Source organism: Vanacampus margaritifer, chromosome 8 (assembly GCF_051991255.1).
Source record: "Vanacampus margaritifer isolate UIUO_Vmar chromosome 8, RoL_Vmar_1.0, whole genome shotgun sequence".
Taxonomy (NCBI): domain Eukaryota; kingdom Metazoa; phylum Chordata; class Actinopteri; order Syngnathiformes; family Syngnathidae; genus Vanacampus; species Vanacampus margaritifer.
This window is the reverse complement of record NC_135439.1, coordinates 2,866,812-2,990,000: the sequence shown is the minus strand read 5'-3', so window position 1 is coordinate 2,990,000 and position 123,189 is coordinate 2,866,812. Positions and strand designations below refer to the sequence as shown.

At 39.8% G+C, this 123,189-nt stretch overlaps 4 protein-coding genes across 8 annotated transcripts; 3 read left to right on the top strand and 1 right to left on the bottom strand.

Annotated features, from left to right (window-relative positions):
* Nucleotides 1-1,630: 1,630 nt before the first annotated feature.
* Nucleotides 1,631-22,378, top strand: wnt4 (wingless-type MMTV integration site family, member 4). The gene is made up of 6 exons (XM_077573902.1): nt 1,631-2,183; nt 17,622-17,703; nt 18,024-18,177; nt 18,320-18,451; nt 18,958-19,100; nt 20,480-22,378. The coding sequence occupies exons 1-6, from the start codon at nt 1,786-1,788 to the stop codon at nt 20,948-20,950; spliced, it is 1,380 nt and encodes a 459-aa protein (XP_077430028.1). The 5' UTR covers nt 1,631-1,785; the 3' UTR covers nt 20,951-22,378.
* A 7,165-nt stretch (nt 22,379-29,543) lies between these two features.
* rtf2 (replication termination factor 2) lies at nt 29,544-42,001 on the top strand. The gene is made up of 9 exons (XM_077572878.1): nt 29,544-29,726; nt 30,071-30,165; nt 30,484-30,577; nt 30,672-30,811; nt 31,421-31,499; nt 38,409-38,519; nt 39,017-39,074; nt 40,974-41,039; nt 41,150-42,001. The coding sequence occupies exons 1-9, from the start codon at nt 29,658-29,660 to the stop codon at nt 41,350-41,352; spliced, it is 915 nt and encodes a 304-aa protein (XP_077429004.1). The 5' UTR covers nt 29,544-29,657; the 3' UTR covers nt 41,353-42,001.
* On the bottom strand, nt 30,760-40,210 carry gcnt7 (glucosaminyl (N-acetyl) transferase family member 7). Of its 4 annotated transcripts, none has more exons than XM_077572877.1 (5): nt 40,127-40,210; nt 36,712-36,824; nt 34,620-35,361; nt 33,502-33,597; nt 30,760-32,561 (listed from the first exon to the last, which is right to left on the bottom strand). In XM_077572877.1, exons 3-5 carry the CDS (start codon nt 35,314-35,316, stop codon nt 32,341-32,343), a joined length of 1,014 nt encoding a protein of 337 aa, XP_077429003.1. In that variant the 5' UTR covers nt 35,317-35,361; nt 36,712-36,824; nt 40,127-40,210; the 3' UTR covers nt 30,760-32,340. The 4 variants fall into 4 exon arrangements, with proteins under 4 accessions (XP_077429003.1, XP_077429001.1, XP_077429000.1 ...); XM_077572875.1 differs by having other exon boundaries at nt 36,712-36,944; nt 40,127-40,192; XM_077572874.1 differs by lacking the exon at nt 40,127-40,210 and adding an exon at nt 37,571-38,021 and having other exon boundaries at nt 36,712-36,944.
* A 3,024-nt stretch (nt 42,002-45,025) lies between the features above and the next one.
* On the top strand, nt 45,026-61,856 carry tfap2c (transcription factor AP-2 gamma (activating enhancer binding protein 2 gamma)). 2 transcript variants are annotated; one of them, XM_077572872.1, is made up of 8 exons: nt 45,264-45,448; nt 46,439-46,933; nt 48,099-48,150; nt 50,246-50,317; nt 52,218-52,440; nt 56,310-56,428; nt 58,025-58,166; nt 59,056-61,856. In XM_077572872.1, exons 1-8 carry the CDS (start codon nt 45,401-45,403, stop codon nt 59,342-59,344), a joined length of 1,440 nt encoding a protein of 479 aa, XP_077428998.1. In that variant the 5' UTR covers nt 45,264-45,400; the 3' UTR covers nt 59,345-61,856. The 2 variants fall into 2 exon arrangements, with proteins under 2 accessions (XP_077428999.1, XP_077428998.1); XM_077572873.1 differs by lacking the exon at nt 50,246-50,317 and having other exon boundaries at nt 45,026-45,448.
* The last annotated feature ends 61,333 nt before the right edge of the window (nt 61,857-123,189 follow it).

Genomic DNA, 123,189 nt, shown 5'->3' with positions numbered 1-123,189 from the left:
CCATCACTCTGTGCCCTGCTAAGTGCAGTGTGAAAAGGAAATGAAAAACTTAAATGACACGTCAAATAAAGTTACTCAAAATAAGTTTATCATTGTAGGTTGTTATCGCTATTGTCAATATCCAAGAGTCAATTCTGCCAAATATGATGTTATGTGTTCAATATTGAAAATATTCACCACATTTTGATCTCCTTGAGCTTTTGTATACTTTTGATTATCTGCATTTAAATCACCATAGCATTTAGATTTAGATTTAAATTTCAGATTTAAATGGTTATTACTATTTATTTTTAACATTTAAAGTGAACATTTAGATTTTGCATTTAGAGTTTGTTCTTCTGCTTTGCTTATATTTCAATTTTGATGTACACATTTAGATTTGGGGATTTACATTCAAATGTAATATTTTCATTTCGATTTAATGTTTAGATTTAAAACTTACATTTATTAAACATTTACATTCAACATTTTCATTTGGGATTAGATTCAGAATTTTACTTATGGTGTAACATTTGAAGTGATATTTGGATTTAACTATTTCATATCTCAAAGTTGACAATTTTTTTTGTAAATGTGCAAAAAATAATAATGCTCAAAATCTCAAGACTGTATTTAAAATCACGTTTGAAGCTAAATGTCACAAAATGTTGCCGTTATTTACAGTGTGGGCAAAAAAAAAAAGTGTTTTTTTTTTTCCAGATGAGGGTGTGAGGGTTCCGTCGTCGTGCTTGAGAGGATTAGTCAAAAAGGGAACTTTACTGGACGAGCAGCATCACTCTAAATTCTTCTTCTTCTCACCGTTTAATTCAATAAATTGCTTGTGCACAGCAATTTCACGCCAGGGCAACATGTTGCTGCATCGTCTCAAACAGAACACGCTTGTGGCTCATTTCATCATCACTCAATGTGACGTTCTTGGGTATTGATGTTACTGTCAAAATAAAGATGGGAGTTTATACGAAGGTCATCTCTCATCTGTGCTAAGCAGGATTTCAATTGTTCTTCAGCAAAACATTGTTATTATGACCACACTTCTCCATCAAGCTCTTCTTCCTCACCTGGATCACTCGGTCCCTCGCTGACCCCAACGCACGACGTCTGTCTTCCCCACCCCGAAACTCTTCACATGACTCGATAGTGTCCCTCACATTTGTCATGTTATTTGCGATTTGCAGGGTTCGAACGCAGACATTTTGCTGCCAAGCTTTAAATAGCCTGTTGACCGCAGAAAATTTGGTTGAGTGTGTGACAGGGAGCGTGAGCCTCTGCCAAGAAGTGGTTTGGGGAGCGCGTGTGAGTGTGTGTGTGTGTGCGTGTGTGTGTGTGTGTGTATCTGTCTGTGTGTAAGTGAAAGCGTGTTTATGTGAGTGTTGGAGAGGACTGGGGATAGCTGGGGAGGGCATTAGTGAATGGCTGTGCTATTGCATCCTCTCAGGAGACCTCTAAAACACATAGTGCCGTCTACACAGACACGCACGCACGCACGCACGCACAGTGGGACCGCCCCTCCCACCCCCCTCAAACTCCCATCTCTCCGCCATACCTCCACATCCTCGCACCGCCCCTCAACTCAAGTCTGCATACACGCTCTCTCTTCTCTGCCAGACGCACCGACGGACCCAAGAGTGCGTGAGTGCGTGTCGTGGGTCTATTAGAACTCGCGCTCGGTGGTGGGTGCGAGCGTTCAGGGGTCCGATGACAGGATAGACGTTTTATAAGCACTTTTTTTTTTTCACTCCCATTTTATGGTTGCCCTCGAGTGCTCTCTGAGGGGGGTTGAGTTGAATGCAAAGTTTGACTGCATTTTTGACAACATCACATCCCTCCTGTGGGAGTGGAGGCGCACGAGGAAGGGACGGACGGACGGACGGACGGACAGACGGACGGACGGACGGGAGACTTGTGCGGACGCGCCTGTGCAGCGGCCGTGCGTGGCCGAAGCGCTGGATGCGAATGCGATGGATTAACAGCAGCAGCAGCAGCAGCAGCAGCAGTAGGCTCCTCTCCTCTTCGCCGCTCTTTCCCTCCGTTCCCAACCCGGACAAGGACTCCACATCACGGGATTATTTGCACTCTCAAAGAGTTTCTCCTCCACACCGAGCTGAGATGACAGAGGAGTGTGTGTTGCGGTGTGTGCTGATGCTCTGCTGTGTGCTCCTCTCGGCCAATGCCAGCAACTGGCTGTAAGTTCAAGTCCAATTTTCTCTTTCTTTCTTTCTTTCTTTCTTTCTTTCTTCCTTCCTTCCATTACATTTTGCATCTTCTCACTGATCAGCTCAATCACTCATCCTCCTTTTCATCACGCAAAGCACGAGTTAATTGTTAATCGCAGACACACGAGCTCGGACTCATATGACGATGATGATGATGACTTGCCGTTTTTGCATGCAATATATGAAACTCGTAAATTCCAAGAAACGGTTCTCTTGCATCGCACCAATAACTCTCGTCAAAGAAGTGCTTACAGATGATGAAGACACAACATAGAGGGAGATAATTAAAGCCACAAATCTTAAACGTCATATAAATAGCGGGAAGAGCTATTTTTCACTTGTCGGGAAGCAAGGCGGACTTTGATGTGAGTGAAAGATGTGCTTTTAAGATTCTTAAAGAAAAAAACAATTCTTACAAGATGAGCATTCACACAAACCTGTGCAATGCACGATTCATTCTAATTATAGTGCAAAATGACTTCATAAATAAGATAGAAACAATTAAGGAATGCAATTTTCCTTTTTCAAACTGCAAACGGTCTGCTGGGGTCGCATGTGTGTGCCTGCTCTCCCTGCACTCGGCGGAGGCGGACGGGATGGTTAAGTGGGTTTCTCGCATTCCTCCGCACTCCATTTTTTTGTGTGTGCGCTGCGATCCAACCTCTTTTATCTTCCAACACGTTTACGAGTGTGTCGGTCATTTAGAGAGGACCGCTTCCATTTCATTCCGCAAAAAACATGCCCCGAGCGTGGTCGTCGTCTTTTGGGTCGAAATTTGGTGATGCTGCATGGTTCCATTCCCTGCATGTTAGGGTGCGAGTGCCTCACAACTTGTAATCATTAATGATCCTATTCCTAGTTTGTTAGTTCTATTGAAGGCGTGCGAGGATCGAACTTGATATAGACATTATGATAAGACTGCCACTGCATCCGGATTGACACTAATGAGAAGAAGCGCACGTGAAAGCGTTGCCAAACAACTTGAACTCTGTCACGGAGTGCAGAGTCGGCTAATTCACGTGCTGTTTGTGACTGAAGGCGTGGTGACAGCAGGCGTGTACGGGCAAGCTCGCAAGTTTGCGGAACTGCCAGGCTGCTCAGTGGGATTATTCCGTGTGGACTGTACACGCCGAAGCCTCACTTTCACCTTCAGCAGGAGCAGGTACAGACCAGCTTTGGGACCGTGCGCTATCAACCGGTTTCGGTGTAAGACACAATCTCACAGATACTGCCTTACTCTATTTCATTTGATTTATGCTCTAGAAGTTTTTTACTCACGCACACACAAATTTATAGAGATTTGTCAATGCTCTGATTTACGGACACACTTGGGTGCTGTTGTCATAGATTTAGAGGGAAGGAAGGAGGCAAACATTTTTTTTTTTTGCTTTAGGTTTTTGAAAATGGTAATTCAATTTACAATGTTTTAGAAAATAAGTGAGGTTTTGAATTATGGGTCAGATTTGACCCGTTGTGACGTTTGACAGCAATTTAAAAAAAAAAAAACTTTTTTTTTGCCCTGAAATTTGAAGGCTTTTCCTAAAAGGACCCAGAAATCACAAAAATAAAATAGCCTAAAATGTCATTGTTTTGTACAGGTGTTAAAGCTGTTCAGGGTCATATAATATTTGGCCCATGACACTAAAGACATTTATTCACCACTGTAGGTGAAATAAAAGCAAATTGTGATAATGGTGGTGGAAATGTTGAAACTACATGACATAAATGTGTGGATTTTATGTTTAGTTTTTGGTTTTCTATGGGACATTTAACGGATTTCAAGAGTAAGATTGAAGCCGTCAGGTGCCCAAACGTGCACACGTTGGTCTATAAGGCGTCATGCATGGAGGAACCTCAAACCAGGGAAAAGTAGTTGACTTCATTTCTCGTTTTAGGAAATATAGTCCCAGTGGTGTCTATTTTTCATTGTCCAATTGCAACCTATTAAAATATCTTCAAAACAATGTTTTGAATAAAGCTAAAGGCAGGCTTGGTTTAATTTAGTCAATAACAATTACTTGCACAACTACCATAAAATAACTTACGATTAAACCCTAAATATGAGTGGCTCGTAATGCTCATCGCCCTTTTTTTCCCTCAGCCTCCATACATGCTGCAATATGCGTCCCCTGGGAATGTTTTATTAAAGTTTCTTTAAGTGACATCTTACGTATGATATCGCACCGAGATTCGGGGAATGCGCCGGCAGGGCTCACTCAAAAATGTGGTGATTTACTGTGGAAGAAATGTGGTTGTTTTTACAGTGGAGGTGTAAATGTTAGGTGGACCCGACCCAGTGCAGGTAACAGCTGCGTGCATGGAAGAAGAATTTGGACCTGTGGGGCCTCGTTTCAGTCATGCTACAGCAACAACCAACGCAGAGCAGTTAAGGAGACTTCAAGTCAGATATGAAGAGAAAGTTATGGGAGCGAATGGGAAAACAATATCCTGCCCCTTTACAGTCTCAATTTAGAACACATGAGAGCAGAACATAACCTGAGAGGCCTCAGAGGCACTGTTATTGGTATAGTATAAGATTAAAAAAAATTAAATAAAAATCATAATGATCTTATTTTGAAAAAATCAAAAGGGAAATAAAATGAACACTCGAGGAGCAATGATCAATTTTGGACTAAGCAACATCGCTTTTTTATAAGAGGGTGTGCGCACTTGCGCAACAACATTATCTCAGTTGTTTATTTTTACTTCCACTCTTCAAAAGATTTTTTTTTTCTCTTGAGTTCAACTGTTTTTGGCCACATTAAAGGTGGAACAAGTTTTTCAAGGATTTATCTTGGTCTCGTTTTTCGTAACATAAAAACCTGGCTGCATTGACTTTTTATATCCGCTGTAGGTTTTAGACAAGAAATATGACCGGCATCATCCTCAAATATTTATTTTTACAATAGTGTGCACTGCAGGCAGTAACTACAAAAGTAATATGATGATTTTTTTTGCTGCTACATGCTGTCGTGGGTTTGCTGTCCGATCAGATTTTATTTTTGGCCGTGCTGTCCTTCTCTTAACAGTTTATCTCGTCTACATACACAATGCATGCAATTCAAATAAAGACATTTTCCCTAGGAAGAAAGGAAGTATGATCTAGATATAGATATAGATATAGAATAACACTACTTGTTTTGTCTTATGGAAGTCAACCCAAAAATAATCTTTGCAATTATTATATTATTTTACATTACAGGCTATATATAGATTATTATAGCAAAAGTCATCCATTTTTATCTGTCTTTGGGGGCGGCCATTTTGCCACTTGCTGTCGACTAAAAATAACATCGCAGTTGCGCAGGGCTCAGGTATCGACCAATCACGGCTCATCTATTTTCTGAGTTTGGTCATGTGATGCTCACAAGGGTTTGGTCATGTGACATCGGCAAGTTGATCTGATTGGTCGTTAGCTAAGCACTGAACAACAGTGATGTCATTTTCAGTCGACAGTAAGTGGCAGTAAAAGGCAAAATGGCCGTCCTCTGAGATGGAGAAAAAGGGGTGTATTTTGCTGCTTAAATCAAATTCCAGGTAAGCAATATTAATCAAAATGTCGTGTTCAGACAAGAGCATACAATATATTACTGTGAAGAAAATATTTTGGTTGACTTCCCCGTTAAGCAAATTAATTTTTATTAGTAATTTTTTGAAAGTCCATATCATCACCCTCTTGAAATAATTGCCTAAGTCATTAAAAAAATTATATATATATATGTATATATTAGCTAAATCGTGTCTTGGTGATGCAAATGGTCGATTTTTTTGTGTTTCCTGAAAAATCCAAAAAATGACTTGGGCAATTATTTTAAGAAGGCGTCGATATTGAATGTAACAGCATAGCGCGTTATTCGCAATTTTACAACAGACACAAAGAATTTAGGATAAAGCAGAAGACATCCAAAGTTTAATTAAACGGTTTTTATCTGGTCTATGTGCATCATAAACAGCCCATCTTCATTTATAGGTTTACGAATAGAGAAGATAGACCTTAAGCCATCTTGGCAAATGACAGTGATGTTCCATTTGATCATTTAAATCAATAGCCTGGATGGAATGTGATGAACAATAAACAGCAACCAAACAGTCATCGGCTTTCTAACAGATACAGATATGAATACACTGCTATGATGCTAATCGTAATGTCCTACTCGTAGCATGAAGGTGTTTTACATGATGTCACTGCCGGCTCAAATGTGCAAGGGAGCAGTCGAGCGCATGTACAACCATGGTGAGGTGCTAAAGAGATGACAAGGTAACCAGAGAAAGCAGAGACCTTGGCAGTGCACGCTGGCGTCTCACGCTTTGTCCACATTCACGTGACTGCAATGAGGTTGCGACATGTTATTTATTTCAAGCCCTCTTGTCACCACCGGGTGTGCAATTATCATGGCACACTTGAATCGCGCAGGATGACCAGATTAAGGCTAGAATGAGTCGAGGGCAGATCGGACAGACAGGGCTAGAGCGCGGGCGGCCCGACTGAAAGATGAGATACAATTGTGGCGCTCCGCAGGGAAGTGCGCCAGGCTTTCGGGAGACATAACACACCCTCTGGTGGCGACGAAGGTGGGCTAACGCGCTCCGACGAACAGATGATCGCAGATGGGCCGCACTTCCGTTCCATCTGTGGAATGCTGGCGAGCAGATACGACAAAGTTGAAGATGTGACTTTGACTGAGATTGGATTTGTTTTTTTAAAGGGCAGCAGACCCCTCCAAAAGTATTGGAACGGCAAGGTCAATTCCTTTATTTTTGTTGTACACTGAAGACAATTTGGGTTTCATATCAAAAGAAGAGTATGAGACAAATGTATCATGATGGAACGCGAGTGGATTGGAAACGGCGGAACCAAATGCAGTGCAATGCGTGGTACTTTTATTAACCATAGGCAGAAAGGTGAGCCGACAACCATGACTGGACGTGACGTGACTAGACTGGTCGCTATGACTGGACGGGACGAGACTATATTGGTTGCCAGGACTGGACGGGACGTGACTAGACTGCTCGCCAGGACTGGACGGGACGTGACTAGACTGCTCGCCAGGGCTGGACTGGTCGCCAAGACTGGACGTTACGTGACTAGACTGGCCGCCAGGACTGGATGGGACGAGACTATATTGGTTGCCATGACTGGACGGGACTAGACTGGTCGCCAGGACTGGGCGGGATGTGACTGGACGGGATGTGACTGGACGTCATGACTGGACAGGACGGGACTAGATTGGTCGCCAGGACTAGGCGGGACGTGACTAGACTGGTCGCTTGGACGTGATGTGAGTAGACTGGTTGCCATGACAGGAACGAGCGTGACGTGACAGGACCTGATTTGCCTTTGACTTGCCGTGGAGTGGCTATGACTTGGCTGGGGCTATGGCGACTTGGCTGTGACAATGGCTGCGACAATGGCTGCTTGTCTGTGACAATGGCTACGGCGATGACTTGGCTGTGGCTGTGACCGTGGCGAGGACTTGTCACACAAACTTCCACGCATAACATAGACAATGCACCCACACTGACTGGACAAACACGACAGACTAAATACTCCAACACTAATGAGACACACCTGGGGAAGAGAAGATACACACACAGGTGGATGTGGTTAGACATAACGAGACAAGTGAAGAAACCAGGATTTACATGTATTTATATCTAGATGTGTCAAGACAGAGTGCCTTTTGTTTGAAGCTACCCACTGTTCGAGTGAGCAGTCGTTATCAAATTAATTTAAAGTGAATAATTTAGTATTTGTTGGCATAACCCTTATTTCTTCATTTGAAATGTTTTTCCGGGTCTTTACCGCAGCCTCTTTCAGTTCTTCGTCTCTGGTTTTCTCATTCATTCTCCACTTCAGCAGGTAGAATGCATGCTCAATTGTGTGTTAAGGTTCGGTGATTGACTTGCCCAGTTTAAGACCTTCCACTTTTTCGTCATTGCCTTGTTGCACGGTGAAGCTTCTCCCGATTAGTTTGGATGCATTTTTCTGTAAATCGTCAGACAAAATAGGTTTGTTGACTTCAGAATTCATTCTGACGCTACCACCATGAGTTACATCATCAATAAAGTCCAGTGAGCCCGTTCCAGAAGCAACCATGCAAATCCAATCCATGAAATTGCTTCCACCATGCTTCTCAAATGAGCTTGTGTGTTTTGGCTCATGAGCAGATCCTTTCTTTCTCCATACTTTGGCTTTTCCACCTTTTCTTGTGATCAAGATTAACCTCTACCAAAATTGTGTGTGTGTGGGGGGTGGGTGAGTTTTGAGTAGCCGACCGTTGGCAGCTAGTTTTTTTTTGTGGCCGAAATTTCACCTGTGATGCTAATGATGTTATGATTTGCGTTTTTGTCTTTGTTTCATTTGAGGGTTTTCATGTTGTGGCTTGGTTAATTTGTCTCGTTATGGTTTTGTGTCCACCTGTTCTCGTCAACCCCATTCCTTGTGTCGACCAATCAGCTCCTTCATCCACTTGTGTCACGTGCAGGTGTTTCTCGTTGTGTCCTTGTATTTATTTGTCGGATCATTCGTTTGCTTTGATGTGTAGTGTCTGTTTGTTGCCATGTTTCAGTATCATAGTGTGTTTTGTGTGACTGCGTTACTTTGATTTGGGTTAGCCTGGTCTTTCTTTAATTTAATATTTGTACAGCAGTGCCTCGTTTTACATTTTTTTGGAAATCAAATACTTTTTGAAGTCATTCCTGCCTTGCCTCTCTGCCTTTGGGTCTTCAAACCCATGCTAGTAACATGACATTTTCAGATTGCGCAATATAAAAGTACATATTTTTCGAATAACTGTTTGCCGTGGCTTAAGCGAGAGTTGCAAGCGCTTGCGACGAGTCAAATATTTGTTCAATCTACCGTGTGATCCTGCAGCTCCTCGGCATATTTCAGAAGTTTATTATTGAGATTTTGTACCTTTTTTGAGCCACCAGAGTCAAAACAAGTGTGCGTATCTATCAACATTGTTATTTTTTTTTTTGGCGGCATTGCATGCTACTCCATCAATTTACATACAAAACACAGTTATCAGAGAAGGAAGTCTCTACATGATGTCATCTGATAATTTGCATAATAAGGAATTTGTATGTAACTAGTATGAGAAATGATTACAAATTTATACCACACAAAATACTCTGTTCAATCTTTTCTTTCTTTATTGCTGGCCCTTCAATCATGCGCTTACATTTTGAATAATTTACATATAATGTATTGAAATGTATTAGCAGACAATCAAACACAATCAGTGACCTGGGTCTGAAATATGCACCACATTCTCAGTTTCATCACGACTCATGAGATTGTGCACGTTGATTGTTTACACCCTGGCCTTAGCCTGTAAACGCATACCCGACCCCTTCGTGACCTTCGTCCGCATTTCATCCTGATCTAACGTCGAAAAAGGCCAAGCTTAAAGAAGGAGACTCAGCAGTGATGAGGCGACAACCAAATATGTATTTTAGCCTCCTACACAGATACGTCTTTATCCATACAAATACTGTATGTGTGTATAGTTTACACACGTGCGATAACTGTGTAAATAGAAAGCTGGATGGTGCGTGTCCAAACTTGCCCACTTTGCATGAATGATTGCAATTCCACAAGCGAGGACATTTCCACATCTCGCCAATGAATATGTAAGTCTTAGAAATGTTCTTTCAACCAATCATATGAATTCCATACAATTAACATGTTCCTTAATCTGACTGTATGAATAAATCATGTACCTAAGAAATAATTAGCTGGGTCAAAGGTCACATTGGGGACAGTTTACAAATACATTAGAGATATATTACAAGTGTACGTTTCAATTTGTCAAAATCTTTGCATACAGAGCTTTGCTTGTCATCCGGCCCATCGTAACTGGCAGGAGATGAGGGCGGTACGACAGCCACAGAGGCTACAGGTGCAACAAGAAAGGACAAGTTGGCACAATGGTCACAACTAATATCTTCTAAGAATGTTAATGTGGCACATTCGGGTTGATCGCAAGTTGGAATTACGTAAACGGTTTTGCTGACTTTACGATCGACTAGATTTGTGTCGTCACTATCAACTATTTTTAGAATCGATCAATTATTTAATCGACTAATCTGATTCATTTTAATTTTGCATAAAAAAAATTGTATTTTCATGCTGCTTTCTTTATAAGCATTTCACATTGCTGGGCAGAGAGCGAGCCGCCATTCTACGTCACTACGCACTGAATGCCTCAACAACAATGGCGGCGTACGTCCAAATAAAGTTTCTACAAAATGTATTAAACTGGAAAAGATTTTGGGAAAATGAATCTTATAATGTAATATACTTATAATGCTGGTAACAAGCGAATAAATAATATAGAGCAAACTTGAACATTACAGTCAGGGTTCCTTTTAACATGATTTTAACATGAACAATACTGAGCTCTCCAGGAAAAAAATAAAATTAAAAAATAAATAAAAAATAACATGATTTTCTGAATGTGGAAGAAAGCCAGAGTACTCGAAAAGGACTACGTAAGCCAAACGGAAATACTTGCAAACCATCTTTTTGACAGTAAGAAAGACACGCTCGCCATATTTTCCACTATGATGCCACCATCACATCACTTTCCAGCTCACAAATACTCCCAGGTACATGCGGTGCAGCCAAGTTTAGAAGCAATGGCTTTAGAAACAATCAACTTGTCCCAGCTGTTATCTCCGAGGCAGCTAAAGGCCTGCAACATGGCGGAAAATGTTGTTGTTACATCCCCTGAAATGCCTTACAGGTTGATTTTCATTCCAACATGATGTGCAGCACAAAAAGTAACATTTTATGACTATAACGGGCTACTAAAACACGCCCACATGAGCAATAGTTTCTGGCCTTATTGGGCGACGGCACTGATAGCAGGCGAGAGGTTAATCCGTGGATTTGACCGTCTTTCATTTATTTTCCCAAATTGGCATGAAACGGCGGACATGTGAATGTGTGTGTGTTTCAGTGTGCGAGGCTTGTGGTGTTGGCACAGCATGTTATTTTTAGGGGGCAATGAGCTCTCGTGGAGCCACCGGCATATAAATACACCCCGGCACACGTGTAAGATCATAAACACGCCAACAAACAAACATATTACCATAGTATCGGGGTTGGCTCACATTTTTCACACGGCATGACTTCCACCTTCTGCTTTCTTCAATGAGTGACTTCGAATGTACTTGGAATGTGCCTAAACTTTCGTTACGACTCAATACATTTTGAATTCATTCATCCCCACCCAGTAAGGTCTGGAAAGAGATTTCATCCAGGCAGGTGATGCAGCAGGCAGGGATCGCAATTAACTAGTGAAATAGTGCCCTCTGCAGGTTACAGGATGTCTTAGCAAAGATGTCAATAGTCCAAAATTTGTGGCTGTCTTGTATATAATTCAATTCAAGTTTGTTAATCAGACTCAGGTCCATATGACAAACACACAGCATATGTTATAAAAGAAGAGGAAGAAAAAGACAATTTATACCTCAACACACAGCACTTAATGTATGTACAATGCCGCAGTTAGAAAAGTCTTTTTTGTTGTTGTTTTTTTTTGTCTCTGCTTGCCTTTTTGCGTCTGGTGTTTTCCCCAAGCAAGGGAAGAATATTAGTGGTATGTTCATTCATGATGAGGATGATTATGATGACGATTGGGGATGTTCGATACCCTTTTTTTTTAGACCGATACCTATGCTCAAATCTTAAATACACACCGATACTGACAAACCAAGCGCGATACCATTAGTACTTATGATATATATATATATATATAATTTTTATTATTATTTTTTTATTATTATTTTTTTTAAATGACATATATATCCCAACTACAGCAAATTTTCCTTAAAATGGAATGAAATTAATGCTCATAAAAGTCATTTTGCATAGAGCACACAATAAAATGAATTTTAAAAAAAATCCATAAATAAGATGAAACAAATAATCCAGTGGCCAGAAGAAAAAAAAAGTCCCAATCAAAACAATTCAATTCAACACAATAGGGCTTCAAGTAATTTAGTAACTTCTGTTTTGATGTTACTTTGAGTTTTTGTCTTTTCAGTATTTTTTTTGCAGTTTCTTCATTCATAGTTTCCACTAGTACCCGTTTCTGTCTCTCCTAATGGGGACAAGCTGTATAGAAAATGGATGGGTGGCTGTTTTGTGACCATTCTGAAAAAGTTCCAGAAAGAAAACCAAATGGAGTCTCCCCTTGCTATGTTGCCCAACAGAATTCGCTCTGTAACATTCCTGCACGGTTTACACAAAAAAAAAAGTTGGTATCTTACCCAAAACCGCCGCGATAGGATCCAGTCCAACTGCGACCCTGAACAGTAGAAATTATCTACAAACCAGATGGAAATATATTGGACTGTAACAATTCCATATGCCTGTTTTAGTGACACAACAATTATTTGTAAACATTACATAAATAGTAAATTTTCCCATGGTGTCCTACCATTTTCATTCTCGTCAGTATTTTCTGTCCAAGATAACACCGTATGTCCTTAAAGTCGCCCCTGTTTGGATTTATCTCTTATTTTCATAAGGCTGCGAGGGGTTCTAAGTGGGAGGCTCGGTTCATTCCACCTGGACTGGAGCGCATCCACGGGCCGCTTGTGTGTTTGTGTTGCATTACGTATGATCGGCCTTCGCAACACCGCCGGCTCCACTGGGTTTAGGCCCGTGGGATTTAGACAGCGGGGAAGAGGCTAGACGTGGGCTGCCGGTGTGTGTTTGTGTGTGTGTGTGTGTGTGTGTGTGTGTGTTGCTCTGCCCTTCTATGGGTTGACTCCTCTCCCTGTTGGGTGAGGTGTTTTGTTAACCTCGTCTAAGGGAAGCAAGGGTGCGCGGCGCAGAATGAGCAGATAACAGGATGGAGGGCTGAAAATGAAACACACTTGTTCAAGGTCTGGCCGTTCCTTTCCCATGACTTTTCATGAAAAACACACACATCCCCGAGAAAATCTCATGAATTGCATCTAACGTCCTGTCTAAAAGTTTTGGGACAGTGGGGCGGACGCCGTTGTTGTTTTTTTGGCTTAGTATCTCTTTGACTGCCAGACGTTTTCAGAAAAGGGATGCCGTGGGTGCCAGCCGATTTAAGCATTTTGACTGATCTTTTGAGTGATCTTTCAAGGTCCACAGAAAAGTATGTGTTTTGACTATGGAAACACACATACTACCAAATGAAAGATTGGACTCTCATCTTTCATCAGAAAAAAAAGTTTGTTTCTACCTTATTCCGTTTTTGAGTAATCAACAATAGAAAATGGGTAGTTTCACCTCTGTTTTGAAACAAACGTCTTTTAACGTCTTTGGCACTCCTCCATAGGATTTTACTAAACGTTATTTAACGTTTTTGGCAGTCAAAGAGGTATGAGACAAGTGATTGAATTTTAAGCTTTAATTGACATACTTAAATTTGGTTCTGAATTGTAATTTAGACGGTACCTTATGTAGGAACCCACTGATTCTTCATGAGTGAAATTTCGGATTATGTCAATTACAGGTTACACTTCAACTCGACAACCCACCCCCGCCCCCTCCCCAAGTGCTTTAATGTTGGTCTGTTCAGCCCAAAACTGACATTGGCTTCTTTGAATTGGCTCTACTTTTGGAGATATCAATATTTTTGACAATTAAATGAGTAATTCGTGTGCTAATATTGCTAATATTTGCTTAATTTTCACCTGAAACATGATTTGGATATTGACAGCTCGGAAATAATAGTTGACGTCGTTCATGATACAATATCAGAAATTAAACAATACTATATGGACATGCTTGATTATTAGCATTTATTATATCTAAAAAAAATGAAGCCAGTTTTTGGGGGGGGGGTTCAGATTCAGCGACATCAAAATACCCTAAAACCATTCAAACTTTCTTGGCACCAAATCTATCAGTGTTATTCATGCAATACATAACTTCAGATTTGGGATTTGCCTGCGAAAACACTCAGACTCGAAAAAGGCGTAACCAACATGAAAACAAGATAGTATTACAATTACAAAAACTGCACTAAACTAAAGGAATTATTTTCGTAGGCAGGCCCCCGTGCGCTCATGCATCTTCATTTTCAGAATGAGGAGGAGCCGCTTCGATTAGCTGGGAGTCAGCTGCATTCCATCCACAACGGCGCACAATGGTGCAAACATCCGCTTACGCCCATTTCTGCCCGCGCAAAGTCAAGAAAAATACCAAAAGAAAGAAAACTTCACCCCCCTAGACTTGCACTGGGCACGAAAAAAAATGTCAATGAACACTCCAAGCTGTCTCATAATGCGTTTATTATATCAAACACGACCCAGTGCGTGATGTGGAGTATTCAAGTGTCCTTCAAGGTCAAAATTGACTCACTGACTCATTGGCATTGTTTCCGTGATGCTGGAAGGGAAGACAGCTAGACACATACTTTTGTTTTGTGGTTGCTCATATCATGGAAACTGTGCCGAGACCTTTGAAATAAATTAAATTGCAGAAAAGTGAGTCAGTGTTAGGTCACTGTTACTGTATGCTGGTGGATGTGGCTGACATGCTGTGGAGTGGCGGGTGCAAGTTTATCACAGTGATGAGTGGTGAATACTGACATTGTCTGGTTGGGTCGAGCGCGGCCTTCAAAGAGGCAGTGAGAGGAGGATTATCTGCAACTGCTGAGAGGATGAGATGAGAGGGGACCTGGAAAGAAAGAAGTGTTTGACCTTCCCTGAAAGGATGACAGGACACTGCTTGCTCTCTAATTTGTTTTTCCCAGAAGAAATAGTTCAAACTGTAATTTTTTTTAATTTTTTTTTTAAATAATAATAATAATAAAAATGTATAATTATTCATCAATTATTTTACATGCACGACCCATAGATGTGTCAAGGTAATAAATAAATAAATAAAGTTAAACACTGTGGTAAAACAATATGAATGAAATGTTCAAATGGATGGAAATTTAAATGTGAGGATTTTTTTTTTCTGTAGCATCCCAGTAAAGTGCTATCAATATTTTGAGCAGAATGCCTTGGACATGTGCCGCTCCATTCCACTGAGACAGAGACACACAAGGGCTTTGCAGAGGTATGTGTGGTCTCGGGAACTCATAAGCCCAGTACTCATAAAACGGGCTTCAGAAACCTTAAGGAAAACCAAGAATACTGAAACAGAATAACAGCATTAAAAGTCAGTTGGAGTGCCATTTGTATGCACTCTTGCCTCAAACTATTAGAACACTCAAGCCAATTTCTTTGTTTTATTTTTGCATGTTTTGGGTTTGACAAGAAAAGGTAAACATGAGACCAACAGTTGCGATTTTATTTTCATGTCATACAAACATTTTGATGATAGCATTGTTTTTAATGAAACACTTTTTTTTGGGGGGGGGGGGCTAATTTTAAGTTAAGAAATGCCTAAAATGCATTTTCAATTGGGTTTAAGCCTAAAACATTCCACTTCTAACTTTTATTGTTCTGGCAGTGCTTCCAGTCATTATCTTGCTGCATGATGAAGGTTCTCTCAATATCTTTGCAGGAATATTTCTCGAAAATGTCATAATAGAATTCTGAAATAATGATGCTGCTTCCATCATGTTGCTCAACAATGGCGATTAATTAGCCCATCTTAGAAGCAGGGTTATAATAGTTTTTTTTATTTCTTTGTATTTTTTCAAATGATTAATTCGTTTTTTTTAGTTTTCTTTGTTTAGTATGTGTTAGTGTTAGTTTTCAGAGAAGGTTTGTTAGGACAAATAAAGGATATTTTCACTGTAAGCATAGTTTGGAATGTAGTTTCAGTTAGTTCTCTATTACTTTAAAAAAAAAAAATTTAACGAAAATGTCGTTTACAATTTTAGTTTTAAGTATTTCGTTACGTTTCGTTACCGCAAATAAACTTGCCCAGAAGAAGCCGCACAAGCCCAAATTGTGCTACATCTACAGATCTCCCAGAAGGTTTTCAGGCTAGTCTTTTTTAATTTTCTTTCTTTCTTTTAAGCAAATTCAAGCCTCGTCTTCCTATTCTTCTCGTAAACGAGCGGTTTGCATCTTCTGTCATCAAATGCAGCTGTTTTCATCGCTCTCCGCTTTCTACATCTGTTCCAGTGGTTTCTTTGTTCGTTAGGAGAGCCCAAATGACTTTATTGACTCTGGCCAATTTTTGTGCAATGGCTCTTCTTTTACCTTCACAGTGGCTAATTGATCACCCCAAAGGTCGCACTCTGGTTTTCATGTTGGTTTACCCTTTTAACTCTTTGACTGCCAAAAACGTTAAATAACGTTTAGTAAAATCCCAGGGAGGAGTGCCAAAGACGTTAAAAGACGTTTCTTTCAAAACAGAGGTGAAACTAACCATATTCTATTGTTGATTACTGAAAAACGGAATAAGGTAGAAACAAACTCTTTTTTTCTGATCAAAGATGAGAGTCCAATCTTTCATTTGGTAGTATGTGTGTTTCCATAGTCCAAACACAACATTTTCTGTGGACCTTGAAAGATCAGTCAAAATGCTTAAATCGGCTGGCACCCACGGCATCCCTTTTCTGAAAACGTCTGGCAGTCAAAGAGCTAACCAATAGATTTGTTTGAATCATCACTAGTGTACTTTATTTACACCTTGGCAACAAAAAGAAAATCCAAGCCATTATTTTGGCCTTGTTTCATAAACGTGTCGTACTTTTGGGTAATTCAAGGTGGTGCATTTTTAAACGTGAGCAAGAGCGGAGGACTCATTTCAGACTCAACAAGCAATCAACGATGACATGTCAGGAACCTTTTGAGCGCTTTAGACGGTACATAATCAAGGCTCTGACCTCAAAGGGGGAATTCAGTGTCGGAAATTGCGAAAGCCTATTTCTGTAAAGCACAGCTGGGCCTGCAGATATGAGAGTGAAGTGAGTTGGGGCGGTTGTGTGCGCATGTCGGGGGGCATCAAGACCGATGTCATTTTCTCACACGTCTACAATTGTGTGTGTGTGTGTGTGTGTGTATGCAGGATATCTGCCTGACCTGTCTGGCCTAGAGGTGCTGTCGGTGATAAACCACTTTCACTCCTCACAGTGTACTCACAAGCAGACTTTCATCCAAAACATTCTCACAACATCCTGGGAAATGAGCCTGCCCGGCGTAATCTGAATGGCGTTTTTTATTTTTTTTATTTTATTTTTTTAGCAAAGTCGCATCCTTGCTTGCATGTGGAAGACTTTGATGCAGCCGTCTTGTCGATGACGAGGGGTGTCAGGCCATTACAAATTTTAATCGTAGTTAATGGCATGACTTCAAGAGTTAACTCACGATTAATCGCAAATGTTATGTCTGTTCTAAACATACATTTTATTGTAATAAAATGTTTTTTCCTATGTTTTTATACTCTTGTTAGACTAAAAGTGGGAAAAAAAATGTTCAACTAATGTATTCTATTTTCTTTCCCGTCAGGTACCTGGCCAAGCTATCGTCAGTCGGAAGCATCCGGGATGAAGAGCAGTGTGAGAGGTTACGAGGCCTCATTCAGAGACAGGTGCATTAACCTATGACTGACTACAATGTTATTTTGTCGAACACACACTCACAATTTGTTTCAGGGGTGTCCGACTATTCACCAAATTCACCAAAATATCCCACCACCTGTTCCACAACTTAGACCTGGTTTCACCTGGTCTAAAGTCTAGTCTACTTTCTGTCACCAATTCATCAGGTGCACCAGCTAAATTTCCAAACGCAATAAACTAGAACTTAAATGCAGATGCGCCCGCTTTTACGTGGAGCGCACGGGCGCCAGTCTACGACAACGGCGCCCGATGTAATTGACAAAGTCACTTTGTGTGTGTTCTGCCGCAGGTTCAGATCTGTAAGCGCAGCGTGGAGGTGATGGACGCGGTGCGGCGCGGTGCTCAGCTGGCGATAGACGAGTGCCAGTTCCAGTTCCGGAACCGTCGGTGGAATTGCTCCACTCTAGAGAGCATGCCTGTGTTTGGCAAAGTGGTCACCCAGGGTGAGTTAACTCAAAGAGCACACTGACTCCACTTCTTATTAGTAAACTCACGTTGGTGTTATTCATTTGAGACTTCTTCAACACATTCTTCATGTGTTCGTTCTGTGCATAATAAGCCAATGTGTGTGTGTGTGTGTTTTAGGCACCCGTGAGGCTGCCTTTGTGTATGCCATCTCAGCAGCCAGTGTGGCGTTTGCGGTCACAAGGGCCTGCAGCAGTGGAGAGCTCGAAAAATGTGGCTGTGACCACAACGTACATGGAGTCAGTCCAGAGGGTGTGTATCCCCCCCCCCCTCCCCCTTTGCAAATACACGTGCGCAAAAAATGGCAAGCTCAACAACGCATCTAATCAATTACATTTCTAATATTTGGAGAGAACATCTGTTGTGTATCATTTGTAATTATCCGACGTAGAAAAGTTCAGAAAATGCTCTAGGTAGTTTAATTCTTCCAATATAAAGCCACATAAAAATAACAAGTAAAGTAGAAAAAATAAATGCTGTTGCTTAAATGTGTATTAAGTAAAAGTGGTGCTTGTGTGATTATCACTGGCCTATTATCACTGAGTCAGTGTTGTGCTGGTGTCAGACTGCGGTTGCAGCCAGACAGCAAAACAATGAGACCTCTTATAAGTCAAATGCAAAGCTGCTGACTTGTGGGTAATGGTTTGCTGCTTCAACACTATGAGGATCACCTCAGACATTTGAGTGTCATTTGATACCGTTTTTTTTTTTTTGTGTGTGTGCGTGTAATTTCATGATATTCTAATGTCTTGTCACAGGATTCCAGTGGTCGGGCTGCAGTGACAACATTGCTTACGGAGTGGCTTTTTCTCAGTCCTTTGTGGATGTGAGGGAAAGGAGTAAAGGCCAGTCGTCCAGTCGGGCCCTCATGAACCTGCACAACAATGAGGCCGGCAGGAAGGTAACGCGGGTTTCATCTTTTCACTTTGACGTCAGGTTTTGTAGTAAGAAGACCTGATTACGATTGGACTCATATGCAGTTCCGTGGCAACTTGTTTGTGCAGTCTCATTGACATATGACATTGTGTGCAGCTGTCAATAGGTCAGTACTATCAATATCTGCAAACAGAACGCTAGCATAGTAGAAAGTAGGAGGATGAGTGCTGGCTTTTCTCTTTTTCTTTTTTTTTAGACATCTTAGTATTATTTATACGACAGCCTTTCCGAGTCAACATGTCATCATCATTCATCGCTCTCTCTCTTTTTTTTATGTTGCCGTATGTGTGTGCGTGCGTGCGTGCATGTGGGTTTGTGCTCTTTCATTTACCTGAAAACTGTTAAAAATCCAAGACCCTTCACCTTAACCGGATGAGTCCCACCAGAGTCGTGAAGTTGTCAGGAGACCAGAGGAAGGATCAAAGGAAAGAAAGATGAGACAAATTGAAATCCAGCACCAACCAGACACCAACTACCAGCTACCACCCACAGAGTTACCGAACCAGAATCTTTCACCAACCCCAGAAACATCTAAATTCCAACAGATTAGGGATACCTCAAGAGACCAGAGGAAAGACTGAAGGAAGGAAGGATAGATGAAGTAGGCTTTTCTCTTTTTCTTATTTTTGACATCTTAGTATTATTCATTCGGCAGCCTTTCCGAGTCAACATGTCATCATCATTCATCGCTCTCTCTCTTTTTTTTTTTGCCGTATGTGTGTGCGTGCGTGTGTGCGTCCATGTGGGTTTGTGCCCTTTCATTTACCTGAAAACTGTTAAAAATCCAAGGCCCTTCACCTTAACCGGATGAGTCCTACCAGAGTCGTGAAGTTGTCAGGAGACCAGAGGAAGGATCAAAGGAAAGAAATAAGAAACAAATTGAAATCCAGCACCAACCAGACACCAGCTACCAGCTACCACCCACAGAGTTACCAAAACGGAATCTTTCACCAACCCCAGAAACATCTAAATTCCAACAGATTAGGGATACCTCAAGAGACCAGAGGAAAGACTGAAGGAAGGAAGGATAGATGAAGCAGGCTTTTCTCTTTTTCGCATTGCAAGTTATATTTTGTTTCATGCTGTGTTTTTGTTGTTTTGCTTTCAAAGCTCGTAGCTATTCCATCTTAGGGCCTAAGAATGCGCTGCGTCGGCTAAGAGCGCTAAATATTGTTCCACAACTGCACCTGCAGCTTGCTCCTTGTTAACTTCTTATTCATTCAAAAACAATTGTGTTCACCAGTGTAGCATGTCAAAGCATGAGTTTTTGTTACATAGGCTACTATTTTTATGTAATAATTCTGTCAGCTAAATTAGCTAATCAAGTTTCTTGCTCCTTTTCAGGCCATCCTGGCTCACATGCGTGTGGAGTGCAAATGTCACGGGGTGTCCGGCTCATGTGAGGTGAAGACCTGCTGGAAAGCAATGCCCCCCTTCCGCAAGGTGGGCAACGTCATCAAGGAGAAGTTTGACGGCGCCACTGAGGTGGAGCAGCGCAAAATGGGCTCGGCCAAAGTCCTGGTACCTCGCAACTCCCAGTTCAAACCTCACACTGATGAAGATCTCGTCTACTTGGAACCCAGTCCGGACTTCTGCGACCATGACCCCCGTACCCCGGGCATGCTGGGCACGGTGGGCCGCCAGTGTAACAGAACCTCAAAGGCCATCGATGGCTGTGAGCTGATGTGCTGCGGACGTGGTTTTCAGACTCAGCAGGTGGAGGTTGTGGACAGGTGCAGCTGTAAGTTCCACTGGTGCTGTTACGTCAAATGCAAGCAGTGCCGCAAAATGGAGGAGATGCACACGTGTCGATGATGAACACAACAAATTGGTCACAACTAGAGAGCACACCGAGGACTCGTGAAGCCTCTTCGGCTGGATAGGACCAACGTTTCGACTACTTTTCAATGGAAACATGCCGAGTAACCGTCAAGCATCGTCTCCCTCCCTCGCCGCCCTTCTTGTAATGTTTAACTTATTTGTTGAGACTGAGGAGCTTATCTTGGATTGACTAAGAAGGAGGGGGACGTCTAGTGGAGATAAGGAGGGACAAACAGCACCCACAGATGGGTGAGGTTAAAGGGGTGTGTGTGTCGAGGAGGGCTGCTTGGCCCTCTGTCCTTGCTGCTGCCGCTTCGGGGACTCCGTCAGAGTGCTGCACGTCAATAAAAGACACACCGCAAAGACCGAACCAGTCGTACGTGGACTTTATGGGATTTGCTTTACGTGTGTGCATGGCTGCACTGAGCTAAGATTTTGTGACGTAGAGTTGTGTACCGTGTGCCACGGACTTACACACATGCAGACACGTCTTCTGTCCGAAGGGACCCGATGAATGACGAGTGAAAGCCACTATCATCTCCTTCCTTTCTGTAAACTCACAGCATGAGCACAAACAACCAAAAAAAAAAAAACATTCACATTTGGAAAATATTGCGACAAAAGATCCGTCGAGGTAATAGAAAAAAAAAACCCCGTAAACCGTGTTTACACCATGCGGCATAGTTTGGTTCAGGTCGCAATGAAATGAAGTTTTTCCGTTGTAAAAATTTAAGATGGCTACCCCAAAATAACTCAATTGCAGAATACCACATCCATTGGGTTACCAAATGCAGTCGCATTTAGCCTAGATACGAAACAGTCAGTTTGTTTAGAATTCAACTACATTCAACAAGAACTTAACAAATATAATAATAAATAATAAAAACACCTGAAAAACGTTTGTTTCTACTCTTATCTTGTAAAATGTTGGTCAAAATTTGCCAATATGAGGGTTTTGAAAGTGTTATTGAGTGCATGTAAACGTAGTCACCGTAGTGTGACGTCATCCTACCATACACATGAAAAACAACACCAGATCAGATTTTACCAACTGTACCATAGCAAACACACACACACACACACACACACACACACAAACATGCATCAGACAACACCACGTTAACAAAAACATTACGGGGTCTGCCGGATGGTTGCTGATGAGCATGTTCACTTTGCATGATGACTGAAGCACTTTCTCTCCAACAGCACATAAAGCCGCCGCCCCACAGCATCTGACGACATGTGACCACATACGGCCGATATGTACCACCGAAAAGCCACGCTTGCCTATCATAATAATGTGCTATCGTTATAATAATCATAATGTAGATCTGTAAAGACTTATACACTGAAGATTATACTGCCTATGAATGTATGTTCATGTTGAATATATGCTGTGTCAAATACATTTGTTGTCACTGACTTATTTTTTCCAAATGTGTGTATGTCATCATGGAAATTCATGACCAAGCACTGTGGGACCAAATCGACTAGAGCAAAAATGTTACTACAGAATTGACTTTATACACTCTACACTGCACATGATTTAACCTCATATACACAAAACATAGATAAGTGTTACTTAGGTGAAGCAGGGCACTCGCTCACTGTCTGGTCTGTTTCGGATTCATAAAAGAACGGAGGCAGGAACACTGGGATAGACGGGGATTTCAGCTAAATGCAGACCACATGGCACAAGCTTTTACTCTTGTCCTCGTGGGTATCACACACACACACACACACACACACACGCTATATTCCACAATAACTTTCAATTACATTGGTTCCATTGCGGTCCCCCGCTGCAGTAAGTGTGTCTGTAACAACTGCAACAGCTGAGATCTGTCATTCATTAAGCCACCAAGATGGCCTGCATAAGGTGTGGGTGGATGGCGGCCACATAGATTGAGAATGTGTGCGTTCAAGAAAAAAACGAAATGACTTCATGAAAGGACTTTCAGAAAATGCTGGGCTGGGCTGGTGGTAATTTTGCATACGTGCACAAACTGGTGCATTAAAAAAAAAAAAAAGAGTCTGATTTGCAACATTGTGGGTGTGAACACAGCCTACAACATTCGCCATCAAAGAAAGTTGTTACTCTCACCGGAGCATTTTCACTACTCTCTTAGCTAGTGAGCTAGTGAGCACCGCTAGCAACCCCATTCCTGAATTAATTTCTGGAATGATTCTGAAGGTCTGATAACTACTGTTGTCATATTAATGAATGAAAAACAATGACATCAGAACTGTTTGTCTTCCTGTGCCCTAATCAAATTTGCCAAAATCGTGTTAGATGAGCTGTGCCACCGTTTAGACATGGTCCAGACAGATGTAACTTTCGACCACCAATTTTCTGCCACCGAATTGTAATTCTGCGCATCTTCAAAGACACATCCTGGCGCAGAACGGTCTGCCAATTTGGCCAACAGGTGCAGCGAGCCTTTCAGTTTCATGAAAATCAGGATATGCCAGAATTTCAAAATTACGAAATTAGATGAAATCGGCAATACCATGAGGCTTCAATAGAATTTCAACAACTGTACATGCTTCATTGTCACAATGTTTTGATACATTTTCTAAATCTAGCTTCTCATATCGTCGCTGGGAATGAACAAAAAAAAACTGACATTCCCAAAAAAAAAATTGTTAACGAAATAAAATAAAAACAAAACTACTAAAAAAATAAAATAAAATAACTGAAACTACATTTTACTAAAGCTAACTATAATTATAGCGCAAATGTCCTTCATTTTAGTCTTTGGTAATTCATATAATACAAAACTACTAAAAAAATAAAATAAAATAACTGAAACTACATTTTACTAAAGCTAACTATAATTATAGCGCAAATGCCCTTCATTTTAGTCTTTGGTAATTCATATAATACATCAGCCTTTGGAGATGATTTTAAATGTGATTTTAAGTATATTTATTTCAACTAACTAAAACTCAGCATTTAAAATGTTTTTTTTATAAAAACAGAACCATACTGAAAACTAATTAAAACTAACTAAATTTAAAAAACAAAACTCAAAACGAAATAAAAACTAACTAAAATGAAAATTCCCAAAATATAATAACCCTGGTCTGCATTCAGTTTCATCGCAAAAATTCCAAAATGTAAAAAAAATTATAATAATTTGACAAAAGAGGCACATGTTTTTCACATAGCAGCAACGATATGTTACAATATTACTGAGCATGTGTTCACGCACAAAAAAAAGACTTATTTTCCAATTAAATGTTTGTAGAATTAGTATGGATTCTTCAGTTAATTTTACTGTACATGTTTTTGCACCGACAACCTTCCCATTGAGATTCAAACCCTCTCGCAGCATTGCTTGCCAGCGCATTGCTCCACTACCCCACTTGACTTTCGTGAAAACGACTTCCCCATCATGTGTGAAACTTTCCGCGCTCCCTTGTTATATTGGGTGTCTTTGGCCGATGATGCATTTGAAGGGTTAACATTGCAGGTTGCCTGGATATTAATGCCACTCGCTCAGACTCCAGAAGAAGACGGACTGGCTTTAAACCAGCCTCCTCCTTGGCCCCTTTCAAACTCCGAGATCTTCTCAGGCATAGTTCTCATATTAAAAGAAAACAAGTTACACAAATGAGACAGATGGTTCTTGTTTGTGATGACAGTTGCACTACTTTCTCCTCCAGCTCTCCCACCTCCTACCGCCACCACTACCCCCGCACCCTCCATCTTACCCCTCTCAGCTTTCTTGCTCTGGTATCGTTGCTGCAAAACAATTGGAGATGTGTGCGGCATAGAGTTCCATTTGGGACACTTTGCTTTGCTAATTTGATGATGGTAAAAAAGCAAAACAGAAAAAAATGGAAAAGTGTTCTGTGTTTTCTTTTTTCACATCCTTTCACGTCTTTTAAAATGCTTATATACATTATGTATATTGGGACAAACAAACAATGGTGGAAAGCGCTGATTCTTAAAATACATTTTAAAATAAATATTTTTTTTTGTTTTTCTATGTCCATTTCTGGATTATTGGACTTCAAGTGAATAATTTATATAATACCACGACCCCACAGATTATCTCTGCTCGAGACTGCACCTAAAATGGATGAAGCTGCCTGATATATAAGGTATCTGTTTCCGTTTAGCAACAATTAGCATTAGAATATAGCAAAATGTCATCATTATTCACAAATCTGTGGCTATCCAGAAGGGCAAAAAGCTTTTTTGCAACATGGCCCTGGTTGATCTCTTATACTCTGCTGCCACCTGCCGGCCGTTTTTGTAATAACTACCATTGCTTCAAACAAAAAAAATGCATAAATACGTCTTTGCGAGCATGGTAATATTTAAAATAGAACATATTTATATGTTTTGGGGCGCAAATGAGTTCTAAATCCAAAATATTGCGACCTGCGTGCTAATATTTTTCAGACTATTATCAAGATATGCATATACACGTGCACATAAATTTTTGTGACAATCACACTGTTATGTTGTTGTTTTTTCCTTTTCTACAAGGCAACCAGAAGAGGCAACAAGAGTTTTGTTATGATTGGTGTCCTGTGTGACTTGTAAGGTTTTGTTTGCACCTGTGCTCGTCATCCTGTTCCCTTGTGCCATCCAATCAGCTCCCCCAGCCACTTGTGTCTTGTCCAGGTGTTTCTCGTTGTCTCGTCAGTTGGCTTGTATTTAGTTCCCTGGTTTTGTTCAGTCTTTGTTGGATCATTGTGGCTGTCACCACTCTTGTGTTTTGTTGTTGCTTTGATTTTTGGTCTTTTCAGATCTTTGTTGGTTTTGTTGTACCCAGTACCCTTGCTAGTGTTTTTGTTCAATAAATAGTTTTCAGCATTACATGCATCCCTGCTGTGGTTCTCCTGCCTCCCTGCATTTGGGTCCTCCACTCCGCACCGTGACAAGTTTCATTCTAATATTTTCAGTGTATGGACATAAATAGCCGTGTGCAAGTCAATTTGGATGACAATCGTCACGGGTGTCGCACATTATGCAACCGCAATGGAACGGTTTTATGGCTTGCTTCATTCCCGACGTAAATGTTTTTTTTTTCTCAAAGGAACATATGACACCTGAGATGTTTAAGAGTGCTATCTAAAGTATGTTAATGCGTGACCATTTTTATAGCACAATGGACCAGGCAGCAAGTCCAAAATGAACAATATCATGTTACAGTCACAGTTATGACGTGAACTGGTCAAAAATGTCCAATCTGGCATTTTACATGGTATATCATTATTGTGATACTTAATCATCTTAATTTGTTTTCAGAGGATCAGACGCCATTGACATTTGAATTGTTAATGTTCATACCCACTTGCTAATAAAATGACGGAAAATGAACGTTCAAGTGTTGTGTTCCTTTAAATTTCCGTTTTACTCAGGACGTTTTGGAACAATAATATACGATAATTCTGTTCAATTACGGCTGCAAAAGTATGCATTTGCATTCTGCCACAAATGAACACAACGAACCTTGCTTGCTTGTTGTTCATATTTGTTATCCATATTTGCTTTTTCCGAAAACAAGCCCTCTGTTCGCATGAATAAGCCAGACTTTAATTAGTTCGGGAACAATAGCAAACTTGAACTGGACCCGAGTCAAAAGTCAAACAAAACCCGTTGTACTTTCATAACAAATGTGAATTTTAATCAGATCTGTATATCACACCAGTCCAAATTCACCGGGCCTTTCGAGTTCAATACGCAAATCAATTTAAAGCCCTCATCTCGAGGCTTTTAGGCCAAAATTAATCCCAGCCAGGACAGAAGAGATTAGGATTGATCAGAAGGAATTTCTCCAGAGTGACAGTGATAAGGTGTTTCGGAATGTTGATGGGGGCCTTACCTGCCCCAACGTCATCTGTGCATGCAGAAAACGGAGGATCACAGTCCGCTTGCGCACGCTCTACTTCTGTTATAGACCAGCGTCTGTCACCACAGAGATTTCAGATGAACTACAATCAACCTTCCTTTCACACCTGGAGAGCAAATGTACTCTTACACCTGCAGACATGCGTGGCTACAGGTGAAAGGAGAAGGAGTGTGCGTGTGTGTGTGTTACATGTATCTTTAAGTCAACAGCAATCAGCCGTGTCAAAATGATCCTTGCAGTGACCAGTAAAAGCGTCACTTGATGGCCACCTGGCTGTCGAAGGCACCGGACTGCACAAAATACACACTCGTGTCATTTATAAGAGAGCAGCAGCAGTTCACTGCGAGGTGGGCGGAGATAAAGGGTGGACCTTCGTATTTTCACAGACGTAAATGCAGCTGAACAAATAAGAATTTTAGCGGCTTGACAGTTTGTTCAAGTTTATCTTCAAGGTGAAGGAAGGAAGTCGCGATTGCTTTTTGTCACGGTAAAAACATATTGTAAATATTATAAATATGTCATTTATTGCAAATGATGATGGCCCTTTGCAAATGGGGATTTTTTTTTAAATTCTTAAATTTTCACACAAGTTAAAGCAAATGTAATTCGTTAAGCCTGTTCAGGATGCACAGCTGTTTTATGAGCCGGGCTAATATTTTCAAAGACAACATCCAAGGTATAACATTATTCTAAGATACATCACAGATGCAAATTCACTGGATTTCCCGAATAGTAACAACCCTTTAACGCCAAATTTGGCATCATAACCTTTGAAGAAACTCAAAGATGAAATATTTGTACATATTTTCAATTTTCTCCAACTCCCCCGTTTTGGATTATCTAGAAAACATATAGAAGGCTTAAATGGGGATGTTTTTGGATCTTGGAAAACATTTCACCCTGGTTAAATATACTTTCAGCCTGATAAGACAATTATACTGCTAATACAGGTTAAAAAAAAAAAAAGAAAGAGAGAAAAAGAAAAAGCACTTTACACAACTAACGGTAGTCTGTTTGCCCCAAAAGAGCTGTGCGAATCACTACACTATCAATGATCAATGTCCTGGCCATGTAATATGCAATGGACAAAGAACAGAGAAATTCTACAGATCCAACATATGACATTGATTCAACGTTGTCAATCGGTCCTCATTTGTTGGGCAGCAGTCGCATTCTTCTGTGAGGATTTTGCTTTGACTGCAACATCAAAGGTTTGAAACTTGCTGCCGATGGATGGATGAGGGGGGGGGGACAGAAATTAGAGACTTGATGTTGGATGGAAATCCATTTGAGATTTTATTGACTATCCAACGAGTGTAAGGCCAAACTGGCCACTATTGTTGACATTTTGCTTCTAGTAGGCTACCACTCGTGAAGCGCTAGTAGCACGCAGATATCAACTAATGCGCAATTTTACCTCACTAGCAAGACATAGACGTTCTACTAGCGCACTATAGTGAGGGGGAGAAAAAAGTGCAATAGCGCTAAAAATGCTACAACAGCTTGTTGTAGCTGCCACATTTGCAAGTTTGAGAAAGTCCGGAATACGCTTGCGAAGCAGACTTAATGGTGATTGGATTCTCCCAGAGGACAAAACATTTACACTCATTTGTCAAACATGATGAAGGCCAATGGAGGCCAGGTGTTCTCCCTCCATGAGTGTGTGTACGGGTTGTATAACACACAGACACAGCAGACGGCGATGCCCTTCGTTCAGCCTGCGTGATAATTAATGGCTGTCAGTGTCTCTTTAGTAGAAGAAGGTGCTGACAGACAACACTTGAGAAACGCAAGGAATGTGTGAAGCCCTCGGAGATTCGTGCGGATAAATGAGGTTAGCATCTGAGGAGAACAAGGACAGTCCAAAGTTGCTGACCCAAGGTCAAATCGGCGCGAGCGATGCAGGTCACCTCACCCGATACATCGCCCTCATTTGCTGTCATTTCAAGAATTTACGTACATCTGTGCTTACTTTGTGAAAGTGTGAATTGATGGCACGCTACTCCAATGACTGGTTATATTATTTTCAATTTAGTGCTTTTAGTAAATACAGATCATGTAGCCACAAGTACAGACTTGACAGATTTGCTGAGGTATCAATAGTCACTCGGTGCTGAAGTAGAAGTACAGCTACTTGTGTCTAGTAAGAGCAGAAAGTACCACAAACCATTCTTGTAGACAACAACAACATCTTGTGGTTCTCCATTTTGCTTCCAATCAAGAGCTCAACCGGAGTTGACTTGTGCAGACCTGAAAAAATATGCAATGACTGCTCCTGGCGGATGATCATTAAAATGTTTAGGTTTGGAGGGGGAAAAAAAGCTAATCAAGGATGTTCTGCAATTTTTATTCAAAATCACTCCCCTTTTCGCTTTAAGAATGACTTAAACTTTCAAACAATAATGCACTCAAGCACTGCAGTCACTCATGTGATTTTTTTCCCTTAATATCTGATTAGGGCAGTAATATGGCAAGTAGCATCTACACTACTGGAAATATTTTTAATAACAAGAAGAATTTAAAAATAAGAAAAAAGAAAAAAACAAGATTTTGAAATCAGATATCTCAGACAAAAACAACTGATAGACACAGTATAGCGTTTATTTTATTTTATTTTATTGTAAATACAGTACACGCTGGTCCACACTCCGAACCAGTAGGTGGCGAAAATGTACAATTTCGTTGATTATTCAATCGGCAAAAAGTCAAACAAAGAAAACGGATATCCGGTTCATTCAGGAAGTACCTCAGTTGTTTGTTTTCCCCACTGAGACATTCCGACGTTCGCCAACCTTAGACTAAAACAAGGAATACTTTTCCACTCTTCCAAAATGGGATGTGATGGTGGAACTATTCCAAAAAGACACGAGTTGGTGAAAGGTCCCAAGAAAGTGGAGAAGGTTAGTTTCGCGTCGTGTCGCTTTGCCAGGTTGCTAACAGCTAGTTAGCTAATGGCTAAAAACTTTGTTAGATTTTATTTACGAGACAACAAGAGCTATCTTTCACTTTTGTAACTGGCCACGGGCCATTTCGTGTTTTGCGAGTTTTCTATTTTTAAAGATATACATTAATGAATATGACATGGTGAGAAACATTTGATTGCCATCGCAAGAAGCAAAGCCCAACATGAGTCTAACGTGTGGTTCAGTTTGGTTTGTTTATCTTTCTTGGACGTCATCATACTAGACGTGAACGTGTAATTTGGTTTGTGACTATTTAAAGTGTTCTTCCAAATACCCTGCAGGTTGACAAAAATGCAGAGTTGGCCGCCAAATGGAAGTACTGTGCCCTAAGTCAGGAGAAACTCAGACGTCCAATTGTTGCCTGCGAACTGGGAAGGTCCGTCATCTCGTTGTATTTGTTCATCAATATCAATCAAATGATCATCAACGGTGTTGTCACAATACAAAATTTCTGTCTTTTATTACTGTTCCTGTGTAAAGAGCCTCAATAGCAATACTGGTACAATATATACCATGGCAAAAACCTACATTATCAGTAGGTCGGGATAAGATGGAACTTAAAATTCAAATTTTAAAATTAAAATTCATTCTATACTGTTAATCCATATATTTTCTACTGCAGCATAAAAAAAATAATCAAATGTTAAAATATGCGCACTGACTACACCTAACCCACAATGATACCATTTTGTAGGCTTTATAACAAAGATGCCGTCATTGAGTATCTTCTGGATAAGACTGCTGAGAGACCCAACACTGATGCTGTAACACACATCCGTGGAACCAAGGTATGTTTATGCTTTGTCTGGTTTTCTCATTTTCTCAGCATTACTACCCTTTTTAATCCACACTAAGAATTTTTTTCTATGTCTCTTTCTGCAGGACATAAAAGAGCTCAACTTGACCGATAACCCAGAGTGGGGGGGAGAGAGAAGGAGCACCAAAGGAGACAGATATGAGGACATCAATTGTGGAATGTTTATTTGCCCTGTTGTCGGTTTGGAGATGAACGGCAAGCACAGGTAACAAAAAACAAGCTGAAGTTGCATTTATGCTGCATGGTTCAAGTGACACAATTCCCATGAGTGGCATAATTGGCAGGGCAAAGCAAAAAAAAATTCATAGATACCAGTCTCGCCTCTTCTAACATGTCGGAAGTCGCACACAACCTACAGATCGATTAAACTTCCTCGAGCTTGGCGTCATCAAAATACACCAATCGATCACATATGCACGCCCGACCGAGTCTGCTCAAACAACACAAACACATTCAACTACAACGTCATCTTTGACAATTAAATATGATGTAAATATGCCAGCATCATTAGAAAAACAAAATATTTGTGGAAGGATGCCAATTGAGTCATATCAATGTTAACCTTGTTTTAAATCAATGGGATAGTAATAGGGGTGGGGGGAGAAGTTAGCCCAGGCCAACTAAATGTCATGTAATGTTTAATACATGTATTATTGTCATTATTCCTCTCTGGGTTGCGGTCACCTGGTATTTATGTTTATGGAGTTATTTATGTGCAGTTTGTGGCTGCGTCAGTGTGTCACTTGAAATGTACACAGAAATAAATGAGGGAAAAATACACATATTGCAATGTTGCTGATGTTTCTGTTCTCAGGTTCTGTTACCTGCAGACGTGCGGTTGTGTCTTCTCTGACCGAGCCCTCAAGGAAGTGAAGACAGAAATCTGCCACAAGGTGAATGGGACTTTTTACCGGATGACTTTTTATTTTTATTTTGAATGATACACACACCCAGTTTTGCCTTATTTAGACAACACACCATCACATGATTTGGTCAGATGATTATTTTGGATTATAGTGCATTTTAAGCACAACAGCGTAGCATTTAAGATTCAACTCTTTACAAATAGTGGCATTTATTTTATTGTTATATAGGTTAGTGTGATTTGAGAGTCATAACTACTAGATTAAAGTCAGGGGGATGTATAAATACAAATAAGGGGTATATTAATAAAAGTAGTCACGTGTCTCAAATTTTGTGAAATAATGGTAATTAACTGGAATGTATAGGAATTTTCAGCAATAAACTGGCAACATAGTTGTAAACTTTAAATAAAAAAAAACGGCATATGAATCTTATTGTGTTTATATTAGGGCTGTGAATTGGTTAAAATTGTTAATATTGATTAATTGCACATTTGTATCTTGTAAATATACAATTAAAGCATATTTATCACATTTTTGATACTCTTGTTAACATTAAAGTGGACATATTTGTTTACCTCATAGAAATATATTATGATTGCAACATTGTGTTAAAGGATTAAGTTCGTGATTAAAACATTTAGTATATTTTCTATCAAAACAGATTGACATCAAAACATGTCGGAGTCATCTTTCATACTGAACATATATTTTAATTATCAAAAGAACAGCGGTCTTTCAATTTAAGAGACACTTAACAAAAATGTACATTAAACAGTCTGAATGATAAACAATGCTCAAAGCAATTGGCGCGTCATCCCTTCAGTTCCTGTATTTGTCACCCCGTGGGACAGCGTCACCATCCGTGATTTCACGCGTCGCGGTTACTGTTGCCCCGCGTGGCCAGCAGCCATGACGACTCTATGGGAACGCTGGCATTGCCCAGCGTCTTGTTCCTGAGCCACTGCTCCAGACAGTCCAGAGCCTCCGGAAAGAAGTGGTTCTCGAACTTGTTGGCGAACATGCTGTTCGTCTTGATGAGCCACGGCAGGTCCTTCATTCCATAAATGCAGATTGAGTGCACGTAACGACCTAATGAACGAGAGGAGACATTTTCTTCTACTGCAGATAAAAAGGCTTATTCTTGTTCTCATTTGCAAGCAAAAAATGCGAGACACAAGCCCGGTGTACGGTGGCAGTGAACTCCGCTCAACTCAAAATATATAATGTATTATTATTTTAATATAATTTTGGTAGCTATATAATAGGGGGTGGGAATCTGCGATTCGATTCCAAAACAATTTTCAGTTCAGAACGATTATTGATTCAAAATGATTCGATTGACAATGATTTCTGCTTCAATTTATAGATGTGCAAATAATCATCATTGTCTACTCCAGTTTGACTCGCTAATGCTAATTAGCACGCTACGCGCAGCACTATTATCACCCAAAAGAACGGCTATTCATACAAAACGCTTCAGGAATGTTTACAGAGAAGCATGTTAACATTCACCAGCATATGCTCTTCCTATGCTGCAAAAAAAAACAACTTTTGTTGGCATAACTCATTCGTGACGTTTTGCTTCTACTCTCTAACGTGGCTACAATTTAACAGTGTATCAGAACGCGTGGAACCACACTGCCCCTAATTGGCCAAATCATGTACAACATGAAAAGTGTTCCCAATAAAATCACACACAAACAAGGGCAAGACAGTCTAAAAGAATTTAAATAAAATCGATTTTGGGACATTTAAATTCAATTCTGAATTGTACTAAATGAGAATCACGATTCTTATGAGAATCGATTTTGGGGTGGGGGGGACACCCCTACATATGACAATACACCTTTGAGTATTTTCTTTACCCTCTGCAAAAATCACACACACATTTTTCTGCACTGTATTAGATAATTAGTTTAAAAAAAAACAGTTGTTTCTCTAAATCATGTGTGGAGGAGACACCGTAGCTTCAACAAATCAACAGAAAAAACAGAACTCCAAATTTTTAGGAAAACAAATTGTACAGTACCATTGCAGCCGCTGTGCACCTTCCCTTCTTGATCCTCCCACTTGACAGCCCGGATGCCTCCTTCCCAGCCACCACCGATGTTGTTGCCTGGTGCCTCTTCAGATAGGACAAAGAAGCAGACAAAGTTAGTCAGAATGTTGCCTGGCCTTGTAGAAGCTGAACATAACCACAATTGCACAGAAGATTGAGCGGTCTTTCAATTCAAAATCATCTCATTGGTTAAACTTAGTTTAGTATGTCACCACGATTTATGATTTACGTCTTGATTCTAGGACTTCACTACCGAAATTGTGGCATTTAGGTGTGGTGGGCATTATGAATAGTGATTCTTCGTTTAATTTCCCAGCAGGGTAGTGTCACTATGTTTTAATTAAATTCATGACTTAAACCTAAACCAAAATAGTCGTTTTGGCACAAGTAATGGGTACTGAACTGCCTCACAAGTTTTTGTTGTTGTTGCTGTTTCTTCTTTTGTATTTCATGTCGACCAACCACATTCCCAGGGTTGGTACACAGACGATTACGCACGGGAAATGACTCACCAGAAATGATGATGGGTTTTACTCAGAATTGGGCTTCTTGTAAAAAGTTAAGCAAACTTTTTTTGCGTTTCTATAGCATAAAATAATCACATAATAATTACCTCTTCCAAAGAATCTTTTTTTTTTTTTTTTTTAACTTTCTAGAATGACTCGGTTTGGAAGCGGGTGTTTGGCATAGCCTACATTATATGAAAGTGACAGCTCTCTTGTTGTAATGCAGAATTCCAAAGAGAGCGACCGAAGCTACGCACTGCAGCTTTTTGCGTTAATACTGTATTGTTCAAACTAAAAGTTAATAAATGACGTGCTGCGGCGCTAGTACATTTTGATTGCGGTAAGCATGTGCGCCTCACAATTTTGCGGTTTGGTTCAGGCTTCCTGTGTAGGTTTTGTGTTTCACATGCTTGCATGGCTTTTCTATGCTTTCCCAAGTTTCGTACCACATTCAAAAAACATAATGATAATAAAGAGACCTTATTAATGTAACAGGCAATCTACAATTGAGCGCTCTTTGTATTGTTGTCTAATTTCCTTTCCTAATCAGTTCTAGTATCAAATATACACGTTCATGTTTACCTCTGATGTGGTTGAGCGTGACCCAGTAGTGCTCATCGGGACTGTATGTGTCTTTGGACCACTCGAGGAGGTCACGGGCTTTGGGGCTCTCAAGAACAAAGTGGACAAAGTCTCTTGTGAGAGCGTAGTAGGCTGTCCCGAAATAAATGTCCAGGTTGTGAGGAGGCGGGTCTTTCTTCACTCCCTTTTTAATGAGAGCTACATGTGAACCAACAATTTCCTTATATTGCAACTTTGTCCGTTTTTCTATGTGCGGGGGCTGCTTGATCCCCGGCGTCATGTTCCTGTCCCGCCACTCTTTGCTCTGCAAGTAGCGCACCAGCTCCAGGTTGCTCTTGAGTGGGAAGTCCTGCCCACACATGTTGACCACTTTCCTCCAGCCCACTTTGGACGCGGCCAAATCGCTCATGCAGTTCAAGTCGGCCTTCAGACGCGAGAAGCCAGCGTAGGTGACCGTCTCGCTGCGGCTGGATAGGAAGACGTTTGGAAAACAGCCCACCAGATTCTGCACGGCTGCTCGGTACTCCCGCGGGGCCTTGGCGTCCACGTGAAGGCAGTAGACGTTTTGTGGCGCGTAAATGGCCCGCAGTAGCCGTACTAAAAGCTCCAGCTCTTTGTGAACGGTTAGGATGAACGCCAACGGGTAGTCCGCTTCCTCTTGGCTCAGAGGTCTTGTAATGAAATGAAGGTCTGCCATCAAATTGGAGCACTGAAAATTCTTGTCAGTAATGTACCTTTCGATCTGTTGATCAACAGATTAAAGCGGTTAGCAATATAAAAGCACCTTCTTTAACCCTGGAGAACCCAAGAACCCCTTTCTTATTTGGAAAATTATGAATTATACATTAAATGACTGCTATAAGTTCACTGAACACCAAAATATGTTTTTTCAATTTTAACCCTTTTTTTTAACTAGCTCAGAGTTGCTAATTTATCAAAAAAAAAATATATAAAACATACTCCTAGGCATTCTGCAACATGATATGAAATAGATTAACAAAAAAAACACAATTTTACCATCTGATGGTTTGCTGAGAAGATGGTTTTGTTTGGATTGATTTCCAGCTCAACAAAATTGGCATGTTGCCAGCCATCTTGTCACCACCACTCTGGCTCATGTAAGTGCAATATTCATCCACTAGATGGCCCCATGCAGGGGTCAGAAGTGACACTCTGGACTTTCTGCCAAAGACGTTAAATGACGTTCTGCAAAAACCCACGGAGGAGCGCCAAAGACGTTAAAAGACGTCCTCCCATTTTTTATTTTTTATTTTTGAAATGTGTGCTGGCATGGCTTGCGGAGCTGTCCTGAAAGTTTCAAGCAGGTCTCGTGAGCCTAATGACTATTTTTGGCCCCTAGAGGGCAGCGATGACTCTCTTTTGACAAGATTGGGTGGGCGTCAGTAGAAGACGTGAGGCGGGGCTAGAGTGTTGAGGGGACATTGGCTGAAGAAGCCATAATGGCGGCCGCTTGCAAGCAGCTCACGTTCGAGCCGTTTTTTTCAAAGACATCGACCAACGATAAAGAGCACATTGATGACGACGATGATCATCAACATCAACATCACCATCAACACTTTTTCATTGTTGGTGGTGGTGTATTACAGAAGTAAAGCACTATTTAGGTGTTTGTGGCATCATTCATGGACAAAAAGAAGTGTAGAATTCACTAGAGTGCATGAAATAACATCGTTTCACAAAAAGCTCTTTTTCTCCGCTTTTTGTTTCAAAACAGCATTTCGGGGAAACTAACCATTTTCTATTGTTGATTACTGAAGAACGGAATAAGGTAGAAACAAACTTTTTGATGAAAGATGAGAGTCCAATCTTTCATTTGGTATTATGTGTGTTTCCATAGTCCAAACACAACATTTTCTGTGGACCTTGAAAGATCAGTCAAAATGCTTAAATCGGCTGGCACTGGCGACATCCCGTTTCTGAATACGTCTGGCAGTCAAAGAGTTAAAGTTAAATTTGTATAAATAAAAAAAAGGTCTTTGTTATTTGAGTAGCAGAATTTATAGGGGCCAAATTTGACCCAGTGGGTTCTCCAGGGTTAATAAAAAACCTCAAAATATGTTTTTAACCGTACCTGACAGTCACGCCGATGCCATTTTATCCCTCCGTCGGCGGCAGGAAGAAAAGCTTGACACTGGTCGGAGAAAGGCCGACAAGGTAGCGGCGCCAGGATCGGGGGCTCCCTTGCTGTAATTTCCGTCAATTGAATAACCAAAAAGACTGTGGCGCTCACCACAAGGCACAACAGAAAACTGCATTTGGTGCGCCCAAGCGGGCACTTAGTAGACCTTGTTGTTGTCATGGAAACTGCAGAGGAGACACCCACAATAGCCAAATTGTAACAGGCCTCATGAGGGCTTTTGAAGAAGGTCAAGTTTGTAGGATGGTGCTAATTGATACAATGAGCCTTGAAGTAGGAGTCGTATGAGACGCGAGCTCTTTTCCTCCCTTTGAGACTCCCCTATCTACCTCATGAAGCAACATTTACCAAGCTTTCTTCATTGGTTAATGATGTAAAAAGAAAAAACAGATGATGCTTTTGCGATCTTATTTGGACAAAATGTTTCACGTCCTACAGTGACTATTTGTAAAATCAAATACTATAGGAATAACATTTTCATGTACAATTATAAATATTTTTAAAAAGATTGGGTCTACCTACTAGCCAGTCTATCAGCTCATCCACTTTTAACTTCACAGCGCTACTTTGGAAAAAACATACAATGCCAATTGAGAAAACACAAGTTGATATTTTACAATGTAATCCTGATACATCGATTGGGCTTCCATTCACATACAGATAAGAGTGGGTCGCAGTTTGACAGACTCAAAGGGACTTATTTGCAAGTCAAACTCTAGCACCTTGCCTAGATTTTTTTTTTTTGGGGGTGTGTAACTAAAATAATCTCACATTTCAACATGGAAAATGTTACCTGTGATGCAGTACAGCTGTCTTTCCCCATCAAAAAAAAAAAAATCTGAAGCAGCAAAAGATCTTTCGATGTCCTAGGTTTGGCTCATGGTTGTCCTTGGTTGAGGTTTATCAAAAGCGGGATGTTGCTGTTCTCTCCTCACGTGAGCTCACGCACTTGCCAGCCCCCCTGAGATCAAGATGATCGTCCCCTGCCTGGTTACGCACGCACGCACTCCCAATCCCTGACATGCTTGCCTACTCACGACTTTCCATTATTCTATTCGGATGTACAGTATTCCGTTGCGTTGAGTTCCAGTTTGAGGCGGCGTGTCTGTGTCCCTCTCTCCGTTTCTGCTTTGGAGGTCGATGCCATCCGTTTGTGACACTGTCGAGTCTGCGGCCCACCGAGTTTGTTTGGTGCTTGCTCAGCTCCTGAGATGATCCCTCCTGTGTTGTACAGAGCACATGGCAACAAGCCCCCCCCCCCCCCCCCCCCCCCACACCGGGCCCGTATTGCTGCCACACAATAGAAACCAAACCGCCCGTGTCCTCCCGCCAGTTACTCTGAGCTTTTCATATTTGTGTTGGACTACGGATTGCTCTTGCCGTCTCATGAGCCAGACCGCATTCTAACACTTATCAGTTCAGCGCATGTAATGTTGTGCTTTCCGGACTCGCGTTTGTTCTATTGTATCTATCACAGGGTGTTGGGAGATTAAAAAAACAAACAAAAAAAAAAAGATGCGGAATTGATCTGGCAAGTGCTGCGGGAAGTTTTTAATAAAGTCTTGATTTCATAGAAGTTGTTGTGCGGTCTGTTTCTACTGTCTGATGTTTTTGGTTTGTGTTGAATTCAGTGCGGGGACCCCTTTCAGAACACGGACGTCGTCGTGCTCAACGGGACAAAGGAAGAGGTGGAAAAGCTGAGGGAGAAAATGGAAGCCAGGCGAGCCAAAGCTAAAACGAAGGTGACTTCCACCATTCAATCGTGAACACTCAGCACTGTAGTTAAGTGCATTTCAGCTCAAATGCTTACGTACCTCAAATCATTCATTTATAAAAAAAAACAAACAAACATGTTAAATGGTTGATTGTGATTTTATTTAGCATGTTTTCTCTCTGCCACTCTGCAGAGTCCTATTCATTTCTCTGCTTCCTTTCTCAGTGGATTGTTCTTAGTAACTTTTTTTTATTTGTAGTGCATTAACCAGGTCCAAGCTTGACCAAAGTTTGCCGGTAAAATCGTCAACAATAAAAGCACGAGGGGCCAATAAAATGGATGGCGGGCATTTGTTCAAACACTTTAATAATGCGCTTCGTATCCGAGGATATTAATAAGACAAAATAAGACTTTTATCTGATTACTCAATTAACCGATGTGATCATCGGTCAACTCTTGTGGTGTAAAAATATTTGATAGTGCTATTTTATGTATTTATGTATTTATTTATCTATTTATTTTTAGAAATCAAAGAAGAGCAAAGCTGCAGCAGAAATTGCATCCACCCCATCAGAGGCAAAAGGTTTGTGTGAAAAGCATGCAAATGGCCGATGCTGCATTTTCATCCTGTTTGTCCTTAAAAAAAAAATATATATATATATATAGTTATCAATTCTGTTTGAGAGAATGCGAAGAAGTTGACTTGGACGTTTTCAGAAACGGGTTGTCCCCAGTGCCAGCCGATTTTAAGCATTTTGACTGATCTTTCAAGGTCCATAGAAAATTATGTGTTTGGACTATGGAAACACACATACTACCAAATGAAAGATTGGACTCTCATCTTTCATCAGAAAATAAAGTTTGTTTCTACCTTACTCCGTTTTTCAGTAATCAACAATAGAAAATGGTTAGTTTCACCTCTGTTTTGAAACAAACGTCTTTTGACGTCTTTGGCACTCCTCCATAGGATTTTACTAAACGTTATTTAACGTTTTTGGCAGTCAAAGAGTTAACTCTTTGACACTTCAAATTCAGCCCAAATGGTGGGTATGTGCGTAGCTGTCTTCTATTACTGTGTGCACATTGGCATCGTTCGCAAAACAAAGCCACAATTTTCCATGCTCATTTGGCTTTGAGTCTTGAATGGTCATTACAATGATGTATTCAAATGCCTTTAAACAAACGATTCCGAAGTGGCCGCACCCTGACCCGACATCATGCTCATCGTTTCTATATGAATATCAGTACGGCTCCGGTCGTTTTGAGCCACGCTCGCATTACAACAACAAGATCAGAGGCCTCGCGACTCCTGTGCGGCTCCGCCGGCGTGGTTTCCTGTTTGGCTCTCGGCTGCCAAACACCTGCAGTTTATTTGTTTAGCTCCAATCACAAAGTGAATTTCAGTGAAATGAGGCGACGTGTGCGCGTTTCCCCTTCCTGCACATGCGCCGCTTCTTTTTAGCTTATTATACTCTGATCTTTATCATTTTGGCTTCATCAACATTAGAGATGTTCCATAAGACTTTTTTTTTTTTCAGACCAATACCAGTACTAATATTCACTCCGAGTACTTACCTTTTCACACACAGTATGTACATGTACGTAATAAGATAAATAAAATGAAGTTTAACTTACTTTTGGAAGATGCACTCGATGCTTAAGGAGATGATGAAGGAGGAGGAAGAGGAGGATTTTATATCATGAGAGATTCTTCGTCGTCGCTGCAATCGGCTTCAAAAGTTATTTCCTGCTTCATGGGGACCGGCGTTTCTTCTTCCTCCTCCTCCTCCTCGCCACGTTGCTCAGCCTCCAATGAGCTCTCACAGCGCCAATCGTCGGTATTAGCGGCGGAAAGAAGCACTACGCGCAATACAAAATCTAACTTACAGCATTTCTTTCCAAACATTTTTCGACATACTGTACGCGCAGAAATGTTCGTATGTACCGTTGTTCGCAACTCGAATGTTCGTAAGTAGGGGAGCGTCTGTAATTATATCTTCTCATGGGACAACACTGAGGAAATGTCACTTTAACACCATTAAAAGTAGTCAGTGTAAAGCTTATATAACGGTGTTAAATTATTGTTCTCACAAAATATGTCAAAATACAGCCATTAATAGCTAAACCCCTGCAACAAAAGTGAGTACACCCCTAAGTGGAAATGTCCAAATACAATATTTTTTTCCCCCCAGAACTCAGCCGGAATACCGTCTGGTCCAGGAGCCCTTCCTGTTGGCATGTTATTAACATCAGTGACAATAAACATCTCGAAGTATCTTTTTTTTTTTTTAAGAAGAAGAAGAATTAATGACTATTTGTCAAACTGCTGCTTTTTTTTGTCACAATTTAAGTTCGTATAGTCACAAGTTAGAGAAGAAATTGAGCCAACATCAGCTCATATCTCAAAACTTCTGGTCACTTGTAGCTCAAGGCACCGCTGTATGAGTAATAATAAGTATTTGTTGTGATCTACATTCTGCAGATGACACGGAAGTGAACGAAGTACGAAATTGCTCACTTGAAAATGGTGACGAAAGCAGCCAATCAGGTAGCAATGTGTACAATTTCAACCGGTGTATTTGCTTTATCGAAATAGAAATCTGTTTTTTGGTTCTTCTGCAGCTTCTCATTCTATTTTGCCTTTCTTCTCTCGCTCAGATAAGGCAGGGAGCTCAGGAGCCTCCCGTCTCGCCAGCTCCTTCGACGGTGGCAGACCGAATTTGGCGACCTCCAAGCGTTCCATCCAAGAGATGGCGGAGAAGTCGGAGGCTTTCAAGTCTCTCTTTACAACCCACACCTCGGCCAAGCGGACCAAAGATCAAACCTCCAACTGGGTCACCCACACGCCATACCACTTCTAGCTCCCGAGACCCCCCTCCTACGCCTCCCACCCAGGCGCTTTGAGAAGTGTTCACAGCGTTGCCCTTTTTATGCCCAATGTTTAGTTTTCGTTTTTCCCAAAACCTCATTCACAATATTACGAAAGGTGTTCGCTCACCTGTCTTGATTCACATATCAAATTTTAAAAAATAAATAAAAATCGGTAGGTGGAAAAAAATGTTTTCTTGCTGAATTATTTTTGTCAATGTCCAGAGTACATCATACCTGTTTGTGGACTGCACATTTTGCCACTTGCAGTCCAGAGAAAAAGACATACTGACCGCGCTCGCCTCTCAGCTTGCAAATGTCGCTTGACCAAACTCAGAAAACAGGTGAGCCGTGATCGGTTGTTACCCGAGTCCTGAGAGCTTGTGATGTCATTTTCAAGTTGACAGCAAGTGGCAAAATGGTCGCCTCTTGAAATGAATACAAATGGCTGGGTTTTGTTGCATAACTCATATTCCACAAACACAATATTATTCTGAATTGTTTAGGCTATTTGGAGTATATACAACATAATATTGTCAACAACATATTTGACTTGACTATCACTTTAAGGCATTAAATATGTGATGTAATTTGTAATAGTGTTGAATTAGCATCTGTCAAAATAAAGTCATATACAGTCAATTTCTGCTTCAGAAAAATCTTTATTACAATCTGAGATGAATATGCATAACTTGCTGTGTTTTTAAAGCGATATGGTACGTTACACGAGGTGTTGCACGTAGTGACGTCAGCAGTTTCAAATCCCATAGCTCATTAGCAAACCACATGGCTCACATGTTTAGAACTAGATGTAACCTCTCGATCCAACCACTAGAGGTCAGCAGATTACTTTTTATTCTGTAGCTGCCGCACGAAAGGGACTGTTTTGATGTCAAGTGGGTCAGACCAGTAAAATGATAAAATAGTTTATTTCGTTAAACCTGGCACCTCCAGAATATACACTTTTCAGGAGAACCTCATGTTGGCATTTAATTATTTCAGCCAATTAAACAATAAAAAAAAAAAAAAATTATTATCCAATGAAACAAGAAAATAAATACATTATTATCTAGATACTTTTACCCCAGTCAATATTTTTTTTAACATCCTAAACTAATGGAATGCAAATTTGATTTTTTTTTTTTTGTACAAATCTTAGATCAATGAAATGCAACTTCTTATTTTTATTTAATTATATTCTCTGTGCCTTTGCTAGTCGTTGTATGTTGTATATTTGCATTTTGAACTCAAGCACAAGTCTATACTTGTATTACATTTTAATTTAGCATAGCAATAAAAAGGGAACTATACTAAATCCACGTTAACCTAAAAAGAACCATTCTCAGAATCTTTCAATTTAGGCCTACAATTTCCACTGTAGGCTAACTAAAATTGTTACGACCGCCCCCCTCCCCCCACACACAGGTTTTTTTTCTTTTCTTTTTTTTAAACACTGCCTTTTCCCCTCAAGTCCTTTACAGCGCAATTAGTCAATTCCGTATGAATAATTTGGCAGTTTTTCGAGTTCAAGAGGTAAGCTTCTTTTCTCTCGTGGACATCCAATAGCCGAGCTTCGTGACAACACTTTGATGTGTTCATTAATTACAGCCAAAGTATTTGCAAGATCAGATAACAGGAGCAGTTAAAACAAAAAAACAAAAAAAAAACTTTTTTTGAAAGCGGATTCTTTGCGTCACCCGGAGGCAATGCGGCCTTTTGAGGGGGTTGGGATGATCTCATCTTGAAATGTCCCTGCGAGTTATTGAACCCAATATAATACAGACTAATTTGTCCTGATTAATAATAGAAGATAATTACGAGAATATTAATGGTTAGTCAATATAAATAAATAGAAATATTTCTGACTGTCCGTCATCATTTCCAAGCTTCCTAATTGGAAATGAATCGAATGCGTTTCATCCTAAAATAAAGAAAAAAAAACGAATATCACAGACACTTGTAACGACAGATTTAAATGGAGGCTACAGGCTATATTGATCAATGTTTTGGATTTGCACAGGTGTGTTGTGCTCGTGCGCGGCGCATGCGCATTGCACGCGAGCAGGTGAAGAACGAGCTGCATGCATGTGAAGGGAAACTATAGCGTGTGTTTCACTCACTGGCCGGGACAGGAGCCTTGCAGATGTCTATACTGGAGACTCGGATAGACTGGAGGGTGAGTAGAATATACGTCCAATTATTACTATGCACATTTAAAATGAATTATTCATTCAAAATCTTATTTTAACTCAATGGAGCTGGTTATGGGCGTGTGTTGTAGCATATAGGGTCGGGGTTATTTAAAATAAGTATGAATTAATAAAATACAATTACTTCGTTAGTAACGATGTTCTTGTGAAATGGTTACGTTAATTTAAAGCAATTTATTTTAATGCGCAACAGTCATTAAAGTCAGCGCCTGTAAGGATCGCATAAAAAGCCTAAATAAATAAATAAATAAATAAATATATAGCATTTAAAATGTATCCACGTGCATTTCACATAATAGCTCAGCTTTAACAGATTTTGCATTGTATTACTTGATTTGATTAATACTCACTAATTGAATCAACAAATTATGCATATAGGCCGACTGCTAAAAAAAAATATGAATGTGACATTTTTATGAGTAGGCTATTTTGTTTCCACCTGACATCCGCAGAACCGTCCGCGTTTCAAAATGTCGTTAAAGGCCACACACGCACACACACGCGCGCGCGCGCACACACACACACCAGCGTCGAAAGCGTGAGGCCAAGAGAGATTAACTGCCTTTTAAGTCGCTCCTCTGTTCACTCTGACGTAAAAAAAAACGAAAAACATTTGAATCAGCAAAGTTAATCTCGAGCATCTTTGCTGTTCGCATGCACGGTTGCGCGCATGCGTTGGTCCACTGAAGACCACATCGGATGTTCTCTCTCAAATTAGAATCTGAGCCGGCGTTAAAGGGCCTTTTCGTGCAATTTTATACAACAACATCGTGCTTCAAGCGTGCTCTTTTCGGACCTTGCTGAGCTCCACCAAAAAAAAAAATGCAAATGAGCTCATGCAAGAAGGAGTTTCTTTGGGATTGGTGAGTGATGCATGCATGCTTAGCCCCCCTCGGGCGCATCGCAGGCTCTTAACCACCACTGAGAAAAGTCTTTAACAACACCAGGATCGCTCATTATTTAATTGAGCCTTTCAAACTGACGATTTGTGTGATTTTTGCAAAAATTCAATAAATTGCACAAATCTGCACATTTGGCAATATTGCATGAGTAGCCTACAGTAACTCGAAAAGCTCCAGATAATTATGGCTAATATGAAATTGAAAAACAATTTGTCGTAGACCGTAAAACCCTTAATAAAAAAAACACCCTTAATATAAAATGGTGCATGAAAAATATTTCCAATTGTGCAACACAAGTGAAAAATGTCAGTTCTAAAAGTTGTCCTGTTGTAATAAATGTAAAATAAAACAAATAAAAAGGGAGAGAGACACAGAAGTTATTCATGTGTATTTCTGCCTTGCTTCTGCTTTGACTACGTCCAGACGCACAGCTTTCCGATTGGCCCTCTTTTCAGCCAATCAACGCCGCTCCCTCGAGTTTTCTTTCCTGGTGACGTCAGTCATTGGGGTAACGCCCACCCGGAACCACCGAGCAGACTTTTGGCGAGCTGTAAAGGCAGCCTGTGCCTGTTCCTGTTCCTGCTGCGCGTCTGCGCTCTTTTCGTCCATCAGAGGGAGTCAAGTTTCTTCTATTAAACGCGCAGCCGAGCTCGGGTTGCTCAACAGACGCGACTAGCCACCGCCAAGACCACAAGAGAAATCTTCATTTTCTCTCCTTTTTTTTTTTTTACCGGCTTACCGTGGAACAGACGCCGGTTGGCGGGCGGGCGGATCGTGCTCGGGCCACTTTTTTTTCCGGATCTTCCCCACCAAACTGGATTAACTCCAAGCAGCCTTTTTCGCTTTTGTGTGCGTGTTTTTATTTTATTCTATCATTGTTGTTGTTGTCTTTCCGGGGGGTGACCAACACTTTTCCCCCGGGGGTCACCATGTTGTGGAAATTAGCAGACAACGTCAAGTATGAGGATGATTGCGAGGTGAGTTCGGTCGGGGATAATTCGGGTGACGCACAGAATTTCAATAAAACGAAAACAATCGTAAAAGTGTCAAATATGAGGGTATACGCCCTTAAAACTGCTGGGTGAAAAATCGGGTCACTTCAAGTCACACAACTTTGGGTTGTTTTATACAAAACAACTTATTTGGTGGTGGGAGATAACAAAAATGGGTTGTTCCGTTCAAATCAACTCTGCATGGTCGGTCCAAACTTTGACCCAAATTGGATTGATTTCGACCCAGCAGTTAAGAGTGTAGGCTAAACTAACTTTTCAGATTAAAGTCGTTTTTAACCATTTATCTAGCCACTCAAGTCAGTCAGTCCAGCACATAAAGCAAGCAAATAATACATTTAATAATCACTGTATGTTTTTTCCCAACATATTGTTTATGTTGGATTAGTGATTTTGTCATTTAAAACCCATGTTGTAGAACTTAAATAAAAGGGCTGTTGAGCCAGGCACGTATGATGAAAAAGGCTCAATAAAATAATGATAGATAAATAAATAAATAAATAACAAACGACAGAGAATTATGCCAAACCCTTTAAAGCCATTTAGGAAAAAAACAATCCTCCTGGTTTTGCCATAATGATTCTTTTATAAACACCAAGTGACAGCTGATAGAGTAAGTAAAAAACAAAACAAACAAAAAAACATTAAATATTGTGAATATTGAAAACAGTGTCCTCAAACGTTTGCTCTGTATATTTTGAGTAAAAGAAAAAGAAAATCACGTGACAGCTCAACTTTTTGGGATCAGATCATATTTGAAATCAAAACACTTTCTTTAAAAAAATAAAAAAAAGCTAACTTTTTGGTGTTGGTTGATCAAGGGAAACAAAACAAAATAGGACACTGCATTTCGTTTTCAGGATAATCCACACCATTTGAATGTTGAATTTCCAGCGCTGAAATCCCAAAATGACCAAGTGTCCCCCCCCCCCCCCACCCCAATCCTCCATTCTCCAGGATCGACACGACGGCAGCAGCAATGGCAACCCGCGTCTGCCCCACCTGCCGGCGGTCAGCCAGCACCTGTACAGCACGCCTCCCTCCCTCTCGCACTCGGCCAGCTCGGACTTCCAGCCGCCCTACTTCCCGCCCCCCTACCAGCCCATCTCCTACCCGCAGTCCGGCGACCCTTACTCGCACCTGGGCGACCCCTTCAACATCAACTCGCTGCACCAGTCGCCGGCGTCCAACCAGCAGCAGCAGCAGCAGCAGTCGCCGTGGCCGGGCCGCCAGGGCCAGGAGGGGCTGGCGGCCCACTGCAGGAGCGGCCTGGCCGGGCAGATCCTCGGCTTGGAGGGGGGCGGGGGAGGAGGAGGCTCGTCCGGCCTGAGGAGGGAAGGCTTCCGCCGGCCGGAGCTGCTGGCCCCGCACGCCCACGGCATCGAGGCGTCGGTGATCGGGGAGGGCATGGCCATGCACGACATGCAGGGCCACGGCATGGACGACGTGCAGGTGCGTGCCACCAATTCAGGGGCCTCAAAATCATTGGCCACAACCCTTTGTAATGCAAACACAACACTTTTCAGTTATTTTCACTCCATTTTCAACATGAACGTACTTTTCAAAAGTCTCACACAAAATTGGTACATTTTCCCCGTCTGCATATATGTTTTGACACCCCTAATATATATATATATATATATATATATATATATATATATATATATGTATATATATAGCCATGAAAAACGTGACCTTTCGTCACCTTGCACCCTGGAAATTAAAGTTAAATAAGCAAAAAATACGTTTGATTTAATTTATTATTATTGTTAAAATACATTTGATTGAGTTGATTATGTTTTCCAGGGTGCAAGATGGCAAAAGGTCAAGTTTTTCCACAGGGTATAATCATTCTAGATTGTTTTTGAAGTGTGGCCCTCCATATATTTGTATGATCATCATAATCAGACCCAAATTTCTTGCTTGTTTTGTAAAAAGTAGTGTTTGTCCATTTTGATTTTTATGTATTTATTTTTTTACTAAAATTGTGTTATTTTTGACTTAAGGGTGAACTCAAAATTTCAAGTTATTTTAAGTTGGGCAATTCAAATAAATATTTCCAGTTTTATTTTCAGTTTGGCTGTTGTAAAAATTGGCGGGAAAATTTCACAACAAGGAAATAAGAGTTTAGGCCTACAGAACTAATTGTCTCCCAACATAAAGATAGAAATAAAAACAACTCAGCACATTGCTTATTTTGTTGCACTATCGACGTAGCATTGGTGCCATAAATACCAACTATGCATTTTTTGAGAATCAGGACTAAAACACTTCAAACTAATCAGATGCTTGGGTTTGTTTACCGTTTTTGTGATGTTCCTATCAAATAAGCGAATAAATTGCAAATTGGAACGTGATCCAACGAGTTTATGAAAAATTCTGCCTTTGGGGTGATAAGACTGCTTTGTTTTGATTGACACGCTCATAAATGATTTTCTGGATGTAATATTTTGTTGCTTTATTTAGCTAGCGAGGAAATATTAGACAGCAGCTGACTTGGACAATCACATTTTGTTAAGCCTACCAAAAATGAAGCATAATGCCCGGTAGGCTATTACAAAAAAAAAAAAGAGCATACCTTCTCGTTCTTATTTCTAATTCTGTTCTTTTTTATCAGCACGTGGATGACCATGGTATAATCATGGCAGATCAGACAGTCATCAAAAAAGGTGAGTTTCCAACTGAAATCATTTCTCACTTCTCCTGTTGAGTCATACATGAAGATTCACACCATCGCTTGCAATTACAAGCAACTGCCGCCTTAGCCGTGTGACGAGCATATTCCGAGTAGGCCACAATATGTACAGTACATTCCTGTATGATCCTCCGTGATCCTCCGTACCTGCGAGATGCACTTAGCTAAGCTCCGCGTGATCCCGTTGTGGGGAAGGCGCTTGGGAAAAAAAAAAACGCCCAGTGGGTGAAAGGAAAGCGTAAAAGTCAAAGTATGTGGAGTCGATCGGCGCTCCGGCAGGACATCAGCGTACGGGATGATCCCGCTTTGGGCCCGGCCGGGTGTGTGGGGGCGCGGCAGCGGGCTCGCATGTGAAGGACAGTTTAGTAATTTGTTGGGGCACGAACTGTTTTGATTAAGGATCTTAATTCCTAAATGTTTTGTCATCAGGAGTCCATTAAACGGGCTTTGAGTCAGAGAAACTGCATGTTGACTAATAGCGCTTCTAATCATAGACTTACGTGCAAGGGAGAAAGATGGATGAGTTGCGTAATGTTTGTTGCTGTTCTTTTATGCTTCTATTTCTTTTCTTGCATTCGCCACACAAAAATCATATTTCTAACCTTGTTTTTGTTGTTGTTTGTTTACGGGGTAAAGAAAAAATAAAAAAAACATTTGCTGAGTTTTTTTTAATTTTTTTTACTAGTGCTGTTCCGATCGATCGTGAAAGTTTGTGATCGGAATATGTCGATCAATAGCATTCTTTGACCAAAAATAAATAAATAAATCCCTGCCCTCACTTATGAATAATCCTTTAAAAAAAATCGGATTCATCAATGAATAATAATAATAAAACAGATGAATTGATTATCCAAATAATCTTTAGTGAGCAGATCTAAATTGAAAAACATGATCGCAATCGGTATTGGCCAATCGCACATTGGATGATCCTATCGGAATCGGTAACCCAAAACGCTGATCAAGACATCACTGGTGACTTTTTCACTAGTGACGAGAAAATGAAGCTTCATGAAGCACTTGCGATTTTTTTAGTTCAAAGATGCCATGGAAATTGATTACTTTCTTCTTCAAACCAAGAGTGCCATCTAGAGGAGTCAAAAAATATCACAAGTGCTTCATGAAGCTTCATTTGTCAAACACTACTTACATTTTTAAGTTTGGGTTATTTTTTTGTTGTCAAATGGAACCTACCAAAAAAAAAAGATTCGAGTATTTTTTCATCGAGGGGAAAAAAAAGTATATTTGTATCTGTTTTCGTTTTGCAGCATTAGAATGTATCTAATTTTCATCATTATTGACAAACCTGTTGAAAACACTGGGGAAAAGAGCTTGTTGCAACATGGCCCTGGTTGATCTCTTATACTTTGCTGCCACCTGCTGGCCGTTTTTTTGTAATAACTACCATTGCTTTAAGCGACCTCTTCAGGTCAGAGGCTTCTGTATGCTCTAGCATATAAAAACATAAAATCGTATAAATACGTTTTTGGAACCATGGAAATATTTAAAATAGAACATTTTTATACGTTTTTGGGAGCAAACGAGTTAATAGACTTGGACTCGACTTTCATTACATCGTCAGCTCCAAAAGATTTTCAATTAGTTAGTAGACTAGTCGACTGGTTAACTTATATTTCCGACTGAATAATCACAGATTTCCATGTTGCATTTGTTTTTATATTTCATATGTTCATGATTGGCTTTTGTAGAAGGGCTAAGATGACATATGGATCTCAAGCACCTTTTGAAAAAACTAAAGCAAAAAAAAAAAAAAGAAAGAAAGAAAAGAAAGAAAGAAAAAAGGCCTTTGCTGTTCTCGCCAGAAAGCTCTGCTGACTCATCAGGTCCCGTTCCCACGCTCAAGGGCACGCTGTGGGCAAAGTAGGCTTCCCCCGAGCAGGCAGGAAAGCAGGCAGGCAGGCAGGCAGGCAGGCAGGCAGGCAGGCAGGCAGGCAGGCAGGCAGGCAGGCAGGCAGGCAGGCAAGCAGGCAGGCAAGCAGGCAGGCAGGCAGGCAGGCAGGCAGGCAGGCAGGCAGGCAGCACATGTGTGACTCTTGTGATTTCTGTCTCAGTCTTAGGACTGCGAGGGGCCCGGAGCCTTGATCGCGTACAGAGGACTTGTTATCAGGGCGGCATCCTTGCTGGTGAGGATTGCCGCCTGGCTTTTCTTGTCTTTGTTAGTGTGCTGTGTTGTGGTGGCTGTTTGTCCAGTGACTGTCAAGTGCTTGTACTTTTCTTGTAGATCTTCAAGGATAGCAAAGTAGGAAAACTTGCTGCCCGTATGTACTGTACACGTTCGTGGACGATGGCTTACTGGCTTTTAAATTGGCGCTCTATAATTCAAAACAGTTGTTTCTCTCTTATTGAGATGATTTCGAGTTTCTAATTGTGTAGAATTTACATTTAGCAGGATAACCAACAATGACTGACGTATTGAAGCAAACTTTGTAATATAACACAAACAAAATTACCCTAATCCCTTCTTTGGCCATTTTTGTGGAGCGTTTTGTCGAAACCGTAGGCCCCCAAAAGCTATTGCGAATTACAGAATATATATTATAACAGAAAATTACACAAATATTGTTTAGATTTAGCCTAGTTAGTCACAAACATTATTAGACTATTTAGTCTGAATATTATAATTTAAAAAAACAGTATAGGGTGTCAAAGGGTTTTCTTCTGTTAGGACTTACATGTACTCAACATCCCTGCATTTGATTGTTGTATATATTTTTAACAACAAATTTAGTTAGAAATCATGGAAAATAGTGACAAATATGCAAGAACCTATCATCGCTCAGTTTTGGTTATGAACAAATCCTTTTGAAGTAGAGGCCTTGACACAAGTGGTCTGGTCAGCCAATTTTTGTGTACTCAAAATAACCAAAAATAACCCAACTATGGGTCAAAAATGGACCGATCCTCTACTTTGAATCAAGAATTGTGTCTTTCAGTGTAAAACAACTCATAAATATTGGTCAGATCCTTTACTTGGTCATTTTGTATAAAACAAGCCAGAAAGTTGGGTGAAATTGACCCATAAAGTGGATCTGTCCATTTTTGATCCATAATTGGGTTACTTTTGCCCCAACTGTTTTTAGAGTGTAGAATATGTTCCTCTTAGTTAATTTACCACTAACATATTAACTTTAACCAATTCATGAAAATATGTACAAAAGTGCCATAACATTGTTAATGTAATTTGTGTGCCACGTTTTTTGGAGTGAGGGAAGAATCGGAATATTTGATTAATTACAAATAATTTAAGTCTCCTGTTGAAACTATGTGAAATAGAGCATTTAAATAGGCAAATTGTCGGCCATGTTGGTGGAGTGGAGAAAGACGCAACGTTTTTTAATCTGTTCCTAAATTTGAGTAAAAAAACATATATTATGGTACATTTGATTAAAATATCAAAGTTCAAGAGTAACATTAAAACATTTGTAAAATAAAAGATTTTAATGTTGAAATGTCCCATTTGCCACAAATAGTCAGCCATTTTAGTGGAGTGGGGTCAACATATTGGAGGTATTCTGTTCTTCAATTTGATTTAAGAAATCATATCCTATAATTGAAAATAATAATAAAAAAAAAACATTTTAAAATAAGAGGGGGGGGGGGGGATCATTGACCACGTATTAAGAAATGTAAAAATACTGTATTAGCAATAGCATTTTTAGTTGAATTTTTGCTCCTTAAATTCATGGATTAAAAAAAAGTTTAACATGAGTGGCTTAGAAATTATGTAGAAGCACAATACCGCATTTTTAAATATATAATATTTTAAGCCACCTTTGTGGAATGTGCTATATTGCAAGATTTGCCTTTTTTGTGAGGCTTGAGAATTCACACTTAAACTTGGGAGACCTTAATTAGTTATAAACCAGTCCAAATCCCAAAGTAGTATGATTCATAACTTTTTGTGCCACTTTCTTACTAAATCCACGTTGTAGCGCATGATCAACATGGCTTTGATGAAGAACAAAATGTTACGACTGACTCACCTTCCGTTTCTCGCTCACATCCGTCCTCCTCCCCTCTCAGGACCCGTGACTCTCCCCAAAGGCAACGCGCTGGGCCTCCCCTTCCAGAAGGAGTCCCTGCTCGGCATGGTGTCCAACCCCACCGAGGTCTTCTGCTCCGTGCCGGGTCGCCTCTCACTGCTGAGCTCCACCTCCAAGTACAAGGTGACGGTGGCCGAGGTCCAGAGGCGACTCTCGCCGCCCGAGTGCCTCAACGCGTCGCTGCTGGGAGGAGTTTTACGCAGGTCAGAGCGGAAATAAGTGCACACTTATTTTTGTTGTTATACAAAAACAAACTGCATATATTTGGTTTGACAGAATTACACTTGCTAGAGGACCAAGTATAGAGCCCTGAGGCACACCAAAGTGAACGTCATCCACCCATTTGATCCATTTTCTCATAGCGCTTGTCCTCATTTAGTTTATCCCTGCAGACAGTTAAACACAGATGACATATAGACAAACAAGTTGTACGTTTTTGTAGTTTAAGAGGAACATGGAAAGTCCAAACATGAAGGCTCGATCCGAGATTCCAACCCATAAATTTATCGACTGTCAACTCGTCAACGAAAACTAAAACAAAAAATAATTTTGTCAACACACACTAAAACCCTTATTAATAAACAGTAACTGGGACTAAATCACTATGCATTTTTGTCGGCTAATGAAGATGAGACCATAATGTACTTCACTAAATAAAAACTAGACTCAAATCTATGGACATTTTAGTTCATGAACAAAAACGAGACGAAAATAGTATGATTTTATAAAATCTTGTCTCTGCTAATCTGTCACTGTGACACACAGTGACATACTTCAAATCTGCAGCTAGCAAGTGCACGGTTAAAAAAAAAGTAAATTGTAGTTGTAACATTAATCCAACAATAATTCTAATCCGATCGCTAACTAATGCTGGCTAATTTACTAGCTTATAGCATGGAACCTTAGTAGCCACTTGTTGATATACTGTAATTGTGTGTCAAGTTGTTATAGTTTTAGATCTGAAATGTTCAACATTATCTCCTGACAAAAAAGATACAGGGGTAACATGATTGTCCAGACTAAAACTAGACTAAAACCAGGGATGTGATTTTTCCGCTAATTCGCGGAATTCCGTTTTTTTTTTATCTGCCCCCCCCCCCCCAAAAAAAAATTCGATATTTATTTATTTTTTTTTTTTAAAGTAGTTCATTGTGTATGCACATGACTCCGACAGATGACATCTTCTGCTATAACAAAGACATTTGTGGTATGCTCTAATATGAGTTACTTTTCATTTGGTCATGATACAATTATTTGTTCATGAAATTTGAACTCTTCAACATTATTTATGTGTTAATTTAGTAATCACATTAGTTAGATATGATGATATTCTCAGTGATAGTTTTTAAAAGCAAAGGCAGTCCAATGTTTTTGAATGTGACTGATTTTGAGTTGACTAAAACTGCCATTTTATATGGGATAGTTCAATATACATTGAAAATTTATGCTGTTGTTTTGTCTATTTCTTTGTCATGTGAGTGCATTGAAAGTACTTAAAAACACGGACCCTGGACCTAGCTGGGTGCCAGCGGCCCCCAGACCCCCGGCTAAATTTTCAGATAATTTCACTTTGGTCAAATCACATCCCTGTAAAACGCTGACAGTGTTTGGTGACTAAAACTAGATGAATGAAATTATGTTTTTTGGGCTAAAATGCTCTATTTATAGTCGACTAAAAATGGACTAAATAAAAACGGGATGAGGTTGACTATGTTAAAAAGTAACACGCGTGTTTGAAACTGACAAATTTTTAAAATGGCGGATCAAATTAACACTACTTGCTAGTGGACCAAGTATAGAGCCCTGAGGCACACCAAAGTGAACGCCATCCATCGATTCATCCATTTTCCATAGCGTTTGTCCTCATTTAGTTTATCCAGTCAATCGCAAGGAACAAACTGTATAGACAAACAAGTTGTACGTTTTTTGTGGTCCGAGAGGAAAATGGAAAGCCCACACATGAAGGCTCGATCCGAGATTCAAACCCAGAAATCTATCCACTGTCAAAGCATGACTTGAGATACAAGAGTTACAAGCGTGGTCACAATTTAAAGACAAAATAAACTTGTATGTCAAGGCATATGTGGTTTGTAGTGAATTTTCTTCAGAGGGATACCTCACCGCAGATACTAACCACACTGAGCTGGATAGGAAGTGTGTGTGTGTGTGTGTGTGTGTGTGTGTGTGTGTGTACAGACACCCCTGACAGGAGATTTTGTGCTTGTCGCGCACGTTTGCTGCTTCCCATGTGCCTGGCGTTTTTGCTGACACACACACGCGCACAAATTCACAAGCATGTTTAAGTAGGTCATATAGCACGGGGGGGGGGGGGGGGGGGCATCGCCAGTGAAGGGACGTGAGGGCTGCGCACACCAAAGATGTTGCCCGTCTCACAGGGCGAGCTGGACCGCCACTCATGCAGAAAGTGCGTGGCGGGGAGTTGTGTTATTCGTGCAGACGACACATCATCGCCGATGTTGCCACTCAATTGTCTGGTGACCTTTTCACTTAACAAAAGCGCGTGTTCATCTCATTTATATGTCATCACGTGGACGGGACGGCAAGTTCCACAGGTTATTTCCACTCCTGTATGTATTCTTTTTTTTGGGGGGTAATTAAATGCTTGGAACCAGTCCAGGCACGTTTGCCTTCACAGTTAGATGCTTGCATGTTTTGTTTTGGGGGGGGGTTTCCGGGTGCTTCAGGTTCTTCCCACATTCCAAAAACATTCATGCTAGTCTAATTGAAGACCAAATTCTCAGCATGCCCAAATTTAGATGGCATGGACTCCTGCAAACCCACTTAGAATAAGCCCTATAGAAAATGGATGGATGGATGACATTTGGTTTGGTGTACCTCAGGGCTCAATACTTGGTCCCCTATAAATAAATAAAGACATAGTGTTATTCAGTCAAACCAACAGAAAAATTGCTCTTGCTCTGTCAATTTTTACTAGGGGTGTCAGGCGATTATTATTTTTTTATTGTAATTAATCGCATGACTTCAATAGTTAACTCACAATTAATCGCACATTTTACACCTGTTCTAAAAATACAATAAAATGTACAATATTTTTTTCTTTAAGTGTTTATACTCTCGTTAACATAAACATGGAAAAATGTTAAACTAATATAAACATGGCTGCATCTTTTAGCCACTGATACAGTAATTTCATAATTCATAAAATTGAGTTAAAATATAGATGTGCTGTACTATAAAAAAAAAATGAGTGTGATATTGATTTGTGCGGAGGTCATTTTTCTACCACTAGATGGCATAATTGCATTTGTAAGACATTGGTAACAGCTCAGTGCATTTTTTTTTCATATTAAGAGCTATCTAATCTTTAACATGAAGTAACTTGCAAAATTCCGTACATTTTTAAAATTGGAAAATACACAACTTGACCCCAGTCTCCACAAATATATGCATTATTATTAACTGTAAATTTATTACTACTACATTTTTACATGGACTTGTCTCTTTTGTAGCGACTGGAATTCCCCCAGAACAGGGTTTCCAAAGCATTAATTTGGACACCCCTCATTTTTACATTTCCAACGTAGTTTTCTGTGGAACACTAATAAAACGACCCTGTGTTGACAATTGTTAACGAAGGCTTGCGAGTGTTTGTGAACATAGGGAATGTTTTTTTTCCTCAGGGTTCGTCTTCAAGAAAATCTGCAACCATTAAAACTGTTTGCGAACGTCTGGCGAACATTTAGAACCATTTGCGACCTTGAACGTACCTTGACGAAAAACAAGATTTACTTTAGGTGGAATGGTTGTCTGTGATTGGCTGACAACAAGTCCAGGATGTACTCTGCTTCTCCCTCGCAAAGACAGCTGGGATAAACCCCAGCTCATCTGTGAGCCTTAATGAGGATGAGCACTTTCAGAAATGGATGGATGGGTTGACGGAATCCGTCCCAAAAACATGCAAGCAGAGTATTAAATGTCGTGTTCATTTCCCAAAGCACCGTGAAAACATTTCTCTAAACGTCAGCTTGCTGTGCTGTTGACAGTTACTGACTGTGTTGCTTTTGTGCGTGTATCTGGGGTGTGTCCACAGAGCCAAGTCGAAAAACGGCGGTCGCTCATTGCGAGAAAAACTGGACAAAATTGGACTCAACTTGCCCGCGGGAAGAAGGAAGGCGGCCAACGTGACTCTACTTACCTCACTTGTGGAAGGTGAGACGCGTCACTCCGTCGCTGCGTCTTCTTCGTTGGCTGTAATTACTCTGGGGCTGGAATGTTGCTCCAATAAAGTGAGAATGTGGGAACGTCAATCTTGTCGTTTTGCAAAAATGTTACGAGTGTGGCGTTAGCGTCTGAACGTCAAGCTGCAAATGCCACCCGTCATTGACATTCTTAGCGATTGAACAATAACAACTTTATATTTCGACGACTTCTTAAAATAATCGTCATTTTTTAAAAAAAAAATTCAGGAAACATGAAAATGTTAACCATTTGCATCATGAGGAGATGATTTAGGCAAAAAAAAATTATATATATTTCAAAAAAAAAATAAAAAATATATTTATAAAATATATATGTTTTAAAATATATATATTTTTATATTTTTTGCAAAAAAATGACTTAAGCAATTCTTTTAAGAAAGTGACGATTTGCTGTATTCAAAAACATGCATGTCAGTTCCTGTATTCATACAGAAATATATAATTATACAATTCAAGCCTGTTGGCTTTTACATTAGGCACCCTGGGGCCCGCCCAAATCAGCAGTGTGGGATATATAATGGCCACTGGGACCGAACGCCATAACTTCTGCTTTCTTTTCATTGGAATTCAAAAAAATTCAGTGTCAACCAGGCCTTGATTTCCTCCAGACAGGACAAAAGTGTCTTTACTGAGAAAGAGTCCTTTTTGCTCAACGGGACATAGCTCTGACCATCATCCGCTTAGCAGTGGAAGTAAATAGCATGTTTTCTTAAGCTGGAATCCAGGGGCAGCAAACACAATGAAAATAGCAGGGGCCTCATCATTGAACCCTGTGGAACACCATACAACCGTTGGTTAGAGCGGGACTCAGACCAACCAGGGCTATTATAAAAAGTTCTGTCTGCCATATTGGATCTAAGCCACTTTAGAGCACCACCACTAATGGCCACCTGGTGCCTTAAATGAGGCGACAGAATACGGCGCTCCACCATATTGTAGCCTCCAGTGTCATTAGCCAGAAGGATGATATTCAAAAAACGTAGCAGAGTTGACTTCATCCTAAAACCTGACTGTTCAGTTCCATGCTAAAGGGTTCAGCAAAGCTAACAGTCAACGTTCACAAATGTCGGCGCAAGTATTTTTTCTGCAACAACTCATATGGCATCAGCGAGTCTGACTGGTCAGCTGACACTATTATCATCATCATCATTCAGCATTCTGCGCTTTGCCCTCAAGTCCTCCAAAACGCATCCTTTCACCTCTCCGTCGTGAATGTTTGCTAGTTATAACTTAGCCCCGCAGCGATCACGCTCACGAGAACTGTTGGCCTCTGTCTTCCTGCTGGCGTCACTTTGACTAAAAAAGTCTGATGACTGCACGGGGAGAATGTCTGGAGGCCTGCTGTTATTTCCAGACCTCGCCAGTTGAATCCGGCCTTGTTATCTCGTGCGCCGCTCGCCAGGAGGCCCGGCTGACCTTAAAGCTTCAATACAAAGCGCTGCGAGCGAAAAACTGATATGCACCCTCGTGAATTTCTTGATGTTGTTACCTAACAGGCCGAGGCGTTCTTTCTCATGACACATACACGCGTTGTGTTTCTCCTCAGGTGAAGCTGTTCATTTAGCCCGTGACTTCGGTTACGTGTGCGAGACGGAGTTTCCCGCCAAGGCCATGGCCGAGTACCTGGGCAGGCCGCATGTGGAACGCAACGAGGTTAACTCTCGCAAGAATATGCTCCTTGCTGCCAAGTGAGTTGTCATATCTTGTGCGGAGGAATTCTCTTTCACTAATTGTTGATGGAATTTGCGAGTTCCTTAAAGTCCTTAAAGTCTCTTGAGCTCCAAGACGAAGTGCGACAATTTTTTTGTCTGAGCTGTTGTTACAGATTACAGTACTGTTGCAGACATTTTTATATCATTAATATTACCATTAATTAATACGAATAATAATTCATTAATATTGTCCAACAAAGCATGTGTGCCATCTAGTGGTGATTGGTGATATTACAACTGAAGACTAAAAAAAAAAATATATATATATATATATATATATATGTGTGTGTATATGTATATATATATGTATATATATAAAAAAAAAAAAAAAACATTTATTAAATTTTTTTAATTTATTTGTTTTTTTTTAAAAAAAAAAAAAGGAGAGCAATGATGTCAAATCGAATGAACAATACTGAGCTCTCCTGGAAAAAACAACAACAACTGAAGACTACAGTACACATCTGCATTTTCGCAGTTCGGAACCTTTCAGTTTCGGAACCCTGGACTTGTGAACTTGCAGATGTCTACTGTAGTCTTCAGTTGTAATTTCACCAATCACCACTAGATGGCACACATGCTTTGTTGGACAATATTAATTAATTGTATATTTTTCATATTCTGGATTTTCGCCCTGTTTTCTGGATTTTTTTTCCACACTGCACCCTCATAGAATGTTTTTGTTTAAAAATAATAATAATTTAAGGGAAAAAAAACACCACCCCATACTTGTACTTTATTATTTATTCAATATAACAAATGGAGTTTTTTCAGTTTAAAAAAAAAGTCGCTTTCTTGAATAATTGTGGCGCATAAAATATGTAGAAAACAAATGTGAAATGAATTGTTCGCTCATCCCCCGCAGACAAATCTGCAAGGAGTTCACCGACCTGCTCACCCAAGACCGCTCGCCGCTGGGCAACTCGCGCCCGGCGCCCATCCTGGAGCCGGGCATTCAGGGCTGCCTGACCCACTTCAGCCTCATCAGCCACGGCTTCGGCTCGCCGGCCATCTGCGCCGCCATGACCTCGCTGCAGAACTACCTGAACGAGGCCCTCAAACAAGTGGACAAGATGTACCTGAGCTCCGACTCGCAGGGAGCCTCCGACGGCGGCGGCAAATCCGCCGACAAACTGGACAAGCACAGGAAATGAGACTACAACCCCCCACAACCTCCCGCCCATTTCCCTGTGAACTCTGAGACCCCTGGCTACCCTACAACCTTTACAATCTAGTATTGCCATGTGTGGCTGCGTTTGATATCACGCTATTTATCATCGCTTTTTATCTCCTTCACTGCCATTGACGGCTATAGATGTCAAAAATCCATTTTAACCGAACTGGCAGTGAATGACATAATGAGCGATATAGTCAACTCCATAAAAATCAAGAAATCGTGATTAGGAAATAGAGAAGGAGTAAAGAATTGCGAACACAGCTTCTCCGAGAACCTGCCAGGCAACTTGGACGCTATGACGAGGAGTGCCAGCCCTTTTTCTCCCCCCCGTCAAGAGGACATCATTTCAAGATGAGTTGCTGTGAGCTCCCATCGCTGCCCTTCCTCCTCCCTCCTCCTCCTCCTCAGTGGCGTCTGGAGGCAAATCCTCTGATTTCCTGTGTCTCGACGGACTCGCAAAAGGACAACTTTTTTTTTTTATTTTATGAGAAAGAAATGCAATTGCCCGTCGTTTTTTTTTTTTTTCTGTTATTATTGCTCGTGCTTTGTTTGTATGACTGCGTGGGGAGGACTCCAATGTTGTTTTTGCGCCGTCTGAATGGGTCACACAACAGAAGCCTCGCTGATGCTATCTTGAAGGAGACATATTATGTAATTTTGTTTGTTTCAACTAGGGGTGTCAAAATTAGTGCGTTCATTTTGAGTTAATTTAAAGTTCCTTTAACGCCACTTTTTTTTTTTAAATGCGCGGTTAATAACCGCCCCTTAGTTGGAAATACTGTACTGCGGGAATTACAGTCAACACAGTAGACAAACTAGACAAGAACAAGAAATGTCCTGTCAAAATTTGAGCAATAATAATAATGCATATATTTGTAGAGAATGAGGTGAAGTTGTATTTTAAAATGTAAAAAATGTGCAGAATTTCACGAGTTACTTCATGCAAAATATTATTATAATATTATTATAATTATAATATTATATATTAGGTCTTAATATGAGCTGTCACCGTCTTACAAATGCAATTATGCCATCTAGTGGCAGAAAAATGACCTCAACACAAATCAATAGGCCTATCACTCGTTTTTTACAGTACAGTACATCTTTTAAATTTTAACTCAATTTTCAATATATTTCTATTAATTTACATTCCCCCCCCCACACACACACACACTTTTATGTTAACAAGAGGAGGAAAACTTAGGGGAAAAAATATTGTACATTTTATTGTACATTTAGAACATATATAACATTTGCAATTAATCTTGAGTTAACGATTAATTTCACTGCCAGACGTTTTCAGAAACGGGTTGTCCCTACTGCCAGCCGATTTAAGCATTTTGAGTGATCTTTCAAGGTCCACAGAAAATGTTGTGTTTGGACTATGGAAACACACATACTACCAAATGAAAGATTGGACTCTCATCTTTCATTAGAAAAAAAAAGTTTGTTTCTACCTTATTCCGTTTTTCAGTAATCAACAATAGAAAATGGTTAGTTTCACCTCTGTTTTGAAACAAACGTCTTTTAACGTCTTTGGCACTCCTCCATAGGATTTTACTAAACGTTATTTAACGTTTTTGGCAGTCAAAGAGTTAAAGTCATGCGATTAATTACGATTACAATTTTAATCGCCTGACAACCCGAGTTTCAACGTTTTGAAACGTTTTAAAGTTCCCAGGTGTCAGAGTAACATGTGATTTGCTTTTAGCAAAACACACTAAGGTATTTGGTATTATGAAAGTAAGTTAAAAAAGGACATTTTAATTAGATTGCCCATCATGCAAACAGACACAGCACATCCTCCACACTCAATTTGGCTGCAGCTTGAAAATGGAGGATCTTCACCCAGCCAAGCTTCCGGCAGTTTTTACGTCAATGAAATATTTGGAAGAGCTTGCTCTCACAAAACATGTCGAAAAAAAATAAATAATTACTCGACAACAAAATGTACCTGCTTGTGTTTTTTTCCACACTTGATAGGATGAAAGGCACCCAAATGTTTGTATACAATTAAAAAGTCACTTTTCCATAATGTGTCCCCTTTAAAACGTGTTGTATTTGTTACCAAATGTGTTCATCCTTTAAGTATTTGAAAAAAAAAAAAAGCAACTTAACGATGAGTTAACTCCTGCGTGTGCTTGTGTTGTGTTGTGAGCATGCAGATTTACTGTAAATATTTTTTTCTAATTAGACATTAAATCCCAATGCAGAATTTTAGCTACACAAGCTTGTCCCCGGATGTAAATATTTTCTAATTTATGTTGTAATTTAATGGGCTGTTTTTTTTTTTGTAAATAATTGCCACTTTTTTGTTCGTTTCTGGTGTGTGGTTTTTATGATGATGTGTTTTATAATAAACAGGTTAGTTTTTCTATCGAGTAGAGAAATTAGCAAGTGGGCATGATATAATTTTTGGGGGGTTTTTGAAATGATGTAAAGATTACAAAAAAAGAAAAAAATCAGCAAGGAAAATAAATTTGATTCAAGCCTGACGTTTTGGCAGTGACTCGCATGTTTCTTTTCAAAGTGATTTACTGGAATGGATCAGTCACGTTTTGGACGGCATTCTATAAATAAAAAGTCAGTGGAGAGGAACGGGAAGCCAGTTTTAGCTTCTTTCAGGTGTCACGTGACAGTTTCCCAGCTGAGAACCAATCATTTGTTTTTGTTTTGATTAGAGATGGTTTGATTATCTGATGTCTGTCGTACGTTTCATTTTACAAGGTTTCTTCCCAACCGGCGGCGCCAGTTTTACAATGCGGAGCTCTCAACCTGGTGGGTCAAACGGACCCGTTTTAATCCGCTTACATTGCTTGTACAAACTGTTATAATACGGGTAAAGCGACCCTTTTCTTAAACTTCTTGTAATGTTGCAGGTCAAAATGACCCGCTTCAAATTGGACATGTTACGAAGAAAAGTTTCCATTTTAGCACTTTTGTTGCATTGCAGGCCAAGCTAACACATTTTAACCCTCTTGTTATATGGTGGGTCGAATGAACTCGTTTTAATCAGTTTTAATGAGTCGAATTTGGGTGTTTTAACCCTACTTAGATTGCGGGTCAAACTGACCCATATGTTAACCCACCCAGGATGTTGTGGGTAAAAGTCACCTGTTTAAATGCTCCCTTTACGTCCGTTTTTTTTTTGTTGTCACGGGTCATTGTGACCCGCATTATGTTTAATGGTCATCAGCAAACAAATACAAATGTTTAAAAAAAAAATATATATATATATATATATATATATATATATATATATATATAAATATATACACTCTTAAAATAGTTGGGTCAATAGTAACCCAATCATGGATAAAAAAAAAAATACCGATCTACTATATTGTGCAATTTGACCCAATTTTCTGGGTTATTTTATCCAAAATGACCCGAAGTTGGGTCAAATTAACTCGAAGTAGAGGATCTGACCCAACTTTATGGGTCGTGAAATACAAAATGACAACAACAACAAACAAAAAAAAATATATATATATACATCCAAAGTTGGGTCAAATTTATCCAAGTAGAAGATCTGACCCAACTTTTTGTTTTGTTTTGTTTATATATATAAACAAAACAAAAAAAATTTGGGGCGGAGGAGCCGACCTAACTTTGTGGGTTGTTATATACAAAATGACTATTTTTGTGCTAAACAATCCAGAAAATTGAGTCAAACTAACTCAAGGAGAGGATCGAACCCAACATTCTGGGTTGTTTTATACAATATGAACCCAATTTTTTTTACCCAAGTAGATGATATGTCCATTTTTGACCCATAAAAGGGTTATTTTTGACCCAACTGTTTTTAGAGTGTATATTAAGATATACAAACGAAATTTTAAAAAATATGAACATGAAACTCATTTGAATTGTTTTTCTTCTAATTATTCTTTTTGCTGACCATTGGCTTTTTTTTGGGTGTACCAAGAAACTTCTCCTTCACTCATGCCTGTCCCATATAGTGTAGTTCCACTCAACAGTCCTTGCATGTGCTAGTAGATTTTTGTTTTGGAAAAAAAAAATGTCAAAGGCGTGTTCGCCAGCCATTAGCGTTGGCAGGATGAGCCTCTCCCCCTAGAACCGGTTCAACCAGAAGTGTCGGCATTGGTGTCTCAGCGGTTGACTGCCTGTCTCGTGTTCGAGATCAGATAGTGGGAGGAGGACGTGGTTGTGGGGAAGACGACGTCGCGTAGCGTCGGTATCGGCGAAAGTGTGTGTGTGTGTGTGTGTGTGTGTGTGTGTGTGTGTGTCGGGGGAGCAGCCGTCTTTGATGACCGGTTGAACTCAACTCAGGAGTGAGACCTCATTTGATGCCCTGCCGATAAAGTTCTCTGGGTGATTGAGTGGACCTGTCAGCACTTAAACTGATCCCACACCAGATGCACTCAACACGTCAGCTATGTGAACCACTACAAACATGCAGATTTGATGGTTAAAATGGACACAACAGAATCATTTTCACCATTCATCCAACCACTGACATAAATGAATTACATTAAATTGATACACAATATATTTTGTAGCAGAAGTAACTTCATCTATACATTGACATTTAAATAAATTAAATTAATTTACAAAATATTTTGGAATAAATATTTTTTCACTCCTTATTCTATGTTGAAATTCTATTTCATTTAAATTAAATTACAATAAACTAAATAAAAAAATTGTATTTTAATAGTTTTCATCCATTTACTTAAATTAAATTAAATGACATTAAATAAAATGTATTCACTTGAATTGAATTAAATGTATTTACTACTTCTATTGGGAAGTTCAGTATTTTTCATTCTTTGTTTATTATACACTTCACCAGTTTAATCCCCCCCCCTCCCCCCCTTCCCAGTCGTTTCTTAATTTTTCCAAAGTCTTGCAAGAAGTCTGACGCACCCAATAAAACAGAGAGAAAAAAAAAAAAGCACGAGCAAGCGCAGACTTGCGCAGCCTACCTGCGACCTCCGTCACGTCTGCTCGTCAGACAAAAGAATGCCGGACTGCTGCGCCTCTCTTATTGTGAAAGAGCTCGGCCCGAGTGACCCTCCTTGAATGTGGGCCGCGGCACATGACAGCGCGGGTTTGTTTGATTGCTTTTCTGCATTAGCCACCAAAGCGCTGCTGACAAGCGCGACCAAATGTCATATTGTTTGCTTGCAAACACCAAAGTGGCGCAACATTCGCAAACACAGAATGTCATACATTCAGCTCTTGTTGAAAAATGCACTTTTACGCACTAACATGCTTCTCCGATCCACTTGTTGGCCGCAATTGTGCTTATCAGCAGTGAGACGAATCGCTCGCTCGCATTTGCTGACCACCCAAACCACTTTGTGAGCTTCACCGTTGCGATCTTAACATGACTTGCAGGGAGCGCATTCTCGAACCCGAAAAGAGAATCTGGAGTTGAGCTTGAGTTGTGCCAGCGTAGGAAACAGATGGTCCCAAAAATCGAAATGATGTTCTCCAAAATAAAGGAGCAATGGGAGAGTTTGTAATTGAAGATGAAATTCTGCCATTAAAAAGTGCAACCGAGTGACAGAAAATGTCTTGAATGACTTTAACATCGTTCAGCATTAAAAATTCACATGATTTAGCGCCATGTAATTTATTTATTTATTTATTTTCTCAAGGGGGTCATCAAGGGGTCGCATTTTGAAAATGTGGACAATAACAAAAAAATTTTTTACAGTAGTGCATGAACATTTTTCTTTTTTTTGCAATATATCTTTCATGGCACTAATCCGCAAAATTTTCTCGCACCTTCATTCAGTTTTGCAACTTGACCATCCAAACTGCAGCAAATAACAAAAACATTGAGTACAATTACGCATCTACGTATATTCACTCATTTACTCCCAGCCATTTTCGCTGAAGCAACCCCCTTCGCTCCCGGCTGTTTTACTAGACAGATTTTGCAAGGCCTACAGAATATTATGTTTTATTGCTATAAAAACATATAACCTACCAAACGATAGATTAGAGTGTCTTCTGTCATCAGGACATAAAAGTGCATTTGCATCTGTTTCCCTTTTGCAGCGATTAGCATTAGAATATAGCTAAGTTTAATCATTATTCACAAATCTGTTGAAAACGCTGGGAAAAAGAGCTTGTTGCAACATGGCCCTGGTTGAGCTCTTATACTTATACCGAGCTCTCTTGCTACTATTTTGTGACCAGCACCAAATTTATTTTTGTGATATGAATCTGCGTCCAGACTAATTGTTTTTTTTTCACTCACAAAGGCAGTACTTCATTGAATTACTGATCCTCTTTTTATTTGTGCTTTGCTTCCTTTGTTTGCAGTTGTTGCAGGCGTGACTTTCCCTCTGACTCGTCCTGTCTGCCCCCCTAGCATGACTCACAGGTGAAACACCTGGAGGTCGTCTTCGTCTATGGAAAACCTATAATCATTTTTAACGTGTAACGTCTAGCTAATTACACATTACACATATACGAGTTGGCTTTTTTTCTCCATTAGTAAAACAAACAAAACATTTTTTTAATTTGTAGTATTATTATAAGTAAGTGCAGGTTGTAGGTCACATTAATGGCGGGAAAAAAGCTTTGAAACAGCAATGTAAAGTGACAGGCAACAATGAACAAATTAAATTAAATATCAGTATATACCCGTTTTGTGTTTTACAAACAACCCCAGATTTCACCTCGAGTAACTCAATTTGTGAATAAACTGAGATCAACATTATTTCACTACACTTTTACTGACATTCTTACGGAGACCCCCCCTGATGCCAGAATATGAGAATAAGTGTTATTTTCTAACTCTTTGACTGCCAGACGTTTTCAGAAAAGGGATGCCGTGGGTGCCAGCCGATTTAAGCATTTTGACTGATCTTTCAAGGTCCACAGAAAATTATGTGTTTGGACTATGGAAACACACATACTACCAAATGAAAGATTGGACTCTCATCTTTCATCAGAAAAAAAAAGTTTGTTTCTACCTTATTCCGTTTTTCAGTAATCAACAATAGAAAATGGTTAGTTTCACCTCTGTTTTGAAACAAACGTCTTTTAACGTCTTTGGCACTCCTCCCTAGGATTTTACTAAACGTTATTTAACGTTTTTGGCAGTCAAAGAGCTAATATGGACCCTCAATTTAGTCATCTATACGTTCAATTTGGCTATTTGAGGGCACAGATGGGGGTAAATATTAGCATTTTTTTCTTCTCACAGTAAGTACTTTAAGTACTGTACCTTGGCTCAATAAAGGTAGAAAAATACTGCCCTCTATACATCCACTATTATTATATTATATATTATATAATTATATTCAATGACTTTTACTGTGTATTCTATTTTTGAAAATGATTGCAAAAAAAAAAGCCAAACACCAAATATGTCATGATTGCCTTTTGTGCATGGCAGGTCTGTTTTCTCCTGGCAGGTCAGGCAGGTGGGTGTGGCTGGCACACCTGGGCTCAATTGGATCATCAGCCTTTCTCAATAAAAAGCCTGATCTGCACCCAAGGTGGCGCCGGATAATTCCATCCCATGCGTTAGCGACACACAGCATATCTTCTAGCGTTAATAGTGTTTGCATTTTGTCTAAGGTATCACAAAGTTTTTGTAACCTGTTTGACTCGGATCTTTGTTTTTTGTCATCGTTTTCTTCGTCAAGATACTACACACACGCCTCTTGAGTATTTTTTTGTTTTTGCCTTACCTCAGCCAAATAAACTGTTACCTTTTTTTCTACCGGGGTCCGACCCAGACAAACAGCAACAAAATATGGTTAAATGGACTGCTTTTATATAGCGCTTAACTACATCATATGGTGCCCAAAGCGCTTTACAATTAAGCCTCACATTCACCCATTCATACACACATTCACCACCAGTGGTCAGTTTTAAAGTAATATTTAAGATTGGAAGAGGGTAAAATAAAGAATTGAAAAAAAAATAAAAATAAAATAAAAGTCACTCAAGTGATGAGGAATGAACTCACAACCTTCAGCTTGGGAGACAACGAACGGATCAACTCCCTGAGCCGATATCGCTCATGTCAGCTGGAATCTTCCTAACTCCAACAGACCAGAAACGTTATTTTTGGTCTCTTGGAGATAAGCAAAAAGTAGGAGGGGCATAGTTCAGGTGGTAGTGTGGCAGACTCCCAAGTTGACGGTCGTGAGTTTGTTCCTCAAACCTTACATGTCTTTTTTTTTCTCCAATTCTTAATTTTACTCTCTTCCAAGTGTAAATATTAGCCTACTCTAAAACTGAGTCTATTTGGTCCCACTCTAAATAGAGTCAAATTTACTCTAAATAGAGTCAAATTGACTCCAAATAGAGTCAAATTTACTTTAAATAGAGTCCACATAATTTACTGTGTAAAGTACACAGAGAAGATCTGTGGATATTGAAGTTCTGGAATCCGATGACATCACTGGTGATGTCACTCCTAATTTCAATGAATGTGAGGGGTTATAAGGGTGGACTGGGGTGGATTTAATTAGAAAAAAAAAAAGAACAGTTGTAATTGTGTTGAGGGAGGTGTGGGGGTGGGTATGTTGGGGGGGGGGGGGTCTAAATGGGTTCACAGCCTAATCCCAGAGGAAACTGTGGAAGAAATTAATCTAAATTACAAGGATGCGTCTGGAGTCTGGAGGGGCTACAAAGGGAGGGGAAGCGGGGCGTTTGTTTGAAGGGAACGGTGGGCGGGGAGTGGGGGGGATATTTCTTTTCTCCAACCAATTAGTCGCCCAGTGTAGCACCGGACCCCCTCGGCCCCTGCGCTCCTCGGCGCACAGACAACAGATGTTGCCGGTTCTCAGGGAATGCGCGTCTCTTCGCAGGCCTCTTCGCTGCAGTGTGCGTCATCTTCCTGCCAGGATGCTGTCAAATGTGACATCATCGTCTGCCAGGCGGGCCCACTTCATCTCCGCAGACACGTGCAAGAGCCACAACCGCACTTTCTTACTGATTCTTTTACTACTTTATTTCATTTTGGGGACAACGAAGATCTCCGCCAGGGTGTTTTCCAGAGTGGTTGTGGAGAGTGATTCCATGGTGACTCAAGCAGCCATAATAATAATAATAAGAAGAAGGAGAAGAATTAGGGGTGTCAAAATTAGTGCATTAATTTTGAGTTAATTAAAATTTTACGCCACAAATCTTTTTAACGCACAATTAATGACCGCCCCTTACTTGGAATCACTGGGGGAATTCCAGTCCCAATGCAGCAGACACGTCCACGTCAAAATTTAGCAGTAATAAATTTAACAATAATGCATATATTTCTGGAGGCTGGGGTCAATCAGTATTTTAAAAAATGTGCAGAATTTCAAAAAGTTACTTTATATTAAAGATTAGATAGCTCTTAATATGAGAATAAAAGCTACCAATGTTTTACAAATGCAATTATGCCATCTAGTGGCAGAAAAATGACCAACACAAATCAATATCACACTCATTTTTTAAAGTGCAATACATCTTTTTAATTTTAACTAATTTTTATGAACTATTATGAAATTACTGTATCAATGACTAAAAGCAGTAGCCATATTTCTATTAGTTAATTTTTTTCCCACTTTTATGTTAATAAGGGTATGAAAAAATATTTTGTTGTACATTTAGAACAGACATTTTTTTTTGATTAATCGTGACTTAACTGTAGAAGTCATGCGACTAATTATGATTTTTTTTAAATCGCCTGAGACCCCTAATAATAATAATAATAATAATAATAATAATAATAATAATAATAATAATAATAATAATAATCATCATCATCATAATCATAATAACCATAATAATTATAACAAATATCTACATTGAAATACAAACAATATAATATAAAGAAAGGAAATTGAATAAAGTAAATAAAAATAAAAATGTTCTGTAATCAGGAAAACTGTCAACAAACTCTTTTTTTTTTTTGTTATGAGTTCTCAGCTCAGATGCATCTTTCTCATGTCAAATGTTGTACACCTCAATCGGCGATCGATAGGAGAGACACAAATGAAAACAAGTGAATGAGCCTGCAGAGCGCTGCCTTTCATTGTTGACTGTAATAGGATTAGAGATTATCGGAGGAGATTATTGATCCGTCTGTGTCTGATTCTTCCCTCACTTGTCATCAGGACCTCACACATGGTCCAATCCCAAGGACCGAGGACCAAGAAAACACCTGCCGCCAAGTTTGCACCCAACAGTCATTACTTTATCCATTATGACATCTGGGAACTGTTCTACAGAAAATTGAGATAAAATGAATAATATAATGTCTCCTTCAAGTCATTGTTTAAGATGTGTGATTCATTAGGCCATGAAGATAAAGACAAAAAAAAATTATATTTCATGATGATTAGCTCTTCCTCGTAAAAAATTATAAAGCTTGGATTATAGAGGTAATTATGTGCAATAGCACAACGAGCACAAGACTTCAAGCGACTTCAGAGTTGCGCCGTTCGGGTCACGCTCAACGCGTCTTATCCGATCCCACGCCGCCAATTACCTTTTGTCGTATGTCACCACGCTGCAGACCTTGAAATCGTTCGTCGTGACTTCTGGCAGCAACAAACGATTTTCGGACACACTGCTGGTCATGAGATAGCAGCTGAGCGAATGTGGGGCTACGGTATGACGAGCTTCGTGATCCAATTGTGTGGCTCGCACGACCATGTATGTTGTTCACAACATACAGTGCATAACAAGCTTTCTTTCTTCAGCTATTACAGAGCGTTTCATTCAACAAGTAATCAACAAATAGCAAAAGAAACCAGAGATCTTAATACAAGGAAACTGACGAAACAACGAGGCGCATTTGGGAAAGACACCTTGGCTGGAGGGATTCACAGCATCTATTTTCCAAGGTCTTCAAACACACAAATTAAATGAATAAAAACACATTTAAAAAAAACACATCAAATATTGAGAGAGCAAGAGCAACGATAAGAAAAAAAAAATCAGACGGTGCAACCGTAGCAGTGTAAAGATTCCTCCATGTGGTCCTGTGTTTTTTCTTTTTTAAGACAAAAAAAGGTTGTGCTTTACCTCGACTAGTTTCGCCAACTACCTCAGAAGCTGTCAAACTGACAGTTGTGACGTATCTTTTTTTTTTTTTTTTGCCATCCCTCCATGCAATTACAGTAAACAAATCCCATTTTTGCAAACTAACAAACTTATCATCTCACAATAAATAATAAAAAGCATGCCAAAAAAATGCACATTTAATTAACCTTGCTTTCTGTAGCCATAGAAAAACATAATTGAAGGGAGTTGATATTGAAAAATCTTCAGCAAAAACCACAATGAGCTTGAAATACTTCCTGTTTTCAGTATTCGTCTTTCAACTTTACAGTGGAAATTAAAAATAGCTTGTGGAAGGCCTGCCCCAAAGTTGGAGGCAGGGGTCAAATCCTAATACTTTCAAGAGAGTTGCCCCCACAACACTAAATTGTGTGACGCTTCCGAGTAGCCGGACTTGGGAGTTGTGAGGTTGTGGCGCATACGCCGCACACGTGCACGTGTACGAACGGTCTGCATGGTTCAACGAAAGGTAAGACTCATTACCGCGGCTGTCAGTCCCTAAACAGCTGTACGCTGCCGTTTGAGTTTTGGCCTCAGGTGCTTTGACTCTTGACTGCACAAATACCAGAGAGGCACGAGCATGTTGGTGCACTGTAAAAAGAAGAATGAACCGAAATCAATGAAGATATTCACAATATAGATTTACGCCTTTGCAGTTGGTACAGTAAGTTGCTTGAAAGGGGCAGATCATCATCATCATGTTTGTTACGACTGCTTGAGTATTTCCGGTGAGTTTCACACCAGAAGCACGGACTTTTATACTCGCATATATGTGTGTATATATACACACTGTGGCATCGTCACCGTTGAGGCAGAAAATAATGCGAAAACGCAGCGGAGAAATTAATGTAGTCATTCCGTCAGTCGTTCTTGTACTACAAAGACCAAGATTCCTTGTGAATAGAAATAAGTGAAGAAGAAGAAGAAAATAGCATGTGTAAAAGGCAAATCAACGTATTCCAAATTTTGTTTATATATAAATGAATTCCGGTTACGAAAGGAGTAACCAAGGGTTCGGGTTTTTGTGCATGTTTGCATGGCCTTTCAAAACCCGAATATTGCCAATCTTCGGGTTTAATAAGGGTTAGCCCACTGACTGCATGTAAACGTACTCAGTGTGAGGACGCCATTATGTAAATTAGCAACACGGTTCATCACAATCCAACACAATTTTGAACGACTTGCTGACAGATGAACGACTTTGTAGTTTGTAGCCGTTAGCTGGCTTCTCAAAATTCAAGATGTCAGTTGGGCAATGTGCATTTCAGGGGTCCGAGAGCAGCCAAATGAAAAGGAGTACGCCAGCGCCGCAGCAGAAGAGAAAATTAAAAGCGAAACACGCGAAGCCAAAGCCGCTTTTGAATGCAGCTCTTTGACAGCAAATGCTTCCAGTATGGAGTGAATCATCGTAAAACCACATTCATTTCCTGCATGTGTTTATCCAGAGAAGGAGGATGAGATACAAAGCTGGTCTAGACTTGTTTGCAGCGCGCAGCGTAGCTTGCGTGCGTGTGAGCGTGTGTGCGTGCATTTGTGTGGAAAGGGAGATGCACTCATCCTGCTGTGGGAAAAGACGCACTTAAGCAACTGGAAGTAACACTTTGCACCTTGCTAGCCTTATGACAAATACATCGGACATCTGTGGATTGACTGTGTTTTTATTTTCAGGAATTTTAATGCAATGCTGTGTGAAAAGTTGTCATTACATTTGTTGCGTAATGGTTTTTACCTTCCCAGAAGAGTTAGGGTTACGGTTGGGGTTCAGGGTTTTGGGTTAGGGTTACGGTAGGGTAATGGAAAATGTCCGTCCGTCCATCTTCTTCCGCTTATCCGGGGTCGGGTCGCGGGGGCAGCAGCTTTAGCAGGGAAGCCCAGACTTCCTTCTCCCCCAGCCACTTCAGTCAGCTCCTCCGACGGGACCCCAAGGCGTTCCCAGGACAGCCGAGAGACATAGTCTCTCCAGCGTGTCCTGGGTCGTCCCCGGGGCCTCCCGCCGGTAGGACATCCCCAGGGAGGCGTCCAGGAGGCATCCGAACCAGATGCCCGAGCCACCTCAACTGGTTCCTCTCAACGTGGAGGAGTAGCGGCTCGACGCTGAGTCCCTCCCGGATGACCGAGCTTCTCACCCTATCTCTAAGGGAGAGCCCGTAATGGAAACCGAGTAATGGAAAATGTTTCTGATGCAAATGTCCATGTCCCAACGTGCTTTAGATTGGATTTAACCACAAATGCAGTTTTTCCCAGTTATGTTGGACACTTTTGTGTTGGAAGACTGGATTTCAGGTTAGTGTTATGGGTAAGGTGAGTGCTAGGGTTAGCATTAAGGCTAGCTTAAGGGAAGCTGTTATCAATTCAAATGGCATCATTTTGACTTAACCAAATACGTTATCTACAAAATGTATTTTGAATGGATTCAACCACCGGCAGTAAATTGCTCATTGGATTGTGACACACTATTAGCTTTTGCGCTAGGTAGCTCTGGGATAAGGCCACAAGTGCAAAATTCAGTTTGAAGTGTGAATTGAAAGTTTTTAACGTATCACTCCAATAATTTTGGTGAAGCCAGCAGCCATTCTAGCCTACAATGTGACTTAGAATTTGTATTTTATTGTACAACATGGTGTTTAAAGTGTTAGGGTTAGCGTTAGGGTTAGGATTTAGTTAGCTGTTTAGATGCTAATGAGACCCTTATTGATATCTTTGTTGAAAATAAAAAGTGTGTCTTGATTATAGTCACATACTTGCTCAAATACAGAAAATAAAGGTTTTACCACATTGTTTATTTTTATTTTGTGACATTAAATATAGTAATTAATTTAATTCCTGGGAAGAAATTTATTACATTTTAATTGCTAGCAAAAGTTGAATGAAGGAGGAACATACTGAAGAATGAATGTCCCCAGGCTGTATTTGTGTAAGTGTACATTGTATGCTTTGTTCCATAAACCAGGCAAACATACATTTAAATAAAGTGCCCAATGTTTGAACTAGCTGCCCGTCTTCCTGCTGCATCTACGGCACGGCGATGAGAAATCTAACCACGGCAAATATGAATAGTCATGAAGCATGAACGTCTAAAACAAGCACCTTGTTTTTGTGACGGTGCCAGCTAAAACGCACCTGCCTTTCCGGCAGATGATAAAAAAAAAAAGAGGTTGAGCGAGCTAAATGAGCGTGACTTCCGCCACGCAGGCAACCGTTCTGCTGATGCAACCACCGCTGCACAAACTGGCACGTGAAAGTGACAGCGTCACACACAAGAGGAGACACACGAGGGAGAAGGCGAGTGAGCAATGGCAGATGTGGGAGATGTGACGGTGATAAAGTTGCTATCGCTGCATGTTTACACTGCACAACCGCTGCTCTTCATTGTGTCCTGTTATGTATCTGATGATGAGCGACCGTACTCGGCGCGGCCTCCGAATGTACGTTGAAATATGAATAAGCGCGATTAGTTGTGTAGCATGTCCCTCGTCTCAATGAACAGACGAGACCTTTTCAGACGAGGGGTTTCACTTTATTGGCCGTTTGTTGCCACGGGCTGTCATCAAAAATTATATCAGTTCCAAGATTATGACAAAATATTGTTTTGTTTTTTACTACGGAAGCGTATTGCATTCACTTGAAAAAAAAAGTCCTGTTTTTCTGACTAATTTTTTGGGGTAGCTTTGAGTATTTTTTCTGTTTTATTGAATATTTTTCTCCTGTTTTTTTGAGTAATTTTTTTTTCAGTTTTAAAAAATATATATATTTTCCTCTGTTTTTCTAAATATTTTTTTTTCTGTTTTTCTGAGTAATTTTTCCCTGTTTTATATAAATTATTATTTTTCAGTTTTTCTGAGTATTTTTTTAAAGGGGTTTTCCCTCAAAGATTAGAGAATAAACCACAATACAGTATACACATTCATTCCTTTTATTGAGAGCCAGTAAGTAAACATGACCATCTTATTGCATATGGAGGTTTGCGGGAAAGTGTCTGTTTTTCCGCTATTAGCGAATCTGCTAAGTCACTTGGAGTTCAGATGTAAAAAAAAATAAAATGACTCTGAAAAACAGAATACCAGCTCTGTTTTTCGGAAAAACATTTTTTTTTCTGAATTTTTTTCAGCCTGTTTTTCTGAATATTTTTTTTCCAGTTTTTTTGAAGAATTTTTTTCAGCCTGTTTTTCAGAATTTTTTTTTGACAGAAAAAAATATTCAGTAAAACAGAAAAGAATATTCAGAAAAACAGAAAATTAAAATAAAATATTCAAAAAAAACAAAGCTCCCTAGAAAAATTTGTCAAAAATGAGTCTCAATTTTCTCATAAATTAACTTCTTAGTGTGAAATCAGAGTTTGTTTAGTTGAAAACAAAGATTTTATTCTCTTGTATGAATGGCCACAGGTTCATTATCGCTTTTTTCATTTAGTGGAAGAGTATTAAATTGTTTTGCCTGTCACTAGGAATTCTAACCTCTAACCCCTATCACAGTGGTTCGGAATTGCTGTTTGTTTACTTTTGAAATTCATAAAGCTACAACAGAGGTTTATTGTCTGCCTATAGCCTCCTTAATAACTAATATCACATTTACTCGTTTTTTTTGTCTTTCCACAGGACACAGCAACCATGGATTGTCTCATTCCAAGGACACGTGGAATGAGACAATGTTCATCGGGGAGTGATGTCACCTCCGCTATTTAGCGACAGCTTTTTTAGTTTGACAAATCAGCGGTCCTCGAGAAGTTTGGCTTTGTTGTCCTCGTGGGAATGTCCCTCGTTTTTGAGAACAAACTGCTGTGTTACGACCGCTTGGTGTCTCCAATGGAGAAGTTATTCCACTTCTCACTGCAAATACGATGTTGCTGTGTTTGCCTCTGGTCTTGGCGGTGAACCAGCTTTTGTCTGTATTTTGGATTTGGAAAAAAAAAATCCTTCATAGTTTCTCGATCAAACTGGCCACAAATGGGACCATTGGAATTGACAAAGGCCCAGTTAGGACACCACAAGTCAGTCAAAGCTGAAGAAGCCTTTAAGGTGAAATAGAGCTCCGACAAACAAGAAAAGTTCAGTTGCCTCAATTGGAACTCTACTTTAAGTATAAATTGTGGTGAGCTTGCGAGTCGTATAAAACAATGACGGTGGGGTCTTTGGCTCAACTTTGACCCCCGTGTGGTACAAAGTGCACGATACAAACTTGGCATGAGAGCACCTGTGTTGGGCGTGGGAGTTACTGAGTGTACCGTAGGTGGTACGAGACGCCAAATATCAAGTAACAGGTCTCCGTATCGCATGTCTTAATCAGGTCAAAGAAGCTCGCCACCAGGATACACATCTTTTTATTTCGGTCAAGGGTTTCATAAATAAAATACGTGTTGAGTGCAGATGAATGTGTGTGTGTGTGTGTGTGTGTGTGGTGTTTGTTTTTGTCCTCCTGCATGCGTGAGCGAGCATGAATACGAGCCTGAATGTGTGATTACACAAGTGTGTGTAAGTGTACTGTATAAGCTTGAACGTACGCTCGCATGCGACTGTGTGTGTGTGTGTGTGTGTGTGTGTTTAGCGCTTTGTCCAAACAGACAGAACCAAGTCTTCAGCAGGGGAGAAAAATGCGTCTGCTCGAAAATATCCGTCTTGTTCCGACACGTTTCATCATTTTCCGCCGCGCGCCATCTGCCTCGCTTAAGTTTTCACGCCGCTGTCACATGAAAAAAAAACACACTCAAAAAACACCTGAAGAATCCCAAAGAGTTTGGAATTAAGGGCTATTCATCTTTATTTACTCCTGTCAGTATCTTTTAAAAAGCATTCCAAAATAAGAGATGGAAGGTAAAACATTCTGTAAACACAGTGGAACCTTCGCTCACGGGTTTATTTGTGGGTGAATTTTCCCAATTGAATGACGTGGAAATCTGTAATCTTTTACACCCCCACCATAAAACAACAAAACAATTACTCAAGTTAGGAAAAACAGCCCCGTCACGTTTGCATAAAATTCATAACAATACACACAAACAGTTCAAACCCAAAAATTCTCAACAGACCATGCGTTACTTTGAACAGGAAGTCAGCCATTTTGGTTTGAAGCAGTCATATCCGTCTTAACTGGACACATGAAAAACTCGCAAGGACATTAGTTTTTTCGCAAGGAAGTTTTGGTTTAAAGCAGCCATTTTGGCGAGAATACCAACAATTCAAACCAAAAAATTCTCAACAGCCAATGCGTTACTTTGAACAGGAAGTCAGCCATTTTGGTTTGAAGCAGTCATTCGGGTCACATTTGCAGAACCTTGGCAAATTCCTACTAGAGTCCCTAATGGAAGCAGATACTAGTTTGACCAATCGCCACAAAATTTGGTGGACATGTCCGTCTTAACTGGACACATGAAAAACTCTCAAGGACTCATGCTTGAAACTAAACACAAAGTCGGCCATTTTGGTTTAAAGCAGCCATTTTGGCGAGAATACCAACAATTCAAACCAAAAAATTCTCAACAGCCAATGCGTTAATTTGAACAGGAAGTCAGCCATTTTGGTTTGAAGCAGTCATTCGGGTCACATTTGCAGAACCTTGGCAAATTCCTACTAGAGTCCCTAATGGAAGCAGGTACAAGTTTGACCAATCGCCACAAAATTTGGTGGACATGTCCGTCTTAACTGGACACATGAAAAACTCTCAAGGACTCATGCTTGAAACTAAACACAAAGTCGGCCATTTTGGTTTAAAGCAGCCATTTTGGCGAGAATACCCACAATGAAGTCAGCTCTAATGAGATGCAATTGGAAGCAGGTACACATATCCTAAAACTCTTTTCAGGACGCCTAATTATTAAAACCATATTGAATCAAAACTCAGATTTAACAGTTTCGCTGAATTGCAACTGTCTGACTTTTGAGCTTCTTCCTCGTCGACGACTTGCAGCAAACGTGCGTGTCCGAAGGCCAGTATGAAGATGAGATCGTTGTAGAAGCCGATCTCAAAGCATCAACTCATTTCTCATGTCTGCAGGTCAACAGCACTGTGAGGTACACCGCAGCGCTTCCGTCCATTTCTTTGTTTTTTGCCTCTGAGGGGGAAGGCGTCTCGTCTCAATGGTCTAATCGCCATCTGATTCCCATTTCCTGAGTGTCCCCTTGGAAGTTGTCTTGAAAGAGTCACGGAGGATCTCATAGGGAAGGAAGGAAGGAAGTCGTGTGTGTTGTGTCTTGCTTCGTGACAATGCAAATCTTAAGGGAATTTCAATAATTGCCTTGTACAATCAGGTGTAATCTCAGGATGAGCTTCAGGGCAGCAGCCCGTCGTTTTGGGGTTCATCTCATTATCAAGATGTACGTCTCCTCGGCACCATATGATACAATCGTTTTGCTGGAAAAGTTCTACCGTTGAAATGGAGGACGCGTGCCTTGACAGTAGTTGGCAGTCTAACTGCTTTAACTTTACTTTTTTAAATATGAAAAAATAAAAATAGATAAAAAATGTATTGAAACAAGGGGAAAAAAGTGCAATTTGAATTTTGGTGATTGAATTTTGTTTTTGTTTTCTTTTCAATTTTAAATAATCAAACATAAACCCTCCCACAAGTAATAAAGTTGTAATTTATTTTTGGAGTTACAAAAAAACAACAACACTTTTTTGGGGGGTTCTTTAAAAAAAAACTTAAAAAAATTTTTTTTTAAATATGAAAAAATAAAAATAGATAAAAAAATGTATTGAAACAAGGGGAAAAAGGTGCAATTTGAATTTTGGTGATTGAATTTTGTTTTTGTTTTCTTTTCAATTTTAAATAATCAAACATAAACCCTCCCACAAGTAATAAAGTTGTAATTTATTTTTGGAGTTACAAAAAAAACAACAACACTTTTTTGGGGGGTTCTTTAAAAAAAAATTCAAAAAAAACTTTTTTAAATATGAAAAAATAAAAATAGATAAAAAATGTATTGAAACAAGGGGAAAAAAGTGCAATTTGAATTTTGGTGATTGAATTTTGTTTTTGTTTTCTTTTCAATTTTAAATAATCAAACATAAACCCTCCCACAAGTAATAAAGTTGTAATTTATTTTTGGAGTTACAAAAAAAAACAAACACTTTTTTGGGGGGTTCTTTAAAAAAAAAATTCAAAAAAATTCAAACAGTACAATTTCAATATACATGCATGGCCAGTATTTGGTAGTAAAAAGTTTTACTTGTTTCAAATAATATTTCACTTATATTAAAAAATAAAATAAATAAATAAATGACAGAGCTACAATATGCACTTTTATTCATTAGTACACATTTGCATTTGTTTTGTTTTAAAATAAAAGTCAACATAAAACCTATAAATAAAACGGTGTAATGCACGCCAGGCTGCATGTTGACGGTTCCAATTGCAACAGACAAAACACATCAATGGTTCAAACGTAACCAAAAGTAATTCACAAGTCAACTTATTCCAGCTATTTTCATAGGACTTCAGAAATGTTTGGTTTAAAAAAAAAATAAGCAATGACCATAAACAAAAACCATGTGGGCCAAAACCTTTAGAATTTTGTCCCTCCAACTTTTGCATCTCTGTGGAATAACTACGACTTTGGTTTTGTTTAGCATACAAGCAAACGCGAACCCTGACCCCGACATCTGTGACTGACACCAACAGACAATTTTTTTTATTTTTTTTGTATGCTTGCATTTGTGGGCTTGTGATTTTTTTTTTCATCCGCACTTACGCCTCTTCTTTATGACCATTCTTCGGATGCCGCACGTACGTCCTGTTGTTGTGGTGCGAGCTTATGAGTACAGGCAGGACGTAGCTCATTAAAAAAAAAAAAAAAAAACACACACACACAACAAAAACATCAACGTAAACGTTGAGGCAGCGTGAGAAAAGCAAGAGGGCAGGCTGTCCCAGGTACGGTATGAAGGTGAATTTTTTGTAGCCTCCTGAAAAGTCCCTTTCAACCACACATTAACCAGTTTGACTCTTTTTCGCAGACAGAGCATCAAATGCCAGCGGATCCTGATTTTTGGACTTCAGTGGACCAACATTAATCGTTTCAATACTATTACCACCATTAATGTGGCGTCTAACTCAATTGGGGTAAAAAAAGGAAATAAGGGAACTAAGACAATGCTGTTGCAAAAGTGCACACACCCCTTATATCTGAGGATGTGTGTTCGGTCAGAGCTTCCACAGCATCATTGTGGATTTTTTTTTTCTATCCACTGTATGTTGCGGCTCTCATGTAGACACCGTATGTGTGTGTGTGTGTGTGTGTGTGTGTGTGTGTGTGTGTGTCTCGATCACTCTCCCTCTCCCTCTCTCTCTTTTTTGGAGGAAGAGCAGAGGAGGAGGGTCTTAGCGTTAGCATGTACACACATAAACATCCTCCGGGCAATGGGAGTCATCCTGGGAATATTTATCTTTGCTGGTAATGCAAAGAGGCAGCCAACCTCCAATCTGGCCTTTGGCTATTTTCCCTGAAATTTCCTAAATGGGAGGAGGGAGGGAGGCGGGAAGGAAGGAAGGAAGGAAGGAAGGAGAAAGAAAGAAAGAAGTGGCAAAGTCAAAAAATGATGCGGGACGACTCTGGTCCATGACATCTTTATGTGTGTATTTGTATAGGAAACTTATCGAAGATGTTTGTGTGTTACTGTTGTGTGAGTGTGTGTGTGTGTGCGTGCGTGTGTCCACGCGGGTCAGGAGCGGGCCCGAGGCGGGGTGATGAGTCGTGTTGGGGACCTTGTGTTTGGTGTGTCTGCGAGGCAAAGTGAGGTGTGGTGACGAGACGCGCGCGCACGTGTGTACGCGCGTGTGCGTGTGTGTATACGGTTACGCCCACCGCACCCGGGGCCGTGCAGCATCTCTCAGGGTGCTGCTTGATTCGAAGTGAATGGCAGCGTGCCGCGTGGCTCCATCGTGGCCAAATGACTTGTGACACTCCTCGCCTTGTTCCTCTGACGTCTGAGGAGACACGCGCGCGCGCGCGCACTTGCATGCGCACTTACATGCGCACACACACAGATAGACATGCAAAAACATGCGGTAAAATCAACTGAATGCCGACATATTTAACATTTTTGTCTCCGATCGTTGATTGAGTGTCCCAAAAATGAAACAGGACAGTTGAGGGTTGTTTTTCTGTGCTTTTATATGGAAAACCGTTATTAATATCCATCTTAATTATTGTTCATGACGTTTTTGTCCTCATAGTAGTAGGACAATTCAGAGCACTAGTAGAAAGTACCAATACGATTAGTACTTTTTGATATATAAAATTTCCCCCAAAAAAACAAAACACTGACAAGTACATTTAAAAAAATACCTTTATACCACAATATCGATTTCCCTCCTAAAATTGCATGAAATTAATGGCAATTTTTTAATCTTACAATTTCTAATTTCTAGTTCCTGATCATAAAACGACCACGAGAACGCAAGTACCAATACTTGGAAACAAGGCCGGGTATCCGTTATCTGTATCGGCCTTCTAGTAGATGACTGACCCTTGCTCCTGCTGCACTCGAAACAAACTAGGCCCAATGTTACACGCGTTAACACAATTAAAAACTCATTTGCTCCCAAAAAGGTATAAAACGTTCTATTTTAAATTTTGCCATGGTCTCAAAAACGTATTTATACGTTTTTTTAATGATTTTTTTTTTTTTAATGCTAGAGCATACAGAAGGCTTTGATGCTGAAGAGGTCACTTAAAGCAATGTAGTTATTACAAAAAAAACGGCCAGCAGGTGGCAGCTAAGTATAAAAGATCAACCTCTCAAGCTCTTTTTGCCAGTGTTTTCAACAGGTTTGTGAGTAATGATTTAACTTAGCTATATTCTAATGCTAATTGCTGCAAAACGGAAAAATATACTGCACCTTTTTTTTTTCCTGATGACATTTTGTTTTCTAATTTCCTCAGGTTGGTTCCATGTTTTTATAGCAATTCAACACAATATTCTGTGGAGCGATGGGAGTTGCTTCAGTGAAAATGGCTGGGAGTGAACGAGTTAACATGCAGTCTTACTAGTACACTGAAGTTGACCTGCAAATGCGGACAAGGAACAAACTAGTACTTGGACCGTAAAAATGGATAGCAAGGATATGGACTAAATGCTCACCATACTTTCGTGTATCTCTTTGCGCGACATGTGTTTTGTCTTAACATCTCTGACCCGCACCAGCGAGGGCCCGAGGCGCAATGAGGGACGGCGCGCACACACGCATGCACACAAAGGAAGTGTACGGCTGCATGGCTGTGTCTTTAATGTGCAGGGTGCAACATATGTGCACGCCAGGACTATTTGCAATGACAGTCGGCGCGTCCATTTGGGCGGCTTCAGAACTCTGTCACGTCGCATGATGTCGTCGTTCGTCGTCGTCGTCGTCGTCGTCCTTGCCGCAGGCTGGCGGCCACCAAGATATGCGCTGGATTTGACTCGGGCCATGTTTTCGGCGGCGCTTGCTCGTTCAAGTGTTTGCGTCTCGGCTCGGGACAAACATTAAGAGAAACCAAGCGGCAATTAAAATGAAAGTTTCTTGATGTCATATAAAAGGAAATTTTACACCGAGTGTTGAGGTTGGAGTGAAACTGTAAAGCGACAATAATTATTATAAAAATAACTATATAAAATATGCCAGGAAATTTCACTGGATGTGAATAGGAACATTTACAAAAGAAAGTATTTGTTGGTGCATGGAAAAGTGAAATAACTTTGTTGTTGATGAGAGAATTTATAGATCACAAAAATGTGTCGAGTATTAAAAATAAATGTCTAATAAAGGAAAAAGTCCAAATGTTATGAGAATTCATTTTTATGAAAATAAGAAAATAAAAGCTTAGTAGTGTAAAACAAATTGTATAGTAATGAGAAATTTTAATTTTTGGAAAGTTCTACATACTTAAATGAGAAAAAAAACTTGCAATGTTTTGACAATGAAGTTGTGATGTCAAAGAAAAAAATTATAACAATAGAGGAAGTTTCAATATAATGGGAGTGAAATCATGAATAATAATATGAAAAAGTTGCAATGTTTTGAGAATAAAGCTGTAATATGAAAAACATTTGGGTTTTTGTCAACTTTGTTTTGAGTCAATTCAGTTCTGTTTAATGTTTTGTCATGTTTTCCTTTTTTTCACATCATGTTTACTCATTAGGTTCTCCTTTCCACCTGCTCTTGTTCCTTGTGTTGACCAATCAGCTCTCTAAATCCACTCCAGGTGCGCCTCGTTGTCTCATCAGTTTGCGTGTATTTATCTCCTTGCTGTCGTTCAGTCGACGCAGGTTGATTGTTGACGTTGCTGTTGCGTGTCGTGTTACGTTGCTTGTAGATTTGTGTTTGTTCTCTGTTTTTTTTCATGTATTTAAAGTTTTCAGTGAAGTCTTTGTTGATTTAGTTTTGAGTTCCGTTTGACTTGATTTTTTTTTTTTTTTTTTACATACTCTTTCATAAACCTGTTGCAAAACCATAACAAAAAAAGTCCAAATGTAATTTTTAGTATGAGTCGAATTTATGAAAAAGAAAACTTGTAGTTCACAACAATATCAGTTTATTACAGGGGAAAAAAAAGTTGGGATGAAGTCATACAAAAATAGGCAAATTTCACAATCCACTATAAATTAACAGTCTTAGTCAAAAGCCACGGTTTCTCTTTAGACAGAGTTTAACTTTTTTGTTCTCTTCTTCTTACCCATAAAAAACTCTTGAGTTCGGGTTCGTCACTCTTTGAGTTCGATCCTTGTCACTTGTACCGGATCATCCTCATTTCACCCCCTCCGTCGATTACACAAGAGGCGATTATGTGTTGTGTGTTGCATCTGAGGGCAAATTACATACTTGTCTCTTTCTGTAAGTATCACGGAGACAAGCGCTATACATGGCTGCCCTTCCCTCGGGCCCGCTCTAACCCTCGTCTGCAAAACTGCGCACTGAGGGTTATTTGGAGTGGACGGAAAGATCAAAATCACACGTGGAAAAATGCCCAAATTCAGGGATCGAAATAAGAATGAGAGGATACTGTCAGATTCCAACATATGCGGGACTGTCAGTGACAAAGTGCAGATATTATCCGTAATATGTGAGAATGATTTAGGAGTTACCATGAGAGCATTTCTGCATATGAGAGGCAGTTCTGAACTTACGTCCCTGCCGGACCCTCATACCGACACGTGGCCCTCGAATCCACAAGGTCATAATCAAAGTCCTCGTTATCCCTCCCGCCTCGGGTCCTTCTATTTCAGACGAGGGGATGAATTAACAAATTATTAGCGGTGCGCCCCAGGGAGGCGTTCGAGGCCCCCCTGCGTTCATTTCTGGCGCGTGCACTCAGGGCCTCAATTAGCTGGATGCCCGAGTGGCGAGCGCCGAGCGGTGATTATCTTTCCCTCTGAGTAGGTGAGGAAGATTTTAATTCAATTAGGATGATTATCCGAATGTCCGCAGTTGCCGCAAGCCACCTCTTCTTGCTGCCTCCCTTTTTCAATTTGAGATGCTTCCGAATGAACCAAGCGGACAGTTCACCCATCTAACTTTTTTTTTTTGGGGGGGGGGGTGGTATGCTCCAGGCAACAGGCGTAAAAATAATAAAAAAAAGCTTTGTGTCTGAAAATATACCTCAAGGGAAAGTAAGTCTGTCTTGCTTTTATTATTTTGGGGTAACAAAGCTGATTTTGGAATTTGGGGTTGAATTATACCAAAATTTGAGGGATAATTGGGCCTTCAAAATCTATTCAAAACATCTCGCAAGACTGCAGCTCAGTTGTGTGTGTTTTTTTTATTTTACTTTTTTTTTTTTTTAATGACACTGAGTTTCTCATTATGAATTATTTAATATGAATAATTATATGAATTATGCCAAGTATGTGAACTCTCAAAGTACGGCCTTCCTAAAAACTTACGTGAGAACAGAAAATTCCGCTAATTAGCTGGATAGCAACATCTGAAACGCAATATAGTTTGGGATTATTGTAGATCATCATAAAAATCGGATCTCGGCATTATGGCACTTGGACTTGCAATGCAAATCCAGAACATTTTCACCGCAGATCCTGGAAAGAATAATGTCGTTTAATTGAGACCTCCTGCTTGTGTGCTAGTGGACATGGAAGGAAAACGAATGGAAGGCAAACAATCTTTTGTTGAAGAAGTGCCCTGGGTTGTGATGGATTAAAGATTAAAGTTGCTTGTGTTTCTCGTTTAGAGACATCGCCACGCACGCACGCACACACACACACACAAGCAGCGCTGTTTTGTTTTTCTTCAATTCTGTTGCTAAGTGGCTTAAATGTATAAACAAGTGGGATTCCATTCATGATTCCTGGACATTCTGCCTGCCGGTAAAATAGAGCTTTACGTACCGAACCGTGGGGGGTCGAGTCTCAATAGACTCTACTTGCGTATCAAGACAGAGGTCAACGAGTCGTTTAACAAGCGTGTCTGCACGCAGTCCAATCCGGGTCACGTGTACTGACTCCAAGTGAGTAGACAAATGAGGAAAAGCGAGAGAGGTTGGGTGGGGGGGGGCTCCTGTCTTGTCACGTCTCCTCCCCCGCTGCGTCTAATTGTCCCGAGCAGTGCCGACAATCAGACGGTGCCTGTCGTTTTGTTTGGGAAAGTGCGGACTGCACACACGATACAACATCTACTACAGTCCAGCGGCGTCCATTTTGTCTCTCTCACAATGTCTAGCAACAGACTCAAAGTGAGGCAATTGGACTGAACTTGCTTCAATTTGTAACATGACATTAAAGTTCTGCAATGATGACGCAGTATTGTAGACTGACATACCGTAAAGACAAATACTGTTGGATTCCTCAACTTTAAACCCGTATCCCACTCAGGGATGAACGTTTGCGACGCTAGCGGATGTTGATTTCGCGTTTAGGGTTCGTCTGAGGTTTGTTACCTTACCGTTCTCAAAAGAGTCTTAATGTTTCTTTAAACAGTCTTAATGGTCTTTATTGTTGCAAGGAGATTTTGTCAAAAATGTCCTTGCAACAAGAAACCCTTAAGACTGTTTAGGAAACCCTTAAGACCGTTTAGGAAACGCTAAAGTGAATGAATGATCAGGAAACACTGCGATTTTGAACGAATCCTGACAGGAAATCAACATTCGTTAGAGTGGCAAATGTTCGCCCCCTTCAGTCGGTTACAGGTTTTACTGACAAATGTTAGTGAAAATCAAGGTGTCGCCTCTGACATTAGCTACATTTAGCAAACTTTAGCAATGCTTAGAAACAACGCGCAAATGTTTGCGAAACACAGATGGTGACTATTAGCGACTATTTCGGACAGTGTTGTGAAGATGAGCAACTATTTGCCACTCCTTTGCCACTGTTTAGGAATCTTTGGGACCATTTGCCAACTCCTGGAGTAGCAGGCGACTCTGTGGACCCCCAAAAAAGTTGTGCCAACCTTCTCCAGCATTCAGTTTTCTGTGGTCCAATATCCAAGATGGATATGTGTAACTCATAAAATCGAACACCAAAAACTTTATTACTTACAGTTTGTCTTCAAATTTCTCGGTAATGAATAGCTTCAACACTCTCTCAATACTAGATTGATTCATAGAACCTTAACTTGACAACAATTTGGCATCCTTTTAAACATTCCAAAATGGAGATGAAAGAAATCTGTCCTACCCAACTGAACCGGACAGTTCTGTTGGGGGATTAATTCAGAGTGCCCCCCATCCCCCATCTGTTAGTGATCTCCTGGACCACTGTGAAGAACTGAAGGAGGGGGGTTGGGGGGGGGGGTATGAGAATTCTTGAGAGTCAAGGGAAGTTTGTTTTTTTTTTTTTTTACTGCATCCTGGTACATCCTGCCTTAATGAGGCCCCCCTCTCTGTCTGCCCATCTGTCCCCAGCGGGATTGGTCGCACAGGGCCCCCATGTTAGCGAGAGGTATGTTGACAACGTGCAACAACGTGTGTTAGCAAGTGTAACGATCCCCTCATGAAGACATCGTGCGTGCTGGCAGACAAGCGTCCCTACTGGGATTTCGCGCCGGGGAAATGTAATTTCTCGCAGATTACTCCCCAGGAGGACCGGGATTAAGACATCCATCCTTAAAACCCACAATCCGCCCCATAGGATGACCCCTCTCTGGGTTATAGTCTCATTAGCCTGAGCTGCAGAGGCTTGTTAACCCCACTAATCGAAATGGGAATGAGCATAAAAGAGCCCAAAGAATTTATTTCCGGGTCCACACTTCAAAGAGGACAGTGGGTCGGCGAGTGTTTGTATGGTAGGAGGCGCGTTTTGGTACATACTGCCCCTCAACTCGATTAGCAGGCAAGACGTTTACAAACGGGTGCTTCACTATATTTTGCCGATTTGGATCATTGGACATCATAACATCAATATTTTGAAAAAAAAAAAAGTGCAAAATACAGTGAACCATGCGACTGGACAAAAAAAAAAAATTACGTCACTTAATAATTGACCATCCGTGGATCAACAAAATTCTTGTTGGTTTGCCTGGAATGTTTCCCAAAATGTTTCCTGAAAATGTTAAAATTTGACCTCATCAGGACCTGCTGTGTAAAGATCGTCTGAAGATCGTCTCGCTGGAAAAAAAAAAAAAAAAAAAAAGTCAAAGTCAAACTTGCACTGGAGTGAACCGGCTGTCGGGTTCCCAGAGGAGCGGAGCTAATGTATGTTTTGCAGGGACGTGCTGCAGCCTGCCTGCGCTCTGATCATCTGCCAGAACTGACACACTCCCATACAACAAACAACCTGTACCTTATTAACTTTTTCAATCAAGGAGTCAGCCGCATGCCCGTTTTGTCAGTTAATCCAGAGGTGCCACCCATCTTCCCGCGCTTTGCTTGTCTAATGCGAGCGAGACGGTTGGCGTTGGGATCAAACATAATTGAGCGTTACTGTGAAGCGGACCATCAAGCACAATTCCCCAGTTCAATTTTCTGGCAAAAATGATGTAGTGATATTTTTGGGGAAAGGAAGCACCCCAACCTTTGCATAAAAAAAAAACTGTAATTAGCATGAATTTGGAAAAATAAAGGGAAACAAAAGTAATCCTTCTTTTGATGTTGTATGAGTCATTAAAGTATAGAAATATTTTTGGAAATGTCCACCACAGTATTTGACCATCATGATTTGGTGGCTTCGTGACGAAGTGCTGCCATCATAACTGAAAATGCAATGATTGCTTTTACTGTGTTTATGGGTCCTCGCAGGGTTTACTTGTCCCGTTGCACCTCCATTGCTCTCTCCCAGGTTGACACGGGAACGAAAGCCATATATCATCAACACAATCAATGTTTAATTTGCATGAAACAATTTTGTTTTTCAAAACAGGCTGATGGAAATGGGATTGACTTTTGAGCCAGTAACATGTATTCAAACATTGATGCACATAGTGATGATATCAACGAGGCATTAGTGTTTGTGTGCGCCACGTGCACGATTCACCACACGAAGTGCTGTCTGCATGAGTGAAAATTCCATCGTTGCTTTTACTTCGTTTTTTTCTTCTTACCGAGCCTCATCGCATCTGATGCTCATTTTTGATTTGAGACAGGCACTTCCTTTTTCCTGCCATTTTTTTTCTTGCCTCCATTTTTTCTTCACATTTCAAAGGAGCTCGCTCGCATGAAAAATGCACGGAATGCATTATTTGTATTTATTTGTTGATGGAGGAGATTCCATGAACTTATCTTTGTTCTGGGTAACCACCGTCAACTGTACATTATTAAGTACAACGGTGCATTGAAAAGCAGGAATCAAGTGGTGAAAAACGTATTTAAGCGCATGCAGCTCCGTGGTGTGAGAGCGTCTCCTTGATAAAACAAACGTAGTGACCGCTAACAATAGCCAAGCATTACGGAAACTACAGCAGTCATTCAGCACGGCCCGTCTCCTCGGAATCTATTCAGCCGGGCCGGGAGTGGCAGTCAACACTTAGCAAACGGCGAAATCCCCGAGGTGCAGAAAGGTACTTTGTCGAGGCCGGCGTGTAATCCATTTATTCAATGCTACATGTTTATCTTTTGGATCCTTTGTGTCACTTACACTGCGCTTGTTTGCTCGCCGTCGTCTTCAGTGTCAGCACAAGCCTCGTTTGAGATGGCAGCCAAACAAAGCGAGACGCTGCCGTTTGGTTAGCTCGGCCCGGGCAGGGATTTGGCTCATCTTGATTCACGGCCGCGCACCACAATAGCTGCTATGAAATCTGCTAATACCGAACCCGCTCGCTATTATCCGGCGCCTCGCCTTTTTAGGTGCGAGGCGATTCACGCAGGATGATTATTATTTGTACAGACAGCTTGACTTAGACTCACAAACAGGCTGACTGACAGCAAATCAAGAATGAGGGCATTTGGAAGTGCACATGAACCTTGGGAAAAAAAATACACGGACGGACTGTTTTTGTGCATCATTGGAATGTCCTGAAAAAACACAGTCGAACCTCGAGACCAGTCATTCCTCACTCTTGACGATTCATTTTAGGGTGTCGGCCTCAGATTAGGGAGACATTAAAGAGGACGTGACATGTAAAACTGACTTTATACTTGCTTTTATACAAATATTTGGGTATCTTTTGCTTGATGCATTTTTTCCCCAAAACCTGCCTATGAGAAATCCGTTCTAAAAGTAGCCATCTTAATTTACATAACACGCCTGTAGTGAGTTACACTTGCCTGGGTGATGATCCGCCATTTTCAAGTGGCGGCAGAATTACCCACAAAAAAATCATCACGTCAAAACAGAGCCGCAGTCTTAGCACGTAATTAGCATTAGCAGCGTTAGCTTCTGATAAGCAGCACATACTCACGTATAAATTCTGATGTAGGTTCAGGGATTATTTGTATTTTGTGACTGGTGAGCTGCATGCCCCATATGCACAGTTCTGCAAATTTGGAGGCTTGGTGATGAAGTGCTGCACCCACAAGTGAAAATACATACACAGGGTTGTATTGTTTTTGTTATCCCATAGGTTTTCATTCCTGCTCACCTCGTCGGAACCTCCTTAAGTCAGTCCCGAGTCTTCGTGGTAATGATAAAGCCACTACTCAACATGGACTCCACAATAGAGGGGCGGGCTCAGTGGTTTGGATGAGTCAAATTAAGACTTCCAGTCTATTTTACATTTTTACTATCAAATCATATTCATCGTCTCCTTCTATTCTGACTCAGTCTGAACTTTGAGTTTCGCTTCATCGCGAGTAAATAGCAGCCCGTGGCCCCACCCCTCAGGTAGGCCTCATTTGCATAACGAGACTAGACAGGGAAGGAATAACTGTATAGTCAAGAAGCGGCGATGCGACTTGGCAGGAAATGCCGTGCAAGTGGAAATATTTTCACACACTCTTCAATTTGACGTGTAAAAAAAAAAAAGAGACAATATTCACATTTTCCGTAATTCATAAAAAAAAAAAAAAAAAGTCTTCATGGTGTGATTGTGATTACAGGTCAAATGTTTGCAAAAGTTGCACCAACATTTTTTCCTGTCAAACAAAACAAAAAAGTAAAAGTAGTAATTATGACTTAATTTGTGTATTCAACTGTAAATATTGATTGAAATAGTGAACAGTGGACTTAACATTGAGATATAAACAACATATATCTCGTGTTTACATTTCGGACACTTGACAATTATTTCTGTTCATGACAAAGAACAATGCCAGAAGGTTTAAAAGTGATATAAACAATGTTTGGCTGTCATAGTTTTCGACAGTTTTTGGGATAATCAAATTGGGTCAAACGAACTGAGGAATATTATGTTATGTCCTGCTCCGGACGGAGAAATGATAACAAAAGCTCGCACTCTTTAGGCTATAAATTAATGAGGAACAATTGTCCCAAAAATAGGGTGGAGAAAATTAACCCATTAAATGCCCTTGAATGTCTTTCTATAGCTTACCCCAGTCTTTTATTTATTTATTTATTACCCGGATGGAGTAAAACAGAAAAAAAAAAAAAATCTGTCATTGCACTTGTCACTTTGTGGCACGTCAAACGGCAGAGAATGTATTCAAGCCTGTGGCCAAGTGTGACCTTTTTAGGGGGGGGGGGGCTTGGGCGCAGTTTTCTCCTAATTAAGCCGTCCTTTTTCATGCATACGGAAATTCATATGTACACACACACACACACACACACACACACACACACACACACACACACACACACACACCATGAGATGCCTTGCTCATTAGACAGACTCGGGGATCAACAGATTAATTTTAATCTGCATAAATGCAAATGTCCTGCTTGGGCATTCCCGGCGCAATGTGACAGTGGTTAGCATTAAGGCTAACTCAAAGGTTAATAATAATAAATAATTGTAAAAACACAAAATTAAAATAGATATGATAAATATAACATAGAATATCATGCATGAACACGTTATAATACAATGTGTTTATCTTCATCATGACATTTTTATGTCTCCACGCAGCCGTAAGCGTGCTACGTTCCAGGCAGGCCTCGCGCCTAATTGGTTTGAGACAATGACCACTTGATGACCTCATTAAGACTTTAACCAAATACTAACCTCGTTATTGGCGCACATTAACCCAATTCTTGAGGATCCTGCAACGTGGAAGGCGCTGACGAGTCTGCGACGGAGCGCAGGCGTGACAAAATATGCGCCTTCCTGCCCGCAGAGCTCGCGCAAAGTCAAGCGTGAACGAGCTTTGCTGTATTAGACATGCAAAACAACTAAACACATGTTTACTCTCATAGGCCGACATCCACATGGAAGCGTCCGTCCGCCGAGACACGCAATGACGGCGCGCGTTTCCTTGAATCCGTCAAACTGATTTGGGATGGGCTCTTTCGTTTAGCAGTGAACATATTCATTAACTCATTCACTGCCATTGACGGCTATAGACGTCAAAAATTCAGTTGAACTATTTTTATTAGTTTAACTTTTTTTTTTCACCTTTGTTAAGAAGAGTATGAAAACCTAGAAGAAAATTATTGTACATTTAGAACAGAATTATGGATTAATCGTGAGTTAACTATTGAAGTCATGCAATTAATTACAATTACAAATTTTAAACGCCTGACACCCTATTTTTTAATAATCTTTTCTTTAACTCTTTGACTGCCAGACGTTTTCAGAAAAGGGATGCTGTGGGTGCCAGCCGATTAAAGCATTTTTGACTGATCTTTCAAGGTCCACAGAAAATTATGTGTTTGGACTATGGAAACACACATACTACCAAATGAAAGATTGGACTCTCATCTTTCATCAGAAAAAAAAGTTTGTTTCTACCTTATTCCGTTTTTCAGTAATCAACAATAGAAAATGGTTAGTTTCACCTCTGTTTCGAAAAAAACGTCTTTTAACGTCTTTGGCACTCCTACATAGGATTTTACTAAACGTCATTTAACGTTTTTGGCAGTCAAAGAGTTAATAATCTTTTCTTTAAAAAAAAAAAAAAAGATGATTAAAAAAAAAATCTAGGTTTTCATACTCTTGTTAACAAAAGTGGAAACTAATTAAACTAATAGAAATAGTTCAAATGAATTTTTGACGTTTATAGCGGTCAATGGCAGTGAATGAGTTAACATGTAATTCAAAGTCATAGGTGTAATGGAACAGGGGTAGGGTTCGATTTAAACCTTTGGCCTTCTCTAACCACATCTAATTTGTCGTCACAGAGGAAACAGCTGATGAGAGAATTTCACTCATAAGAACGTGAAAAGAAAGCAACAATGCCTCTAATTAATGAAAAACATTTCAAATGCATTGGAAATGGGTGGAAATTTTGCAGACGTTTTGACTATCAAATTTAAACAACAACAAAGCAGCAATAAATTTTGAATTACTATTATGAAAACAATGAATACCAAAGTGATCAATTTCGCTGTCAACTGGACGGACTGCAGACTCAAAGATGCAAAAATAGAACGAGCGTCCATGAAAAGAGCCTCACATTCATCCAACTGAACGTAGTTTGCCTTGTAGCTGTGCACGCGCAAAACACACATGGCGTCAAACAGCTTTTATGAGTGTGCCTGTGATACCTAAAAGGCCCTCAGTCGCATGTAAGCACCAGTGGGCACCGCCGCTTCCACGCCCCGCACGCCGTGTCCTGTTGTGCTGAGCAGGGCCATACGGACGGCCGTTTAACAAGTTCCCCTCCCGCTATTTCAACAAACACCACTATCCGCCCCTTTTCCTTCGTATCCGCCGCCAGCCTCCCTTGGAGCCAGCCGCAGTGTGAAAAGGTGGGCCGGGGCTTCGGCAGTGGAGAGAGAAAGAGAGAGAGAGAGAAAGAGAAAGACATTACAGTGCAGGGAGTGAAGAGTGTACGTGTGTGAAAGTGTTGACACACTACAGGATTGGCCTCTAGTAAATACATGGGATTTCACACAAGGGGGCCACTGGAGCCCCCCCCCGGAGAGTAAGACGCACCGGGCCTGCGCTCATTAGTTGAGGCGGGAGAATAAAAGGAAGCCGGGCCACAAAAGAGGGCGTTCGTGGGTGTGTGTGTGTATCCCTGCTGGGGTCCCAGTCAAATGGAAATGCTGTCATTGAATAAGTCAGCACATCGCAGACGGCGTGAGCTTCAAAAAGTTTGGGAGCGGTTCGAACATATTTGCACTTACGTTTGAACGTGCTCGCAAATATGTAAATTCGTTTGCAAATACGTTTACATGGTTTGAACGAACTTGCAGGCTAAATGCTAAAGTTAGCATTCTTTCCGATAATGCTACATAGTCAGCCGCTGCATGAGCTCCAAAAAAAGTTTTGGAACTGTTGGAACATATTTGCACTTACATTCGAACGTACTTGCAAATATGTAAATTCGTTTGCAAATACGTTTACATGGTTTGAACGAACTTGCAGGCTAAATGCTAACGTTAGCATTCTTTCCGATAATGCTACATAGTCAGCCGCTGCATGAGCTCCAAAAAAAGTTTTGGAACTGTTGGAACATATTTGCACTTACATTCGAACGTACTTGCAAATATGTAAATTCGTTTGCAAATACGTTTACATGGTTTGAACGAACTTGCAGGCTAAATGCTAAAGTTAGCATTCTTTCCGATAATGCTACATAGTCAGCCGCTGCATGAGCTCCAAAAAAAGTTTTGGAACTGTTGGAACATATTTGCACATACATTCGAACGTACTCGCAAATATGTAAACGTGGTATCCAACGAACTTGCAGGCTAAATGCTAAAGTTAGCATTCTTTCCCATAATGCCACAGGATATTGACTTGTGTATGCACATTGCGCGAGTAAAAAAATAAATAAAATACAATTGATTATTTTTTACATTTGGCCTACACTACCAAAGCATGTTTGATGACTCCTTGCTATTTTCTAATCTTCACTTTGTAAAATGGGCTTGTTATTTTTTCAACCCGCGCAGTGTAAAACAGATGTAAATAGAGAGCGGTAAAATCAGTGGTTTAGAGATCTTGCATGAATAACATTTAAGGTCTTGCAGTACAATGTGGGGAAAATACATTCGGCCATCTCTGTGTCCATTTTCCGAATAAGATTAAATGACACACTTTTTCAAGAGTGTGAACAACCCATTTGCACCCGGCTGAGGCCTTTTTTTTTCCTTTTTTTTTTGTCTCTTTACTTTCCCGCATCACCTTAACCGAGACGGACGTGCCTGTGAGTTTCTTCCAGCCGGTCTAATTGTGAGCTACTGCATTTTGGAGCTACGGGCCTTTAGCTTGCAGACAGTGCGACTCTCCCGCACTCCACTAAACGGGCTTGGCAGCCGGCGTGTGTGCAATGCCAGGCTGGAGGGCATATGTTGTTTCTGCACACTTGAGACTTTTCTTACAAGGATCCCAGATTCTGATGAATCCAGCTTATCTTCAGTTTTTTTTTTTTTTATATAAATAAATGTTTTTTTTTTTTTTTTTTGGCACTCATCAGTGTGTGACTTGTGAAAAGTGCCCGCGTGAGGATTGTAAGTGAGCAGGACACCCGTCACAGGTCCGCCCGTGAGACCCAGTGACACCTGTCATCACGGCTTACATTGAAGACCTGCTACGCACCACCTCCAGCCTCGCCTCCGCCGCCATCACACCAGGGAGGGAGGGAGGGGGTGCAGATTAATAGATCCGCTCTCCTCTCCCTTCCCTACTGGTAGCAAGGTTAGCGGGCACGTTGTGTGCGGAGTGGAGGGATGAGGGAAGTCGGCCTGGTTTGTCCTTCAGATGATGCGTTTAAGGCCCTGTGGCTATGGCTTCCCACATGACTGCGTGCTCAGGACAAAGAGGGTGTGTGTGTGTGTGTGTGTGTGTGTGTGTGTGTGTGTGCGTGTGATCTTGTTTTTGTTACATGGTGGGGCCAACATTTCGGGATTTCACAGAGTTGTGGGGCCCACCCGTCCATGTGGGGCCATTTTGCTGGGCCCCACACGTTTAGACCTCTTTTTGAAGGTCAAGACTTGGTTTTAGAGTTTAGGTTTGAATTGGGTTATGGTTGAAGTTAGGGTAAGGATTAGGGGTAGGCAATCGTTTTTGTCGGTTGGGGTTAGCGGAAGGGGCTAGGAAATGCATTATGTCAATGAAATGGCCCCACAAAGATAGTAAAACAAACCAGTGTGTGTGTGTGTGTGTGTGTGTGTTTGTGTGCGCGCGACGCTACTGTTCCTCCGTCACTTTCAGATCTTTTCGACCAAATTCTTGTTCCTTCTATTTTTGTGGATCAAAATTAGATAATAATGTTCTTGTTTAAATAAAAAATAAAAAAATTGTGTTGCAGGAAGTAAAATATCAAATTTTAAACAAAATGCTTGAAGGTACAACAAGATTGCAACTTGTTTGACGCTGACTTAAGAAAATGTCTTCACTTATATATCTATATATATATCAGGTTTTTGTGATTATTTCTTTTTTGTTGTTTTTAAGTTTGACCTATAAAAGCTTACGCAATACGGATTTCACTATGTGTTGGAATTTATAGCTGTGGCATTTCAGATATAAAAAAAAAAAATTGTTTTTTGCTTACCTTAATTCATAAATGTGACTAAATATATTATTATTATTACTAAAACCTGATGCGCTAGAGATAAAAACGAGGGCACATTCAGAATCAGCGCAAAAAAAGTTGACTTGCGTCCCTGATTTAAAAAAAAAAAAGGAATAATCTGTTGACCAGTGTCATTTTAGATATAGATAAAATGCTAACATGCTAGTAGTTGGTTTGCTAACCAATAGCCAGATCATAACCTGAGTAGCAACAGCGCTAAGGCAAAAAGGATTTTACCCCTAATTCTTAATCCAATTGATCATGCTAATGTGCTAGCAGTTGGAATGCTAACATATATTAAGATCCGCTAATATAACATTTGCTATATAGCAATTAAGAAATGTAGTTCAAGTGCATACTTGCTAGCTTTAGATAGAAATAAGCATAATTCTTAGTTTATTGGCTGATTTAGCAGCCCAATATAGAATGTGTATTTATGAACAGTATATGTAACTATAATGTTTTATTATTATACGGACTGTAACGCTACTTTGCTGATTATTGGCCTGTCGCGATTGGCCATGCACAAAGTAGCCGAGACAGAAAGAAGGAAGGGCGACATGCGGCCTGTTTGCTTCAGAAAGCATTTAACAACTTCCCCTGGAAATTGAAAGAGGAAATAGTTTTGGGCTGGGATTGCAGTAGGGGGCGAATGAAGCCCATATGAGGACCAGATGAAGAGCGAACGCTGCCAAGCTGGGCTGACAGTGGGAGAGAGAGAGAGAGAGTGGGGAACCATTGTGTGTGTGGGGGGGGGGGGGCATGCTTTGATGTCCGTCATTTAACATGTCCCGACAAGAACAACAAAACATGAAAACACAAAGTGGGATCATTGTGTATTTGTGTACAAGAGTGTGTTTATGAGGGCATTTAGCAAACTTTTCAACATCCCCCCCCACCCCACCCCCACCCCACCCCCACCTTTCACCACGAACCCCCTCACTTTAATTCTCAGCTCTGTTCCACACTAATGACTTCCATCCAGTGTGTGTTTTCATTAAATCGTGTGTGCGTGTGCAAGGCTTGTACGTACTGTAACAAAACATGCCGACTTCCCTCACAAAGGAGACGAAGACCATTTTCTTGGCAGATGTTGTTGAGCGGCGTCGGAAATTTGGGATTTGAGAGGAATTTGTGTTATTGAATAATGATAATGAAATATAACTTTCGCTTAACGTCAAACAAATAGTGGGCTGAGGAAGCAATGTTGAATGTATTAAGATAAAAATGGTTAAAAGTAAATTCACAAAGCTTTTACATCACAAAATAATTATTGTTGATTGATTTTTTTTAAACCTGTAACTACAGAAATATGTATTCATTTATTGAAAGAATACCCCTAAATTACACATTTATTGTTGTTCTGCACAAAATTACATTTTATGTACAATTTGTATGTACAAATGTACAAAACAGCACTTCATACACTCCCCAAGCTGACAACTCCGACAAGCAATCAAGCAGGTGCCGTTTATCAGAAGTGAACTTTTTCAATCCAACAAAAATCGGCGCAGCTCGGCTTACCTCGTTGGCTTTGACATTTTAATGGCGGCGTTGCACCTGATTCGATTTTCAGGCCGTTATTACAGCTTGAAAGTGGCTCTGGATCTTCACCCAGCCAAGCTACTAAAGTGGCTTCGGATGTTGACCCAGCCTAGCCACCAAGTCATAGGCAAAGAAACTTAAATTAGACTCCGTACTGTTACATGATAGGCACACGAAAGTGGCTCTGGATCTTCACCCAGCCAAGCTACCGAGTATAGACAAAGAAACTTACAATAGCCTCTGCCTCAGAAATAGGCAGATACAATATTTAGAGAGTAGACTAGTATACGAAGTAAAACAACTGACAGCATTTCCATACAAGTCGTCAAAAAGTCAAATGTTGGTAATACGCCTTTAAAAGTACAAATGTGTTGTCGTAGCATTTGTTTTAAAGCAGTTCACCTGCGCTCTTGACACATTTTCACCTTTCTAACCGTCAAGACCTTCAAACTGACTTAGCACAGGTGTTTTCCTCGATGTTCGTACCGGTCCTTGTTTTGCAATCAGTCATGCTGTCATGCATCCCCCCTCAGCGTTCTGCTTTGGTAAGCGTCGATAAAACAGGAAGAGCGCCGGGAAACGGTCCAGAAGACTTCGCGATGAGCACGTGACTCCCGACGCATGCTGAACGTTTCAGCTGTTCTCGGTGCTTTGCGCTTTTGGCTCGTGGACTGGCATCTCGCACTAGGCTGGCGGTAGGCCTTGGACTTCTCGGGGCGTCTCGTGCGCGGCCCGGCGCGGTGCTCACGGATCAGGGTATGACTAAGGCACGTGTTGTGACATTTGGTGGTATTTGCATATTCATTTTTGACATTAAGAATTCCTCTCCAACGCCTCAGGTGTTCTGCACGCTAAGGATCCAGTTCCTCACGTCCCCGCTGAGTGAACTTGACCCGACAGTGGCGCTGATAGTGGATCTGAACCGCCTGTTTGGTTGTTTTTCAAAGGGGGAAAAAAAATTGAAAAGGGAGAGGGAGCATTCAGGACAGTCTATGACTCAGTCTGGCTTTAATCAAGTCGGAAACGTTGTGTTGTCATGCGATGCGGAGTCAAACACTCGCCCTCAGGTTGGCACGCAGGTCAACCGTGGTGGACCCGGAGAGAGTGAATCCTGGTACTCGCATATTCATTTTTAACGTCTTACCAGAGCCGTCCTTCACGTCAACAGGAAGAAAATGTGTGTGTAGGGTAAGTTTAACATACATTTATCGCTGAAGGATATGTTCCAGAACCACCTGCAGTTGCTTAAAATTGTGATATAAAAAGAAACAAACGTTTTTTAAATACTTTTACCCCTCTGACACAATTTAAACACATTTAAGCATATTAAAACTAGGGCCGGGTATCTAATTTCCTCAATCCATTCGATTTTGATTCACAAGGACTCAGTTTCGATTCGACTTTTCACGATTCGATTCGCTTCAATTCAATCGATATTGATTAATTATGGAGCGACAATCCTTTACAAAGATCAAGGGCATGGTTAAAAACTAATTCCAAAGTGAATTTTGCAGAGGCATTAACTGGTTAAATAATTCAATAATTGTAAATAAAGATTCTGAATGGTCTTAAAGTGCCATAAGTCAAGTCTTTTATTAATGTAAGAAAATACTTTTAAATTCATGTGAGCAATAAATTTCAAGAAAACAGTAAGATACAAAAAAAATTAGCCTTTACAATTCTATTTTGTTATGAATTTATGAAAAAAAAGACATTCATGGATTCGAAGAATTGATATCAGGCTCAAAAAGGAAAATGGATTTGAATCATTTTGTATATCATGTATATCGGTTATGTTTTTGTTTTATATGATTTTTAATATTTTTGAATAGATTTTTTTATTTTCTCTCTTATATATATGTATATATAAGTGTGTGTGTTTGAAAAAAAATTCTTCATATAATTTTTTTTTAAACACAGCTTTAATTTAAAAAAAAAACACTTTGAAACACATTGTAAATGTACAGTGTTGTATTTGGGGTGTGGCGCTTACTCTGGTTATGGGCTTCAAGAAAAACCTGGCAGCCCGCCACTATTATGAAGCACTGGGGGAAGCACAGAAAATGTTTTATCACATAAAACAATGCAATGTTTTTAATATTCTAAAAAATGAAGGGGAAAAAAACTGAGGTCAACAGACAGGTCTATTTGACCCACAACATAACGGGAGGGTTTGAAAATAAATTAAATACATAGAATGGAACCCTGTACAGTAAACCTGCACATCTTTGTGGTTTGTCATTTTTACGTGTATTTGTGGAATCAAATATACATAGTGCTTTGACGCCATCTTCATAGAAGTGACGGGAGGAGTTTCATTTGTCAGACCGTATCCGTGTCTAATAGAAAAAAGTCAGGATTTTCGCTATTTGAAGCAGGTCTCAGTCTGTTGTATTCCCCGAAGCGTCACATAAACTACGTAAGCAAAACAAAGCGTCAGGAAGCAACCCGAGCAGTGGCAGGTATAAAAGCTTATACGAGGGCGAATGGGTGAGCCAGACGGGAGGCGAGGGTGAGAGAGACACAGTTTGCGGGTGCCTCGGTGTCCGCGGGGCCTGTTGGGGAAGGCGGCGTTCTGGGTACGGGTCCGGCCCCGAGCACCGGCGCTGTCACTTGGAATTACAACCAGTGCAGGAGTGTAACCTGCCCTAACGCTGCTCCACGCTGCCTGGAGGGGTACGAGGGACTGGCTGGCTACACGAAGGAACAAGTTAGTTGCTTGACATTTATGGTCAAACACAAATGAACATTTGTGATCAAAAATTGTGAAAAGGTTTAACATTTACAATTTTCTGCCCCACCATTTTCTGAGCACACTGGAAAGGAAAAATAATCTTTTAGCGACATCAGATGATCAGGAAGCTAAAATTAAAACCTTTTTAAGACTTAAAAAAAATATATTCCATTTGAAATTAAATTCAAGATCGACTTCATGCTTTTCTCAATGTCTCATATTGTCCAAAGTTGTTACCGTTGATAAATGATGTGCATCCGCTCTTAAGTGTACCGACTAAAACCAGACCATTATTTGGTTGGTTTCGCTGTCAAAAATAAAATAGCAAAAATATATATATTTCAGTGAGTGTTTATTGATTTGATTGTCTTTATTCTTTTACTTTCTATGTTTACTTATTAAGCTTAATTCAGTGGTGTAGTTAAAGGTCTGCAAGCTAAGTTAGCTAGCACGTTAGCCTCGCCAGCATGAGTCGCTAGGTTTCCATCCAATTGTTTAGATTTTTTTTTTTTAAAGCGAATTCACTGAAATTGCGGAAAACGAACACGACTTGTGCCCGTTTCCATCTGTTCTTCTTTTGCAAATATTGAGAGGGGACTCCGCCGCTGTAGGTGGCGCTATACACCATAGAGATGTTAACCAGCAGTAATTTAAAAGAAGAAGAAAAACAGGAAGCGACTGCGCCGTGCGATGACGTCGTATTTCTTTGCTGTTTTCCATCTAAAATTGCATTAATATTCACTTATTTGATGAACACCCCCCAAAACATACCTTACTTTATCATCCGCCTTATCTTTATGACTACAAACGTAAGGTGTGACGTAATATCCGGTCCAAACGTGCAATGTGTATCCGGTGTTTATTCACAAAACCTGTTTCCATAGCCAAAATTTGCCTTTTCCTTTTTGCGATATGCTTCAAAATCCACTCCCTATAAGCTTAAAAACTTTTTGGCGAATTTTGGGGCCTTTTTCGAATTTCTAGCGTATCCATTCAGTTTTATTTTCGCATTTCTTGAAAATTTTAATAAAAATGGGTGGATGGAAACCCCACGATGTTAAGTATTTGCCTAAAAATAGCTAAAAATTAGAAAGGTAATACTGCCTGAAAAGAAGAGTACAGCACTAATATGTCCAATAATAAATTTAAAAAACTGACTTTAATGCGCACACAACTCTTTTCTATAAAGTTCTCTTAGTACTTGCTTTTAACTTGTCTTACTGCAGAAAGAACAAACAGATTTATTTTGTGGCATAGAGCAACGAAAATGGTTCGGGGAATTGTATTGGTTTCACTTTACTACTATAAATGCTACAACCATTAATATTGCCACTATGAATAACACTCTTACACATTAACGACATGCAAAATGTTTTATTTCCTAAACCTGCTAATGCAGTTTAAAAAGTGAAAATGCAATGATTGGCGCCGCCCGCATTGCTGCCCCAATGTTCGCTTTCAGAAACGTCAACTCGATCAGAGATGGCATTTATCAATGATGACTTAACTTGTCAGCAAGCCTCGCTTTGATAACCACAGCTGCTAATCCGAGAGCTTCGGCTTGTGGATGCGCTAATTGTTATCACGCAGAGCCCATGGCCAAAAGCCGGCTGGCCCACGATGCCAAGTTGCCACGGGCTTGTTTGGGAGGGGGGAAATGTCTCTGGCATTCACAAAGACTGCAGTCAGATACTCATTTTCACTTCGGCATGTTTCCTTGCACTTAACAGTTTAGAAAAATCCCTTTCAGGCCTCTGATGAATGACACCTAACACATAATACACACATTTACAGGTTAGCAATTTGCGCTCTCTATTTTAATAATTATTTATTGGACTTTGGCAACCATTGGACATGACAAATGTCAAACATTGTGTCAAAGGTGACCATTTGGTAGCAAAAACAGGCTATAATTCAAAAATGGTCTCAACACAGTTTGAAGAATTTGAGAGAAAGAGAGCCCCCAAGTGGTGATGGGTGGCACCGCATTCACTTCAATGCAAATTGCTTTGCATTGAAGTTCCATGTGAATGAATTAAATCTAAACAATTACACACATTTAAGACAACCATCAACGTTCATAAAATTTCACAGTAAATAAACAAAATTATATGTAAGTCAATAATAAATATATTAGGAATTAATTACATTTAGATTTTTTTGTAATATACACTACTTTTCGCATTTTACTGTAATACTGTATTTATTATTATTATTATTATTTTATTATTAATAAATGTGGTTATAATTAAGTAAATATTACACGTGGACAAAGGTGGCATAGAAAATTATAAAAGAGATCAAATAAAATACAGTAGCATATAGTATAGTTTACTGTTACAAAATCAAGCTAATTTATCATTTAAAAAAATCAACTTGTTGATGTTTCAAGAACTTGAATAAACTTTACAAAATCCATGCATATAATACAATAAAATAAATGTACACAAAAATCAACATTTTCCTGTATTTTATGAAACATATAGATATATATATATATATATATAATTTTTGTATGCATTATTATTGTTATATACGTATATGTTTATGTACTTTGGCTTTTTGATAAATGTGGTCACTTCCCTGAACGGCTAAGATCAGTGAAGAAACAAAACAAAAAAACACTTGAAATGACCTAAAGCAGAGCAAACCTTGAAGTAACAACATTATTGGCAACGCAGACACAAACCAAAGCATGCAGGAGTGAAATCCCAGGCCTACTTAAGGTTAAAAGGGGGTCAGGGGAAGAGGTCAAAAGGTTATGCAGGTACCCCCACAATCTTTCTGTCCTCCCTGCCACACACACATTCACAAACACACGCACTCACACGGGCATTGTGAAGCCGTCCTTTGTCATGCACACTCGGCTGGGCCGGGTTCCAAAATGCAGACGACATGCCAGGTTAAGTGACGGGTGTGGCGAGGTCACAAAGATCAGCATCTCTTTTTAATTACCCAGGACGTGCACCGATATTTCAGCTTGCCCGTGTGTGTGAGAGAAAGAGAGAGAGAGAGAAAGAGAGAAAGAGGGGGTTGGGATTGCTTTCCACACAAAAGCGTTCCAATAACAACAAACAGATACGAGGAAACTTTCAATAGATTTCCGATGCACCTTGCAAAGGCCAATTTGTGCAATGGCGTGTACCAATTTGGAAACATTGTGCCTTTGACCCAATGGGCTCCATGACAACATTAAAAATGGGCAAAGCATGCACGACTAAAGCAATAAGAGCTCTCAACTGGTGATTTAATGACTCCGCTTCTCACCTACTTTCTCTTCACTGGAGGCGATCGCACGTCGTTTTGGAGCGGCACCGCAGCAGCCTACAGCTCTTCCTGTTTTGTCATATGTGCTTCAGGTACAAAAAAAATACAAAAGCCCCGGTGCAATTTTAGCTCAACTTATGTTTTACAAATTGGAACAACAACTCGCATATAAGTATAGTGTTTAACTAGATTAATGGCTTCAAAAGACAGCCACAGATAATCTTTACTGCTTTTACAGTTTGGAAATGACTATAATAAATACATTACATTTGTTTAATAAATACATTTAAATTAATTAGAAATATAAAATGTGGCTTATTCCTACAGTCTGGTAGTTCAATAAAAGTTAAATTAAATTAAAACGTATATTAAATGTAATTATGTATGAGAAATCATACAGTACAGTGGCCTGGCCTGCAGTCACTACATTGCATTCATAACTTAAATATGCTTTTGGGAGATTCAAAGTGTAAACGAGACAAAACTAAACACTCTTGCATGATATTAATAATTTATGATGTTATCATTTTAAACTATAAGTCAGTTTTGGGTTGGACTCCCCCCTTCCTCACCTCATCCCGCTAATCAGCTAACGAATGCACCATAGCCAGATCAACCCTCTTTTCAGCTGTTGTTTACCATAAACAGCGCGATAGGCATCACACAAGAGCGGGCCCTCGGGCAGGAGAGTGAAGGATTAACAAAGAAAGAGAGAGAAAAAACAACTTCATGCATCACCTCAATCAAAACCAAACAATGTGTTGCATGCGGACGACACGTGTAACGCTCCGACTGAAAGTGGAAACGTAGACTAAGTATTAATAATGAACGAACAAAATAGGCATTTTTTGTGAATTGGGTAAAATGATTTTTTGTTTTGTTTGTTTGATTTCTAGTTCCAGGTTGAAGCTATTTTTATTTGGTATACTCTAAATTTAGAAATTATTATAAATTTCTTTCCTTTGCTTTCTTTGGTCCTTTCTCGGGTTTCCTGACGGCCTCACGACTCTGGCTGGAAGTGTTCGGTTTAGGGAAACGGTATGGGATTTTTATTTTTTTTAATAGGTTTTAGGTGAACTAATGAGTGCACGCACGCACGCACATACACATATTCACCCACATACAAAAAAAGAAAAATACAAAAAATATATATATTAAAAAAAAAGAAAAGAGAAAAAAAAAAGGAGTGCAATGATGATGACATGTCAAATCTGTAAAATTACCAAATGAACAATACTGAGCTCTCCAGGAAAAAAAAATAAAATTCTTTCTAAGACGTCTTTGATATCATCTCATAGCAAAACCAGGCAACGGCAAGAAAATAATTTCGCAATAGACACATCACTACACTTTTTCAAGCAATTATCATATTTTACGTTACGTACGATGTTCAAGCACAATCAAATTTATACTAGCAACAAGTTAAGGAACAGACTTGTTTGTGATGACTTAAATACGTCTGGCCTCACAGCTGCAGTCAAATCCACACAACTTCCACAATAAAACTTTTATTTTTAACATCCATCAATTCCGTAATTGGCGGTTTTTGCCGGTTTGAAGTCTTCATATTTACACTGAGGCGATTGCGTGACTGCTACGAGGAAACATTTTGACAAGCTGACTCTTAACTCCAGCACAATTACTTCAAGGCGGACTTGTATGTGCACCTCATCAGTTGGAGTCTTCTTATCTTTCTGAGTGAGTGGCAGCCGGCCCCGAGGCCAAGCAGCAGCAGCGGCGGCAGGAGGAATGCCAAAGATCACATCCATGCAGCTCGATAACCTGCTAACGTTGATTTGTCAGTAAACTAAATTTCAATTTCAGATTTGACCAAACCAATATGACCAATCAAGTGAGCCAACCCCAAATGAACCTTTCAAATAAGTGATGCTAAAAAATCTAATTACTTGTCAAATAAAATTTCCTCAAACATGCCTGTCATTTTATATTGTGAAAGAATAAATTTCCCTTTTTTTTATTCAATATTTGACACTATAAACTAGAGCTGTCAAACAATTAAATTTTTGAATCAGATTAATCACATTTTAGAATTGTGATTAATCACGAATGAATTAAAAAGGCTTTTTATCAATATTTTTTGGCCGCCAAATTTAAAGAGCACCTTTTATAAATTGACATTTAATGTTATGAGGACGTCTCCAGCATTTTTTGATCCACTACACACTCTCATCCTCCTCTTTTTCTAATCAGTTAATTACTTGCATAGCTAAAAAAAAAAAAAAAGACCCCAGTAGTTGGACATGAAGAAATATTTTGAATGTTATACGCAAACATTTATTAAATTAAAGCATGTAGTTATATTTATTGCTCAAACATAACCTGTGCTACCTGCGGTCAAAATTAATAGTGTGATTAATCTGCGTTATTACATGATTAATGCGATCATTTTTTTAGGTGATTAATCAATGAGTTAACAATTTAACTTTGACAGCACTACTATAAACACACTTTGACCCCCGCAAGCTTTTATTTTGGTAATTCATGTTTACATATTACTGTGGTTAAATAATTTGTTCAATCTGAAACATTTAGTTTTAATATTTAGTTTTAGATTTAACATATAGATTTAGGTTTAGATTTAGATTTAACATTTGTACAAGCAGATTAGATTAGGAGTAATTTAAAGTGCAATTAAATGTTTGAATTGATCTACAGTATTTATGACTGTATATTGAGAAATGTATTTATTTATTTTTTAAATGTGACTCAAAAATTCACACCCGTTTGTTAAACAATGTTTAGAACTGAATGTGAGAAATTGTTGCTGTTATTTTCAGTGTGAGCTTTTTTTTTTTTTTTACAAATGGCATGTCAACCATGCCATAAATCCAGAGTGAGTCCGAGTGTTAGTGTCAGAACGGTCAAATCTAGGTCCAGAAAGTAAAAACCCTACCACAGTTTGGCTTTAATCATTGATAGCTAGCTTGCTATCTCCGTAGCAGGTAAACGAGCACAATGGGAGCTAGCTAGGGAGCTAGCTAGCTAGCTCGCTAGCTAACAGCTGGGCCTAAAGCCAAACTGTGGCAGGGTTTTTACTTTCTGGACCTGGATTTGCCACCTCTGGTTCGTGTCGTCAATCAAAAGCCTTAGTACAGGAATATTACTTTGAAGGAACCGTTTTGAGTGAAGTGTTCACATTATGCTGTGTTATTATGGCACCGCATCCAGCGTAAGTCCAACGACAGCAAGTTAGGGAACGAGAGACGGTAGCAGCTGCTGACAGGGCAGTCGGGAACTCAGCCAGACAATTCTCAGTGAAAACAAGCCGCCGCTGGGGCTGGTGAAAAAGCAGAGGAAAAAAGAAAAGACAAAGAAGAACAGAGCAGGACGGTTAGGATGATGATGAAAATGATCCAGGCCCTCAGGGGGGCCCTGCTGTTGCCGCCGCCTTCTTCGGTGAATTATTCCCTCACAGCAATTAAGCAGGCTGGCGTTCAGCAGTGAGAGCTTGCATTCTTCGTTCTTAAGTTCAGACACTTTGAAATTGCAACAAGTCCCAACTAGACTGATTTCCAATGTAAAAGGAAGCGTTTCCAATCACGGGCCATTGCAAGTCTTCCCAAGGACATAATGATGGGATTATTATATTAGGATCATTTGTGGGTTTCTTGCAGGGAGGGGCATCAACAGTGTTGTCGTCATTGGCGATTCGCAACTTGTAAAAATCCCAATTGTGACTTGCAGTTTTCAATTTTATTTCAATTTTATTTATTAACTGTTCTGCATAGATAATATACATTTTTTAATACATGTCCTACTCACACATTTCAGGTGACAGTATAACCTTTGCAGGTGTATTTAATTTGAACTTCTCAGCAATGGCATGTCACTCATTTTCCATTTGTTTTAATGCACCTAGGATAAATTTAAAGTTAAAAAAAAAATACAAATTTATTTTAAATTTAATCTGCACTTTGTAGCAATTTGTCCAAAAATATTTTTCCAACAGCCTTTTTATTTGACCATTTATGACTGAATTTATTTTTTTTTAATTAGTAGTGATAATGTGAACTCCTGCAAGCCTCTGGACAATAGATTTCAGACTGGATTCGGGTTTGAATTCCCCGCCCTGTCTGCAGCTGTGACGTCATCTGCAAATTGTGTACTGGAGAAGGGAAAATGCAGTTTTATCTTTCAGCCACAGGTGGCAGTAGCGATTCAAAATTCAATTTTCTACGTTCAGAAGCTTTAAAAATGAACTACAATAGATCCACCAAAAGTTGACTTCCAAATTGTGTTGATTTTAAGACCATCATAAAACCATTATGAACTGAGTTGGCCATGTTTTAAGTAATGCTTTAATTACATAAAACAAACATTACAAAAAGGACTAAAATAAACTTTAAATGAAGCTACTTACTACCTGCTTCAACAACAATAACAAAATGTCTAAAGTACAACATGCTTTTTTTAATCAGTAGGCTATAACGGATCGTTTTCCTATCTAATAATATTTACATTTTGTTACAGTGCATAACTCTAAAGAGTTTCTTTCATCAAGTACTTTGCCTCCTGTTTTCTGCTGACAAAATTCTCATGAAGTCAAGTTGTGAAATAGTCGTGAGCGAGAAGCCCCGCCAACCCGCTCCCCGCCACAAATCACGCGTGTAAGATCTTCCTTTTGCCTTGACAAGGTCATTGTTTTGCCTCCGAGGCAGTAACGAGCAGCCAGCCGCTGTCATCGGGCGGATCGACGGCGCAGGTGAGAATGCGACGCTCACTTCATTGTTCGTTTATGAGCAAAATATTGTAAATCTCGCAGAGCCTTGACAGGAACCGTGCGAATAACAGTCGTCAACGTCCTAGCCGCGCATGCAAATGACACATCTGCTTGCAACAGGTGAAAATGGCTCACCACTTTGGCTAATTAGCTTAAATCTGTCACAATGTGTCACGTTGTCTTTTTGAAGTCTTAAAAACAGGAAATTACTAAACTAAACTTCAAAGTTAGTTATTTTATTTCGTATATTTTACAGTTTTGAAAAGGCCAAGACATAAGAGGACCGCATCATGTTTAAAATGATTTTTTTTATTTGCAAAGACAACCATTCAACAAAGGAATTGTCTAACCCTGTAACGCCAAACGTATCATATTAACTACAAGACATTTTGATCCTTTTCTTTCATGAGTATAATATTTTTTTTCCCATTAAAACCCTGATGTATATGATCCGACACATGCATTGCACGGATAATCCATTAGAGGGCAGTCATCACCCAGCTGATGGCTTTTCCAGTGACCTTGCAAGGTCGCCACAATTGAGAAATAAGAGACACCTGATTCTGAAGATTTTCTTTGTCAAATATAGAGTGGTTAAGGTAAGAAAAAGTTGAAAACATTTACTCAGACATCATTATAAGAAGTTAGTGGGTGGGTATAATGTGAAAGTACTCAATATTTTTGACTAAATGTTTCAGGTGTATAAAGTCATTTTACACTGAATCTGTTCTTATTAATAGTGGGAAATGTTGGTTGTGATTTTGGGAAATACTAATATTTTTTATACACTGTCTGTTCATTATTATATTTTTGACAGTTATTAATGTACAAATGTAAATCAAAAGTCATATGAGGAAAACATTTGGGGGGGTTGTTCAAAAGGACCAATAAATACTCTATTTACAAAGAATCTGAATTTTCTCTCCTATTTCCTGGTTCAGGCTTTATAGCGCTAAGGTCGACGGACATGCACACTGAGTGGTTTAATGGCAAATCACAAATATTTTTTTCAGTACTGTGTACGATCATAGATAATGGGTTGGTCCATGTATGTATCAAGGTTTGATGTTTGAAATAAATATACATTTAAAATAAAAGTTTCTATTTTCAAATGACATATCAGTGCAGTGACGCGATTAGCGACCAGCTCAGTTGACGAGCGCTTTTCTTGGCGTTGACGCTGATGAGTCCGCCGGCGTTTCACTGCGGGCCAGCTTTGAAATGTCACTCCGAGTTGAATCTCCGGCGTGATTCATTTCTCCTTCTCGCTCGGCGCTGCATGATACGGAGCGAGGAGAAATGTCAAAAGGACGGCTTCTTTATAGGACATGCCAGAGTTTTGTCATCCGTCGTTGAAGATATGATGAACATCAACAGACTTCCAGTAGAGGAGAAATTAAATGAAAATGTGAACGAGCAAACGGATACTGAACGTGCACTGCTGTTGCTGTGAGTCACAAGACCTTTTCACACAGGCTAGAAGACGGTATTTGTATGGGTTGATGTCAGTTTTACTGACAATTCAAAATATTCTGTTGATCCGAATGTGAGTGTAATGATTATTTGTCCATGTGGGCTCTGCAATTGATTACGCAATGGCAAATGGATGGGGAGGATAATTGCAGAACAATTGGTTAGGTGTGCCTCAAGGCACCATCTTTAGTCCTCTTTAATTTAAAATGGGACATATTGCAATATCCATACAGATAAATGAGCATTCCATTTCATTCATTTACCTCTGGTTATATTTTAGCCACAATACCTCACTATATCCTTTTCTAAATTTTCAAGTTCTCTGGCCAACTGGTCGTCTCAAGTGCAACTCGATGGCTTTTGGTCTCAAGGGCACAACACGCGGCTAATTCAAATTAGCCGCCCACTGGATAATTAGAGGGCAATGTTCCCAGACAGGCTTGTCTTTGTCTATCATTATTAAGTGTCATCCTGCCGCGTACATTGTCCGAAGGCGTGTGTGACATCACATGCCGTATCAGTGTCGTTCGCTAAGTACATTCAAATGACAAATCACCATTTACGCTCATTAACATGCACTGTTAATGTGGCTCTTTTCAAGTCATACCACACCTTGTCGTTATATCAGAATCAGCAAATTATGTACGCTGTATCTCTATACTTTAGCCAACACATTTTCTATGGTGTTGATTCTTCTTTTATTTCTTTGAGTGTGCGTACGCTTATTTGTTTGACCTAGACAAGTTGCTCGTTCTAATTAATACGATTCCCAGACAGGAAGGAGTTAATTAAAGGTGTGAAATGTTTGAGTGCAGCTGTCAGGTGGCTGACGGGAATCTGTAACACACACACACAACGCAACACACTCGTGAATGTTGCTCGTTAACGTGGAATAGACTGACACAAAGTCGACGAGGAGCTGCTCAAACCGGTTCCCGAGGTCGAGGGGGGTCGTGCGCGTGCGATGTCGTCTAAGCATGAAATCAGCTCAGTCCGCCACTCGGCCTGCTAAAATAAGCACGTAGCAACATTTTTAAACCAGAGGGAATGTACTTTAAAGGTTGGAAGGCTGAGGAAGACATGATTAGACTTTTAAAAATCATATAAAGAAGGAATATCAATTCTGACAACAAAATAATTGAATTATTTTAGTATCTGTCACAAAAATGTCGAGTTTGCTTGAAGTCGAGATCGGTTTCCCAGGAAAACTTTGGCATCAGCATTTTTTTTAATTGCCATGTTGCGTGGTTTAAATACTGTTCCAGTATCCTGACGTTACTCCTCCCCTCATCACCACCACTCGGATGGAGAACTTTTCACACTACCTGCTCAGGCCCCGGGGCATTCCTCCACTTGCTGCTTTAGTATGAAAATGTGTCTCCAATAAATCTTCCTGCGTAATGAAGCCTTGGCCAGGTGATTCATGAGCCGGCTGACAGCTTAAATTGCCGGTGTGAAACTCTGGCACGGCATGAGTCGCTTCCCCACTCTCTCTCTCTCTCTCTCTCTCTCTCTCTCGCTCTCTCTCTCGCCCTTTCTCTCTCTGGCCTCGGGCCTGCAGGGCGGGGCTGTGGTGCGGGGCTGTGGTGGGAGGAGGCGAGGGGTTGGAGTCAAAGGTATAACGCTGTCAACCTGGAGTCTGTGTTGCATGATGACGAAACAAATTGTGTGTATGGCGAATTACCGCCTATTCGCAGTAAACAATACGTTATATAGGAGGGGGGAAGTATATACAGTATTGTGTAATTTATACAATGGTCATAGTGCCATTTATTGCTTTGTCTTGTTGTTTGACAGCCTGCACAGATCATTTTTATGCAGACCCTGATACTTTTAAATCGACATTTGGTGTGGCTCCAATCTGTCTTAACCGCAGAGTATGAGATAAAACATAAAATAAAATTGAAACTGTAATAAAGCATAGAAATGACAACATAGGACATGCATTAACATATTCCCTTCGTATGCATCAGCAAAAGCCCCCAATTAACATATTTATTTGATGATCGGCTTAATCCAACATGTCATAAAATGTTATTACTGTAAGCAACCTTTTGGTTTGTATGGTTTAGGGTTACATTCCAAACCTCAAGCGGCCGTAACAACCCTCAGAAGACAGTTGTAAAACCATCCGTGCGACGTAAAGTTAATTATAAGGTAAACTGACAGGTACGACCGCTGGCGTTTGATCCTCAACACATTTATGATCTCTGGTGGATCGTGAGAAAACGACAGGGAATGCAGTAAGAATATGATCTGCTAGCATTTTCACACACTGGCTAATTTCTAAAAATATACAGTAAACAAATTACAGCATTTTCTTGTTTTTTTATTTGACAGTATTTAACTGTACACAGCAATGCATTAACAACGTCCATTATGGGTAAAAGCAAAGTACAGTATATATATATCTATATATATATAATTTTATTTTTGCTGTAGTGTTTGTTTAGCATTTTTCTGGTAATACATCCTTAGCTTTAGCACTTTTCGCTTGAGGTAATGAATGAAAGCTTTGGCGGGAAAACAAAATAAAATACAGGCTCTTATTGTTAATCCATCCTTTCCCCATCACATTGTTCCAATTTTTATTTGTCCCGAAGGACCGTGGGTGCGTACAAAAAAACACATTTCCACCGTAGCACCACTCCAGCCATTCCGGTTTTCTCTCACACTTTTCTTTTGTGTCTCAGCACTCCACTCCATCAAATAATGTAGTCATAATGTTTGGGACTTCAAACAACCCCCCCCCCCCCCTTGAGGGGGCTCTTGTGGTCGGCATTCCCAGAGACTTGATGGAACAAATGACAGAGTGGAGCAGATGGGTACAAATCAAGCAATCAAGACAACGATTTTGTGGGCTTGCCACCGCAGTTGTGAAGCGACGTGGACCACAAGAGCATCTCAACTTCCTTACGATCTTTGTGTCCAAGTTCACAAAACAGCAACATATCTTGACAACAACAAATATGCTTGAGTTTTGGTCATTATCCTGCACATCATGTCACAATAAGTGTTGTTCTTTAGGGCATATTTTATTGTACTCATATTGCACATATAGAAAATGTTCACACAAAAAGGCTGAATGAAGCAAGAGAAGACTGAGACAAATACTAGTAATACAGTTGTCATTTCATTTTAGCCACTAGCTAATGAAACACAGTCACTCTGCCTGACTTGACATCTGTTGCGGTCTGATGAGCCAGCGGAGGATTGGAGCCGACCGACATGGGCATCATGGTGTGGCGTAAACAGGCTTGCCTTCAAAGCATCGCCACATCACGCACTCTTAGTTCCGTTTCGGTCTACTTCTACTTCTTCTTCTTCTTTTTTTCCTGAATTACAACATAAAGTAGACTTTCTTTCATTCGCACGTTTGCAGCAGCTGTGCATATTATTTATACTCACAAAAAAGTCTGCAGCGTAAGCAAAAATACATTTTCAAAAATATTACATTGTCAACAATAATGAAAATGCAAATGAAAAGGTCAGATAAAACAATAGTGTGAATGCATACGATACATTTTGTAATTTATATCATATACGATATAGTCACGAGATGAAAATATTACACAAACACATATTTAATTAATTAGATCCGTTTGTCAATTTAAAGGACTCATACCTGAGGGCGCATACTGAAATGACATTTCTACCCCCTTTTTATTCATTTATTTATTTATTTGAATACTAAAAATAAAATCGTCCAAATGATTTTTCAACATTTATTTATTACAATTTAAAACAGTTAAAATAAATATATAAAAAATAAAAATAAAACCCCCAAAATATAAAAGCCCATTAGAACAGCTGATTTTATTTGGGTTATTAAGGGATTTAAGTGACAGGTGTGTGCCGACTCCATTAATGTTGAAATGTGAAAAAAGAAGATTTTGGGATTCTTTTTTTTTTCTTTTTCAGTTGTCGTACAGGCTATACATTTTATTTTATTAATGGTGGAATTGTTTTTGAAATATACAAACACACATATATATATATATATATATATATATATATATATATATATATATATATATATATAAAATGTGGCATTTGAACAGGGGTGTGTAGACTTTTTATATCCACAGCATGTACGTTTGCTGCATTGTTGTAAAATGCACAAAATAATCAGTGACTTGGTTCCGTACTTTGACAGTTTATGGGTAGCGAGCCAATCCAGAGGCTCCAAATGTATCAATAAGTGAACAAAAGTCAAGTTTTCACAAACTCCGTCCGTTTTCAGACCAATGTCAAACAATAGTCCCCTTCAGTATCATTTTGAGCTTGGATTTGATGTGCCAAATGTATAATTTATTTGTGATGGCTTTGCACAGCTGGAACAAAAATAGAACCCCCCCACCACCACCCCGACCCCCCCCCCCCCCTCCACACACACACACACACACACACAAACACACACAAAAAGTCAACTGACATTTGTTGGACCACCTGTTTAAGTTTTTACTTTCTCCTGATCACTTTTTATGTTGCTAAAATACACTACTTTTCTCTCTCTTTTTTTTTAAACAAGGCCTGTAGAGTGGCAAAAATGCAAAAAGACAGGAAGCTGGAGGTAATAGAAGACAATATGCAAGGTGAAATTTTTAGACTGAGCTGCACACGCTTATTCACAAACAAGCACACATGCACACACTCCACTTGGTGACTAGTGGAGTTTAAATACAATGCTCCAAATAGCACTGTTATTTGACAAACATGGCTGTAGGCAAAACAAAGTGGGGGACTGTTGCATTCATGGGCTGCCAGAAGACACACACGCATACACGCGCACACACTCGCACTTGCACACACACATGGACTATGATGGCTCCTCAGCCTCTTGACTGGACTGTGTTTGTTCTCAGCAGCCTGCAGCCATGTCACACACTGCAGGTGAGGCCCACATTGATCTGTGCAAGAATCTTTTTTTTTTTTTTTTTAAGGAGTGGGGCAAGTATAATTACTGTCAAAGGCCTAGTGGAGATGAAACAAAGCGGGGAGCATGTAGGCTGCAGAAAATCTAACATGCATCATTTGTTTATTTGTTTTCCTTAATGTTTATTTTTAAGTTGTATACTGTTGTTTCTGTTTAATATCTCTGGTATTCATGGGGAAAGCAAAAATCTAAAACAAACTATGCCATTAATGATACTGAACTTTTGAAATAAATTATATATATATATATACTGTATATATATATAGTTCATTTCAAATGTAGTATTTTCAATAAAATATACGAATTTCTAATAAAATATATATAATTCATTACATTATTTGGTGAAATGCAGGCAGTCAAAAATGAGATCCATACATTACCAAGTCAGGTGCATTTTGCTGCCTCTTTGATTGCTTGAATTATTGGCAAACATTGACCTCTAGTGGTCACTTTTTGCCATTACTAAAGAATAAAAGTCAAATCTCTATCTAGGCATCCATTGTATATATTACAAAATGGATGGATAAACATAACACTGCACATTTTTGTACTATATGGCACTGAGTGACAGATTAAAAAAAAGAAAAAGAAAAAAACAGTGTAGAGTCCATGACAAATTGAACCACTTGATGGCAGCATCGTCCCAGGTCAGAGCTCCACTCAAATTCTTCCTACAGTGGGGCACAATGGCAAATTTGGACCAGCCGAATTGTTCCCATAAGTGAAGCAAAAGGTGAAGAATGAAGTTGTATAGTAAGCTTTGTCTCCATCTTGTGGTGCTGATATAAAATAGGAACATTGTACAATGGAGTGATCTTTCGCCCGACCTAAACACATTTCTATAAAATTGTTATTTATTTCCCAAAAAGTATTTTCTCTTCATTTTAAATCATTACTTTCAGATGAAGCTTCCAGGTATACATGGCCATGTGAATCTAACCTGCCAAATGTGTATTTGTATTTACTTGCAAATGACTTATAGCCTACTTGTTTTGTGAATTATTACTAGTTTGACATACGGAAGTGTTTTGTGTACTGCGCATGTCATGAGTGCAAAAGAGAGAGAGAGGTGTAACCGAGCAAGCCTCGTTCAAGAGAGAAGGTTCAATAAAGGAGACGTGTTTGAATCTCGTCCTGCCGTGTCTGGTTAATTTAACAGAGAAAACGCCAGAAAACAACATCAACTTAAACTTTTTGTAGCCCACCGTTACTCTCACTAGCTCTTTTGGCACCAGTTTCACTGACTGACAGTTTATTTTTAGCACATGTCTATAATAATAGGACGCACACAAACATATCAAGAACCCATGCTCAAAATTGGACAATAAGTCAGACATTACTGATTCATTGCTTGAGCACAAGATTATTTCACATGAAAGCAAACGTAGACCTTCATTGGACTCTTTGCAAAAAAAGGAGCAACACAAAAAGAAAAAAAAAAACAGTCGGCTGCTTGAACATATTCCTGGTATTTGCCGGCACCGTGCAGTCTTTCTTCTCTCCTCGGGGGGGAACTGTCAGTTCCGCAAAGCCAAGCAGGCGGACTGGCAAGAGAACAGGTGGCGCTGTCACGCAGGTGGCACGTTTTGCCAAGGATTGCGCTAAACATTTCCTTCAGTTGACAAAACGACTCTGACGTTGTGCGCTCAGGTTGATGTTGAGTGATGGTCCAAGAAAATTAAGTGGAAAGTGCTGAATGACTAATGGCAGCCAGATGGAGAAACTCAAGCGTGTGTAAGCTGTCGTTTGGATGTCCATGTTTTTAAATCCTAAACTATGCAGAGCCAAACAGCTTGTGGTTTAGTCAAATTGCATCCTGGGAATGCATTCAGGGGCTAACTGTAACAGATTTATGCACCGCTTTGTGTGACCTCTGTCTCCCCCTTGTGTTTTTTGAGTGGAATTGGCTCCTTTGGCAGCAATTTCGAATGAAGAATACTGCTTTGGCACCATCTAGTGGCATTTTGGTGCCAAGCAATTATGTTGATCAGACGTGAGGGAATCCTTTCTGTTACACCAGTGGTTCTTAACCTGGGTTTGATCAAACCCCAGGGGTTCGGCGGAGCTCAAGACACACACCTGACTCAAATGATTCATGATTTTACGCAAATATTGGCCGCAGGTGATCACTCTACATTTCTTGGTGCTGCAGGCAATTTGGTGCGCTTAGTCGTCGACTTGTCTCGTGTGATTTCTGTTATTGGAATCTCTTCTTACTAGATCAAGCAAAAAAGAAAAGAAAAAGAAAGTAGTCAGATGAATATTCGCAATATAAATTCACATATGGATAACGTAACATATGGCGTTCCACAGGGTTCAATTCTAGGGGCCTCTGCTTTTTTGTTGTTGTATCTTCTGCCCCTGGGTTCCACCTAAAGAAAACAACACATGGGAAACTGGTAGGGTTCAGTACCTCCAACAAGGTTAAGAACCATTGTGTTAGACCGTAGCCTCATCTAAAAGTAGTGCTTTGGTGCCATCTTGTGATATTTTTAGGTAAATATAAACCCATTTCCTCAGGTACTTTCTCAGTCTGTCTCTGACCTTGTCTCCTGTGAAAAGCGGACAGACACTGTACTGTTAAGTGCAACAACAACAACAACAAAAAAGCCTTATTGATTATTGATTTTAAGAGTTTCATGCCACATAAGATTTTTGCTTGTGTTATTTCACTTTCGTTGGTCGGCAGTTTCATGTTTGCATCCGTTTGATTCAGTGTTGATTAGCTAACAGCCGTCGACCGCATTTCTAACATTTAGACACGCTTGTTAATTTCCATTTGGTCATATTTGCCGTATCATAAGCAAAGTTTGCCTGAGTGTATTTTACCAGAATAGTTTCTGGAATACGAAATCAAATAAGCTTATTCTCAGGCTGGTTTTCCTTCCTTCACATTGTCCTCACACTAACGTCTATCATAAACAACGCTGGCGGCAGGCAATGCTGCCGGCCTAAAAAGCCTTCATAAATGGAAGAGAGTCATTTGTCATTCCATCTCGCCTTGCTGGCATTTCTCATTCTTTCATTCCACATGGAATGAAGTCCATTTAGTTGGAGATTTAGCAATCTCTGCGCTGATAGCGCCGTTTAAAAAGCCTGCTGAGCTGAGAATATATTGGCAGCTTTTTACAACGCCTCCAACCATGTTTTGTGCTGTTTTGTTTTTTTTTACGACCTTTTTGGTCGACATTTATTTCCTATACAACAGTGCTAAATAGCTTCTTTCCCCCAATTGTAACAGAAAGCTCTGCGGACCTGCGGCCGATGCGTCCGGCGAGGGCGATGTTTCCATATCCTAGAAACAAATCATTCGCGTGAAAAATAGAGCACGTCAGTCTTCCTGTCTGGTGGCAACCAGAGAACTGTTGTAGGTCATCGCTTATTCATGCACTGGAACACCGGAGAGAGCTGCACACAAATAGCGTGTAAGCTGCTCCTTGAGTCGAGCTATAAAGTACAGTCAAGCAGACTATAATCTCTTTGGAAAGCCCCTTTGAAAAATTGGAGGGTGTGACCTGCCTTTGCGCCCGTATATGGCTGTCATATTTTTTACTCTATGGCTGCTATGCAATTTGCTTAGCATTATGCTAAGAAATGCTAAATGAGCACATACACTACCAACTATATTTTGCATATTTTTATTATGCTTGGATATATTTTGTAAATCCTTAATGTGCATAATTAGCGTACCTTGTTGGGTTAATTTTATATTTGCAAGCTTGTACAGTATCTCACAAAAGTGAGAACATCACTCACATTTCTGTGGATTTTTATTTATAACTTTTCATGGGACAAGTGACGCTTTGACTTAACGAGAGGTCGATTACAACTGATTACAATTTTTCATAGCAATTAATCACATGACTTCAATTGTTAACTCACAATTAATCACAAAGTTTATATCTGTTCTAAATGTACAATAAAATGATAAAATATATTTTTTTAAGTTGTCATACAAAATGTTAAACTCATAGAAATATGGTGGTATATTTTAGTCATTGATACAATAATTTCATAATAATTCATAAAATTGAGTTTAAATAAAAAAATATGTACTGTACTGTAAAAAAATAAGTGTGATATTTATTTTTGTTGAGATCATTTTTCTGCCACTAGATGGCATAACTGCATTTGTAAGACATTGGTGAAAGCTCAGTGCATTTTTCTTTTCATATTAAGAGCTAATCTTTAACATGAAGTAACTTGTGAAATTCTGTACATTTAAAAAAAAAAAAAAAAAAAAGTAAAATACAACTTGACCCCAGTCTCCAAAAACATGTGCATTATTAATACATTCATTACTGATAAATTTTGGCGTGTCTGCTGAGTTGCGACTGGAATTCCCCCAGTACAGACTTTTCAAGTAATGGGCGGTCATTAATCGCGCATTTAAAAAAATGGTGGCATTAAATTAACTCACTAATTTTGACACCCCTAGTTAATAGTCAACAAAAGTGAGCACACCCATAAGTGAAATTGTCCCTAATTGAACTTTCTCGAGATACTGTCTGCCTATGTGCTGTCATAGTTTATATCATTTTTTGTTGTTGTCAGAGGCGTTCTATCCCTGTGAAATCATTGAGAGGTTTCATGGTTGACTGTGCAGCTTCAGTGCACTTACTGGCAGGCGCACATTAAAAAACTTTTTTACACTAAAACCATTTGTGCACAGTCGGAAGAACATTACTTCTGAGAAACTATAAACTCGATCCACTTGGAAGCCTGTAAGTTGGTCAGCGGAGCGTTACATGAGGACAGTTGAGGAAGTAAACAAGTCCGCTATTGCATTTATACAGCGGAGGTCCAAATGAGCAGGAAATGGACGGGAGTGCTTCTTACGCCCCTCATTTGCATATGCAGACGGTGGACGCTATAGCAGCCAACACAATGTGCACATCCGCACATAATTCCAATCGCCTCCAGCGATAATTACCGGCGCTTCAGTCAAAAGTGTGAGAAGACGCGCCAGGCTGTCAACTTGATGCGGTGAAATATCGCATCTTTGGTCCAGGATGGAAAGACCTCCGGCTGGATGGAGATGGAGGAGGTGGACAAGTACCTCACTCGGGAGATTTGGGAGGTAAGGTCTACCCGCTTTCTGACAACACACCAGCGTGTAGGAGTGTTCCATCAACACCAGGAAAAATAATGAGCAGGCAAGAACCACCGGAACAACGGATAACAAGGGAAGGGGCCAACATGGGAGGTCGGCAAAAATATTTCAATTGCCTGCAAGTTGCCTTTTTTTCCCCTACCTTTAATTATAGCAATAAATAGAGCCTTTCAGTAATACGTATGTTAAAGTTGGCACACAAATATAGTGTTTAGATATAAATATAAGTGTTTTACATTGAATTCATTTACTAACAAGGTCCAAAAATCAGTCAACAGTCAACCACCAGATTTGTGTGGTTCTGCGTTTGTAAATTCACCTATTTACAGATTTGCTTTTGACTTGTTACTCACCAACTCGTTGTTTTTATGCGTAGGCCAAAGCAATAAATTATTGTTTTGACACCATCAGCTGGCAACCCAAAAAAAAAAAGAAAAAAAAAAGGGAGCATATAGAAAAAAACGAATGAGATATTTGGCTTCTACTACATTTGAAACTGCCCTAGAAAATGTTGTTGGCTATTTTGTTGATGCGTACTACAGGTTTTTTTGTTTTTGTTTTTAGTGCAGTGTTTTTATATACTAAAGCAACAACAGAGAACTCTATATCTCTTTGACTGCCAAAAACGTTAAACAACGTTTGGTAAAACCCTATGGAGGAGTGCCAAAGACGTTAAAAGACGTTTGTTTCAAAACAGAGGTGAAACTAACCATTTTCTATTGTTGATTACTGAAAAACGGAATAAGGTAGAAACAAACTTTTTTTTCTGATGAAAGATGAGAGTCCAATCTTTCATTTGGTAGTATGTGTGTTTCCATAGTCCAAACACATCATTTTCTGTGGACCTTGAAAGATCAGTCAAAATGCTTAAATTGGCTGGCACCCACGGCATCCCTTTTCTGAAAACGTCTGGCAGTCAAAGAGATATTGTGTCGTAAATCGGTGAGTTAGTGAAATCTTCCATTACCACTAATTAGGCTTTACACGCTAGGGATTTTTCGGCCGATCAGTGATCGAGTTTGAGGGAAAAAAAAAAAAAAGATAACCAATCACCAATTTGATCAGAAGATGCAGCGATATATTTATTTATAAAACTTTTAGAGTTGGCCACCAACATTTGCTGGGGATAGAGAAAACAAATTGAGAAAAGCCACCTATAATTGACGGCAATTGAAAAAAAATGCAATTAAAAAATAAAATACATTTTTAAAAAGAGATCATTAAAAAGCATGTCCTCGATGTGTGAACTGTGAAAAGAATACTTGCGCAATGTCTCCTTTCAAACAATAAAAAGTGTCACCGCAAACAGTGATGACTTTGACATTGTATTATTGCTCGTAGGACGCTGCCGTGTCCGTCCTCCCCGCCGTGCGCTAATTGATAACCTTGGCGTGTCCCGTCTTCTCAGCCGCTGACTGATCGGCGTAATCGTCGGGATGATTATTAGCGAGATCGCCAGCTCCTCCGCCCCCTCTACCAAACGCTATTCATCACATCAAGACTTAATTGGATTGCTAATTGATGTGTAGAAAGCCATGTAATTGCACTAAAAGGCACTTTCTGGTGAGTGGCAAAGGCGGAGAACACTCAAGCTGTCGGACGCAAGCCCTGCGTGTCCGTGGCGCGTCCACGCGGTGGAACATGTATGACCATGTGAAACATGCATGAGGAAGGGGACATGAACATTAACCCCTAGTGTTGTATTAGGGTCAAAGGTGACTGTGTTTCCACAAAGAAAAGTTATTTAACAATATATGGTTGGTTATTCCCAATGGAAGCGTAGAACTGCCAACATGGAGTAAATATTTGGTAAATACGTATTTGCGAGTACGTCCAAACGTATTTATGCTTAATTACTTTTTTTAAATTAAAATTACATGTTTTTGAAAAGTGGAGCCCTGTGGACTTTCTCCCCTATGGCATAACCCCGACTTTCAACTTAACAACCAACCGTTTCATTTAGCTGTGTGGGAGCAGAAAGGAATTACACATCTCCACCATCTCTTCTCAGATAATATGTTTATATCATATACATCCTTGCTCCAAAAATACAATATAGAAAACGGAAATTTTTTACATTATCTACAAGTTAAAAATATGATAAAGAAAAAAATTCCAACACTTCGGGGTACGCTCCAACCGCCTGTTTTAGCTAAAGATATTAACAAGCTTTCTCCGACAACAACAAAAAAACTTTCAAAAATATATAAGTTACTTTCATATACTGATAAAATGTCTTTACCCATCTCGAAATGGGAGACAGACTTGTCTATAGCACCGGAACCTGACTTTTGGATTCAAGTTTGTGAAAACGCATTTAAAATGACAAAACACACAAATTTACAACTTATCCAATATAAAATTATTCACAGAACATACATTACTCAATATATGATGAAGAAAATGGGACTCTCAGACTCCGACATTTGTCTCCAATGCTTACAAAACACTACAGACACTTATGTTCATGCTTTATGGTTATGTACTCCGGTTATGTATTTCTGGACTAAAGTCTTAGAAAAACTTTCCGCTATTTTGGACTGTAGGATACCTTTATCTCCAAACTTGTGTTTGCTAGGTGACCTAACAACAACTGACTTACCACATAAACAATTTCAATCTACACTTGTAGCCCTTACTATCGCTAAAAAAACAATTCTTGTTAACTGGAAAAATAAACAAACTCTGAATATCGACCAATGGTCTAACCTCCTCATAAATCACATTTTAATGGAAAAAATATCTGCCTCAAATAAAAACCAAATATCAAAATTTATAGAAACATGGTCTACGTATATAGAATTTTTTAATCTAATTCCGGTTACTTAATTCTGTCTGTTAGCGAGAGCCACTACATCGTGATAACTTCCATTGATGTTTCTGCATCTGGCAATTTATTATTATATTATATTATTAGTATGGGATTTTTTTTTAATGGGCTTTAGGTGAACTGATGAATACACACACGCTCGCACGCACGCACACACACACGCACATACACATACTCACCCACATACAAAAAAAAAAAAAAGGGCATATATATATATATATATATATATATATATATATATATATGTGTGTATATGTGTATATATATATGTATATGTATTAAAAAAAAAAAATTATTACATTTTTTTTAATTGATTTGTTGGATTTTTAAAAAAAAAAAAGAAAAAAAAGGAGAGCAATGATGATGTCAAATCGAATGAACAATACTGAGCTCTCCTGTAAAAGAAAAAAAAAAGAAAAAAAAAGAAGAAAAAAAAAAAATACATGTTTTTTTTTTAAATATTTTAACATTTTAAGTTACGCTTAACATATCACGTTCGGAGTTCGAACATACTCGCAAATACATTCAAAAGTAGTTGTAGGCTAAATGCTACGAATATAGCATATTTTCCCTTAACGCCACAGGGTATTGACTTTACAAACTCCCCTGGCTGATATATGTCTAAATAAGATCAATTAAAATTTAAATCTAGCTGAACTGTACATAATAAATGTAATGTACTTGAATACAAAAAAAAAAGTTAAACCACTGTTACTTTGTGCACATTTTGGGGATTTCATTGTGTTATTCTTTTAGATACCACTAGAGGGAGCCCACATTCTCTCTAATACATTATTTTTACAACTGCAGGCTAATTTATAAATGTAAAAAAGTTAGTATTACAACTAAAGCCCACACAAGAGAAATAGCCTTGCTATAACACGCACGCAGCGCGCGCCCACGCACGCACACTCGCACGTATTGAGTGAGTCAGTATGTCCTGAACAAACTCATCTGTCTTCATTCACTCTGATTACTAAGCGGGTTGCGCAGTGTGTGTCCATGAGCGTTAAAAGTGGAAGCATGCAGCTCAAATAAACACGGTCGATGAGCCACGTAATGGACCACAATGAGGCGCCATTCGGGCAAATTCTGAAGGAGTCTCATCTTAACAGGAAGGCGCATTGAAAGCTCGTCTCATTCAGACTTCTCAAACTCTTTCTTTTCTTTTTCATCTCCTTTCATTTGCATTCAAGCTCTCGGTT

What these genes read in the sequence shown, in the direction of transcription:
- wnt4 (XM_077573902.1), top strand. Translation starts at nt 1,786, where the DNA reads ATGCAAAGTTTGACTGCATTTTTGACAACATCACATCCCTCCTGTGGG. An exon ending in ACATGGAGTCAGTCCAGAGG is followed by an intron (nt 18,452 to 18,957) that starts GTGTGTATCCCC and finishes GTCTTGTCACAG; the next exon opens with GATTCCAGTGGTCGGGCTGC. An exon ending in ACAATGAGGCCGGCAGGAAG is followed by an intron (nt 19,101 to 20,479) that starts GTAACGCGGGTT and finishes GCTCCTTTTCAG; the next exon opens with GCCATCCTGGCTCACATGCG.
- rtf2 (XM_077572878.1), top strand. Translation starts at nt 29,658, where the DNA reads ATGGGATGTGATGGTGGAACTATTCCAAAAAGACACGAGTTGGTGAAA. An exon ending in GAGCCAAAGCTAAAACGAAG is followed by an intron (nt 38,520 to 39,016) that starts GTGACTTCCACC and finishes ATTTATTTTTAG; the next exon opens with AAATCAAAGAAGAGCAAAGC. An exon ending in CACCCCATCAGAGGCAAAAG is followed by an intron (nt 39,075 to 40,973) that starts GTTTGTGTGAAA and finishes TACATTCTGCAG; the next exon opens with ATGACACGGAAGTGAACGAA.
- gcnt7 (XM_077572875.1), bottom strand. Translation starts at nt 36,939, where the DNA reads ATGACAACAACAAGGTCTACTAAGTGCCCGCTTGGGCGCACCAAATGC. An exon ending in GGCATCGGCGTGACTGTCAG is followed by an intron (nt 35,362 to 36,711) that starts GTACGGTTAAAA and finishes GTTGATCAACAG; the next exon opens with ATCGAAAGGTACATTACTGA. An exon ending in CACGCTCAACCACATCAGAG is followed by an intron (nt 33,598 to 34,619) that starts GTAAACATGAAC and finishes TCCTATCTGAAG; the next exon opens with AGGCACCAGGCAACAACATC.
- tfap2c (XM_077572872.1), top strand. Translation starts at nt 45,401, where the DNA reads ATGTTGTGGAAATTAGCAGACAACGTCAAGTATGAGGATGATTGCGAG. An exon ending in ACGGCATGGACGACGTGCAG is followed by an intron (nt 46,934 to 48,098) that starts GTGCGTGCCACC and finishes CTTTTTTATCAG; the next exon opens with CACGTGGATGACCATGGTAT. An exon ending in CTGGGAGGAGTTTTACGCAG is followed by an intron (nt 52,441 to 56,309) that starts GTCAGAGCGGAA and finishes GTGTGTCCACAG; the next exon opens with AGCCAAGTCGAAAAACGGCG.